Source organism: Aegilops tauschii, chromosome 5, assembly GCF_002575655.3.
Source record: "Aegilops tauschii subsp. strangulata cultivar AL8/78 chromosome 5, Aet v6.0, whole genome shotgun sequence".
Classification (NCBI taxonomy): Eukaryota; Viridiplantae; Streptophyta; class Magnoliopsida; order Poales; family Poaceae; genus Aegilops; species Aegilops tauschii.
The window spans coordinates 61,763,094-61,907,272 of NC_053039.3; the positions used below are offsets into that span (position 1 = coordinate 61,763,094).

At 47.3% G+C, this 144,179-nt stretch overlaps 7 protein-coding genes and 1 long non-coding RNA gene across 9 annotated transcripts; 6 read left to right on the forward strand and 2 right to left on the reverse strand.

Annotated features, from left to right (window-relative positions):
- Positions 1 to 26,135: 26,135 nt before the first annotated feature.
- LOC109756414 (cysteine-rich receptor-like protein kinase 26) lies at positions 26,136 to 31,960 on the forward strand. Its single transcript, XM_020315254.3, has one exon. It carries the CDS (start codon positions 28,582 to 28,584, stop codon positions 30,787 to 30,789), a length of 2,208 nt encoding a protein of 735 aa, XP_020170843.1. The 5' UTR covers positions 26,136 to 28,581; the 3' UTR covers positions 30,790 to 31,960.
- A 12,236-nt stretch (positions 31,961 to 44,196) lies between these two features.
- LOC109738859 (cysteine-rich receptor-like protein kinase 25) lies at positions 44,197 to 46,669 on the forward strand. Its single transcript, XM_020297967.4, has one exon. The coding sequence runs from the start codon at positions 44,262 to 44,264 to the stop codon at positions 46,524 to 46,526; it is 2,265 nt and encodes a 754-aa protein (XP_020153556.1). The 5' UTR covers positions 44,197 to 44,261; the 3' UTR covers positions 46,527 to 46,669.
- A 1,865-nt stretch (positions 46,670 to 48,534) lies between these two features.
- LOC109738844 (L-type lectin-domain containing receptor kinase IX.1-like) lies at positions 48,535 to 51,115 on the forward strand. The gene has a single exon (XM_073499823.1). The coding sequence runs from the start codon at positions 49,281 to 49,283 to the stop codon at positions 50,865 to 50,867; it is 1,587 nt and encodes a 528-aa protein (XP_073355924.1). The 5' UTR covers positions 48,535 to 49,280; the 3' UTR covers positions 50,868 to 51,115.
- A 1,018-nt stretch (positions 51,116 to 52,133) lies between these two features.
- On the forward strand, positions 52,134 to 55,399 carry LOC109738851 (L-type lectin-domain containing receptor kinase IX.1). Its single transcript, XM_020297957.4, has 3 exons — positions 52,134 to 53,179; positions 53,959 to 54,526; positions 54,619 to 55,399. The coding sequence occupies exons 1-3, from the start codon at positions 52,333 to 52,335 to the stop codon at positions 55,247 to 55,249; spliced, it is 2,046 nt and encodes a 681-aa protein (XP_020153546.2). The 5' UTR covers positions 52,134 to 52,332; the 3' UTR covers positions 55,250 to 55,399.
- Positions 55,400 to 56,298: 899 nt separating this feature from the next.
- Positions 56,299 to 63,287, forward strand: LOC109738829 (L-type lectin-domain containing receptor kinase IX.1). 2 transcript variants are annotated; one of them, XM_020297935.4, is made up of 3 exons: positions 56,299 to 57,304; positions 61,867 to 62,425; positions 62,508 to 63,287. In XM_020297935.4, the coding sequence occupies exons 1-3, from the start codon at positions 56,476 to 56,478 to the stop codon at positions 63,136 to 63,138; spliced, it is 2,019 nt and encodes a 672-aa protein (XP_020153524.1). In that variant the 5' UTR covers positions 56,299 to 56,475; the 3' UTR covers positions 63,139 to 63,287. The 2 variants fall into 2 exon arrangements, with proteins under 2 accessions (XP_020153524.1, XP_020153531.1); XM_020297942.4 differs by lacking the exon at positions 56,299 to 57,304 and adding an exon at positions 59,003 to 61,150.
- A 1,317-nt stretch (positions 63,288 to 64,604) lies between these two features.
- LOC109738752 (L-type lectin-domain containing receptor kinase IX.1) lies at positions 64,605 to 78,828 on the forward strand. Its single transcript, XM_020297854.4, has 4 exons — positions 64,605 to 64,855; positions 75,962 to 76,139; positions 77,093 to 77,769; positions 78,198 to 78,828. The coding sequence occupies exons 1-4, from the start codon at positions 64,605 to 64,607 to the stop codon at positions 78,826 to 78,828; spliced, it is 1,737 nt and encodes a 578-aa protein (XP_020153443.3).
- Positions 65,886 to 66,996, reverse strand: LOC120964331 (uncharacterized). Its single transcript, XR_012183602.1, has 3 exons — positions 66,838 to 66,996; positions 66,118 to 66,745; positions 65,886 to 66,033 (listed from the first exon to the last, which is right to left on the reverse strand). It is a non-coding gene; the product is annotated as an uncharacterized lncRNA (long non-coding RNA).
- Positions 78,829 to 83,639: 4,811 nt separating the features above from the next.
- Positions 83,640 to 84,260, reverse strand: LOC141022563 (uncharacterized). Its single transcript, XM_073498824.1, has one exon. It carries the CDS (start codon positions 84,258 to 84,260, stop codon positions 83,640 to 83,642), a length of 621 nt encoding a protein of 206 aa, XP_073354925.1.
- Between the last annotated feature and the right edge of the window lie 59,919 nt (positions 84,261 to 144,179).

Consider the following 144,179-nt stretch of genomic DNA (forward strand, 5'->3'; position numbering starts at 1 on the left):
AAGGGTTTAAACCCGTGAACATTGAATCATATGATGGCACTACAGACCCCGCGGTATGGATAGAGGATTTCTTCCTCCACATTCACATGGCCTGCGGGGATGATCTACACGCCATCAAGTATCTCCCGCTAAAACTCAAAGGGCTGGCTCGGCATTGGCTGAATAGCTTGCCAGCAAACTCCATCGGAAGTTGGGAGAACCTGGCAGACACATTCCTGGACAACTTGCAGGGCACTTATGTGCGACCACCGGATGCTGACGATTTAAGTCACATAACACAACAGACCGGAGAGTTAGCCAGGAAATTCTAGACTCGGTTCCTAACTAAAAAGAACCAAATTGTCGACTGTCCGGATGCCGAAGCCATAGCGGCCTTTAAACATAACATCCGTGACGAGTGGCTCGCCCGACATCTCGGCCAAGAGAAGCCAAAATCCATGGCAGCCCTCACGACACTCATGACCCGCTTTTGCGCGGGCGAAGATAGCTGGTTGGCCCGTAGCAACAACACAGCAAGCAACCCTGGCACATCAGAGGCCAGAGATAGCAACGGCAAACACCGACGCAACAAACACAAGCGCCGCAAAAATGGAGAAAGTGCCGAAGATACGGTAGTCAATGCCGGATTTAGTGGCTCTAAGTCCGGTCAGCGGAATGGGCCACTCAAAAATGACAATTCGGGTCCGTCCAGTCTGGACCGCATACTCGACCGCCCATGCCAAATTCATGGCACCCCAGGAGCACCAGCCAATCATACCAACAGAGAATGCTGGGTCTTCAAACAAGCCGGCAGGTCAGGCGCCAAAAACAAAGATAAGGGGTCTCAAAGCGATGATGGCGACAAGGAGCCCAGATCACCGAATACAGGAGGGCAAAAGAAATTTCCCCCGCGAATCCAAACGGTGAACGTGGTAAACGGCGCCCACACTCCCAACCCGGACCGGATTCGCACCCCTAGGGATGTCGACTTAACGAAACCAGTCGTCCCACAATATAAACTAGGGCCGATCACCTTCAACCGCACGGATCGTCCGGTTAACACCAATCAGGGCAATCCAGCCGCACTAGTCCTCGACCCAATAATTGACGGGTTCCACCTCACACGAGTCCTTATGGACGGAGGCAGCAGTCTAAACCTGCTTTACCAGGACACAGTGCGCAAGATGGGCATCGATCATTCGGTGATCAAGCCCACTAAAGCCACCTTCAGAGGTATTATACCAGGTGTGGAGGCCAGCTGTATAGGCTCCATCGCCCTTGAGGCAGTCTTCGGATCACCAGACAATTACCGTGCCAAAGAGTTAATCTTCGACATCGTCCCCTTCCGTAGTGATTATCAGGCACTGCTCGGACGAACCGCGTTCGCTCGATTCAACGCGGTGCCACATTACGCCTACCGTAAGCTCAAGATGCCCGATCCGCACGACGTCATCATGGTTAATGGCAAGGCCGAACTTTCCCTCGGCACCAAGGAGTAAACGATGCTTTAACAGCAGAAGCAACGAGTGGCACCTTCCAATCGAACCTCGAGTCGACGGCCAGGCTCCCGGACACCGCCAAAGGACTCCGAACTACTTCGCGGCAGGATAGCCCGGCTCGTCCAGAGCTCAATTAAACACTCCGGCGAAGGCCAGAACAGGCCGCATACCGCGGCTCAACCGCTCTCCGGCACACAAACATTTCTTACATTCCCTTTGCAGGTTCACCCTTGCGCCGACCAGGACTGGCGATTTGGAAGCAGCTCGAACGCGCAAGGGAATCCTTAGATATTCCCCGCAATGACCATCCGACTATACTCCGGATCGGCACATAGCTTCTTCCCCCTAGTCTCAGCAGGTTCCACAGTCATATCTCTTTTTTGTCGCATTACCTGTACTCATACGCATCGATGTACCATTCAAATACAACATGTGGATTTATATGATGCTTATCTGATTTTATTTCTTATTGAAATTCTTTTTTCAAATGGCATACGTACGCCGCGATATGCCTTAAATATGCCAGGGGCTTCGTTTTACCCATAATACGGCAATAAAGTCCGAACACCTTCATGGAAGTTCGGCACCCCGAACTTATAGCATTATATGCATCAGCTCCGAATCATGTCTTGGGTCAAATGTTGGGTTTGCCCGGCTCCCATGTTTTGCTGCCTTACGTTCCGCTATATCGGCTAAGGCGGCACAGGGAGAACTACTGCGATTGTGTCCCGGTTCTTCCGGACGAGCACCTCAGTAGAGAAAGCCGAAAACTGACTGTCATGATACGGCGAGAGCTGGTCAGCTGTTCGAGAGGTTATAAAATCTTTAAGGATTTCTCCCGCATAATGCCATAACCAATGCAGCGTGCGATGGATCGGTTTTTTTTCGACCAGGTGCTTATAGAGCCCCTCGTGCGGTCTTCCGAACACCAGGGGCTGCACCTACCTTCCTTTTCTAAAGCTCCTATGGCTAAGTGAGAGTGATAAAGCCCTATAGTCCAATTGCCTGGTTCGTTGTGCTGAACACCTCCTTCGAAGGACCCAAAACTGGGATAAAGAGTGAGCAGGTTTATCCCGAACACCCCCGTACTTCCTACGTGGGGGCAGAAGCCGACGACTGGCCAACTCTCAGGATTAATATATAAAACGGCCGCGCAGGAGGATAAACTTTCATATAACAGGCAATAAATAACAGAAATGACCTTGTTCAACATTACAAAGGACAACATGATTGTATTCATGGAAATATAACATCCTTGGTGTTGCTCCGCCGCAAGGCAGGATCCTTTCAGGACACTTTCATAATATAATTCGGGCTTGCGGTGCTCCTTCCCCTCTGGCGGTCCCTCGGTCATCAGCTTTTCAGCATCCATCTTCCCCCAGTGCACATTTGCGCGGGCGAAAGCCATTCGCGCACCCTCTATACAGACCGACCGCTTGATGACGTCAAGTCGAGGGCATGCACTTACAAGCCGCTTCATGAGCCCAAAGTAGCTGCTTGGAATTGGCTCGGCGGGCCATAGCCGGATAATCAAATCCTTCATGGCTAGTTCGGCCGCCCTATGCAGTTCGATCAGCTGTTTTAGTTGATCGGCAAAAGGCACCGGATAATTCGGTGCTAGATACTGCGACCAGAAGAGCTTATCCGCAGTTTCCCTTTCCTCGGCTCGGTAGAATTGGGCAGCATCCGATATGCTGCGGGGCACCTCCGCAAATACCCCTAGAGAAATCCGAATTCAAAATTAGAAACATGATTTTCTCCTCAAACACTTGCTTTACATGGAAAAAAGCCTTACCCGCCGCAATCTTCGTCGCCTCTTGGATCTCCTGCAGGGTGCTTTGGGTTTCCCCCCAGGCATCGCGCGCGGCCTGATGAGCCCTGGTGAGTTCGGATTATTTCTCCGTGAAACTCTGCTCCAAGGTCTCGCATTTCTTCACGGCCTCTTGAAGCTCTTGCTCAACTTCAATAACCCTGGCCTCGTGCTTCTCACGAAGAGCCTGCTCTGCGGCTGCCTTTTTCTCGGCCTTGGCCACAACCTTCTTAAGAGCCTCGACTTCGGTCATCGTCCCTAGCGCAAATCATGAAACATATTTTATCATACTGGAAATTCGTTCGCAATAAACACGAACAGGGCTTGGCATACCTTGTTTATCTTCTAACTGCCTTTTCAACTGGCCAAGTTCTTCTTTGGCCCGCTCCAGACTTTGATTCAGTCCGGAGACCTCCGCAGTATGAGAGGTAGCAGTCGCTACAGACGCCTGCTTATAAAAGAAGAGAGATAGATGTCATCAACAGAGTCTTCCCGTGAACATAAATTTGATCCTTTGTTCGGTTCTTTCTTTCACCGAACAGTGTATCAGGGGCTACTATCCATACTATGACACTCTTCGAAACCTCATAGAACATACCTCAAAGCCTCTTACAAGGCTCATGCAGGCTTCATTCAGCCCACTCTCAGCAGACTGAATCTTCTCAATCACCGCACCCATAAGGGCATGGTGTTCATCGACGTTGGAGGCGCTCTTCAGCGCCGCCAACAAAGCGTCCGGCACCTCTGGTTGGACAGCGGTTGCCGGTGGAACAGGCACACTCCCTCCAGCCGAGGAAGGCCGCCTGCTTGATTCTGGAGCCGTATTGGTCTCCGGAATTGCGTCCGGCCGGGGGCCGAATTCAAGATGGCCCCCGCCGTCTACTCCTATGGGAATCTTCTCCCCCATGTCTCCGGCCCCTAAAGTTTGACCTCCAGGCGCCGCCTTCACGATCTCCCCCCCTCCTTGGCTTGGGTCCTTCTGGGACGAAACCTCGGTGTTATTCACATATTTGGGGGAAGGGCCTTCGGGGGCGTCCCGCTCTCCATAGCACCGAGCTCAGCAAATCCTCTGACGAGGATTGTTCGGTGCGGGACCTCGCCGGACTACAAAAAGTATGGCTCAGGTTAAAATATTATGCCATGATGAGTCTGGACGCATAATCGTGTTCGGATACTCACGAGTTTACCAGGGGCTGGGCCCTGGGATCCCACTCCGGGCCGCTGTCGACGGCGGAAGTGGACTCCTCCGGAAGAGGAGTTTTTCCCCTTTTAGGCGACTCGGCCTCCAAGTGTATGGAGGCCGTCCTCTTCTTTCTTCCCCCCACTGGGGATTCATCTTCCTCCTCCTCGTCGTCCTCTTCGGAGGCAGAACGGGCATTGGAGCCTTCGGATATTGTGTCCGAAGTGCCGCGGCGACGAAGGCCGCCCCGGGTCTTTTTGGCCTCCTTCTCGGCCTTCTTCTTTGGTGCCTTGTAAGGCGCCGGGACCAGCATCTTCGTCAGAAGTGGGCCGGCCGGTTCTTCGGGCAGCGGGGCCGGACAGTGGATCCGCTCCGCCTTCTTCGTCCAGCCCTAGGAGAGTTGTGGAAAACACATTAAGCATTTCCCTTGGGTTATGCGGATAAAATGTATGATGACTTACCGAGCTTGCAGGGCGGGACAGTTGGTACCCGCGGTCCTCGGCTGAGTCTGGCCATGATTTTCCGGACTTGAAAAGCACCTTCCAAATGTCTTTGTGCGAGGAGCTAAAGAGCTCTCACAGGGTCTGGTGCTTGGCCGGATCGAATTCCCATAGATTGCAAGTCCGGTGTTGACAAGGCAGGATCCGGCGAACTAACATCACCTGGACTACATTGACAAGTTCGATGTTCTTGTCTCCCATATCTTTAACGCGCGTCTGAAGCACCGACAGTTCGTCGGACGAAGACCAGTTCAGGCCCTTCTTGGGCCAGGACGCAAGCCGCAGAGGGGCTCCGGATCGGAACTCGGGAGCAGCGGCCCATTCCGTGCCGCGCGGCTCAGTGATGTAAAACCACTGCTGTTGCCACTCTTTGACGGAATCATTAAAAGGACCTATTGGCCATGTGACGTTGGGCATCTTGCTCACCATAGCGCCCCCGCACTCGGCGTGCTCGCCGCTCACTACCTTGGGCTTCACATTAAAGATCTTCAGCCATAAGCCGAAGTGTGGCGAGATGCGGAGAAACGCCTCGCACACAACGATGAATGTCGAGATGTTGAGGAAGGAATTGGGGGATAGATCATGAAAATCGATCCCGTAATAATACATGATGCCGCGAACGAACGGGTGGAGGGGAAACCCTAGCCCGCAGACAAAATGGGGGAGGAATACAACCCTCTCATGGGGTTCCGGAGTAGGGACAATCTGTCCCGCCGTCGGGAGACGGTGGCTGATTTTCTTGGCCAGGTACCCGGCCTCCCGAAGCTTTTTGATATCCTTCTCCCAGACGGTACAGGCCATCCACTTGCCTCCTGCTCCGGATCCGGACATTTTCGGAAGGCCTTTGTGGGCGGAGAAGACAAACACTCGGGCGCTGGAGCTCGAGCGAAGGGGAATGGATCGGGAAGAAGGCGGCGTGGGTGAAAAAGAGGAGTCCTTGTCCCTTTATAAGGGCGGTAGAAACTGTGCGCCTCCCCACTTGCGTGGTAAACTCGCTTATTCCCCAAGCACCGTGATTGATGGCGCGGTTGGGTTACCCACACCCATATTGATGAGAATCCCGTGATAAGGGGACACGATCTCTGCTTCGACAAGACGTGCCAGGAAAACCGCCTCGCAATATGTGCAGTAGATGGTTGAGAAAAACGGTTCGAATAATGACCGGGCCATGGCGTGATGTCGCGCTATGAAAGTTGTCAGTATATTAGATTTGTGGAATATTATACTCTCTACGGTGGTACGTGGAATTTGTTTTGCAGAGCCGGACACGATCCTTGTGTTCAAAATCTTCTATGGAGTATTCGGAGGAGGAACCCGCCTTGCAATGCCGAAGACGATCTGCGCGCCGGACTCATCGTCATTGAAGCCTGGTTCAGGGGCTACTGAGGAGTCCTGGATTAGGGGGTCCTCGGACAGCCGGACTATATACTTTGGCCGGACTGTTGGACTATGAAGATACAAGATTGAAGACTTCGCCCCGTGTCCGGGTGGGACTCTCCTTTGCGTGGAAGGCAAGCTTGGAAATTCGGATATGTAGATCTCCTCCCTTGTAACTGACTCTGTGTAACCCTAGCCCCTTCCGGTGTCTATATAAACCGGAGGGTTTAGTCCGTAGGACAACAACAATCATAATCATAGGCAAGCTTCTAGGGTTTAGCCTCTACGATCTCGTGGTAGATCAACTCTTGTAATACTCATATCATCAAGATCAATCAAGCAGGAAGAAGGGTATCACCTCCATCGAGAGGGCCCGAACTTGGGTAAACATTGTGTCCCCCGCCTCCTGTTACCATCTGCCTTAGACGCACAGTTCGGGACCCCCTGCCCGAGATCCGCCGGTTTTGACACCGACACCTACCGCGCGGGAAAAGCCCCGCCCTCGACTTTTAAATAGTACAGTATACTAATATTGTATCCATGGATTGCCCCATGGAGCAAAGCCTCAAGAAAACGGTGGTACACATGTACGGAGTATACAACACGCCCGTCGCGTTCGTGTGGCACCCCAGACGGTCAGCCGGTTTGGCATGCCGCTCTCCGGATGGAACGCGTGTCATATTGCATTTGCACACACATGTGGGACCGCAATGCAATCGAGAACCGACCATAGGCACACTCCCTGGCCCCGCAAGTCGGGTGAGTTAATAGAAGAGAGAGACGAGCGATAGTACTAGAGAAGTGTTGTACAGACGTTGGTGCCTGGACGATCCCTGCATGACACAGAAGATCAGTTCATCCATGCATGTGACCAGACTCCAGCAGACACGCCTGGATTGGCTATCATCTACATATCTTGCAGGCTGTGTTGTACAAGGCTGTAGTTCTGACGAGAAATCTAAAAAAAAGGTTTCTTGTCATCTCGCAATATTAGGTGTCATGTGCTTCGGATCACTATGAAGGTTAAACAGCGAACATTGAGTTCCTCCAAGGCGCTAGTCATTGGGGCACATGCACGAAGACTACTCGGCTGCTATCTAGGTCAAGTCGGCTATGTGAATTAGGACATCTATCGACAGACCCATTTTCTACGAGTTTATCTTTAATATGAGCTTTGATCCTCATCTAGTTTGTCCGTCGGGATTCATGTTGTCTCCTTTGGGCAGTGAGGTTATGGTTTCTTGTCTTGTGGCATTTTTTCGTGTTATATGTTATAATCGGGTGCTTCAGATCAAAATGACGACAACTGCGCCTCCGGGGCATGTGCATGAAGACTTCTCGACAGTCATTGACGAGGTCAAGCCGGCTCCGGTAGACAAAAGAAAACTAGTACTCCACTATATAGGCAGGAGCATCCGCGCTTGCTTGCTAGCGTTGCTCTCTTCACACTGTCTCGTCCTCTCTAGATCTAAACACGACAGCGGTGGCAAAAGTCTCTCTCTCTGCTCACCGCTGGTCACAGATCCAGCCGGATCCTCTCCACCGGGGAAGGTGAGAAGGTGCAACGTTCACGCGGTCGTCCTCGGCGACGGATCTCACCCACTGCCGGCGCGTTCTGATCAGCGTGCCTTGCCGTTCTCTCCCAAGCACCACTAGCTAGGGAGGGCCTCCGACCCCTTCTTCCTCACTGCAGTAGTGTGGGCAGAGCCGGCCTCCCGCCGCCCACCTAGTGACATCTTGGCGACCCTCAGGTATAGCTTCCTTCGAAACCGGCCTTGCTCTACTTCCCGAGCTCCTGACGTCGCTGCATTTTTATCTTTTACTATTTCCCAGGCCCCCCCTCATAGATAGGATTGATCGGCTATTTGAAAGCCACCTAAATTTTGACTGTTAAGAGGTAAAAGTAGTTCATGCACTCGAATCTAGTACTACTTGGTTCAAACAAGGAAGAAAGGGGGTGGGGGTGGGGGAAGATCTGTTACCTAAATCTAGGACTTGGTCGAAAGAGGAAATAATGGGGGCGAAAAGTAGCAGAGACTCACTGGTGCGCCTCGGTCCTAAACAAACGGTTTTTTTACCCCTTTCCGCGATGGCATTTGGAACCGTCGCCAAGTGAGTGTGGGCGATAGGGGGGTCCTTTCCACACGACCCAGAAAACGTTGGGGATATGCCCTCCTGGCACACACGCTCGGCAAAATGAGGTCGTGTGCGACCGGCGAGCACTCAAATACAGAAATACGTACAGTAGTGCTAAGAAAATACAATTATACAAGCAAAATCATTTCTGGTCGTAAGTACATCCCACACAGTCAGTCACCACTAAACGTTTCCGTTCGTATATACATCCCACACAGTCACTACAAGGAAAACGTTTGCGCAAGGTGGCGTAACGCAAACAGTTTTGAAGAAAATGTCGTGTGTGATTGTTCATTGATCCAACACGGTTTATTCCTAGAAACTGCGTGCGTTTCCTTAGGTCATCACCCACGGTGTTTTCTCATTAACCATTTGCAATAGGAAGCAAGCTAATTGGCCAATTAGCAGGCTAATTGCCCTATTATTAATAATCCATTTACTAATCTAATTGGCATTCATATTAAGCACATAATATATTCCATTTCCATATTAAGGAAGTAGGATTTCATAATTGAAATACATCAGAGTACAACATGATATAGCTTCAGCACTCAGCTACCCCATTACACAATTGCACTAGCAGCAAGTTTCACATGCAACATCTAGAACCTTTCGAAATTAGCATCATAGACGGTAAATAGAGAGATGCATCTCATCTGGAAAACTGCTGAAGCGGAAGGCGAATATTGAGCCTTCATTCATGTTGAAGGTCTTTGCAACTTTAGGCCAATGCCTGTGGATGATTGACCGTCCATCCTTCGACCTCTTCAGGAACACTTCAATATTGAGCCGTGGGTGTTGTATGAAAACTTTCCTCGCCTCCTGACCACAGAGGTGGTTTGAGAGGTAATCATTAGTGAAGCCTGAAAACAAGGATGTAAATAAATATCTTCTCTATATTGGAAATGGGGCAAAGGAATACAAAAAGGCAAGGGATAATAGTTAGTACCATCTTGTAAACCTCAGTGCTTCCCATTGTTTCCCTGCAACACATATAAGGTAGTTAGTCATCAGGTTAAGTAAGGGTTCGCATGCTATCAGTAAAATATGTTGATGATAAATAAGCACATTGTAGATTCATCAGATTAATTCAAGCCACATGGAAAACCCATTTATCCAAAACAGAGGAAACGGACCTCCTACGGTGGAAACGGGGTCCTGTTGATCGGGAGGGGTGTGGCGTACTACAAAACGGAGGAAACGGACTTATGTTGGAGCGCTACGGTCAAAACGGGGGTCCTGTTCATCGGGAGGGGTGTGGCGTACCGCAAAACGGGGCTCCACGGGATACTGTTCATCTCCACCGTCGACTGCCTCCATGGGCTACTGTTCATCCACCGTCGATTGCCTCCACGGGCTACTGTTCATCTACCGTCGACCTCCTTCAGCCTCCACCTGCGACTATTCATCCACGGGCTCCTGTTCATCCAGCCTCCACCGCACGCTCCTCCACCGGCTACTGTTCAACCAGCCCTCTCCACGGGGTCCTGTTCAACCACCCCTCCACGGGCTACTATTCATCCAGCCCTCCATCGGCTACTGTTCAACCAGCCCTCTCCATGGGGTCCTGTTCAACCACCCCTCCATGGGCTACTATTCATCCAGCCCTCCACCGGCTACTGTTCAACCAACCCTCCATGGGGTCCTGTTCATCCAGCCCTCCACGGGGTCCTGTTCATCCACCGGCTCGATCGATCGGGGTATTGTTCATCCAGCGGCAACGGCCTCTACTACCACGGGTTCCTGTTCATCCAACCCCCACCGGGAACTGTTCATCCAAACCCCCAACAATGCTCACTATTCATCCAGAGGCAGCATCGATCGGCTTCAGTTAGCAGCAGTAGCGAATGAATCACTTGGGTTCAGTTAACAGCAAGGGGTCGATCGCTTGGGTTTAGTAACGTAGCTAGTGCAATCGCTCGGGTTCAGTTAGAGCCCAACGCCTCGCACACACGCGCGTACGTACGAGAGAAACCTGCATCGCTCGGGCCCCGACCACCCACCGTAACCGGGAACTCCTCCGATATTTTCCTCGCCCTCACTTCTACCACGTTTTTTTCCGTCATGGACGGCCCAAAGAATGTCATGCATCTGCGTCTCTGGCCCGCCCAGGATGAAAAGCCCATTTTCTGACATGATTTTTTGTCATAGAAGTAGGAGCCCACCACATCTATGATGAGACCGGGTTTTGTCACAATTATCGTCATAGAAGTGTCATAAGTATGACAGAATTTTTTTTTGTTCAGCCCAAAATGTCACGGATGTGTCTTTTTTTGTAGTGAGAGTGGGATCCTATCGGAATGAACAAGGGGGTTTTTCTTGCCTAGCACTTCTGAAGATAGTAAAACTCTTCATCAGTGTCATCGATCATATCGTCGGAACATCGTCTACTGAGAGCGGACAAACACCGGCAACAGAGAAAGAACACAATCAATGCAATGCAACAATATGATGCATGATCATGACAATGCAATATGATGTGATTTGATCTAATTCAACTAGCAACCAGATTAAATGAAGTTGGTTTGAACCAAGGGTTCAAATTCAAACTCCATGTAAGGCATTTCAAATGACATTTAACCAAATTGTCATAAACAGCAACTTTAGGTTGGTCAAACATGCCTGACAATGCCATAAACAGATTCCTCATATTTTTTTGATCATTTTTCATATATAATTTATTTCATTTGGAGTTATGGTTGATTTTATATGATTTTTAGAAGTTTTGGCTATTTTCTAAAATAAATAAATCATTTCTGATTTATTTAAATTCCCAGAAAAGCTTTACTGCATCAGGATGACGTCGGTGTGATGTCAGCAGGTCAACAGGCGTGGTCCAGGTCAAACCTGACCAGTGGGTCCCACTAGTCAGTCTCACGGTGCTGGCTCGAGTCATAGACAGGTGGGACCGGTCAACGGCGCGTCAGCAAAGTCAATGCTGATGTGTGGGTCCCACTGGGTTATGAACTAATCTAAACAGAAAATTAAATTAAGCTAAACAGGCACAGGGGCCAAATGGCAGTGGCACTAGGGGTGTTTAGCGGGCTCATTAGTGCTAACTAATCAGACGCCACGTCAGTAGTTGACGCCGGCGACCAAAAGCACGACGGTGGCACGCCGGAGTTGCTCGGGATGGCGCTACAGGCGGTGTTTTGTGGCACGGTTTGGAGCTACGACGAGCTGGCGTCCGCACGCATCTAGTGGAGCAATCAGTTTCGCCGGGGGCGACCTAAATCGACGGCGGTGATACGTCTCCAACGTATCTATTATTTATGAAGTATTCATGCTATTATGTTATCTGTTTTGGATGTTTATGGGCTTTACTAAACACTTTTATATTATTTTTGGGACTAACCTATTAACCGGAGGCCCAACCCAAATTGTTGTTTTCTTGCCTATTTTAGTGTTTCGAAGAAAAGGAATATCAAACGGAGTCCAAACGGAATGAAACCTTTGGGAGAGTTACTTTTGGAATGGAAGCAATCCAGGAGACTTGGAGTAGACGTCAGGGAAGCTTCGAGGAAGCCACGAGGCAGGGAGGCGCGCCCTACCCCCTGGGCGCGCCCCCCACCCTCGTAGGCCCCTCGTGGCTCCCCTGACCGACTTCTTTCACCTATATATATCCATATACCCTAAAACACTGGAGAGCAGAATCGATCGGGAGTTCCGCCGCCGCAAGCCTTTGTAGCCACCAAAAATCAATCGGGACCCTGTTCCGGCACCCTGCCGGAGGGGGGATCCCTCACCGGTGGCCATCTTCATCATCCCGGCGCTCTCCATGACGAGGAGGGAGTAGTTCACCCTCGGGGCTGAGGGTAGGTACCAGTAGCTATGTGTTTGATCTCTCTCTCTCATGTTCTTGATTCGGCACGATCTTGATGTACCGCGAGCTTTGCTATTATAGTTGGATCTTATGATGTTTCTCCCCCTCTACTCTCTTGTAATGGATTGAGTTTTCCCTTTGAAGTTATCTTATCAGATTGAGTCTTTAAGGATTTGAGAACACTTGGTGTATGTTTTGCATGTGCTTATCTGTGGTGACAATGGGATATTCACGTGATCTACTTGATGTATGTTTTGGTGATCAACTTGCGGGTTCAGTGACCTTGTGAACTTATGCATAGGGGTTGGCACACGTTTTCGTCTTGACTCTCCGGTAGAAAATTTGGGGCGCTCTTTGAAGTTCTTTGTGTTGGTTGAATAGATGAATCTGAGATTGTGTGATGCATATCGTATAAACATACCCACGGATACTTGAGGTGACATTGGAGTATCTAGGTGACATTAGGGTTTTGGTTGATTTGTGTCTTAAGGTGTTATTCTAGTACGAACTCTATGATAGATCGAACGAAAAGAATAGCTTTGTGTTATTTTACTACGGACTCTTGAATAGATCGATCAGAAAGGATAACTTTGAGGTGGTTTCGTACCCTACAATAATCTCTGCGTTTGTTCTCCGCTATTAGTGACTTTGGAGTGACTCTTTGTTGCATGTTGAGGGATAGTTATATGATCTAGTTATGTTATTATTGTTGAGAGAACTTGCACTAGTGAAAGTATGAACCCTAGGCCTTGTTTCCTAGCATTGCAATACCATTTACGCTCACTTTTATCATTAGTTACCTTGCTGCTTTTATATTTTCAGATTACAAAAACCTATATCTACCATCCATATTGCACTTGTATCACCATCTCTTCACCGAACTAGTGCACCTATACAATTTACCATTGTATTGGGTGTGTTGGGGACACAAGAGACTCTTTGTTATTTGGTTGCAGGGTTGCTTGAGAGAGACCATCTTCATCCTACGCCTCCCACGGATTGATAAACCTTAGGTCATCCACTTGAGGGAAATTTTCTACTGTCCTACAAACCTCTGCACTTGGAGGCCCAACAACATCTACAAGAAGAAGGTTGTGTAGTAGACATCAAGCAGTTTCTGGCGCCGTTGCCGGGGAGGTGAGTGCTTGAAGGTATATATTTAGATCTTGCAATCGAATCTTTTTGTTTCTTGTTTTAGCACTAGTTTAATTTATAAAAGAAAATTACAAAAAAATGGAATTGAGGGTACCTCATATGCTTCATCTTTTTAATATCTTTCATGAGAATAAGGATTCCGATAATTGTGCTCAATTGCTAGAGGAAGAATGCATTAGAATGTTTGGCACTAAATCTCTGAATGATGAGCATGATTGCAATGTTGTTAGTATGAACTCTTTGAATATCCATAGTACTAATGATGATTGCACTAGTCATGATGAAAATGTCTCTTATAAGCATGTCAACTTTTGTGGAGTGCATAGAGTTTGCAAGTATTCACCAAATAGGGAAGATAGATTTTGCAAGAGGCATAAGTATTTAGAAACTAAATGGTTGCAAGAAAGGCTAGATGTTTGTGCTGAGAATTTAAACTTTCTTTGCCGTCCTTGTGAACTTTGCAATGAACGTGATCATTTCAATACCCAATGCAAATTGTTTCATGATCGTATCGTGTCCAAAAATTGTGATGACTTGATTTCCCTTGCACATCATAATGAACTTAGTTTGATTTTGGGTTATGAAGAAATGAAACATATAACTAAGGATCTTCCAAAATTTGTCCTTGATAAAGTTCTTGATTTTGATCTAGAAGAAATTTTGATGTATTGTGCGGTGAATTGCATTGAAAATCCTTATATTGCCAATTACATAAAGAAAAGGAAACAAATAGAGGATGAAGAGAATACTAATGAAAGGGAAGAGGCTTCCCAATATCCTCCTATTATTTCTTATGATGAATCAGGTAACGAGGAGGAGCCTTCTATTCAACCAATCTCATTAATAAGGAGCTCAAAAAAGAGGGTTAAACCCACACGTGATGTGAAGAAGAAAAAGAAACGACGGAGAAACAAAGGTAAAAAGGTATCCCTCCAAAATGATGTTGCTCGTATTACTCATTGTGATGATGATAATTGCTATACTATTGGTGCTATTCATACTATTAATGATGAGAGTGATTATGCTTATGATATGAAAAGGCCCAAGCTTGGGGATGCTATGTTTGATGAGAATGACAAGTTTGAGAATATATTTGCTGAATTAATGTTTGTCCCAAGCTTGGGGATGCTATGTTTCATGAAGATGATATTTTTAGCCTCCCAAGTTTTGATGAGCAAATTTATGATAGCATGCCTCCTATTTATGATGGTTATATTTATGAAAGTGGATTTGGAGAGGTCATGACTTTATTTAGTAATGATTCCACTATCTTGGAAGAGGTTTCAATTGATTATGATGAGAACGAAGTTGCTACTTATGATGATTATTGTAATGACACTTATGCTATAAAAAGTAGTGATGATTACATTTATAAAACTTGTCATGATTATGAGTACCCTTTTTCTGAACATTACTCTTTTAATGTGGAAACAATTTATAGTATTCGAGTCTCTTATGATACTCCCACTATTCCGAATGAGAAGAATTTTGCTTATGTGGAGAGTAGTAAATTTTCTATGCCTGTAGATCATGAAAAGAATGCTTTAGGTGCTGGTTATATTGTTGAATTCATTCATTATGCTACTGAAAATTATTACGAGGGAGGAATATATACTTGTAGGAATTGCAATAATATCAAGTTTCCTCTCTATGTGTTGAACATCTTGAAGTTATGCTTGTTTTGCCTTCCTATGCTAGTTGATTATTGTTCCCATAAGTTGTTTGCTCAAAAAATCCCTATGCATAGGAAGTGGGTTAGACTTAAATGTGCTAGTCATATTCTTCATGATGCTCTCTTTATGTTTCAATTCTTATCTTTTATGTGAGCATCATTGAAATCATCATGCCTAGCTAGGGGCGTTAAACGTTAGCGCTTGTTGGGAGGCAACCCAATTTTATTTTAGTTCTTTGCCTTTTGCTCATGTTTAGTAATAAATAATATATCGAGCCTCTGGTTATATGTGGTTATATGTTTTAATTAGTGTTTGTGCCAAGTAGAACCTTTGGGAAGACTTGGGTGAAGTCTTTATGCCATGCTGTAAAAAAACAGAAACTTTAGCGCTCACGAGATTAGCTGCCATTTTTTACTGGAGAGTGATCTTAGGTTGATTATTTTTGAAGATGATTAATAGAAAAATTCCTCAGGTCCACCAATTTATTTCAGAAATTTTGGAGTTCCAGAAGTATACGTTTGATACAGATTACTACAGACTGTTCTGTTTTTGACAGATTCTGTTTTCAGTGTGTTGTTTGCTTATTTTGATGAATCTATGAGAAGTATCGGAGGGTATGAACCATAGAGAAGTTGAAATACAGTAGATATTACACCAATATGAATTTAGAATGAGTTCACAACAGTACCTAAGTGGTGATTTATTTTCTTATACTAACGCAGCTTACGAGTTTTCTGTTGAGTTTTGTGTTGTGAAGTTTTCAAGTTTGGGTAAAGATTCGATGGACTATGGAATAAGGAGTGGCAAAGAGCCTAAGCTTGGGGATGCCCAAGGAACCCCAAGGTAATATTCAAGGAAAACCAAGAGCCTAAGCTTGGGGATGCCCCGGAAGGCATCCCCTCTTTCGTCTTCGTTCATCGGTAACTTTACTTGGAGCTATATTTTTATTCACCACATGATATGTGTTTTGCTTGGAGCGTCAATTTATTTTGTTAGGATTTGCTTTCTGTTATTTAGGACAATGTTTTGCATCTTTTATTTCAATAAAAGTGGCATTGATAGCCTTTACTATGCCTATTTTACAAGTCTTCATGTTGCTGTTTGAAAACAGAAAGTTACCGCTGTTGCAAAAATTCCCTAGAAAAGTCAGAATGTGATAAAATGTTGAAAACTTTTGCATAATAAACTCTGATAAATTTATTACAGTGGGAATTTTCTTTCATAATTTGTGGAGCTAGGGAAGTATGAATCTTGCTGCATTCTTTACAGACTGTCCTGTTTAGGCAGATTGCTGTTACGTTTGCATTGTTTGCATATGTTTGCTTCTTTAATGATTCTATTTGAGGATAGGACTATTAAATATGCATAGGAATTTAGTATGCAATGTTGAATAATAATTTTAGTGATTTGCTACAGTAGAGTATGATAAGGTTTTTGCATTGGTTTATACTAACTTATCTCACGAGTCCTTGTTGAGTTTTGTGTGGATGAAGTTTTTGAGATTTAGGGAGACCGTGATATGAGAGGAATTAAGGAGACACAAAAGCTCAAGCTTGGGGATGCCCAAGGCATCCCAAGACAATACTTCAAGAAGTCTCAAGCGTCTAAGCTTGGGGATGCCCCGGTTGGCATCCCACCTTTCTTCTTCAACAACTATCGGTTAATTTCGGTTGATCCTAAGTTTTTGCTTCTTCACGTGATGTTTGCTATTCTTAGAATGTCATTTTATTTTGTTTTGCTTGTTGTTTGAATAAAATATCAAGATCTCAAATTATTAAATGAGAGAGAGTCTTCACATAGCTAAATAATTATTTAACTACTCATTGATCTTCACTTATATCTTTTTGGAGTAGTTTGTCATTTACTCGTGTGCTTCACTTATATCCTATGAGTAAATAGTTGAACGATTTGAATGTCATAAATCTAAAATTATATATGTTTTATATGCTTATCCCATGGGGAGTAATGACTTCACATATAAGAAGTAGAGGTGGTAAATTTATTGAAGGTTGGCAAACATTGCATTGGTCACTTGAACAATTCATGAAAGAATATTGAGGGAAGAGAGATTTCACATATAAATACACTATCTTGGACATCTTTTATGATTGTGAGCACTCATTACAATATGACATGCTAAAAGGTTGATGTTGGACAAGGAAGACAACGTAATGGGTTATGTTTTCTTATATCCGAAATAAATTATATTGTCATGGATCATTCAACATGCTGAGTTTGCCTTTCCCTCTCATGCTAGCCAAATTCTTTGCACCAAGTAGAGATACTACTTGTGCTTCCAAACATCCCTTAAACCAGTATTGCCATGAGAGTCCACCATACCTACCTATGGATTGAGTAAGATCCTTCAAGTAAGTTGTCATCGGTGCATGCAATAAAAATTGCTCTCTAAATATGTATGATCTATTAGTGTGGAGAAAATAAGCTTTATACGATCTTGTGATGTGGAAGCAATAAAAGCGACGACTGCATAATAAAGGTCCCTATCACAAGTGGCAATATAAAGTGACGTTCTTTTGCATTAAGATTTTGTGCATCCAACTATAAAAGCGCATGACAACCTCTGCTTCCCTCTGCGAAGGGCCTATCTTTTATTCTTGTCTTATACCTTATGCAAGAGTCATGGTGATATTCACCTTTCCTTTTTACATTTTATCCTTTGGCAAGCACATTGTGTTGGAAAGATCCTGATATATATATCCAATTGGATGTAAGGCATCATGAACTATTATTGTTGACATTACCCTTGAGGTAAAAGGTTGGGAGGCGAATCTATAAGCCCCTATCTTTCTCTGTGTCTGATTAAAACTTTGAACCCATAAATATCGCGTGAGTGTTAGCAATTGTGAAAGACTAAATGATAGTTGAGTATGTGAAGTTTGCTGAATCAAAGCTCTGACATAGACTCTTCCTGAAAATAAGATGAATTGTAATTGTTTGATGACTAATAACACGGTTTGTTAGTTTTCAAGAAAGTTTATGATCTATACTTTAACATGTGAATAGTTTGTTACTTGATCATGAAAAGTTTTATGAGATGAGCTACTGTTGTGACATATGATGATGCTAGAAAAGGTGATTGAAATTAACATTGATCAAACTTGTGCACCTGCTAGAATTCACACTTCATAAATTATCTCTTTTATCATTTACCTACTCGAGGACGAGCAGGAATTAAGCTTGGGGATGTTGATACGTCTCCAACGTATCTATAATTTATGAAGTATTCATGCTATTATGTTATCTGTTTTGGATGTTTATGGGCTTTACTAAACACTTTTATATTATTTTTGGGACTAACCTATTAACCGGAGGCCCAGCCCAAATTGTTGTTTTCCTGCCTATTTCAGTGTTTCGGAGAAAAGGAATATCAAACAGAGTCCAAACGGAATGAAACCTTCGGGAGAGTTATTTTTGGAATGGAGGCAATCCAGGAGACTTGGAGTAGACGACAGGGAAGCTTCGAGGAAGCCACGAGGCAGGGAGGTGCGCCCTACCCCCTGGGCGCCCCCACCCTCGTGGGCCCCTCGTGGCTCCCCTGACCGACTTCTTTCGCCTATATATATCCATATACCCTAAAAACATCAGAGAGCAGAATAGATCGGGAGTTCCGCCGCCGCAAGCCTCTGTAGCCACCAAAAATCAATCGGGACCCTGTTCCAGCACCCTGTTGGAGGGGGGATCCCTCACCGGTGGCCATCTTCATCATCCCGGTGCTCTCCATGACGAGGAGGGAGTAGTTCACCCTCGGGGCTGAGGTTATGTACCATTAGCTATGTGTGTGATCTCTCTCTCTCTCTCTCTCTCTCTCTCTCTCGTGTTCTTGATTCGGCACGATCTTGGTGTACCACGAGCTTTGCAATTATAGTTGGATCTTATGATGTTTCTCCCCCTCTACTCTCTTGTAATGGATTGAGTTTTCCCTTTGAAGTTATCTTATCGGATTGAGTCTTTAAGGATTTGAGAACACTTGGTGTATGTCTTGCATGTGCTTATCTGTGGTGACAATGGGATATTCACGTGATCTACTTGATGTATGTTTTGGTGATCAACTTGCGGGTTCAGTGACCTTGTGAACTTATGCATAGGGGTTGGCACACGTTTTCGTCTTGACTCTCCGGTAGAAACTTTGGGACACTCTGTGAAGTTCTTTATGTTGGTTGAATAGATGAATCTGAGATTGTGTGATGCATATCGTATAAATATACCCACGGATACTTGAGGTGACATTGGAGTATCTAGGTGACATTAGGGTTTTGATTGATTTGTGTCTTAAGGTGTTATTCTAGTACGAACTCTATGATAGATCGAACGGAAAGAATAGCTTTGTGTTATTTTACTACGGACTCTTGAACAGATCAATCAGAAATGATAACTTTGAGGTGGTTTCGTACCCTACAATAATCTCTTCGTTTGTTCTCCGCTATTAGTGACTTTGGAGTGACTCTTTGTTGCATGTTGAGGGATAGTTATATGATCTAGTTATGTTATTATTGTTGAGAGAACTTGCACTAGTGAAAGTATGAACCCTAGGCTTTGTTTCCTAGCATTGCAATACCATTTACACTCACTTTTATCATTAGTTACCTTGCTGTTTTTATATTTTTAGATTACAAAAACCTATATCTACCATCCATATTGAGCTTGTATCACCATCTCTTCGACGAACTAGTGCACCTATACAATTTACCATTGTATTGGGTGTGTTGGGGACACAAGAGACTCTTTGTTATTTGGTTGCAGGGTTGCTTGAGAGAGACCATCTTTATCCTACGCCTCCCACGGATTGATAAACCTTAGGTCATCCACTTGAGAGAAATTTGCTACTGTCCTACAAACCTCTGCACTTGGAGGCCCAACAACGTCTACAAGAAGAAGGTTGTGTAGTAGACATCAGGTGACGAGCTCAAAGGTGGCGGTCGGAGTTCGGGTCTCGCTGGTTTCAGCGTTGCGAAGCGCGGCAGGAGCAGTTGAAGGGGGTTTTGGGCTTTTGGCGTTGCGCTGAGCACGGCTATGTGCTCGGTTGCAGCTCTAGGTGACGGTGGCCACGACGACGACATCACCGGCGGAGCCAAGCTCATGGCCGCGACGGGCAACGACGTTAGAGGGAGGAAAAGAGCCATGAGAGAGGGGGGATCGACGCAGCAGCTCACAGCAGATCGAACAGAGGGGTTGGCGAGATCAGGGGCGGGCTGGAGACGTCGTGAGGTCGTCGGCGATCTCGGCGGCCGAGCGGGGAAGAAGTCGATGGGGGCAGCGATGCAGGGCGAACGAGCGCTCGGGGCTCGGTCGAGGCAGTGGCAGACGACGGCGGAGATCGTGGGCAGCATGGGGAGGCGAGGGGGCACGGTAGGCGCGGGTTCGACGGCGGCGCGCTCGGGTCCGAGCGAGAGAGAGATCAGAGGAGGGGGAAAACACGGGGGAGAGTGAGAGAGGTCGAGGGGGTGTTGTGGCAGGAGGTGGCTCGGGCGCGTGTCGGTGCGCGGCGACCACGCGCGCGGCGTCCGACTGGCGCGGGGAGGAAGACGCCCCTGCCCCTGGTGGGCTGGGCTGTCTTACCGGGCCGCCAGCTGGCCAGGTAAGTGGGCTGCCAAGTCAGTGCCCTCTCTCTCTCTTTCCTATTTTCTTTATGTCTTCTATTTATTTGCTATGTTTTGATTTAGTACAAATACTAACTCATTTCATAAAATCCTGGAAATATTTGTGGGCACTTGTAAAATTATTTCCAACAGCCCTCAAATGCTTTCCAGATTATTTGGACATTTAAAATACTTTATAGAATTTAAATGTCCAAATTCAAATACTTATGATTTAATTCAAAAATCCAGAGTGTACTAGAGAAGCGTGCACCATTTTTGGCAGAGGTTCTAGACCAATTCAAAAATGATGAACATTTATGAAGGGCATTTTGGGTTCATTGAAAAGATTTAATTTTGACCCTAGTTGAATTTCATTTGCTGCTAGGGTTTAACAGTCCCCATTTCAGATTCATTTGTTTTTAAACATGATGACACGATGATCAAGCAAAGACAACAGGGGCTGAGCTAGGGCTGTGACATCCACTCCCCGAAGCAACGCCAGCCTCGCACCCTCCCTCCGCCTAGCACCGCTCAATGCTCATGCACAGGCGGATGGGCTCTGCCGCGACCATCGTGTTGCCCATCTCCGTGCCTTGGGTTTGACGACAACAACGACGACAATGAGTACAACTTGTACGTGATCAACCAAGATGAGAGAGCGAAAGAGAGATGTGAAGAATGTTCGAAGGGAAGCGCATGTCCCACAAATAAGATCCACTTCATTCCTTTGGCGTTAAGGTGTAGTTTTTGAGTGCACTCCAAACACTAAAGCTAATTAACAGGTTGTATCTAGATATTTAACTTGACCATCCACATAATGTCCTCTTCATTAACTTGCTTGACCATTGGAAATACTCCCTTTGTGAAATTTTATAGGACCTTTTAGGCCACTATGAAAGGTCCTATAAAAGTTTACATAGAGAGTATTAAACAAACCTCGAGCCATAGCTCCTATAATTTTAGGGCTCACTCGGTTTAGCAAACTTCCAAATCAAATAAACAAGAAATATGAAGGATTTCTAAGCCCTATCTATTTCAATCCTTAGGATTTTTTCATGAGGTATCACCCAATGCTAAGAATTCTTAGGAAATTTTCATGTAGAAGGAGCCGGGATAGTTTTTCTCCCATTGCAATGCACGGACATATTTGCTAGTGCATATAAACAACGGGAAATAGAAAGGAAAAAGGGATGACAAATTGAAGGAAAGTGAGGCATATGCAAACCTGGTCACGTGAGCCGGCCGTGTCGTGCCAGCCCGAAGGCCTGGCCATGGGGATCGACCCGACACAACACGGCTGCAAGCCGACCCGCTTTGGCTTTGTGGCCGTTTCAGTCTTAAAAAATGAAGAAAAACTACAGAGAATCCAAAACATCAAGAAAACATACAGGGCAATCTAATCCTTAAAAAAATTATAAGTAGCATAGAACAAAGTTTAGTTACAAGCCGGGCTGTGCTGGCCCGCAATTAAAAGGGCCATGCCCTGCCCGGCCTTAAGGCCTTGTTCCTTAGCCCTTTTAATCGTGTGCCATGCCGGGCCAAAATTCCGTGCGCGCGGGCCGGCCGCGCGGCAAGGCCCATATGTCCAGGTTTGGGCATCCCTGTACGGTGTAGCTTCCTCCAGCCGCGTCCCGTCCCGTTCGCCGCCCCGCCATCGCTGCAAGCCTGCAGCCCGAGTACGGTGCCCAACCATGTGACGGGAGGTAGGAAGACGACGACGCCATTACGCGCCGCCCTCGACCGGAAAGAGGGCCGGGGACGCGAATTCGCTCAGAGCGGCAATGGCGACGGCGGTAAGAGCGTTCTCGTCCGCCGGCGGCCGCCCCCGTGGGCCCTGCCGTCCGCGGCGTTTCTATTGGGCAGGGCGCTTAGCGGGGCGTCGGGCTCGAGTTCGTCTTCTACTTCTCCTTCCTCCTTCCTATCCCCCTTCCCCCCACTCCTCCGAATTTCCGATTCGCTGATCTCATCTCCCGCCTCTTGATTTCTGCCTGCAGGAGAGGCAGCTGCTGCGGAGGAGCGACCAGGGACGACTTGCCGCGCCCCGGACTCCGCCGTGGAGCTCCAGGAGCTGAGGCGGGAGCGCGCGCGGCGCTTCACCGTGCTGCCGCTGGACCTCACCGACGAGAGCATCATAGAGGTAATGGACGAAAATCTCTCCTGCCTTTGTACCCCAAGTTTTTACAAGCTGATGCAGTGACACACTACCGGGGAATGTTTTGTTGCTTCGATGGCAGGCCACAGCGGCCGCAATTGGAGTGACCCACGGATCTCTCGACTTACTGATCAATGCCAGACAACATCCTTTCGATCCCAAATGTTATACAACCAGGTCTGTCCTTCACAATTTTTCCATCTGTTCTTCACATTGGAGCACTGCTTTCCAGTTTGCATTCGGTGGGTTATGGGATTATTATGGCTTATAGCATATGAAGTCATCAAGGTAGAGATTACTGCCATCCTTTCTGCTCCCAGTTGTGTCAGCATTCCTCTAGTCCCTGGGGTGTGCTTACTCCAATGTCTGAAAGTATCTTGTATTGTACTCCGACGACTGAATTGATATCTTTTTTGTTAGCACCTGCGTCTATTTCTGAAGATTGGAGCAACCTTGGAAACAGGGAAGGGTTGCTCGTTGGTTGCAGATATGAGCGCTAGGGTTGGCTCGATAGACATTGGTTTGGAAGGCTGGCATTCGTACAGAGCTTCTAAAACTGCACCGAATCAATGTATGCGATCAGTAAGATGCATGTTCCATCCAGATTTTACCAGCCCGTTGTTCATACTAATCTTGTTATCATGATAGTTTCCCCCATCCAACGTTTGGTGTATTATATCCAAAACAAACTAGTCATCACACTATTATGTACCCATGGGATTCAGTGAGATTCCGGTGAAATTCACTGAATTTCAGTAATTTCAGTAGGCACTGAAATATTATGTTTCAGCAAAAATATTTCAGCAATTTCAGTACAACACAGGAGTTCAAATATTTTTCAAAATAGTTTTCAAAATTTTAATTAAATTCAAGTGAATATTTCAGTCATTTGGCTGAAATGAAAACTGAAATCACTGAAATTCACTGAATTTCGGTGATTTCGGTTGTTGCTGAAATTTTTCTGAAACTGAAATTGAAAACCATGTATGCACCTTTCTTTCTTAGATTTTAAAAGTGCACGGATTGGTCATGTTTTGCAGTGACAAAGACTGCATCAGTCGAGTTGGGCAAGAGGGACAACATCGCCTGCATTTTGCTACATCCAGGAACAGTTGACACCGACCTCTCACGGCCATTCCAATGAAATGTTGCCAAGGATAAGATCTTAAGGGAGCTCTTTACACAGAAGCTACCGTCCATCACTGACAATGCCAGAAGACCGACAACGGGAAGTTCTTCGCTTGGGATGGTCAAGAAATCCCATGGTGACCACTGTTTTTGGTCAGTGACTGTCGCCCCTTCTATTTTTTTTGTGTCTTCTTTTTACCACTCTTATTTCTTATTTGGAACCGCTTGTGCCTTTTTAGCTTTGAATTAAAAAGCTTTACTCACTCCAGTTAGATATCTGATTTGAAAACCATGACTCTGTGGGCAACTGGGCATATCTTCACTATGGCCTCAGGTGAGGTACGACAATATTTGCACACGTCCGCGGAATATTCGACCTCGGCGTGGCGTAGCACATGGCAAGGGCGAAGATCTGGTCGGCACCCACACCAAGGGTGCCATTGTAGAAGCTTCCATTTTCGGCGGTTGCCGTGGTGATGGTCTGCAGGAGGCGGTAAAGGTTCTTGTGGTACTGGCTTCCGTTGCTGTAGTTGTCAGCAGTGGAGCACGAGATCAGGGATTGGTGGACATTGTCCACAAGTGCGCCGATGACGAATAGGAGTAGCAGAAGGTGAAGCATGGAGTTTGAACCATGGCCGGCCAGTGGTGACTTTTAAGGCCGGCCAGCCGTGACTTTTTTTAAGGCCGGCCAGTGGTGACTTTTTTTTAAGGCCGGCTAGTGGTGACTTGGTCGACAGGATAACGTAACACATCCCTTGGCAAGGCTAATTATATGATACGTTGGGAGTAACTAGGACTTTGGCACTAGCTCAGCAAATTTTTTTTGAGGGAAATACGAGCTCAGCATTTGGTAGATTCTATTACCACAAGACAAAGACTCGTAGCTATCTCCCACTGAGGTCCAACGGTGACCGAGTCTCCGTTGATTTTTCTCTTGATTGCTACCAGAATTACTTTTTTTGTCACTATCAAAATTCAAAGTTGATTGCCTGTAGTGGATTATTCGTAGCATGAGCCATATGGACACATGTGTCATTCAAGGCACGGCCAAATTTTCACAAGTCTTGCAAAACTAGTAATTACACATCTCTATCAAAATGCATAGCATTTCCCGATAAGTGAAATAATAATTTATTATAGATCAGCGGAGATTTCCTTTTCATCAGTATGTAGCAAAAACTGAATCATTTGTTTGCCTCATTGCAAGAAAAAAAACCCTGTACAGGAGAAGACATTGTACCATAAAAAACCCTTTAAAGGATCAGCTGATCGATCAGCCAGGAGCAAAGGTGAGTTCAACCTGTACCTTTTCTTAACAGGCAAGAGCTCTGCTTTTCAATTGATATGTAGTACTCTCTCTGTTCATAAATATAAGATATTTTGAATATTTTAATATGAACTACATACAGACTAAAATGGGTGAACAAACACGCCAAAACGTGTCTATATACATTCCATTTAGAAAAATATTAAAACATCTCATATTTGTGAACTGAGGGAGTAGGAGAGAGCATAGGCCTACGGCCAAACCGAAAAGAACAAAAAACTACGACACATGTCAAACCAAGTTATAAGTCTTAAGTGCTTATTACTTTGGGATGGAGCTGAGTTTTCAAAAAATTCACGAATGTAGTGCATACTATACTAGTACAATGCAAAGTCAGTTGGGTAATGACATTTTAGTATCTGCATGCCATTGCTGATCATGTACAATTAGTGGCCTAAAACATATTATATTAGTTTACAGAAGGAGTATCTGAGAGCCAGTAAAATTCGGTTTAGTCGACCCAACTTATCTATGAGCTGGAGTGGTGGTTTTTGCCTTGCCCGAGTTGTGGCTTCGAGGCGGACTATTCTTGTAAAGCATCTCCAAGGCTGACCCGTAAATCTTCCGCAATTGTTTGGACCGCCGAATCCATATAACGCGGGCCTGTATCGGTTCGCGGATGGTCCGGTGGCGATTTCTTTTGCGAACAAAGACAAAAGTGAAGGAACTTTGCGGGAATCCGGACACGTGAAACATAGGAATCAGACACCCCAGGCCCACCCAAAACCCTCCCCGGACCCCGCGACTCCATCCTTCTTTTGCCGTCGCCACCGCTCCACCACTCCGGCCACCACGCCACACCCCTGCCAGAAATCCGCGTCTCCGTCACCTCCAACGCTCCAGCAGGCCTCCATCCCGCTTCTCCTCCGTCTTCGTTCAACCCCTGTCTTCTGACCGCCCCTCCAGGTACCATCCGCTACTGCTATTCTCACCATGCCCAACAACTGTTCGATGAATCGCCGGAGCTGAAAACACTTGTCCCTTCTTTCTAGCAATGGATTCCGATTTGGAGTACATATACGAGAAGTAAGTCGTCCGACGGCGATGATGCAGGAGGTCCTTGAAGACGCGGAGCGTACGGAGGAGCATATTCTCAATTTCAAGGGCTCGATAAAGAGTCATCGAGTGCTCAACCGCAACAAGGCGCGCGACCATTTGACACTAATGGCCGACTACTTTGCCCCCGATGCACTATTCGCTGACCATTTTCGCCGGTGTTTTCGGATGCGCAAGACTGTCTTCGATCATTTGTACCATGGCGTCCCGTCCTACGATGACTACTTCATCCTAAAGAAGGACGCCGTGGGAACGATTGGCTCCTCTTTTTACTAGAAGTGCACGGCCGCACTCTGGATGCTTGCATATGGCACGGTCGCCGATTTGTGGGACGAGTACCTACGGATGTCTGAGAGCACATGCGGAGATACCATGGTCAGGTTTGCAACTACCGTGGTCAAGGTGTTCGGACCTCAGTACCCGAGAGAACTAACTGTGGCAGACACAGAGAGGCTCCTGACAATCTCAGAAGCAAGAGGGTGGCCAGGTTTGCTTGGATCTCTTGACTGCATGCATTGAAAATGGAAGAACTGCTCGAAGGCTTTACAAGGGCAATATCAGGGTCATGTTAAGAAGCCCACCATCATTCTTGAAGCAGTTGCATCACATGATCTTTGGATTTGACACGCTTTTTTTGGCATGTCCGGGTCTCACAATGACATGAATGTGCTGCAACGATCACCGTTGTTTGCAAGGCTGACTGAAGGAAAAGCTCCTCCTTGCCACTATACTGTCAATGAACATGAGTAAAACATGGGCTACTATCTGGTTAACGACATCTAACCTCCAATGAACATGAGTAAAACATGGGCTACTATCTGGTTAACCACATCTAACCTCCATGGGCTACCTTTGTCAGCACCATCTCAAACCCAGTTGGCCAGGAAAATCCTCACTTTGCCTAAAGACAAGAAGCAACTAGAAAGGATGCCGAGAGGGCATTTGGAGTTCTGCATGCCCGTTTTACAGTTGTTCGTGGACCTGCAAAATAATGAGATCCAGAAATCTTGTGGGAGGTGATGGCATGTTGTGTGATCATGCACAACATGATCGTCGAGGATGAGAGTGATGATGCTGCTGCGGCTCTGGAATTTGAGTACATGGTTGATCTTATCCAACTTTCGGACCAGAATCCGGCCACATCTAAGGAGTTTATTCAGATGCATCAACAAATTCGGCTTCGACCAACTCACAAGCAGCTGAAGGAAGATCTGACTGAGGATCAGTGGGCGGTGAAAGGGAACAACAATGTTGGGATGTAATATTTGAACTTTTTAAAATATAAACTAGTGATGCATGCGGCTATTTGAACTTCTGTACCATTTACATGCGGCTATTTGATCGTGCGGACTGGGAAAAAATTAAGAAAGGCCGGATGTATGTGGCTACGGCTGGATGACGTCCTCCCGCATCCGTGTCCGCGGACTGGTCCCCCCTGTCCGTGGATGAATAGAGGAGAAAATTTACGGGTTGTCATTGGAGATGCCTTAAATATTCTTTCTTTGTTCTATAAAGCTATGGTACGCAATTTGCATACTCTTGAAAAAAAATGCAACAAAGCGCTTTTCTAGCCTCTGCATCATATGATAAAAACGTATCCATAGTTCATTACAAAGTCTTAGGGCTTCTTTGATTTGCATGATGTTTAAAATGCGGGTATATGATTTTTTTTAGAAAGTAGATGTCATTTCCTAAGGAATCGAAACAATTTCCTAAACCCCTAAAAAAGAAAAAAGAAAAACATTTCTTACAGGAACTGTAACCATAGAAACAAGCAATACAAGTTGCTTGGCTTGTAGCACAGGAAAACGCATGAATTAATCTTCCCGAGGAGTTAGGTGCAGGCCTAAGAATTTTCTAATCGTTAGGCCTGCATCATTTGGCTACAAAATTTCTTTGAAATTTCTAGGAGTACAAAACAGAGTCTTTGACAAAACGAAAAAGGCCAAAGGGTAAAGGCCAAAGGGTGTCAGCAGGACATACTTAGCTTGATGACCAAGTCCAACTTTGTATTCAGTTCCGAAATAATGTAGAATACCAGGAGCTCGTGGAATACTGAAAGCAATGCACACGGAGTTGGGTTCACACTCTGTGTGTATATAGTATTACAACTTCACTACTTACCCAAGGTGTCTCCTCCTGTGATTGTGTCTCTCGACTCACCAAAGTCACCACCGCTCTGCCCGGCCATGGCTTCACCTCCATGGGTTCGCCTTGTGCTGCTACTCCTAGCCGCCGTCCCCGCATGCCATGGCCGCCCACTTTTTGATGACGACGTCAACAAAATCATGACCACCCAGCCCCTGCCGCCATCCGTGATCTCCTGCTCAACTGCTGGCAACTACAGTGATGGAAGCCAGTACCACGTGAATCTCGATCGGCTCTTGTCGGCCATCCCCATGGCCGCCGCCAAGGATGGCGGCTTCTTCAACAGCAAATTCGGCATGGAGGGCGAAGAGGTCTTCGGCCTCTTCATGTGCTATGCCGGCGACACCGACTCTCAGTGCCAGGACTGCCTCACCCGTGCACCTGCGGGTGTCATGAAGCTGTGCCCGCACAGCCGGACTGTTCGCGCTGTCTACAACGCCTGCACCCTTCGGTACTCTGATGAGTCCTTCTTCTCCGTCGCCGACCTCATAGACATAGCCGATCTCTCCGATGCTCCAAACATGGAAATGGAACGATCCTCTTACCGTACTCAGTACGGCGGAGGCGGAGACAGTTATGCAGCTTGGTACCAGGGAGTCGTACCACTCGTAGGCTACGTTGTGGACACGGCCGGCATGAGCCGCATGAGGTCCGAGCTTATTCGCCGGCTCATGGGGAAGGCGGGCCAAGCGGCTGAGAGGATCGCCTCAGGCACACAACGGTTCACTGACACACAATGGGTGTGGGCGGTGGCGCAGTGTACGAGGGACTTGCCGGCAAGCGAATGCACACGCTGTCTCTCCTACTATACTGATCAGCTGCCGCGGTTGTTCCCGAACAACAGTGGCGGCGCCATCAAGGGGTACAGCTGCTACTTGGGGTACGCCATCCTTGCGGACAAGCCGTCTACTGTGCGGCTTAACAGGTACCGGTACAGCGAGAACTATGAGAGGGACATGGCGGCCCAGAAGTTGGAGCGCGAGAAGGCGATGGCGGATGAGGAGTCGAGGCACAGAAAAAAGCGACGGAAGATAGCTATCATTGTCAGCCTTATTGCCATCGCCGTGGCGCTCGTGATCTGCCTGATCGGCCTGTTGATTCGGTTCATGTGGTACCGGTGGCGAGGCTGGGTGGCAGCAGGCAGGGTTGCCATGAGATCATACATGGAAAAACCGCCGAAAGAGGCGGCCTACTTCCATGGCAAAAGCATACGCCAAGATGAGCTCGAGCAAGGGGCTGGGCCAAGACGATTCAGGTACGACGAGCTCGCGGCTGCCACCAACGGCTTCTCTGGCAGGAACAAGCTGGGAGAAGGAGGCTTTGGATCTGTTTACCGGGGGTTCCTCCACGACATGAACCTTCACATCGCCGTGAAGAAAGTGTCCAAGAGCTCTCGTCAGGGCTGGAAGGAGTTTGTATCCGAGGTGAGGATCATTAGCCGGCTCCGGCACCGGAACCTCGTGCCGCTTGTTGGATGGTTCTATGGCGGCGATGATGATGGCCTTCTGCTCGTGTATGAGCTGATGCCCAATGGCAGCCTTGACGCACACCTGTACAACCCGGAACAGCTGCTGCCATGGGCAGTCAGGTACGAGGTTGCGCTCGGGGTCGGCTCCGCGCTGATGTACCTGCACCAGGATACGGAGCAGCGCGTCGTGCACAGGGACGTCAAGCCGAGCAACATCATGCTGGACGCGTCCTTCAATGCCAAGCTCGGTGACTTTGGGCTCGCAAGGCTAGTTTGCGATGGTCGGAGCTCATTCACGACGGGTGCAGCCGGGACTCTCGGGTACATGGATCCGAAGTGTGTGTTCGTGGGTACGGCCAGTGTGGAGTCCGATGTGTACAGCTTCGGTGTCGTCCTAGTCGAGATGGCTTGTGGTCGGACCCCGGCGGTGGCCGATGGCGGAGCAGTCGTCCACCTGTTGCAGTGGGTATGGGAGTCCTACGGCAGAGGGGCCATCCTGGAGGCAGCTGACGCCCGGCTGGACGGCAAGTTGGACGAGAAAGAGATGGAGCGTGTCATGGTGGTCGGGCTCTGGTGCGGGCACCCAGACCCCGGCCTGAGACCGTCCATCAGGCAGGCTGTCAGCGTGCTGCGTTTGGAGGCGCCGCTGCCGAGCCTCCCAGCGGAGATGCCGGTCCCAACATACATGATGCAGCCAGCGGCTGATGAATCTATTGGTTCTTCGGTGGTCAGTGGCGGGGATGCCAGCACAACTCGTTCGGCTCGAGGCAAAGTCGAGTAGATTTTTTTTTCCGAGACAATGCAAAGTCGAGTAGATGACTACTACATCCCCGATCTGGGCCTTTAACTAGGATCGTTTCAGAAATTTCCAAATATTATTGAAAATCACTCTGTATGTATTGTATATTTGTATCCTTTTCAAAAAAATACATTGCATATTTGTATAGTGTATGCTTGGACCGATCCGTGCTCTAACAAAATTTGAGCTACTTCAAAATAATGCATGCATCTGCATGTAGTATCTCCCACCAATTGACAGTGTTGACACGGTTGCTTTTCCATGATTCAAATGAAATCCGATCCGTTGGGTGTGCATGTATGATTTTTAAGCTTGATTTCTTGCTAGAGTATTTTTTTACGGCAACTGGCAGGAGCTCTGCCGATGCATTATAGATTCTCTGACTAGAAAGTTTGTACAGGCGCCGAGACATGTGCGCTTGGGTCAGCCGTTGCTCCGCCGCTGCAGGTCTATCTCTCCTTCCTTCTGTTGCTAAAAAAAAACAAAACAAAAAAAAAAAACTCTCCTTCCTTCTCTTCCTCCAGCCTTTGTACTGGGAGTGAGCTCTCTTTTCGATTATTCATGAATCTTCTTCATGCTTGATCGAGAATTCAAGACGCAGCTGGGAGATCATTTCATCTCTGGGATGCCCTGAATTTGAGGATGCAGCAACTTGCATCGATGGGATGGTTCTGCTGCTGCATTGGCATGGCCGGCTGAGACCGCCCGTCGATGCTACGCTCATTTGAGGCACCACTGTCGGAGAAGATGCTGCCGGGCGGCAGCCATCGGCTCTTCGGTCTGCCAACTTTCCTGAAGTCCAAGCCACTCCTTCTCCCTGTCTGCCTTGGTCTGAATTTTCTGAAAAGGACACGGGCGACTATTCATGAATTGAAAGACCGCCTTCTACTTTGTCACGCCTGCAGGTAGCCGCATCTGAACCTGCAGCGGACACCGAGTGCACGAATCAAGTTGGGCCTTAGCCTACGAGTCTTCTGGGCCGGAGCCCGTGTAACGTGTGTTAGCCCATGTAAGTTGGGCCTTAGCCTACGAGTCTTCTGGGCCGGAGCCCGTGTAACGTGTGTTAGCCCATGTTGGGTGTGTGGGTGATGTGGATACTTAAGCCAGCGATGCCACTGTTAGGGTTCATGTTGAATAAGAAAGTGAATTGATCTCCTCCCTTGTTGCTTCCTTCACTTGGCTCTACTTCATGAAATCTCATAGCGAGGTTCTCCCTATATACAAACGTTTTGCTGCCATGGTTCACACCCAGTTTGCCACGCCCATTCGTACTTTTCGTGCTGACTCCGCTGGAGAGTATATCTCTCAGCTGTTGCGTGGTTTTCTCGCGGAACAGGGTACTCTTGCCCAGTTCTCATGTCCTGGTGCTCATGCTCAGAATGGCGTTGCTGAACGAAAGCATCGTCATTTGCTTGAGACGGCTTGTGCGCTGATGATTGCTGCTTCCCTTCCACCCCATTTTTGGGCTGAGGCTGTTTCCGCATCCACCTATCTCATCAACATTCAGCCATCGACTGCTCTGCAGGGTGGTATCCCTATGGAGTGTCTATCTGGTCGCTCTCCTGACTACTCAGCTCTTCGTATGTTTGGCTGTGTGTGCTACGTCCTTCTCGCCCCGCGCGAACGCACTAAACTGACTGCTCAGTCGGTTGAGTGTGTTTTCCTTAGCTACAGTGACGAGCACAAGGGCTATTGTTGTTGGGACCCTGTTGGTTGTCGCTTGCGCATCTCGCGTGATGTGACCTTTGACGAGTCTCGTTCTTACTACCCACATCCTTCTTCCTCGAGCTTCTCTTGTTGGGAATCGTAGCATAATTTAAAATTTTCCTACGCTCACCAAGATGCATCTATGGAGTCTACTAGCAACGAGGGGAAAGGAGTGGATCTACATACCCTTGTAGATCGCGAGCGGAAGCGTTCCAATGAACGTGGATGACGGAGTCGTACTTGCCGTGATCCAAATCACCGATGACCGAGTGCCGAACGGACGGCACCTCCGCGTTCAACACACGTACGGTGCAGCGACGTCTCCTCCTTCTTGATCCAGCAAGGGGGAAGGAGAGGTTGATGGAGATCCAACAGCATGACGGCGTGGTGGTGGATGTAGCGGGTCTCCGGCAGGGCTTCGCCGAGCTTCTGCGAGAGAGAGAGAGGTGTTGCAGGGGAGGAGGGAGGCGCCCAAGGCTTAGATGTTGCTGCCCTCCCTTCCCCCCACTATATATAGGGCCAAGGGAGAGGGGGGGGCGCAGCCTTGCCCCTTCCTTCAAGGAAGGGTGCGGCCAGGGGGGAGTCCTTCCCCCCCAAGGCACCTCGGAGGTGCCTTCCCCCTTTAGGACTCTCCCTTCTTTCTTATCTCTTGCGCATGGGCCTCTTGGGGCTGGTGCCCTTGGCCCATATAGGCCAAGGCGCACCCCTTACAGCCCATGTGGCCCCCCGGGGCTGGTGGACCCCCTTGGTGGACCCCGGACCCCTTTCGGCACTCCCGGTACAATACCGATAAAGCGCGAAACTTTTCCGGCGACCAAAATAAGACTTCCCATATATAAATCTTTACCTCCGGACCATTCCGGAACCTCTCGTGACATCCGGGATCTCATCCGGGACTCCGAACAACTTTCGGGTTTCCGCATACATATATCTCTACAACCCTAGCGTCACCGGACCTTAAGTGTGTAGACCCTACGGGTTCGGGAGACATGCAGACATGACCGAGACGCCTCTCCGGTCAATAACCAACAGCGGGATCTGGATACCCATGTTGGCTCCCACATGTTCCACGATGATATCATCGGATGAACCACGGTGTCGAGGATTCAATCAATCCGTATGCAATTCCCTTTGTCAATCGGTATGTTACTTGCCCGAGATTCGATCGTCGGTATCCCAATACCTTGTTCAATCTCGTTACCGGCAAGTCTCTTTACTCGTACCGCAATGCATGATCCCGTGACCAATGCCTTGGTCACATTGAGCTCATTATGATGATGCATTACCGAGTGGGCCCAGAGATACCTCTCCGTTTACACGAAGTGACAAATCCCAGTCTCGATCCGTGCCAACCCAACAGACACTTTCGGAGATACCCGTAATGCACCTTTATAGTCACCCAGTTATGTTGTGACGTTTGGCACACCCAAAGCACTCCTACGGTATCCGGGAGTTGCACGATCTCATGGTCTAAGGAAAAAAATACTTGACATTGGAAAAGCTCTAGCAAACGAAACTACACGATCTTTTATGCTATGCTTAAGTTGGGTCTTGTCCATCACATCATTCTCCTAATGATGTGATCCCGTTATCAGTGACATCCTATGTCCATAGTCAGGAAACCATGACTATCTGTTGATCAACGAGCTAGTCAACTAGAGGCTTACTAGGGACAGGTTGTGGTCTATGTATTCACACATGTATTACGATTTCCGGACAATACAATTATAGCATGAATAATAGACTATTATCATGAACACAGAAATATAATAATAACCATTTATTATTGCCTCTAGGGCATATTTCCAACAGTCTCCCACTTGCACTAGAGTCAATAATCTAGTTACATTGTGATGAATCGAACACCCATTGCGTCCTGGTGTTGATCATGTTTTGCCCTAGGGAGAGGTTTAGTCAACGGATCTGCTACATTCAGGTCCGTGTGTACTTTACAAATATCTATGTCTCCATTTTGAACACTTTCACGAATGGAGTTGAAGCGACGCTTGATATGCCTGGTCTTCCTGTGAAACCTGGGCTCCTTCGCAAGGGCAATAGCTCCAGTGTTGTCACATAAGAGAGTCATTGGGCCCGACGCATTGGGAATCACCCCTAGGTCGGTAATGAACTCCTTCATCCAGACTGCTTCCTGTGCTGCCTCCGAGGCTGCCATGTATTCCGCTTCACATGTAGATCCCGCCACGACGCTTTGCTTGCAACTGCACCAGCTTACTGCTCCTCTATTCAAAATATACACGTATCCGGTCTGTGACTTCGAGTCATCCGGATCTGTGTCGAAGCTAGCGTCGACGTAACCCTTTACGACGAGCTCTTCGTCACCTCCATAAACGAGAAACATATCCTTAGTCCTCTTCAGGTACTTCAGGATATTCTTGACCGCTGTCCAGTGTTCCTTGCCGGGATTACTTTGGTACCTTCCTACCAAACTTACGGCAAGGTTTACATCAGGTCTGGTACACAGCATGGCATACATAATAGACCCTATGGCCGAGGCATAGGGGATGACACTCATCTCTTCTATATCTTCTGCCGTGGTCGGGCATTGAGCCGTGCTCAATTGCACACCTTGCAATACAGGCAAGAACCCCTTCTTGGACTGATCCATACTGAACTTCTTCAATATCTTGTCAAGGTATGTACTCTGTGAAAGACCAATGAGGCGTCTTGATCTATCTCTATAGATCTTGATGCCTAATATATAAGCAGCTTCTCCAAGGTCCTTCATTGAAAAACACTTATTCAAATAGGCCTTTATACTTTCCAAGAATTCTATATCATTTCCCACCAATAATATGTCATCCACATATAATATGAGAAATGCTACAGAGCTCCCACTCACTTTCTTGTAAATACAGGCTTCTCCATAAGTCTGTGTAAACCCAAACACTTTGATCATCTCATCAAAGCGAATGTTCCAACTCTGAGATGCTTGCACCAGCCCATAGATTGAGCGCTGGAGCTTGCACACTTTGTTAGCATTCTTAGGATCGACAAAACCTTCCGGCTGCATCATATACAACTCTTCCTTAAGGAAGCCATTAAGGAATGCCGTTTTGACGTCCATCTGCCATATCTCATAATCATAGTATGCGGCAATTGCTAACATGATTCGGACAGACTTCAGCTTCGCTACGGGTGAGAAAGTCTCATCGTAGTCAACCCCTTGAACTTGTCGATAACCCTTAGCGACAAGTCGAGCTTTGTAGATGGTCACATTACCATCTGCGTCCGTCTTCTTCTTAAAGATCCATTTGTTTTCTATGGCTCGCCGCTCATCGGGCAAGTCAGTCAAAGTCCATACTTTGTTTTCATACATGGATTCTATCTCGGATTTCATGGCTTCTAGCCATTTGTCGGAATCCGGGCCCGCCATCGCTTCTTCATAGTTCGAAGGTTGACCGTTGTCTAACAACATGATTTCCAGGACAGGGTTGCCGTACCACTCTGGTGCGGAACGTGTCCTTGTGGACCTACGAAGTTCAGTGGCAACTTGATCCGAAGCTTCATGATCATCATCATTAACTTCCTCCCCCGTCGGTGTAGGCACCACAGGAACATTTTCCCGCGCTGCGCTATTTTCCGACTCGGAAGGGGTGACTATCACCTCATCAAGTTCCACTTTCCTCCCACTCAATTCTTTCGAGAGAAACTCCTTCTCTAGAAAGGACCCGTTCTTGGCAACGAAGATCTTGCCTTCGGATCTGAGGTAGAAGGTGTACCCAATAGTTTCCTTAGGGTATCCTATGAAGACGCATTTTTCCGATTTGGGTTCGAGCTTTTCAGGTTGAAGTTTCTTGACATAAGCATCGCATCCCCAAACTTTTAGAAACGACAGCTTAGGTTTCTTCCCAAACCATAATTCATACGGTGTCGTCTCAACGGATTTAGACGGTGCCCTATTTAAAGTGAATGCGGCAGTCTCTAAAGCATAACCCCAAAATGAGAGCGGTAAATCGGTAAGAGACATCATAGATCGCACCATATCCAATAGAGTGCGATTACGACGTTCGGACACACCATTTCTCTGAGGTGTTCTAGGCGGCGTGAGTTGTGAAACTATTCCACATTTCCTTAAGTGTGTACCAAATTCGTGACTTAAATATTCTCCACCACGATCTGATCGTAAGAATTTTATTTTCCTGTCACGTTGATTCTCAACCTCACTCTGAAATTCCTTGAACTTTTCAAAGGTTTCAGACTTGTGTTTTATTAGGTAGACATACCCATATCTACTTAAATCATCAGTGAGAGTGAGAACATAACGATATCCTCCGCGAGCCTCAACACTCATTGGACCACACACATCGATATGTATGATTTCCAATAAGTTGGTTGCTCGCTCCATTGTTCCGGAGAACGGAGTCTTGGTCATCTTACCCATGAGGCATGGTTCGCACGTGTCAAATGATTCGTAATCAAGAGACTCCAAAAGTCCATCTCCATGGAGCTTCTTCATGCGCTTGACACCAATGTGACCAAGGCGGCAGTGCCACAAGTATGTGGGACTATCGTTATCAACTTTACATCTTTTGGTATTCACACTATGAACATGTGTAACATCACGTTCGAGATTTATCAAAAATAAACCATTGACCAGCGGGGCATGACCATAAAACATATCTCTCAAATAAATAGAACAACCATTATTCTCAGATTTAAATGAGTAGCCATCTCGAATTAAACGAGATCCAGATACAATGTTCATGCTCAAAGCTGGCACTAAATAACAATTATTGAGGTTTAAAACTAATCCCGTGGGTAGATGCAGAGGTAGCGTGCCGACGGCGATCACATCGACCTTGGAACCATTCCCGACGCGCATCGTCACCTCGTCCTTTGCCAGTCTCCGTTTATTCCGTAGTTCCTTGGGTGTTGCCGGCCTTCTTCTTGTCCGCTAAATATTTGGGGCAGTTCCGCTTCCAGTGACCACTTCCCTTGCAGTAAAAGCACTCAGTCTCGGGCTTGGGTCCATTCTTTGACTTCTTCCCGGTAACTGGCTTACCGGGCGCGGCAACTCCCTTGCCGTCCTTCTTGAAGTTCTTCTTACCCTTGCCCTTCTTGAACTTAGTGGTTTTATTCACCATCAACACTTGATGTTCTTTTCTGATCTCCCCTTCCGCTGATTTTAGCATTGAATATACCTCGGGAATGGTCTTTTCCATCCCCTGCATATTGTAGTTCATCACAAAGCTCTTGTAGCTTGGTGGAAGCGACTGGAGGATTCTGTCAATGACCGCGTCATCCGGGAGATTAACTCCCAGCTGAGACAAGCGGTTGTGCAACCCAGACATTCTGAGTATGTGCTCACTAACAGAACTGTTCTCCTCCATTTTACAGCTGAAGAACTTGTCGGAGACATCATATCTCTCGACCCGGGCATGAGCTTGAAAAACCAGTTTCAGCTCCTCGAACATCTCGTATGCTCCATGTTTCTCAAAACGCTTTTGGAGACCCGGTTCTAAGCTGTAAAGCATGCCGCACTGAACGAGGGAGTAATCATCAGTACGCTGCTGCCAAGCGTTCATAACGTCTTGGTTCTCAGGGATTGGTGCTTCACCTAGCGGTGCTTCTAAGACATAATCTTTCTTGGCAACTATGAGGATGAGCCTCAGGTTCCGGACCCAGTCCGTATAGTTGCTGCCATCATCTTTCAGCTTGGTTTTCTCTAGGAACGCGTTGAAATTGAGGACAATGTGGGCCATTTGATCTACAATACATAGTGTAAAGATTTTAGACTAAGTTCATGATAATTAAGTTCATATAATCAAATTATTTAATGAACTCCCACTCAGATAGACATCCCTCTCGTCATCTAAGTGAAACATGATCCGAGTTCAACTAGGCCGTGTCCGATCATCACGTGAGACGGACTAGTCAAGATCGGTGAACATCTCCATGTTGATCGTATCTTCTATACGACTCATGCTCGACCTTTCGGTCCTCCGTGTTCCGAGGCCATGTCTGTACATGCTAGGCTCGTCAAGTCAACCTAAGTGTATTGCGTGTGTTCCGAGGCCATGTCTGTACATGCTAGGCTCGTCAACACCCGTTGTATGCGAACGTAAGAATCTATCACACCCGATCATCACGTGGTGCTTCGAAACGACGAACCTTCGCAACGGTGCACAGTTAGGGTGAACACTTTCTTGAAATTATTATAAGGGATCATCCTACTTGCTACCGTCGTTCTAAGCAAATAAGATGCAAAAACATGATAAACATCACATGCAATCAAATAGTGACATGATATGGCCAATATCATCATGCTCCTTTGATCTCCATCTTCGGGGCACCATGATCATCTTCGTCACCGGCATGACACCATGATCTCCATCATCATGATCTCCATCATTGTGTCTTCATGAAGTTGTCACGCCAACGATTACTTCTACTTCTATGGCTAACCGTTCAGCAACAAAGTAAAGTAAATTACATGGCGTTTATTCAATGACACGCAGGTCATGCAAAATAATAAAGACAACTCCTATGGCTCCTGCCGGTTGTGATACTCATCGACATGCAAGTCGTGATTCCTATTACAAGAATATGATCAATCTCATACATCACATATATCATTCATCACATCTTCTGGCCATATCATATCACATATATCACTTGCTGCAAAAACAAGTTAGACGTCCTCTAATTGTTGTTGCAAGTTTTTACGTGGTTTGTAGGTTTCTAGCAAGAACGATTTCTTCCCTACGTATGACCACAACGTGATTTGCCAATTTCTATTTACCCTTCATAAGGACCCTTTTCATCGAATCCGTTCCGACTAAAGTAGGAGAGACAGACACCCGCTAGCCACCTTATGCAACTAGTGCATGTCAGTCGGTGGAACCTGTCTCACGTAAGCGTACGTGTAAGGTCGGTCCGGGCCGCTTCATCCTACAATGCCGCCGAAACAAGAAACGACTAGTAGCGGCAAGAAGAATTGGCAACATCAACGCCCACAACTTCTTTGTGTTCTACTCGTGCATAGTAACTACGCATAGGCCTGGCTCATGATGCCACTGTTGGGAATCGTAGCATAATTTAAAATTTTCCTACGCTCACCAAGATGCATCTATGGAGTCTACTAGCAACGAGGGGAAAGGAGTGAATCTACATACCCTTGTAGATCGCGAGCGGAAGCGTTCCAATGAACGTGGATGACGGAGTCGTACTTGCCGTGATCCAAATCACCGATGACCGAGTGCCGAACGGACGGCACCTCCGCGTTCAACACACGTACGGTGCAGCGACGTCTCCTCCTTCTTGATCCAGCAAGGGGGAAGGAGAGGTTGATGGAGATCCAACAGCATGACGGCGTGGTGGTGGATGTAGCGGGTCTCCGGCAGGGCTTCGCCGAGCTTCTGCGAGAGAGAGAGAGGTGTTGCAGGGGAGGAGGGAGGCGCCCAAGGCTTAGATGTTGCTGCCCTCCCTTCCCCCCACTATATATAGGGCCAAGGGAGAGGGGGGGGCGCAGCCTTGCCCCTTCCTTCAAGGAAGGGTGCGGCCAGGGGGGAGTCCTTCCCCCCCAAGGCACCTCGGAGGTGCCTTCCCCCTTTAGGACTCTCCCTTCTTTCTTATCTCTTGCGCATGGGCCTCTTGGGGCTGGTGCCCTTGGCCCATATAGGCCAAGGCGCACCCCTTACAGCCCATGTGGCCCCCCGGGGCTGGTGGACCCCCTTGGTGGACCCCGGACCCCTTTCGGCACTCCCGGTACAATACCGATAAAGCGCGAAACTTTTCCGGCGACCAAAATAAGACTTCCCATATATAAATCTTTACCTCCGGACCATTCCGGAACCTCTCGTGACATCCGGGATCTCATCCGGGACTCCGAACAACTTTCGGGTTTCCGCATACATATATCTCTACAACCCTAGCGTCACCGGACCTTAAGTGTGTAGACCCTACGGGTTCGGGAGACATGCAGACATGACCGAGACGCCTCTCCGGTCAATAACCAACAGCGGGATCTGGATACCCATGTTGGCTCCCACATGTTCCACGATGATATCATCGGATGAACCACGGTGTCGAGGATTCAATCAATCCGTATGCAATTCCCTTTGTCAATCGGTATGTTACTTGCCCGAGATTCGATCGTCGGTATCCCAATACCTTGTTCAATCTCGTTACCGGCAAGTCTCTTTACTCGTACCGCAATGCATGATCCCGTGACCAATGCCTTGGTCACATTGAGCTCATTATGATGATGCATTACCGAGTGGGCCCAGAGATACCTCTCCGTTTACACGAAGTGACAAATCCCAGTCTCGATCCGTGCCAACCCAACAGACACTTTCGGAGATACCCGTAATGCACCTTTATAGTCACCCAGTTACGTTGTGACGTTTGGCACACCCAAAGCACTCCTACGGTATCCGGGAGTTGCACGATCTCATGGTCTAAGGAAAAAAATACTTGACATTGGAAAAGCTCTAGCAAACGAAACTACACGATCTTTTATGCTATGCTTAAGTTGGGTCTTGTCCATCACATCATTCTCCTAATGATGTGATCCCGTTATCAGTGACATCCTATGTCCATAGTCAGGAAACCATGACTATCTGTTGATCAACGAGCTAGTCAACTAGAGGCTTACTAGGGACAGGTTGTGGTCTATGTATTCACACATGTATTACGATTTCCGGACAATACAATTATAGCATGAATAATAGACTATTATCATGAACACAGAAATATAATAATAACCATTTATTATTGCCTCTAGGGCATATTTCCAACATCTCTGTGGCCGATATTTCTTTTCTTCTCCTTCCCGATACACCCCGCTATGTGCCTCATGTTTCACCTCTTCCTCCTACACCTCTCACTCATTCTCATTTACCACCGACACCGCCTTCTCCCTCCTCCTCCTCCACCTCTACACCATCATCTCCAGTCCGTCGCCCTCTTTCACCGTTTCCTCTCCACTATACTCGCTGCCCTCGTACTGAGGATGCTTCCCCTGACGTGCCTGACGCGCCTTCCACCTCTCGTGAACCTCCGTTCACGCCTCCCCCGGTTCACAACCTTCGTGCTCGGCCTCGCCCTCCACCTGATTGCTACTCTCCTGATCGGTACGGTCTCACTGTCCTTGTTGAGCCCACTTCCTATCGGACTGCCATGACTCAGCCTGAATGGCAGATTGCGATGGCCGAAGAGCTTGCTGCTCTCGAGCGCTCTGGCACATGGGATCTGATTTCCCTCCCTTCTGGTGTTCGTCCCATCACCTGCAAGTGGGTCTACAAGATCAAGACTCGCTCCGATGGTTCTCTTGAGCGTCACAAAGCTCGTCTCGTGGCCCGTGGTTTTCAGCAGGAGCAGGGACGCGATTATGATGAGACAGTCGCTCCTGTGGCCCACATGACCACTGTCCGCACTCTCCTTGTTGTGGCTTCTGTTCGTCATTGGTCTATCTCTCAACTTGATGTCCAGAACGCTTTTCTCAATGGCGAGTTGCGAGAGGAGGTTTATATGCAGCCACCACCGGGGTACTATGCTCCTGATGGTATGGTCTGTAGACTTCGTCGCTCCCTCTATGGTCTTAAACAGGCCCCTCGCGCCTGGTTTGAGCGCTTTGCCTCTGTGGTGACTGCCGCTGGTTTCTTGCCCAGTGATCATGATCCCGCGTTGTTTGTTCACACATCTCCTCGTGGTCGGACTCTTCTCCTTCTCTATGTTGATGACATGATCATCACTGGGGATGACTCTGAGTACATTGCCTTTGTTAAGGCTCGCCTTCGAGACGAGTTCCTCATGACTGATCTTGGTCCACTTCGCTATTTTCTTGGGATTGAGATCTCCTCTACCTCTGATGGCTTCTACATCTCCCAAGAAAAATACATTCAGGACCTTCTTGCTCGCGCTGCTCTCGGTGATGAGCGCACTGTTGTGACTCGCATGGAGCTCAACGTTCAGCTTCGTGCCTCTGATGGTGACCCTCTTCCTAATCCCACGCGCTATCGTCACCTCGTTGGCAGCCTTGTTTATCTTGCTGTTACGCGCCCTGACATCTCCTATCCTGTCCACATCCTGAGTCAGTTTGTTTCAGCCCCCACCTCTGTCCAGTATAGTCACCTCCTCCGTGTCCTACGATATCTTCGTGGCACGATCTTTCAGCGCCTTTTCTTTCCACGTTCTAGCTCTCTTACGCTCCAGGCCTACTCTGATGCTACCTGGGCTAGTGATCTCTCTGATCGACGCTCGCTGTCTGCTTATTGTGTCTTTTTTGGTGGCTCTCTTATTGCCTGGAAGACAAAGAAACAGACTGCAGTTTCTCGCTCGAGTACAGAGGCTGAGTTGCGTGCCATGGCTATGTTGACGGCTGAGGTAATCTGGTTACGGTGGTTACTTGAGGATTTTGGTGTGTCTGCTACTACCTCGACTCCCTTACTGTCTGACAGTACCGGTGCTATCAGTATTGCACGTGACCCGGTGAAGCATGAGCTCACCAAGCACATCGGTGTGGATGCCCACTTTGTGCGTGCTGCTGTGCAGGATCAGACTCTCGCTCTTCACTATGTGCCCTCTGAGTTACAGTTGGCTGACTTCTTCACGAAGGCACAGACTCGAGCGCAGCATGGCTTTTTTCTCTCCAAACTCAGTGTTGTTGATACACCATGAGTTTGAGGGGGGGGGGGGGGGGATGGTGTTAGATGTGTATAGTCCCTTTTCGTTATATCCCCATTGTATGAGGGGTTTTATGCACTCTACCACACATGTATATGTAATGGCCTTTGGCCCTCAGTAAAGCTTAGTTGCCGATTATCCAACAGCTAACTCCCACCGAGGTCCAACGGTGACCCAGTCTCTGTTGATTTTTCTCTTGGTTGCTACCAGAATTACACTTTTGTCACTATCAGAATTCGAAGTTGATTGCCTGTACAGTGGATTATTCGTAGAAGGAGCCATGTGGACACAACGTGTCATTCAAGGCATGGCCAAATTTCCACAAGTCATGCCAAAATAATAGTTACACATCTCTGTCAAAATACATAGCATTTCTCAATAAGGAAAAAGATCGTCATAAATCAGCGGAGATTTCCTTTTCATCAGTATGTAGCAAAAACTGAATCATTTGTTCAAGTGACTAAGGTATACGTTTTAAGTGTTTACTCTGCTCTGGAGCTGAGTTTAAAAAATAACCACGAATGTATACTAGTACAATGCAGAACCACTTAGCTAATGACATTTTAATATCTGCATGCAACTGTTGATCATGTACGATCTTTTCTCATGATCTGTGGGCACCTGCCCATTGGCTCATTTGATCCACTTCAGCACTTGAGAGCCAGTCTATATGAATTCTGGTAGTGACAGTATGTCGTCATGCGAAGTCCAAGCCACTCCTTCTCCCTGCCTGCCTTGGTCTGAATTTTCTGAAAAGGACACAGGGCAACTATTCATGAAATGAAAGACCGCCTTCTACTTGTAGCTGAGAAAATTCTGCGTAAATTTGTGGCTACAAGACCCGCCTACAAGACTGACTTCGTCAATGCCGTGTAATCACGAGCTGTTGGAATATTGGTGGAATACTGAAATCACCTGACGTGTAAACCACCTAACGTGTAAGCAGTATCCAGTTCCTGAAAATGTGTGGAGTAGCAGGAGATGGTGGAATATTGATACCAGTGGAGACTGGAGAGTGGACCACTCACCAATATATCAAAGGGTATCTCGTGTGATTGTGTCGCTCACCACTCACCAAGGTCACCACCGCCTGCCCGGCCATGGCTTCACCTCCATGGGTTCGCCTTGTGCTGATACTCCTAGCAGGCATTGCCGCATGCCACGCCCGCCCACTTTTTGACGGCGACGGCGATGCCGTCATCGATGAGACACCCCAGCCCCTGCGGCCATCCGTGATCTCATGCTCAACTGCGAGCAACTACACCGAAGGAAGCAAGTACCATGTGAACCTCGACAGGCTCCTGTCGGCCATCCCCGTGGCCGCCGACTCCAGCGGCTTCTTCAACGGCACATTCGGCGCGGCGGGCGACGAGGTCTTTGGCATGTTCATGTGCTACGCTGGCGACACCGACTCTGAGTGCCAGGACTGCCTCATCCGTGCCCCTGAAGGTATCATGAAGGCGTGTCCTCACAGCCGGACGGTTCGCGCGGTGTACAACGCCTGCACCATCCAATACTCTGACAAGTCCTTCTTCTCTGTTGCTGACCTCTCTGTGGTTGACAAGGTCGACCTTTCCGTCGCGCCCAAGCTGGAACAAACCCCTTACCCAACTTGGAACGACAGAAACCATGGCCATTGGTACCAAGGAGTCGTACTCGCAGGGTATATCCTGGACACTGCTGGTGTGAGCCACACAAGGTTTAAGTTGATTCATCGGCTCATGATGAAGGCTTGCCAAAGGCCTGAGCGGATCGCTGAGGGCACAGAGGGGTTCACCGAGGCGGAGTGGGTGCAGGCAGTGGTGCAGTGCACGAGGGATCTGCCGGCGAGCGAGTGCACCCGCTGCCTCTCCTACTACACCGATCAGCTGCCGCGATGGTTCCCGAACAACAGCGGTGGCACCATCAAAGGGTCGAGCTGCTACCTGCGCTACGCCATCCTCGCTGACGCTGACAAGCCGCGCCCGCGCACGGTGCGGCTGGAGACGTACCGGTATAGCGAGGAATATGAGGAGGAGGAGAATGAGCACCAGAGGAATATGGAGACAGCGCGCAGAAAACACCGACGAAAGGTTGTCATCATCGCCAGCCTTATCACCATCTCCGTGGCGCTTGTTGTCTGCCTGATCGGCCTATTGGTTCGGTTCGTGTTGTACCCATGGCGAACATGGGTGGCGGCGGCCAGGGTTGCCATGAGATCCATGTTGTACCGGTGGCGAACATGGGTGGCAGCGGCCAGGGTTGCCATGAGATCGTTCATGGAAAGACCTCCTAAAGTGGCGGCCTACTTCCACCGCAAAAGTGCACGCCAAGACGAACTCGAGCAAGGGACTGGGCTGAGACGATTCAGGTATGCCGAGCTCGCTGCCGCCACCGACGGCTTCTCTGGCAGGAACAAGCTGGGAGAAGGAGGCTTCGGTTCCGTGTACCGAGGGTTCCTCCACGACATGAACCTTCACATTGCCGTGAAGAAAGTGTCCAAGAGCTCTCGTCAGGGCTGGAAGGAGTTTGTCTCCGAGGTGAAGATCATTAGCCGTCTCCGGCACCGGAACCTCGTGCCGCTCGTTGGATGGTTCTATGGCGGTGACGATGATGGTCTTTTGCTCGTGTATGAACTGATGCCCAATGGTAGCCTGGACGCACACCTTTACAAGCTGGACCAGCTGCTGCCATGGGCAGTCAGGTATCAGGTCGCGCTCGGTGTGGGTTCAGCGCTGATGTACCTGCACCAGGACACGGAGGAGCGCGTTCTGCATAGGGACGTCAAGCCGAGCAACATCATGCTGGACGCGTCCTTCAATGCCAGGCTTGGTGACTTCGGGCTTGCGAGGTTTATCTGCGATGGCCGGGGCTCATTGACGACGGGTGCAGCCGGGACGCTCGGCTACATGGACCCGAAGTGCGTGTTTGCGGGCAAAGCCAGTGTGGAATCTGACATCTACAGCTTCGGTGTCGTCCTGCTCGAGATGGCCTGTGGTCGGGCGCCAGCGGTGGCTGTAGACGACGATGACGGAGTTGTCATCCACTTGTTGCAGTGGGTATGGGAGTCGCACGGCCGAGGGGCTATCCTCGAGGCAGCCGACGCGCGGCTGGACGGCAAGTTTGACGAGAAAGAGATGGAGTGTATCATGGTGGTCGGGCTCTGGTGCGGACACCCTGACCCCGCCTTGAGGCCGTCCATCAGGCAGGCCGTGAGTGTGCTGCGGTTGGAGGTGCCGCCGCCAAGCCTCCCGGGGAAGATGCCGGTGGCAACCTACCTGATGCAGCCGCCGGCTGACGATTCTTTTGGTTCCTCGGTGACCAGCGGCAGCAGCGGCAGCGGGGATGCCAGCACGACTCATTCTGCTCGAGATAAATTCGAGTAGATGACTACTGCATCCCCGATCTGGGCCTCTAGGACCGTTTCAGAAATTCTCAAGTACTACTGGCAACTAAAAAACACTTTGTATGTATGATGTGTGATTGGACTTAACCGAGCTCTAATAAAATTTGAGCTACTTCCAAATAATTCATGCATCTTCATCTAGGATCTTGTATCAATTGACGATGATGATACCGTCGCTTTGAAATAATTGCATGCATCCGCATCTAGGGTACACTTTCTAGACAGATATCATTGCCAGAGTTTGGCCAAGAATGTGGTCAAAACAGAATGACAAATAAAAGCCTTGTTCCCTTGACACCATCGTCCTGACCATAACAATAGCAGTGTTCTACCTTGTGTGACTGGTCTGGAGAGGATACACATATATGGTAGTAAAATCAGCAAGTTGATATTTGGTTATCTCTGTCTCTTTCATTGGCAGCTGAAGCAGAAGAAATTTCAGCTGATTGAGGACCAAATATGGGCTCATAGCCGAAGTCAGAATCGTCGACGACGACTACTACCCCTTGATTAGCCAGTGACAAGGACGTCTGGGTATAAACCATTAAAACAGCATGGATTATTTTTCACAGAAGCAGAAAAGATCAAAGGTGAATCCCCGTACCTTCTTTTTAAACTGATATACTCCCTCCGTTACTAAATACTCCACAAACTTGTAAAATTTAATGCCCGCTTTATAAGTCAACTTTTCTTCTTATTTACTGGGGTCATTAATACTCCGCATGCATGTAAAGAAATTGAGCGGAGGAAGTAGCTGACTGTCATTATGACTGCATGCATGCAAGTATTAAACAGGTTGTTAGTACGAGAAAATATCATTAATTTTGCCTCGATTACTGTTGGTGGCCTTGTATAGATGCAAAATGTATATTCCATAATGACCTTGTCTATAAAAATGGAGGGTGTATTTGTTTTTCTAGAGATTTCAATAAATGACTACATACGGAGCAAAATGAGTGAATTTACACTATAAAATATGTCTATATACATCCGTATGTGGTAGTCCATTTGAAATCTCTAAAAAGACTTATATTTAGGAACGGAAAGAGTATAATACTAGATGAAAACATGGGAGGCCTATGCTCAAGTAAAAAAAAAGAACTATAAGGTGGGTCAAACAAAGGTATAAGTTGAGCAAAGTATTTACTTTTACCTGGTAGTTGAGTCCACAAAGTATCACTATCCGGCCAAGGCATATTGGAGTTTTAGAAAATTCACGAATGCAGTGCATGCTATTAAAGTGCAAAGCCACTTAACTAAACATTTTAGTCTCTGTCTAGAAGGATGCGGCCACCTGCCCATTTGGCTCATATGATCCACGAAAGCACTTAGATCCAGTCTCTACCCCTTGACAGTGACTGGATAGCCGATTGAAGCTAGCTATAGGAGCTTATTTTAATTTTAAATGAAATGTAGGATGTGGCATGGCCATAGTCGCTTTCTGAGTTGAATATCACACGCGGTAGGCATCCCCCTTGTCGACCTCAGAACGATTTTTGTTTTGCTATTGCTCTGGCCAGGATAATTCAAAGTTTAGTCAACGGAATTTATCTATATCTCATTAACCTCCAAATCTGGTTTTGTTTCTATTTCACATTTTCACTTCTTTATGATGGAAGAGAGAAAGCCCTCCCAGCCTCCTCTGCGTCGTATGATGCACATATCCATAGTTTATTGCAAACTTCTATTTAGCCGATTTATTGCATCATATGATAAACAAATCCATAGTTTATTTTCTTTTTGAATAAAAGGCCCCATATAGCCCGAGTTCTCTTTCCACTTTTCCAGCAATCTTCATCTAAATCGGGACATAAATCCCTCGAATAGCCAAGTCCAACTTACATCCATTTTCGAAACAAGTAATTCCAAACGGAGGGAGTACTTTGTAGTGCCAAGTCTTGACCAATTCCTTGTCCTGCAATAATTGTAACCAATCACTTGATGCGTAGGCAGATGATTTATACTAGTTTCCTATTGCCCACCAAAGTTGACCGACCATGTAGCCAATCCCGAAAATATGAGGAATATCACAAGCCAGTGGAGTATTGAACATGGAGCGGGCTCATTCTCCGTCAGACTGAGACTGCTACGACCGTAGCATGGCTGCTCTCTGCGTATACAGGAGTACCTGTAGCTTTATCAAGGAGTCTCTCGTGTGATTGTGTGGAGCACCACTCACCAAGGTCACCACTAGCGCTGGCTGGCCATGGCTTCACCTTCATGCGTTCGTCTTCTGATGCTACTCCTACTCCTAACCGCCGTCGTCGCCCGCCCACTTTTTGACGCCCATGCCGTCAGCGACGAGATGATTCAGCCCCTGCGGCCATCCGTGATCTCGTGCTCCACTGCTGGCAACTACAGCGACGGGAGCCAGTACCACGTGAGCCTCGATCGGCTTCTGTCGTCCATCCCTATGGCCGCCGCCAACGCCGGCGGCTTCTTCAACGGCAGGCTAGGGGCGGCAGACGACGAGGTCTTCGGCCTCTTCATGTGCTATGCTGGAGACACCGACGAGGAGTGCCAAGACTGCCTCACCCGCGCACCCAAGGGCACCGAAGGGTACCGAAGGGTTCACGCCGTCTACAACGCCTGCACCCTTCGGTACTCCAGTGAGTCCTCCTTCTCCGTCGCCGACCTCTCCATCACCAACCTTGCCGTCGCGCCCTACGTGGTGGATTGAACTTGGTACGACCCGTTGATCCCACTCGAAGGGTACGTTGTAGACACGGCTGGCATGAGCCGCATGAGATTCGAGTTGGTTAATCGGCTCATGGTGAAGGCCGGCCAAGCAGACGAGCGGATCGCCGAGGGCACGCAGCAGTTCACCGACACACAGTGGGTGCGGGCGGTGGTGCAGTGTACTAGGGACCTGCTGGCGAGCGAGTGCACACGCTGCCTCTCCTACTACACCGACCAGCTGCCGCGATTGTTTCCAAACAACAGCGGCGGCGCCATCAAGGGGTACAGCTGCTACTTGGGTTGCGCCATCCTTGCCGACAGGCCGTCCACGGTGCGGCTGAACAGGCACCGGTATAGCGAGAGTTATGAGAAGGAGATGAAAGCCCAAGAGCTGGAGCGTAGGAGAAAACGGCGAAAGGTGGCTATCATCGTGTGTCTTATTATCGGCGCCGTGGTGCTCGTACTCTTTATGATCGGCCTATTGGTTCGGTTCCTGTTTAACTGGTGGCGAAGAAGGATGGCAGCGGCCGGGGTGTCCGTGACATCAGAGCCGCTGAAAGAGTACTTCCGTGGCAAAAGCATATATCAAGGCGAGCTCGAGGAAGGGACAGGGCCAAGGCGATTCACATACGATGAGCTTGTGCCCGCCACAGACGGCTTCTCCGGCAGGAACAAGCTAGGCGAAGGAGGCTTCGGGTCCGTGTACCGGGGATTCCTCCATGACACGAACCTTCATATCGCCGTGAAGAAAGTGTCCAAGACCTCTCGCCAGGGCTGGAAGGAGTTTGTCTCGGAGGTAAAGATCATTAGCAGGCTCCGGCACCGGAACCTCGTGCCGCTTGTTGGATGGTTCTATGGAGGCGACGACGATGATTTTCTCCTCGTCTACGAGCTGATGCCCAATGGCAGCCTGGACGCTCACCTGTACAAGCCGGACCACCTGCTGCCATGGGCAGTCAGATATGGGGTCGCACTTGGCCTTGGCTCCGGGCTGCTGTACCTGCACGAGGACGTGGAGCAGCGCGTCGTGCACAGGGACGTCAAGCCGAGCAACATCATGCTGGACGCGTCCTTCAACGCCAAGCTCGGTGACTTCGGGCTCGCCAGGTTCGTCCGCGATGGTCAAGGCTCGTTCACGACAGGCGCAGCTGGGACGCTTGGGTACATGGACCCGAAGTGCGTGTTTGTGGGCACGGCCAGTGTGGAGTCCGACGTGTACAGCTTCGGCGTTGTCCTAGTCGAGATGGCATGTGGCCGGACGCCGGCGGTAGTCCGTGACGATGATGGCGGAGGAGTTGTCCACCTGTTGCAGTGGGTATGGGAGTCATATGGCAGAGGTGCCATCCTGGAGGCAGCCGACGCCCGACTGGATGGCAAGTTCGACGAGAAAGAGATGGAGCGCGTCATGGTGGTTGGGCTCTGGTGCGGGCACCCCGACCCTGGCCTGAGGCCGTCCATCAGGCAGGCCGTCAGCGTGCTGCGGTTGGAGGCGCCGCTGCCGAGCCTCCCGGCGAAGATGCCGGTGGCGACATATATGATGCGGCCAGAGGTTGATGAATCTTTCGGTTCTTCCGTGGTCAACCGCGGCGGCGGCAGCGTGGACTCCAGCATGACTCATTCTACTCGAGGCAAAGTCGAGTAGACAAGACAAGTGCATCCCCGATCTGGGCCTTTAGGATCGTTTCAGAAATTTTCATTTACCTGCTTGTAACAAAAAAGTCACTTCGTATGTACTACTCCCTCCGTTCCAAATTACTTGTCGCAAGTATGGATGTATCTAGATATATTTTAGTTCTAGATACATCAATTTCTGCGACGAGTAATTTGAAACGGAGGGAGTATAAGATTAATGTATGCTTGGACTGAACCAAGCTCTAACAAAATTTGAGCTACTTTCAAACAAAATTTGAGCTACTTTCAAAATAATGCATGCATCTGCATCTAGGATCTCCCACCATTTAGTTGACCACGACGACACAGTCGCTTTGCCATTCAATTCAGATGGAAATGAAATTCAATCCGTTCTGTGTGCATGTATGAGTTGTTGCTGCCTTCTTTATTTATTTATTTTTCAAAAGGGAGTTGCCTTCTTGTTTAGTTTCGAGTATTCATGATGAATCTTTATCATGCTTGCTCGATCGAGAATTCGAGGTGCAGCTTGGAGTTCATTTCATCTCTGGCATGCCCTGAATTTTAGGATGCAGCTACTTGGGTCGGTAGGGCAATTCTGCTGCTGCATTGCACATTGGCATGGCTGGCTATTGATGTGCACGCGGAGATTGCCTGAGCTCTTCGGTCTGTCAAACTTCCTGAAGTCCAAGTCACTCCCTGTCTCTATCTGCCAGCTCTTCGGTCTCAATTTCTGAAAAGGACACAGTGTGACTATTCATGAACTGAAAAATCGCCTTCTCCTTCTAGATGAGAAAAATCTGTATAATTTTGTGGCTACAAGACTCGCCTAGAGGACTGACTTTATCAGTGTTGTGCCCATCTCATTCTAGAACCGAGAGATTGGTTTGCATCACTTCCTTCTCTTCCTCCTCATTACCTTGCTTCGTTCAAACCCGTTTCTCTTCTTAACCGTTCTATTAAGATCACAGCAAAGCTGCTGGCTTATAGGTTCCAAAAAGTCGTTCTAAATCTGGCACATATAAACAAATTTGGGTTCTTGAAGTCAAGATCAATTCAAGACGGTCTTGCCTCGGCCTTTGAATACCTTCATTGGTGCCACCAGTCAAAGAAATGAAATTATAGTACTCAAATTAGATTTTGAAAAAGCGTTTGACTTGATTTAACACAATACCATTTTCGATATCCTGGGTGCTAGAGGTTTTTGTCAGATGGCATAAATGGATCAGAATGGTTTTTCGATATGGCACTTATGTTGTTCTCCTTAATGACCCGGACACTGCCCGTCGATGTGCTGCGCTCGTTTAGACGCTGCTGCCGGAGCCGAAGCCAAACTTGTTGAAGTCCAAGTCATTCCAGCTCTCTGCCTGCCTTGGTCTGAGATTTCTCAAAAGTACACAGGGCGACTATTCATGAACTGAAAGATCTCCTTCCACTTCTGACTGAGAAAAATCGGTGTAAATTTGTGGCTACGGGACATGCCTAGAAGACTGACTTCATCAATACCGTGCTCATCTTGTTCTAGCACCAAGAGATCGAAGATGCACCCCTTCTTCCTCTTCCTCCTCATTTTCTTGCTTCCCCATGAAATCCTCTCCGGCACAGCAGCCGCCGCCTCGTGTAACCGCTGGTGCGGCGACACCACCGTCCCCTACCCCTTCGGCTTCTCCGACGGCTGCCCCATCGCCCTGTCATGCGACGCCGACACCTCGCCGACCCTCCCATACACAGGAGGAGGCAGCGGCACATCGTACCGCGTTGTCTCCTTCAACTCCACCATCTCCACCGTCATGGTCAGCCTCCCTGTGTCGTGCATCCGCAGCGTCCCAGATGTCAGGAGGGCGCTCTCGGGCGCCAATTACGGCGTCTCCGCGCGCACCATGCTCTCCGTCCGAGGGTGCCACAACGCGTCGGCATCCAGCTGCATCATACCCGCGGGCGTCATTTCGAGGCTGCTCGACACAGCGCGGTGCGACGGCAGCGATGCCTCCGTGAAGTGTGTCGCCTCCGTTGCGCCGAACGCCTCCGCCGGGTTGGCGTACAGGCAGTTCCTGCGGTGGGAAGACGTGGAGAAGGCAAGCTGCAATGACGTGCTGGCGTCGGGGGTGTGTCTGGACATGGTGGATGGGGTGCTGTCGCTGGCCAACGAGGTGGCGGAGCTGGCGTGGTGGCTCAACGGCACGTGCGTCGGCGGCGGCGGGGGTTGCGCGGCGAACGCGACGTGCTCCGATGTAAATACGCCGAGCGGGTCGGTGGGGCACCGGTGCACGTGCGTGGCAGGAATGGACGGCGACGGGTTCTTGCCTGGAGACGGATGCTACGTCGGTGAGCACTGCTTTCACCTGAACCTTTTTAACATCCCCTGATTTCGTTTCCCATACATGTTTGAATATATGAGTATTGAATAGTCCCCATATTTTTGTTAGATTTATAGATTCTGTAGATTTAGAGCCTGTTCGGAATTCCGCCAGCTCCGCGAAATCCCCGGAGCTGCGGAGCCAGGAAACAACAGCTCCACAATTTTCAACAGTAACTCCACCCGCTCTGGGAGTGGAGTTGTGGAGGGGAGGTCCTCCGAACAGGGCCTTAGTATTCCCGACGTATCAGGCATTCGGGCTACATCATCGGGGAAGTCTGTCATCAACCAACAGAGTATGGTTTCCGCTGCTGAGCGTCTGAAACATCTGTTGCGTAAGCTTTTGACTTACTGAAATGGTAGAAGGTCTTTTATATGAGTCTGAGTTGGTAGAAGAGAAGTGGAACTATATACGATTTCTTTAGTTGTAATAACTAGTAAGCCGCTATTAATCGTTATTTCCCCAGTATATAACACTATCACTGTTAATAAGAGTTCCTTACTTCTGAGCTGATGATGCTAGCTAGCCGTCTCATCTGATCTTGGTGTTGCCCATCCCTGTATGAATCTCCAACATCGGATGGCTTCGGGCGAGGAATAGGATTTTGATATAACAAAATCTCAAGTGATTAAAATGTAGTGAAATCATTCCTCCAAATTAATTTGCAATGGTAGAAAAACTACAGTACAGTTTAGAAGCTTAACTTTGACGTCTGCTATTGTTTGTTCCCATCTTTTCATGGAGAAGGTGCATCCCTGCGTGGTGTCTCAAGCTCAAAGCGCCGAAAACTAACACTGCTAGTCAGCGTATTTGGCGCGTTCGTGCTTTCTCTCGGCATCTTTTCCCTCTTCCTCGTACACCGGCGGAGAAAGCGCAATGCCACGACGAAGACAACCAATCAGATCCCGAAAAAGGCAGTAACACACTTCGATGGCGAACTCGTAGAAAAGGAGCTAGAGCAAGGAGCCAATGGACCCCGGCCATTTTCCTACCATGAGCTCACCATCGCCACCGACAACTTCTCTGATGATAGGGCGCTAGGGAGAGGAGGCTTCGGGTCTGTGTACCGAGGGTTTATGAGCAACATGAAACGGGAAGTGGCTGTCAAGAGGGTTTCTGAGACCTCCCGGCAGGGTTGGAAGGAGTTCATCTCCGAGGTGCGGATCATTAGTCGGCTCAGGCACCGGAACCTTGTGCAGCTCATTGGTTGGTGCCACGGCGGCGACGAGCTCCTCCTCGTCTATGAGCTTATGCACAATGGCAGCCTCGATTCTCATTTGTACAGATCTGACTGCATGCTGACATGGCCTGCTAGGTATGTTGCTAGTTAATTAAGCATTCAAACAAATCTTACAACAATTTATATGCGCAATTCCTCACTTCTCTTTGATACTTTTAACATTTCAGATATGAGATAGTGCTCGGTGTAGGTTCGGCGCTTCTATATCTGCACCAAGAGACGGAGCAACGCGTGGTGCACAGGGACATCAAGCCTAGCAACATTATGCTAGACGCCTCCTTCATCGCCAAACTCGGTGACTTTGGGCTCGCCAGGCTCATCAATGACGGCCGGAAATTGCACACGACCGGCATAGCCGGCACGATGGGGTACATCGATCCGGAGAGCTTGCTGGCCGGCAGGGCGAGCGTCGAGTCGGATGTGTACAGCTTTGGAATTGTCCTCCTTGAGGTAGCCTCTGGGCAGCGGCCAGCTCTAGTCCAGGAAGACGGTGACGTCGTCCACCTGGTGCAGTGGGTGTGGGACTTGTATGGCAAAGGATCAATTCTAGACGCCACCGACGAGCGACTTAAGGGGGAGTTTGACAGCAGGGAGATGGAGCGTGTTATGGTCGTGGGGCTCTGGTGTGCGCACCTTGACCGTGCGATGCGTCCATCCATCAGGCAAGCGTTGAACGTGCTGCGGTCTGAAGCGCCATTACCAAGCCTCCCGGATAGGATGCCGGTAGCCACCTATGGGCCACCGACTAATCATTCGAGTTCCGGAACTTTGGCGCTGAGCAGCGTCAGTGGCCGGTGATGGCGTTCCCACCAGAACAATAGTTAAATTCTTCAGTAATTATAGAATCTTAGTTCCTCGTGTCGGTTATCAATTGTCCACGATCAATAGGAGACAAGTATGCATGAATAAAATGTTGCCGCCGCTGAGCATCTACGGAGCAAACACCATGTATATTGCCAGATCATCTTTGTTTGCAAAGAAACTCTTCCTCTTCCTTCTCAGTTTCTTGCACCTGGCTTGATGTCCCTATGCACCACTTCTTCCTCTTCCTATCTGTTGCTTGCTTCCTCATGAAACCTTATCTGTTGATGATTCTTTTGGTTCTGCGGTGCCCAGCGGCAGCATGGAGGCCGGCTCGACTCATTTGGCGCGAGACAAAGTCTGACTAGGTGAGACAACTGCATGGCCGATCTGGGCCTGTAAGATCGTTTCAGAAATTTCCAAGTACTAATAAAATCACTTTGGACGTTTAATGTATGCTTGGACTGAACCAAGCTCGGACAAAATTTGAGCTACTTCAGAAATCAAAAGAATGCATGCATCTGCAGTTCTGCACCAATTGACGATGATGACACGGCTGCTTTTTCATTCCATTCAGATGAGATCATGGGAATGAAATTCGATCCGTTCTGTGTGAGCAGGTTATTATGTTTGCTCTTATTTTGTGTATTCATGGGTCATCTTTGGCATGCCCTGAATCTTAGGATACACAACTTGCGTCCATGGGACGGTTGTGCTGCTGCATTGGCATGGCCGGCCATCATGTGCACCCGGAGGCTGCCCGACTGCCCGTCCATGTGTTGCGTTTGTTCAAGGCACCGCTGCCGTCTGCCCGAGAAGATGCCGGGCAGTGGGCGCCGGCTCTTCGGTCTATCAACCTTGCTGAAGTCCAAGTCACCTTGACTCTGCCTGCCTAGTCAGAAATGCCGGGCAGTGGGCGCCGGCTCTTCGGTCTATCAACCTTGCTGAAGTCCAAGTCACCTTGACTCTGCCTGCCTAGTCAGAAATGCCGGGCAGTGGGCGCCGGCTCTTCGGTCTATCAACCTTGCTGAAGTCCAAGTCACCTTGACTCTGCCTGCCTAGTCTGAAATTTCTGAGAGGGACAAAGGGCGACTATTCATCAACTGAAAGATAGCCTTCTACTTCTAGCTGAGAAAAATCGGTGTAAATTTGTGGCTACAAGCCTACAAGACTCGCCTAGAAGACTGCCGTGCCCATCTCGTTCTAGCACCTAGAGATCCAATATGCAGCACTTCTTCCTCTTCCTCTTGCTCCTCGTTTTCTTGCTTCCCCATGAAACCAGCTACTCCGCGGCCGCAGCTTCCGGCGGCGGTGACAGGTGCAGCCGCCGGTGTGGCGGTGCCACCGTCCCATACCCTCTCGGATTCTCCCCCGGCTGCCCCATCGCCCTGTGGTGCGACGCCAGCATATCCACGCCGATCCTCCCATACATAGGAGAGAACGGCACCACGTACCGCGTGATAGCCTTCAACTCCACCATCTCCACCGTCGTTGTCGGCCTCTCGCCGTCGTGCAGCCGCAGCGTCCCCGAGGCCAGGAGGGTGCTCTCCGGGGGCAACTACGGCGTGTCGTCTCGCACCGGTCTTTTCCTCCGCGGCGGCTGCGGCGGGGTCAACGCGTCGGCGGGCGCTGGATGTAGCGTGCCCGTGGACGTCATGTCCAGGTTGCTCCGCACGGCGCAGTGCGTCGGCATCAGCAACGACACCTCGCCCGCCGCTGTGGCGTGCGTCGCTTCCCGTCCGGCAAACTCCACCGCGGCGGTGAATGAGCAGTTTCTGCTGTGGGAGAAGGTCGAGAAGCAAAAGTGCGACGAGGTGCTAACCTCCACGGTGTTCGTGCTCACGCCGGAGGGGACGGCTACGCTGGAGTTCGGCGTGGCCGAGCTCGGCTGGTGGCTCAACGGGACGTGCGGCACCGGCGGGGGCGAGCGTTGCGCGGCGAACGCGACGTGCACCGACGTACAAACGCCTAACGGGGAGTTGGGGCACCGGTGCGAGTGCGTGGCGGGGATGGAGGGCGACGGCTTCTTGGCCGGCGACGGATGCTACCTCGGTGAGTCTTGACTTCTCGCGTGAGTGCTTAAAAAAGGGACTGTCTATTCTGCATCCGGATGAAATCTAATTACTCCCTCCGGCACGGTACATTAGCTCCCTCCTTGTTTCTTGTTTTGTGACATATTAACCAATAAGAGATGTGGGTCGTGCATGCTTTCAATGACTTGAGACCATAGATTAAGATCGCGGGAGAAACGATTTCACGGCGGCCTCTCCCAGCAGCTATTGCGGCCGCCATAGCGGGCAATCGCGGCAAATAGCGGAAATTTTTCTGGTGGGAGAGATGATTTTGGAGGGTTTTGCTGATTTTTTAGCTATTTAGAGGATATGTAGAGGATTTCGCGGCAGCAGCCATAGCTTAGCGGCGAGGCTCCCGGGCAGCTATAGCGCAGCTATCGCGGCTATTTCGCGGGCTATTCTAATCTATGCTTGAGACTATCAAATATGACATGCAATGGTTAGTTCATTGCATGCAATGCTATTAATTAGCAAAAAGACATTAAGTTTTCTCGTTTTTCTCTCCGCCTTGGTCGCGGTGCACAACGTAAGATGACTTACACACCTAGACGGAGGGAGTAGCTTTCATCCATATTCTTCAGCCAACCAAAGAATGACAAATGCCCTCTGTCCCATGTCCCATGTCCCATGTCCCCTGTTTGCTTTTCTGTCCCGCTTTTATAAACAGACTAACGGGTCCACACTTCAACTTCAACCCGGACATGCATGGGAGCAGCTAAAAGAGGAGATCAAAGAAGCACAACGATATAGCCAAAGCTTTTCCAAGATGATGTCACCTAATAATTACATTGACGAAGAAGTATATTACCATAATATTACCACTGAGAAATTCAGTGTAAATCCACTAAAAACCACAATAATTTCTATCATGCCCACTAAGAATTACAATGTAAGATGCATTAAAATGACATTGTAAAATCCACTAAAATGACACTGTAAATCCACCAATGATTCAAATGTTTGCACTAAAAAACTGCTAAGATTAAACACTAAGAATACAGTGCAAGATGCATTAAAGATGCAACTGTAAAATCCACTAAAAAGGACACTGTAAATCCACCAATAATCCAAATGATTTGCCATCTGAGTTCTTGGTGTGAAGATCTCCGTATACTTCAGAGCGAAGACACCATAATCATGCCTGAAAAGTTACAAAGAACACAAAAAATAAGAAAAGAAGCCTACAAACAATCTATATAAAATTAATCAAAATCATGTCAGGCAAAAAAACATAATACCGGTTCTCTTGCTTAGGAACAGCTGGGTACAAGACATCAAACTCTTCGAAATTAATTCGTTTGTGCATCATAGGAGTGATATACTCATCCCAAAGCCCAATGAAATATGAATCTGTTTTGGAACTAAAAATCAGGAAAGCATACCAAACTAATTTACTGTAGAAAACAAAATTAGGTGTGCTGTAGACGATAAAGAGGAGCTATCAGTACAATTAAAGTGCTTGTTACACTGAAATAACTAACACTAAATGCACTAGGCACAAAGTGGTGAATACAGTACAATGGCACTAAGATTCACGTAGTACAACAACTAAGAATTACGGTGTAAATCCAATGATAATTACACTGTAAAATCCACTAAGATAAATTATAGTGTAAATCCATTGAGAGTTACACTGTAAAATCCACTAAGATAGTTACAGTGTAAATCCAATGGGAGTTACACTGTAAAATGCACTAAAGATAATTACAATGTAAATCCAATAAAAGTTACACTGTAAAATGCACTAATCCAGTGAGAGTTACAGTGATCCAATGAAAGTTACACTCTAAATTGCACTAGAGATAATTATAGTGTAAATCCAATGAGAGTTACACATTAAAATGCACTAAAGATAATTACAGTGTAAATCCAATGACAGTTACACTGTAAAAGTTACACTGTAAAATGCACTAAAGATAATTACAGTGCAAATCCAAAGAGAGTTACACAGTAAAAATGCACTAAAAATAATTACAGTGTAAGTCCAATGAGGGTTACACTGTAAATCCACTAAGATAAAAGGAGAAAACAACTGAAATAAACTAAAAATACATGGAAAAAATGCACAAGAGCAGAGAGGGCAGCATTAAAAACTATCTGTGTAGTACATGAAAGTTACACAACTACAAAATCTCACAGAAATATACACGAAAGCTTACAGAAAAATTACCAGCTCATCACGGATATCTCTGTGCTACGTTGAGTTCTCTCCAAACGCCGAGTCAAGAAACACAAAAGCTCTATCTTTGATACACACGACAAACGAAAACCAGCGACCATCGAGACCAATAGGGAAGTACAACTGAAATTATAAAGATAGAGAGTAAAAAAAATCAGTAACAAATCATGAAAAAGAAATGTTTCTTCGATTTAGAAGGATGACACTTGTTGAAAAGAAATCAACAGAAACATAGAATCAAGAATTTATCTACATGACCATTTGGGCATAGGGATGCAAGAGAGCGATACGAACAGAATGCTCTATCATATCTAATAGCTTCGTATCTGATAAAAGAAAATAAATGAAACAATCAATGACAAATGAAAAAAGATGAAGTACACAATCAGCAACAAACTAAAAAAAAAAGAAAGGTACAAGAGAAAAAGAAAAATCATACTTGGACCAAACATCATGGCTGCCAATGCGATTCATTGCAAAATAATGCTTCCTTTCTTGCAAAGTGACAGGAAAACGATTCAACTGTTGAACATAAGGATCTGAATTGAACCTTGCTGCTGCAACAAAAGAATTAGATTCCTTTCTAAAGCACTAAGAATTACAGTGTAAATACATTGAGGAAATACACTGTAAATCAACTAAAGAATTGCATTACAAGAGCACTAAGAATTACAATGAAGATTCACTAAAAATTACAATGTAAAACCACTAAAAACATTGTAAATCCACTGAGAAGTACAGTGAAAAAATACACTGTAAATCCAAGTAGAATTACAGTACAAATCCACTAAGGATCCACTAAGAATAACAATGTAATTACACTGTAAAAAAACCACTAAAATACACTAAGAATTACACTGTAAATCCAATTAGGATTACAGTGTAAAATCCACTAAGAAAAGGTAATTCCTGAAAATTCTGAATTAGATTTCATGAATGTACTTGCACACATTGAATGGATTTTCCTGAAAATATATACCAAAATGGTTTGGCATTAGATTAACTGAATGAAATTGCACGGAGGAGCATACGCATTTACAAAACTACTTCGCTCTCCGGCGACCATGTCGTGTCCTTCAACTCCACCGCCTCCACCATCGTCGTTGGCCTCCCGCCTTCGTGCAGCCGTAGCGTCTCCGATGCCAGGAGGGCGCTCTCCGGCGCCAACTACGGAGTCTCGTCCCGCACCGGGCTGTTCCTCCGCGGTCATTGCGGCAGCAACACGTCCGTATGCAGCGTGCCGGCGGCCGTCATGTCCAGGCTGCTCCGCACGGCACAGTGCAGCGACGACACCTCGGCCACTGCCGTGTTGTGTGTCGCCTCCGCTGCACGTACAGAATGCCAGCGTAGCGAGGGCGGACCAGTTTCTGCGGTGGGAGAAGGTGGAGAAGCAAAGCTGTGACGATGTGATGACCTCCGCGGTATACATGGACACGCCGGAGGAGACCATGTCGCTGGAGTATGGGGTGGTGGAGCTGGGGTGGTGGGTCAATGGCATCTGCGCCGGGGATGAGGCTGGCGGCCAGTGCGTGGCAGAGGCGACGTGCGCTGACGTAGATGCGCCGAGTGGGTCGGTGGGGCACCGGTGCGTGTGCGTGGCGGGGATGAACGGCGACGGGTTCTTGGCTGGAGACGGTTGCTACGTCGGTGAGGACTACTTTCATTCAGAACCTTTTTAACATCTCCTGAATTTGTTTCCCGTGCATGTGTTTGTATGTTTTTTCTTTTGAGGAAATGTGTTTGTATGGTTTGCATAACCTTATACTCCCTCTACATCTTATATTTCTTTGCGGAGGGATTGCTTAATTACCAAATTGGTAGAAGAGGTTTTATATATGAGTCGGTAGCACTCTATTTGAGTTTTTTCTTTTAATGTTAAGGTGCTCTATTTTAATTAGTTGGTAGAATAAAAAAATGTTAACTATCATCTTTTTTTGTAGTTTCTCATGGCAAAGCAAATTCTTTAAATACCTTGCTATAATAGCCTACAGTGTTTGTAGCAGGGCCCCGCCAAATAGCATATGTACAATTTAGCAATTTTAGTGGGATAAAGAGCCATGTAGCGACACTATAGTGTTGATCGCTATCTGCCATGATCCTCTATTTAAAACTTTGTGGCAAAGTGGATTGTGCTAGTCGCCTCATCTATAATCTTGATTTCATCATATGAATCTATCGGTCGGCTCTTGATTTCATCATATGAATCTATCGGTCGGCTCAGAGCGTTTAGACATAAATCTCAACTGACTTAGATTTAGCAAAGCCGTGGTTCCTCAAAATAAGTTGCAATAGTAAAAAAAAAATGTACAACCTCCTTAGCCTAACTTTGATGTATGTTGTTTGTTCCCATCTTTTCATGGAAGGTGGATCCCCTCATGATGTTGTCTCAAGCTCCAAGGTGCGGCAAATATTCATAGTTATTGGCTTGATATCTTCTCTTGGCATCACTGTCTTCTTCTTCATCTATGGCCGGAAAAGGCGCAATGCCCTGATGAAGACAACAAAACAACTACCCAAAAAGGCAGCCATATTCTTCAATGGGGAAGTCATGGAGGACGAGCTAGAGCAAGGAGCCAGCGGCCCCCGGCGATTTTCCTACAGTGAGATTGCCGTCGCCACTGATAACTTTTCAAATGACATGGCACTCGGGAGAGGAGGCTTCGGGTTTGTATATCAAGGGTTTATTAGTGACATGAACCGTGAAGTGGCTGTCAAGAGGGTGTCTGAGACCTCTCGACAGGGTTGGAAGGAGTTCGTCTCTGAGGTGCGGATCATTAGTCGGCTCAGGCATCGAAACCTTGTGCAGCTCATAGGCTGGTGCCACGGTGGAGACGAGCTTCTCCTCGTCTACGACCTGATGCACAATGGCAGCCTCGACACTCATTTGTATAGATCCGACCATGGGCTGACATGGCTGATAAGGTATGTTGCCTAGTTAATTAACTATTTGAACAAGTCTTACATTGATATTCCTCACTTCTCCAATACTTTTGACGTTTCTCAGGTATGACATATTGCTCGGCGTAGCTTCGGCGCTTCTGTACCTGCACCAAGAGACGGAGCAACGTGTGGTGCACAGGGACATCAAGCCTAGCAACATCATGTTAGACGCCTCCTTCACAGCCAAGCTCGGTGACTTCGGGCTCGCGAGGCTCATCAATGACGGACGGAGATCGCACACGACCGGCATAGCTGGCACGATGGGGTACATCGATCCGGAGAGCATGCTGGCCGGCAGGGCGAGCATCGAGTCAGACGTGTATAGCTTCGGGGTCGTCCTTCTCGAGGTTGCATGTGGGCGGCGACCAGCTTTGGTCCAGGAAGACGGTGATGTCGTCCACCTGGTCCAATGGGTCTGGGACTTGTATGGCAGAGGATCAATCTTTGGCGCTGTCGACAAGCAACTTAGGGGGGAGTTTGACGGCACGGAGATGGAGCGTGTTATGGTCGCGGGGCTCTGGTGCGCGCACCCTGACCGTGGCATGCGACCATCCATCAGGCAAGTGGTGAACGTGCTGCGGTCCGAAGCGCCATTACCAAGTCTCCCGGCGAGGATGCCGGTGGCGACCTATGGGCCGCCGACTAATCATTCGAGTGTCGGAACTTTGCTGATGACCAGTGTCAGTGGCCGGTGATGACGTTTCCACCAGAACAGTAGTTAAATTTTCCAGTTATTATAGAATCTTAGTTCCTCATGTCGGTTATCAATCGTCCACAAGCAGGAAGGAAGACAAGTATGCAGAAATAAATTGTTGCCGCTCTGGAACATCTGCAGAGCAAAACACCATGGACTCCCTCGGTTTTAATTTACTCGGTATATTAACTTTGGTCAAAGTCAAACTTTGTAAAATTTTGACAAAATTTATAGACAAAAGTATTAACATATACAGTAACAAATCAATATCATTAGATTCAGTATTGAATATACTTTCACATCATATTGATTTATTATTGTAAATGTTTATATTTTTTTATAAACTTGCTCAAACTTCATGAAGTTTGACTCCATGAATTTTGACTCCAGTCAAATCTAATATGGAGAGTAAATAAAAACGAAGGGAGTATATATATTGCCGGGTCATCTTTGTTTGCAAAGAAACTCTTCCTCTTCCTCCTCAGTTTTCTTGCACCTGGCTTGATGTACCCATGTACCACTTCTTCCTCTTCCTCGTCTGTTTCTTGCTTCCTCATGAAACCTTATCCACCATAACCACCGGTTGCCGCCGGTTGATGATTCTTTTGATTCTGCAGTGCCCAGCGGCAGCATGGAGGTCGGCTCGAGATAAAGTCGAGCAGATGAGACAACTGCAGCGCCAATCTAGGCCTTTAGGATCGTTTCAAAATTTCCAAGTACTAACAAAATCACTTTGTACGTTTAATGTATGCTTGGATTGAACCAAGCTCCGAGCCTCTGAGAAAATTTGAGCTACTTCAGAAATCAAAAGAATGCATGCATCTTCAGTTCTGCACCAATTGACGATGATGACCCGGTTGCTTTCTCATTCGATTTGGATGAAAATGAAAGATCCATTCTGTGTGAGCAGGGTATGATTTAAGCTTGAGTTCTCGTTCTGTGTTACCTTCGTATGGGAGGGAGGTCTCCTTTTGTGTATTCATGAGTCTTCTTCGTCGGGTTTGCTTGACTGAGAATTCGAGATATATATGCAGCTCTGAGTCATTTCATCTCTGGCATGCCCTGAATCTTTGGACGCACAACTTGCGTCCATGGGACGGTTCTGCTGCTGCATTGGCATTGCCGGCCATCATGTGCACCCGGAGGCTGCCCGACTGCCCGTCCATGTGTTGCGTTTGTTCAAGGCACCGCTGCCGTCTGCCGGAGAAGATGCCGGGCAGTGGGCGCCGCCGGCTCTTCGGTCTATCAAACTTGCTGAAGTCCAACTCCAAGTCACCTTGACTCTGCCAGCCTAGTCTAAAATTTCTGAGAAGGACACAGGGCGACTATTCATCAACTGAAAGATCGCCTTCTACTTCTAGCTGGAAAAATCGGTGTAAATTTGTGGCTACAAGCTTACAAGACTCGCATAGAAAACTGACTTCATCATTGCCGTGCTCATCTCATTCTAGCACCGAGAGATCCAATATGCACCACTTCTTCTTCTTCCTCTTCCTCATTTTCTTGCTTCCCCATGAAACCAGCTACTCGGCCGCCGCAGCTTCCGGCAGCGGTAGCCAGTGCAGCCGGCGGTGCGGCAGCACCGCCGTCCCCTACCCTTTTGGCTTCTCCGCCGGCTGTCCCATCCCGCTGTTCTGTGACGCCAGCATATCCACGCCGATGCTCCCATACATAGGAAAGAACGGCACAACGTACCGCGTGATAGCCTTCAACTCCACCACCCCTACCGGAATCGCATTCTATGCCGACGGCCAGGGCCGTCGGCATAGCCATGACTAGCCGTCGGGTCAGGCCTATGCCGACGGCCCCCATCGGCGGGGCCGTCGGCAACATATCCGTCGGCGTAGCCAGGATGACCGTCGGCATAGACCCTATGCCGACGGTGGCCGTACATCTATGCCGACGGCCTTGGCCGTCGGCAACGTCATCGCCTAACGGCGGCCGCCGTCAAGTGCTGCCCAATGGCTTCTCGCCACGTGGCGAGACGCCGTTCAGCATGGGCGTGTCTATGCCGACAGCCCAGCCGTCGGCTTAGTTTGAAATTATGCCGACGGCTAGGCCGTCGGCATAGACACGCCACGTGTCAGATACTGGGCGCTCCTGGGGCAGGTCTATGCCGACGGCCAGGCCGTCGGCATAGATTCTGTCCAGTTTTTTTTCTTTTTTCTGTTTCTTTTCAGCTCAATTCATTTGAATATATAACAAACAGCATATATAACAAACAGCATATACACAGCATCACACAACAAATTGGCATCGCTAAGAAGCATCGCAAAGCATCACACATATAAGTATCATCACCACAAAGCATATAAGAATCTCACAAACAACAATAAGATAAGTATCATCACAATCATACAAGGATCATAGCATCGAGAACAAGCAAGTATCATAGCATCGAGAAAGGCTTAAGCGCCAGGACGTCGAGCACCGCGGAGGTCGTCACCGCCAAGACCGCCGAAGCCCAGGTCGTCACTGCTAGCGGCAGCGCTACCGCCAAGACCGCCTCCGCCTCCGTCTCCGTGGATCGGAGTGGTCGGGCTCCGTGTCTCGGGAGTGTTGCGAAGACCACCGCCAACGGTAGATGCACCTGTTCCCTGGATGTTGAAAAGATATATTAACGGGATATAAGACTGTGTTGAAAGGCATGACATGCTTTGGGTGAATTGATTGGGGATGAACTAACCAGCGAGGGGCCAGCGTTCTGTGCCACAAACTCCTCAAAGGTCAGCAGCAGTGGTCGTGCTGGAGGACCCTCTGCTGATGGCCATTGAGGACACCTGCCGGCCGCCATTTCCTGAAAAGCGTGCTGCATCTCGCGATCCCTCTGTTGATGGTATGCATGAAGGCGGTCGTGCCACGCCATGGTCTCCTGGCGTGTGTACTCCATGTAGGCCTACAGTATGACATGATGAGACTCATAAAACTACTAAATGCGGAAAATAAAGGGAACAATGAAGATAAAAGGGAAAATCCTTACAGTTTGCTGCTCCTGAAAGAGGGACAGTGACGGTGCACTGCTCATGCGCGTGCTCGTGCGCTGGCTCAGGGTCGGGTCGATCCGACGGAGCTGTGTGTAGGAGATAGACGGAGTGATCACAGCATCGAGAACCGCCTCCCGACCGTGCTCCTTCGGCCCCATGCCCACCACCACCCTTTCGTCCAGATCCGCCGCAATGGGGTCAGGTGTGTCAGGATGTAACGCCAGATACCCTTCGGAGTAGGCCTTCTTCCTCCCCGCGGTCTTCTTGCCGTAGTACTTGGGCTCGCCAGGCTTGGGGTCCTTCCGCGTATGGGCGATCTCCCACGCCTGCATGTGTGAGAGCGGCCGCTTCAGTTTCTCCTCCTGCACCACCAAACAGAGGTTAGTCATACATAAGAAAGTGATGGTAAATAGAAGAAGAAGAATGTTTAATGGGGTTAGCTAGTCATACATTAACTGCCTTGTGGAGATAGTGGTTTCGGTTTCCCTGAGCATGTACTCCCTCCTTCCCTCGGTTAGCCTTGTTTTTGACTCTCATAGCCGCCCAGGCTCCAGCCTCATCACACCAAAGATCCACCAATGCCGCCCAGGACTCGTCTTTTCCATAACACCAATTTGGACACACCTACATAATAAAAGCATAATGGCATGTCAACACGAAACGGTGAAATGTACCACAAGGTAATGAAAGCATAATGAAAAATCTTTTATACTTACCGCCAAGAACTCGTCCCTCTCCAAGGTAATGCCCATCCTCCGCGCTTCTTCCTTGGTCATCTTCACACCAAGATAGTCGTGGTAGTATGTCGAGATGGCCACATAGCGCACCTCGTACTGCATCTGGCGGGCCTTCTTCTTGCATTGGCGTAGCACGATCGGGTCCGCTCTGCCCCTGTGCTCCGGGAGAACTCGATAGAATTTCTACAATCATGCACGAAACAAGAATGGAAGAAGCCATGAGTTAAATCATTCATGAAACTAGAATGGACTTGTGCTTCTGAAGAGAACTCACCCAGAAAGTGGTGATCACGGCCTTGGCATGGGTCCCATGCTCCGCGTGGAGGGCCGCTTCCCAGTGCTCCCAGCTCGTGGCCAAGACCCGATGGTCCGGGTGCCTGACTGGATCCGGACAGTACAACCCCGGCCAGTGTAACTTCAGCAGGACGGTGATGAGGCCGTTGGGAATACGGACCCCTTTAGAATATATCCAGTTGCTGCAAAAGAATGAACTATTAGCATGTGACAAGCAAAATAAATAACAACCGGAATGAGCATGTGACAAGCAAAATAATGAAATTATTATAAAGTGGCACTTACTCTTTCCCCGTGGGCTCAATGAGCCACTTCTGCTCCTCAGTAGCAGGAACCTGCTTTGGTAGCTTTGCGTTACCACACAGCCACCCCTTGTTGTCAACCCCCTCCCCGCCAGCACCATCATCCCCGCCACCACCCTCCTCCTCGCCTGCCTTCCCCTCCCCAACCTCCTCCTCATCCTCCTCCTCGTCCTCCTCCTCCACCTCCTCCTCGGCCCCATCCCGAACCTCCTCCTCCTCGCCTGCCTCGTCCTCCTCCTCCTCCTCCTCCTCCTCACCAGAGGAGGGTACCTCACTAGAGGAGGGTACCTCACTAGAGGATGGCCTCGAAGACAACACCCCTAAGTCGGTGAGGGTGCGCTCTTTCTGGCCGCGACCCCCTATAGTGGCTCTCCCCCCACCTCGCCCTCTAGGGGATCTCCCCCCGCCCCTCCTCCTCTAGGGGCACCTCTCCCTCGACCTCCCTGTGAGGAGTCATCGTCAAGTAGCCGGGGGGGAGGATTACGTGCTCGACCACTCCGACTAGGCAGGCCAACGACCTTGCGTAGGAAACCCACGCCGTCGGCCTTCCCCTTGCCCATGTTCCACGAACCTGCATTGAAAAGAGAATAAGCAATTAGTAAATTAATGAAATGAAGGAAAAGGCATGAAAATAAACACATTAATAAAAAGGCATAAAAGGCATATTCCTAAACTATAGAAAAAAAGACTTGACACGTACATCTGCTAGAAACCATATGAATCATCACTGTTGTAACCTCTTTCTCGGTCCGTCTCATCATCACTATCAATCATATCATCTTCGTTGTCTGACGGAGGTGGAGGCTCTTCCTCGTCGTCAGCGTCTAAGTTTAACTTTTCTAGCATAAGTATGTCATTTTCATTGACAATGGTCTCACCATCATTCCGTGCTTCGTCGTCGTTTGGATCCACATCATCATCACCCAATGGTCTAGCGTCATCGTTTCTAACCACATCATCATCATCAGGTTGCTCTTGATAGAACACTCCCTCGTATGTCATGGGGTTAATGTTGTAGTAATCGTCTTCATTCGGGTTCGGTAGCTTACCATGTGGCGACACCTTGAACACAACTTCCCAACCCTTTAGGTACTCTTTCTGGCATGGGTAAGGCAGATAATATACTTGTGTAGCTTGGGTAGCCGCAATGAAGAGATCGGCTCCGGCATAGACGGTTGATGGTTTAACTTCGACCAAACCAATGGAAGGCGTATGTTTTACCCCCTCCCGCGGATCGAACCATCGACATTTGAACACAGGCAGACTTAGGGTCTCGCGCCCCTGGTGGAATTTAATCTCGTATATATTTTGTACCCTTCCGTAGTAGTCTACTGAATTTTGACCGGGGGTGTACACTCCGGTATTTACAGTTTTGGGATCAGGCCGGCTGTTCTGGTGATCCTCTGTATGGAAGCGATACCCATTCACATCATACTTTTTACATGTCATGACGGCAGGGTCAAAACCCATGGAAACCCATCTCAATTCATCATCCATAGATATGTTCGGATCTTTTCCCTACAAGTATAATTGAAATTGTTGCGTGCATTAGTTAACTAATAAATGTTGAACTAGGTATTTAATAGGGGAGTGTGGACAATTACTTTCTCCATGAACCAAGCAACAAATTTTTTACGTCCAGGGTTTCCATGACGGAGAAGAGTAAGTGCCTCCGCCTCAGTAGGAGGATTCATTCCCGTCCATTCCTCTTGAACGAAATCACTAAAAAAAAAGAAAACCGGTGTTAAACCGGGACTAAGTGAACATAAAACATGATGATGTGGAAGACATAAAGGAATGGTGTAGTGGTATTACCTCATCCACACTTCCTCAACTTCCCTGATGTTGTGCAAGATATAGAACATGAGGTCCTCCCACTCTTGTCATGGCATGTTATAAGGTTTCGAGGCCCCAGCCCTCCCACTTTGCGCGTTGAATAGATAGAGCTTGGGTTGATAATTCGGCTCTTCTATATTGTATCGAGGCACCTTGTTATGCAGATGGGGAACGTGGTCTGGATAGTATGATGTCCTGAGGTCTGACACCTCCTCTAGGATAACTGCCTGAGCTATGGAAGCTTCAATCTTAGCTTTGTTTCCACATTTCGGTCGGAGATGCTTGTTCTGTTTCTCAGGGCCGTACTGCCAGCGATTCTGCACAGGCCCCCCCAACAATACCTCTTTCGCGAGGTGCAGAATGAGATGTGTCATCGGTGTAAAGAAGCCTGGCGGAAAGATCTTCTCTAGCTTGACTATCAACTCTGGTGCCTTCTTATGCAATTTTTCAATCACGTCTTTACTTACTTCTTTAGCACAGAGCGTGCGGAAGAAATGGCTTAGCTCGGCAAGCACTCGCCAGACATGCTCGGGGACATAGCCTCGAACCATCACCGGCATTATCCGCTCAATCCATACATGGTAGTCATGACTCTTCAGGCCGGTCACTTTGCCCGTTGAAAGATTGACTCCCTTACTTATATTCGATGCATAACCATCGGTGAACTTCAAAATGTGTTTCAGCCAGATAAGTACTTCCTTTTTTTCTGGCGGTTTAAGGACAAAGTCAGCATCTGGCTTGAACCAGTTTTTTCGACCGCCTGTGGGAGGCTTCATGTTCAGACGTGGTCTATCACAAATTCTCTGTTGATCGGCTCTAGCTTTAACGTTATCCTTCGTCTTATCAGGAATATTGAGGATCGTGTGGAAAAGGGACTCTGCCACATTCTTTTCGGTGTGCATCACATCGATATTGTAAGGAAGTTTGAGGTCCTTGAAATAGGGAAGCTGTGAGAAGGGGGTAATGTGAGTCCAGTTGTGCGTCTCACCATATCCCTCGAAGCCTTTGGCTTTGGCTTTGGCTTTGCCTTTGACTTTAGGCTGGAGAGCTTTTAGCTGAGCAAGAACATCTGCCCCCGAAAATGTTGGAATCTCGGTTACTTCATGAACAACCCGGCCTTTCGTGAAGTTCTTCTTGTCTTCCCTGTCTGGATGGTCTGGAGGGAGGAACTGTCGATGCAGGTCAAAGGCTACATACTTGCCACCCTTACTCAGCCAAATCATTCGCAGAGCCTGCATGCACACTGGGCATGGCATCTTCCCACTTGTACACCATCCGCAGAATAGAGCATAGCCGGGAAAGTCATGCATGCAATAGTGCAACCAAACTTTCATCAAGAAATTTCTCTGCAGATCCCGGTCGTATGTCAACGTCGGAAAGTACCAAGAATGGTGCAAAGTATCCACCAGCGGCTGCATAAACACACCCAATTGCTTCCCGGGATAATCAGGACCCGGAATGATGAGCGACAAGAACATGGTCTTGCGTTGCATTAGGGCACCGGGAGGAAGATTGAGCGGAATTACAAACACGGGCCAGCAGCTGTATGGATTGGACGACATACCATATGGATTCAACCCATCACCTGATATGGCTATTCTGACATTCCCAGCCTCGGCTGCTTCCTCGGGGTATTCTTCATCGAACGACTTCCATGCTTCCCCTTCCGATGGATGTACGATTTTTTTTGGATTGTACCTTATACCTTCCTTGTGCCACTTCATCATTTTGGCAGACTCCTTCGTGATGAAAAGGCGCTGCAATCTTTTTATAAAATCAAGATACCGAAGAACCTTAATGGGGATGGTTAGCTGCTTTTTCTCACCATCCTCACCGACCACCTCAATGTACCGAGACGAACCGCACTGCCTACAGTACTTGTCATCGGCATACTCGTGCCTAAACAAAAGGCAATTCTTCGGGCAAACATCTATTTTCTCATAATCCATAGAGAGTGCCTTCATGATTTTCTTTGTATCGTACATGCTTTTCGGCAGTTCATGACCCTCAGGGAGGCTGTTAGCCCACACTCCCAAGAATGCTTCGAAGCATTTCTGGCTACAGCCGTACTCAGCCTTGACTGCAATCAGTTGCGAGATGGCATCCAGCTGAGATATTTTCGCCCCCGCATAAAGTGGTTTCTTCGACGAGGCCAAGACCTCCAAGAAGGCCTTTGCGGTTGCCTCCGGCTCCTCCGGTTCATTCTCTGAAGGTGTCGCATTTCCCGTTTCTGCAACAATGACATCATCTAGCATGTCCCTGACCCCGTCGTCCTCATATCCATCGATGCGTTGTCGCATCACCTCCTCTCTACCACGGTCCTGCTCGGCTATGTTTATCGGCGGCATGTCAAAGTTTGGCATATATCCGTGCGTGCGAAGGTGCTCACTCATGTCCGTCTGATTTCTACGGTGACGTCTGGCACATCTCGCACAGGGGCATGGTGGGATAATTCTCATTGGACGACGGAATATCTCCTTCAAATAGACATCGGTTTTCGCGATCCACTCTGATGTTACTCGATTCCGACGGATAAAACCACTGTACATCCACTGATTATCTGCCATCCTCTGCTTTTTTGCAAGCCACACAACATAATTAAGGATTCATTTAAATTAATCACATCAAATTTTCAGTTTCTACCGCGTTTAATCCACCTACATCTCTAATAGGTAAAGATGGGTCCTAATCCCACCCAAGGATGTGTAGATTGAGTACGTTCTCCATTCTACCCCGTTCCGAGACAACATTTCGGCAGCACCTCCCCGCTGTTCTCCAGATACACGTCTAGGCAAATAGCCGAGAGAATGTGCTCCGGAGAACAATGGGGAGGCGCCGCCGAAATCCTGTCTCGGAACGGGGTAGAACATGGAGAACATACCCAATCTACACATCCTCGGGCTGTCCGTGGAAAACGCTGGACAATCCGAAAGAGCTGCGGTGATAAATATGCAATTGAATGCATATTTATCGATGCAACCCTTTCGGACGGGAGACGCCTAAGTTACGCCACTTGACTTGAAAATGAAATCTACTGGCATGAAAAAATGGAGGAGATGGACTTGTAGCTCACCCTCGGCTGTAGAGGAAGTAGTCAAAGAGCAGAGGGATGCTCAGGGGGACCAACGCGTCGGACAACGGTCACTCCGATGAATGCAACACCACAAAGCCTGCAAATTCCATCGCGACAAATAATTACAACATCACAACTCATAGAGCATATTTAAAACATTTAAACATGCATTCATTTATTTTTGCATCATGTAGGCAAAAAAAACTATAGGGGCTCATCATCTATTCATCACATATTCATCATCATCGTCTATCCATCTATATATCATGATGTAGTATCCACTCATCTATCCATCTATATATCAACAACAATTTTTTTTTCTCAACTAACCTATCAACAAAATTTTTATATCTTATAATCCATCTATCTAACTATTTATATATCTAACTAATCTATCCATCTAAACCCTAAACTAACTAACCTAACGTAGCAGCAGCAAGTAGCAAGCAGCGGCAGCAGCAACCAGCGGCAGCAGCAAGCATCAGCGCGGCAGCGGCGGCAGCAAGCAGCAAGCGGCAGCGGTAGCAGCAAAGCAGCAGCAGGGGGCTCACCGGCGAAGCAAGGGTAGGGCGGGGCGGCGACGAGGTCGGGGCGGAGAAGGGCGGCGACAGGCGGGGCAGTGGCGTCGGCCACCGGTGCAGTCGGGGATGGGCCCGCCGGGGACGGGGCGGCCGAGGACGGGGACGGGCCGGCCCGGCGGTGTCGACGGCCGTCTTGGGGCGGCGCGGGCAGTGAGGGCGGTGCGGCGGTGGTGGGGGAGGGGATGGGGGCGGCGCAGGCAGTGGGGGTGGTGCGGGGCGGCGCCGGAGTTGGGGAAGGGAGGGGATGGGATGGGGGCGGGGGCGGGGCGGCGCCGGAGTTGGGGAAGGGGATGGGGGAGGCGCGGGCAGTGGGGGCGGTGCGGGGCGGGGGCGGGGCGGCGCCGGAGTTGGGGAAGGGGAGGGGATGGGATGGGGGCGGGGACGGGGCGGCGCCGGAGTTGGGGAAGGGGATGGGGCAGCGGCGAGGGTCGGGATAGGGCGGCGGCGGCAGTTGGGTCGGTGAGGGAGATGGGGAATGGGTGGTGCGGGGGCGAACCGCAGTGGATAAGGCAATCCTATGCCGACGGCCAAACCGTCGGCATAGGCCTGGCCCTTTGCCATGTCATCGATCTGTGGCCGTGTGCACAGCTATGCCGACGGCCTTGTCGTTGGCATATCTCTATTTTTTTATTTTATTTAAATTTTGTTTTATTTTTTTTGTTTTTTCACAACATAAATGTGCCTTATCTAAACAAATAAATTTTGTTTTATTTTTTATTTGTTATTTATTTATATCGTAGGATAAGGTGGCCCTATGCCGACGGCCAGGCCGTCGGCATAGATTGCAACTACTTTTTTTTTTGAAAAAATAGTCCCACTTCGCCGAGGGAAAAGCAATTTGACCTGTTTAAATAGTTCACTAATCCATACGTCATAAGCTCCGGTATTCATTAGACTTATATGAAGAAAATGGACAGTTGCTGTGAACTTTTCAGTGCTCGGGCACCGGGCGTGCCCGGGCAGCCGGCCCGGTGCCCGAGCACTAAAAGGTTCACAGCAATTGTACATTTTCAATGATGAATACCAGAGTTTTTAATCAATTCAATTATTACATTTTTAGATTCTTAGTTTACCGTCTGTATGGGACCCGGTACCCGGCACCTAGAGGGGGGAAACGGGCGCGTCGGGTCTATACGGAGGGGATCTTGCCGTGGTTCTGGCCCGGATGTTGCTCCAAAGTGTTCCTATGGGCTGACCTACAACAACCGGGTGGATAGGTCCACTGCTCAAAGCCCGTCCGTGCAAAGTCAAAGGGCTAGATCCCGTGGTCAAACGCTACAGGGTTAGGCGGGACGGGGGCCCTGGGGGTAGCAATGCCACCCGAGCGTTGCACCGGGCCCTCATACATGCGGGGTGGTGTGGTGGCATGTCCCAAGAGGCGGCACGCATCTCCGGGGTGTGCCCCCCCTCACGGACGGCGCCGCCGCCGGCACCTGGAGGGGGGAAATGGGCGCGTCGGGTCTACACGGAGGGGATCTTGCCGTGGGTCTGGCACGGATGTTGCTCCAACGTGTTCCTATGGGCTGACCTACCACAACCGGGTGGATAGGTCCACTGCTCAAAGCCCGTCCGTGCAAAGTCAAAGGGCTAGATCCCGTGGTCAAACGCTACAGGGTTAGGCGGGACGGGGGCCCTTGGGGGTAGCAATGCCACCCGAGCGTCGCACCGGGCCCTCATACATGCGGGGTGGTGTGGTGGCATGTCCCAAGAGGTGGCACGCGTCTCCGGGGTGTGCCCCCCTCACGGACGGCGCCGCCGCCGGCACCTAGAGGGGGGAAACGGGCGCGTCGGGTCTACACGGAGGGGATCTTGCCGTGGGTCTGGCCCGGATGTTGCTCCAAAGTGTTCCTATGGGCTGACCTACCACAACCGGGTGGATAGGTCCACTGCTCAAAGCCCGTCCGTGCAAAGTCAAAGGGCTAGATCCCGTGGTCAAACGCTACAGGGTTAGGCGGGACGGGGGCCCTGGGGGGTAGCAATGCCACCCGAGCGTCGCACCGGGCCCTCATACATGCGGGGTGCTGTGGTGGCATGTCCCAAGAGGCGGCACGCGTCTCTGGGGTGTGCCCCCATCCAAGTGACGGCGGCACTGCTTTGCGTGCAGGGGGGCACACCGCGGAGCCTCAAGACGGGCGTCTACGCATGCCTGAACACTTTCACATATGCATCGGGACCCGTGCGATGTTTCAGTGACATAGCTACACCCCGAATCCCCCACCAACTAGAATTCCCTCCGTGTCGACCGTTTCCCCCCTCCGTGACATGGCGATAGCGACGTTCGTAATGGGGGGCAATCGATATACAATCAGGGTATGTTTTTTTAGATAAGGCATAATTATCTTATGCAAAAACAAAAACTAAAATAAAGTAAAAATGAGAAAATAAAGTAAAAATAAAAAAATAGTACCCGGTGCACACACGGAGGTGCAGTCCCACGGATCGATGACGTGGCACGGCACACGGATCGATGACGTGGCAGATGGGCCTATGCCGACGGCTATACCGTAGGCATATATTTGCCATAGGTAGTATAAAGCGAAATTTAAAATAAAACTAAATAAATGTATGCCGACGGCTAGGCCGTCGGCATATCTGTGCACACACGGAGGTGCAGTCCCACGGATCGATGACGTGGCATAGCACACGGATCGATGCCGTGGCAGAGGGGTATGGGCCAGGTCTATGCCGACGGCACAGCCGTCGGCATAGGGCTGGCACGGGTATGCCGACGGCCGCCGTTACCATCCGTCGGCGTAGGCTTGACGTCGTCAAACGGTCAGCGCTGACGGCAAGGGCTATGCCGACGGCCGCTCCTATGCCGACGGGCCCCGTAGGCATACCTCGAGCGGTCCTGACGGCCTCATATATGCCGACGGCCCCGTCGGCATATATGGATTTATGCCGACGGCTTTTCTACGCCTACGGCCTGCCCTTGGCCGTCGGCATAGCTGCATTTATGCCAACGGGTGCCGTCGGCATAGATTTGGCCGTCGGCAAACGAAGTTTTTCTGGTAGTGCACCTCCACCGTCGTTGTCGGTCTCCCGCCGTCGTGCAGCCGCAGCGTCCCCGAGGCCAGGAGGGAGCTCTCCGGGGGCAACTACGGTGTGTCATCTCGCACCTGGATGTCCCTCCGTGGCGGCTGCAGCGGGATCAACGCGTCGGCGGGCGTTGGATGGGGACTGAGTTTCTTCATCGTGAGATGTTGAAAATCAATCAACTTACTCCAAAGGTTCCTTCACCCTACCACATTTTATGTGTGGAAAAAGATCCAGATATGTTCTAAAACTTCTTAAAAGGTACTGTCTCTGTAACAAAATGTAAGACGTTTTTAACAATTATACATGAAAAAAATGTCCTATATTTTGTCAGAGTGAGTCAAAAGCACCTCAAACATAATAAAAAGTATATGAATGACTCAACACCATCAAATGACCACTAATATTGACAGAACGACTCCTCGATGCGTCGCTTTCCTACCCGAGCCGGCTTGACCTTGTCGACAACAGATGAAAAGTCTTCATGGATCCCTAAGGACTAGCGTCCCGAAGCCGCAGTTGTTACGATTTAACCTTTGAATTGATCTGAATGTCTTGACATCAAATCTCGGCCTCGTGCACGTACAACGAGAGATCCTAACATCACCACCACAAGGAGATGACAAGAAAATACGCCGGAGCTCCGTTGACTTTGTTCCAATGGACGAACTCAGGGATCAAAGCCCCGTAGACCAGCCCGAAGATGAAGCACCGCCATCCATTTGAATGTTGCCCTTGTGCCGAAAAAACCTTGAACCTAAACTACTAGCCAAAGCCCTATCACATTTTCTATCGATGCATTTATACAGGGTTCTCATTTTGTATCCCCGCATTTATTCAGTATTCTCTTTTCTATTTGTTTTATGTTGGCTAGTCTTGTATTAATTTATCCATATGCTGATATGCACATCGAGAAAGTTGTGATTGAGCTCCCATGCATGTACACTCTCTAGCAGGCTAGAATGTCCATTCTTTTGCATTGAGATCTGTGCATAGAAATTTCTCTGTTTTGTTTCTCCAAATGGGTAACCACTTATAAAGTTGAAACTTTGAAATTCAACATGTTTCGTACGGTATGTAGAATACTACTCAGGTCTTTTGGTGCACTGTAAATACCTAAATTGTTACTATGTTTCTTTTTGGGGTTTTATTATGGAGCTTACAAGAAACTCTATAACATTTTCCGCATGTATGCCTTTCATCATTTGCTCCATATTTTCCATGCAGCACATGCGTCTCGGTCGAAGCATAGAAGAAAGCTAGTAGCGGTGTTGGTGTCTGTTGTTTCCGTCGTGTTCCTACTTTCTCTCTCCATAGCGGCTTCCTTCCTCTTACCCCGTTGCCGAAGACGCAATACCATGAAGAAAACCAAACTAGCGTTGAAACTAGGGACAACATTCTTTCGTGGTGAACTTGTCGACGACGAACTTGACCAAGGAGTTGAGGGCCCCCGACGATTTTCTTACAACGAGCTTGCATCCGCGACCGACAATTTCTCTGATGATAGAGCGCTCGGGAGAGGAGGCTTTGGGTCTGTGTACCAAGGTTTTATGAGCAACATAAACTACGAAGTGGCTGTCAAGAGGGTCTCTGAGACTTCTCGACAGGGCTGGAAGGAGTTCGTCTCTGAGGTGCGGATCATTAGTCGTCTTAGGCACCACAATCTTGTGCAACTTATCGGTTGGTGCCATGGCGGTGACGAGCTCCTCCTTGTCTACGAGCTGATGCACAATGGCAGCCTCGATACTCATTTGTACACATCTGACTGTGTGCTGGCATGGCCTGTTAGGTACTCACTTCATTTCTTTATATAAGATGTATTGGTTTTTTGATAAGAATCTACAATGTAAGGTGCATTTCTTCTATTTCCTCGTAATCTCATATTTAGCCCTCCAGAAAAAAGAAAAGTATCTTTATCTCGTTTGGCTGTATCTTTCCTTGTAGAAAAAGAAGAAAACTATCTTTCCTCGATTACATGCATCTCGTAATTTCCTGGACTAACTGATTTACTTTTCATTGACCAACGAATTTGCCAAGGGTAATTTCGTCCTAACATCTTTATAATTATGTGTCTTGATCACCGTGTGGAAAATAATACACCTTACATAGAGAAATGGAGGAAGTATGTTGCTAGTTAATTAACCATTGAACAAATTTTGCAACAATTTAATTATATGCAATTCCTCACTTCTCTGTGATACTTTTAACATTTTTCAGGTATGAGATAGTGCTCGGTGTAGGTTCGGCGCTTCTATACCTGCATCAAGACACAAAACAGCGGGTCATGCACAGGGACATCAAGCCAAGCAACATCATGTTGGACGCGTCCTTCACCGCCAAACTCGGTGACTTTGGGCTCGCAAGGCTCATCAACGACGGCCGGAGATCGCACACGACCGGCATAGCTGGCACGATGGGGTACATTGATCCGGAGAGCCTACTAGCCGGCAGGGCGAGCGTCGAGTCGGATGTGTACAGCTTCGGAGTTGTCCTCCTCGAGGTCGCCTCTGGGCAGCGACCAACTCTAATCCAGGAAGACGGTGACGTTGTCCACCTGGTGCAGTGGGTGTGGGACTTGTACGGCAGAGGATCAATTATTGACGCTGCCGATGAGCGGCTTAGAGGGATGTTCGACGGCGGAGAGATTGAGCATGTTATGGTCGCGGGGCTCTGGTGCGCGCACCCTGACCGTGGCATGCGGCCATCCATCAGGCAAGCGATGAATGTGTTGCGGTTTGAAACACCATTGCCGAGCCTCCCGGCAAGAATGCCGGTGGCGACCTACGGGCCACCGACTAATCCTTTGAGTTCCGGGACTTCTGTGCTGAGCAGCATCAGTGGCCGGTGATCTGGGAACACTAGTTAAATTCTCCAGTTATTATAGAATCTTAGTACTATATGGCCCATGAGCAGGAAGAGACAAGTATATACAGAAATAAAATGTTGCCGCCATTGAGCATCTACAGCACAAACCCCATGTATATTGCCGGATGATCCTTATTTGCAAAAGAAACTCTTCCTCTACCTCCTCAGTTTCTTGCTCTGGGCTTGATGTCCCTATATGCACCACTTCTTTCTCTTCCTCCTCACTTTCTTGCTTCTCCATGAAATCTTATCCATTACAACTACCGCTTGCCGCCAGTTGATGATTCTTTTAGTTCATCATTGGCCAGCGACAGCGTGTGGAGGCCGACTCGATTCATTCAGCTCGAGACTGCATCCCCATCTGGGCCTTTAGGACGCTTTAGGATCGTCTAAACTTTCAAGTACCAACCACTTTGTAAGTTTGTATGTATGTGCTACGAAAAAAATATGTGTATGTATGTATGCTTGGACTGAACCAAACTCCATCGAAGTTTGAGTTTTATTTTTCTGATGAAAGGGAGGTTTATATATATTCCCGGCCTCACAAGTCACAACCTTTAACAAAGTTTGAACTACTTATATTCTCCTAATCCCTAATCCCTAATCCCTTATTCCCTAATCCCTATCCCTAATCCCTAATCCCTAATCCATAATCCCTAATCCCCATAATCCATTTTTATATTTATATTTTATTATTTATATATTAAAGCATCTATTGCTTCTGCCCGCCCGCTCACCGTCATCTAAACTACCCTCAAAGTTGCAAAGAATTACCCACCTCTGCCACCCCTAAGTGCAAAATTTAGATTCGTTTCTCCCCGTCCCTCGCGATCGATCCGGCCTCACGAGCTGGTGGTCTCTCCCCCGGAATTGAGCCCCTCACTGTAGAGAATGATTTGGTGCATCGATAATTGATTGATCGTGCACTAGGCACATATATATAGGTACAAGGGGTGCGACCGGTATCTTGTCTCCTAAGATACACGTACATACAGAGGGAGACAGACACTACAGGTACTGCATACAAGACCCAGACCTACGTACATGTACACATGTTCAACAGCCCCCCCCCCCCCCCCCCCCCCCCCCCGCAGTCAAAGCGTTGCCGGTGACGCAGAGACTGGACTGAAAGCCCTCGAATGTCGAGGTGGGTAGTCCCTTCGTCATGACATCGGCGAACTGCTGATCGGTGGGCACATGTAGAACACGAACACGACCAAGGGCGACGTGCTCCCGGACGAAGTGAATGTCGAGCTCAATATGCTTCGTCCGTCGGTGATGGACAGGGTTGGCAGCAAGGTAAACCGCGGAGACGTTGTCACAGTAGACAAGTGTCGCCTTGGTGACCTTGCATAGAAACTCCCGAAGTAGCTGTCGTAGCCAAGAGCACTCCGCGACGGCGTTGGCCACTGCCCGGTACTCAGCCTCTGCGCTCGATCGTGAGACCGTGGGTTGTCGTTTAGACGACCACGAAATCCGAGAGGGCCCGAGGTAGACGCAGTAGCCGGAGGTGGAGCGGCGAGTGTCGGGACACCCAGCCCAGTCGGCGTCGGAGTAGGCGACAAGGCTGGTGTCAGGTGATGCGGTCAGAGTGAGACCCATGGCTGTGGTGCCACGTATGTACCGAAGTATACGTTTCACGAGAGCCCAATGGGTGTCACGAGGAGCATGCATATGAAGGCACACCTGCTGGACAGCGTACTGAATGTCCGGACGCGTCAGTGTGAGGTACTGAAGCACACCGACGATGGAGCGGTAGAACGGAGCGTCAGACGCCGGAGAACCCTCGACGGCGGACACCTTAGCCTTCGTGTCGACAGGCGTAGGAGCAGCCTTGCAGTTAAGCATGCCCGCTCGCTCCAGAAGCTCGTAGGCGTACTTCTGCTGGTGCAGGAAGAAGCCAGTAGCCCGGCGCACTACCTCAATGCCGAGGAAGTAGTGGAGAGCCCCCAAGTCCTTGAGGGCGAACTCGGTGCCGAGGCGAGCTGTGATCTGCTGAAGTAGCGCTGGCGAGGAGGCAGTCAGGATGAAGTCGTCAACGTACAGGAGGAGGTACGCGGTGGCGGGGCCCTGGTGATAGACAAACAGTGAGGCATTGGACCGTGTGGACCGGAACCCCTGCTGCCGAGGGAAGGCCGCGATCCGCTGGTACCAGGCCCGAGGCGCCTGCTTCAACCCGTAGAGAGAACGAGAGAGCATGCACACATGGTCCGGATAGTCGGTGTCGACGAAACTAGTAGGCTGTTGACAGAACACCTGCTCGTCAAGATGACCATGCAAGAAAGCATTAGACACATCGAGCTGGTGAACCAGCCAGGCGCGAGAAACAGCAAGCTGGAGGACGGCTCAAATCGTGCCCGGTTTGACAACTGGGGCGAAGGTGTCGGTGAAGTCCACGCCGGCACGTTGGCGGAAGCCGCGCACCACCCAACACGCCTTGTAGCGCTCGAGAGAACCATCGGGGCGAGTCTTGTGGCGGAGGACCCACTTGCCAGTGATGACATTGGCACGGGGAGGCCGCGGAACAAGCTGCCACGTACGGTTGCTCTGTAGGGCGTCAAACTCCTCATGCATCGCAGCTAGCCAGTTCGGATCCCGAAGGGCTGCGCGAGCGGAGGTGGAGACGGCGCCGAGGTGGATGCAGCACAAGCATACTCGTCCGACGGGTAGAGCGTGCTGGGACAAAGTGTCCCGGTCCGAGCCCGAGTGACCACTCCGGTGAGGGGTGCAGCCACAGCGACGGGGGCCGCGGGGGCCGCAACAGGGGCCGCGGCGGGGGCCGCCGGGGGGACCGCGGCGGGGGCGGCCGAGGGGGCAGCTGCAGTGGCCGCGGCGACTGGGGCCACGGCAGGGGCCGCAGCGGGGGCCGCCGGCGTGGGGAGCGCGGGCAGGGCCGACTCCGGGGCGCGGCTGGGCGGTCCGCCAGAGGTGGCGGCAGTGGCGAACTGTGCCGCTGAAGACGCCGAAGGTGACGGTACCTGCTGAAACGGGAACACCAGCTCATCAAAGTACACATGCCGCAAAGTGAAAACGCGGCGGGACACTGGATCATAGCACCGGTAACCTTTGGTGTTGGGAGGATAACCAAGAAAAATGCAAGGAAGCGACCGGGGTGCGAGTTTGTGAGGAGCAGTGGACGCGGTGCTAGGATAACAGAGACACTCGAAGATGCGAAGACCATCATAAGATGGAACCGCACCGAAGAGGAGCTGGTGAGGAGTGTAGTTCCAGCGGGAACGACAGGGGCGAATGTTAATGAGGAGGCTGGCGGTCGCGAGCGCGTCCGGCCAGAACCGAGGAGGCACGTAGGAGTGGAAGAGCAACGTGCGGACACAGTCATTAAGAGTGCGAAGGACGCGCTCGGCGCGGCCATTCTGCTGAGACGTGTAGGGGCATGTGAGGCGAAAGATGGTGCCGTGGGACGCAAGTAAATTGCGGACGGCGACGTTGTCAAACTCCTTGCCGCTGTCAGTTTGCAAGGCGAGAATAGGACGACCGAATTGTGTGGTGACATATGAATAAAAGGCTGTGAGTGTGGCAAGAGCGTCGGACTTGCGACGGAGAGGGAATGTCCACACATAATGAGAAAAATCATCCAATATCACCAGATAGTATAAATAGCCCGTGTTGCTAGCAACCGGGGACGTCCAAACATCACTATGCAATAACTGAAACGGAAAGGTGGAAATGTTTGTAGACTCGCTAAAGGGAAGACGAACGTGCTTGCGAAGACGGCAAGCCTCACAAGTATGATCGTCGACCTTATTACATGAGAAAGAAAAACTATGAAGAATCTGACGCATAACGGTGGGGTTGGGATGACCAAGACGGGCATGCCAAAGATCGTCACTGGCGGCGAAGGCGACGGGACGACAGGTGGTGGTGGCGCCGGAGGGGTGCACTGGGTAAATCTCGTCCGGGCTGTCACATCGGTGGAGTACCATCCGTGTACGGGCGTCCTTCACAGAAAAACCGATATCGTCAAATTCAACAGTGATAGGGTTCTCACGAGCAAGGCGACGAACAGAAACAAGATTAGTAACTAAGTCAGGAGACACAAGAACATTAGACATATGGACAGGAGTAGAAGTAGACGGAAAAGACATATGACCGACATCTGTAATGGGTAGGGAGGAACCGTTACCAACGGTGATACGGGTGGGAGTATGAACGGGAGTGGCAGACGTGAGGTTAGCGGGATGAGCAGTCATGTGAGCGGTGGCGCCCGAGTCCATGTACCAGTCACCACCGCCACCATAGGAGCTCGGTGACGGGGCGGAGTGCAGGGCCGGGTCCCACAGCGGCGATACCTGAGGAGGGTAAAACCCTCTGTATGCCGGCGCGGGAGCTGCACCGAAGGCCGACGTGGACCCGTAGGCGGGCGCAGGCTGGGGGCGTTCTGCGCGGCGAAGAGAGCCTGGTGGCCCGCCGGGCGAGGCCCAAGGATGCCCAGAGCAGGAACCCGAGGAACCGGCATAGAGTACGCGTGGACGACGCCGGTCCACGGGTTGGTGTCGTACGTCCATGGGGGAGTCACCTGCTGCTGCTGCTGACGAGGGCCCCCCCGGCGCCTGTTGCTGCTTGCGGCCGCCCTCGCGGGGGTTGCCGCGGCGTCCGCCGCCCGGTTGCTGGGGGGCAGCGGGAGGGGCGGGAGGCGCGGGCGGGAGGGGAAAATACCCCGGAGGCGTGGGGGGCGGCGGCTGCTGCGCGACGCGGGTGTGGCGGCCTGTGGAGGGGCACCACGTGGGGTGCCAGCGGCGAGGGCGTGATGCTGCACACGGTTCTTGACCCCCTTCATCCGGCGCTCTCCAACCCCAGGTACGCCACAAACTTGGGGAAGGAGGGCTCCGGCATCAAGGTGAGGTTGCTGGTGGCGTTGCTGAAGTCCTCGTTGAGGCCGGCGGTGAGCGTGCTGAGGAGGAGGTCGTCATCCACCTTGGCTCCAATGTCACAGAGTTCATCCGCCAACGTCTTTAGGCGGCGGCAGTAGTCATCAATGGACTGTTCATCCTGGTGACAGTCAAAAAATTCCTGCTGCAAAAAAACGCGGCGCTGAAGCTTGTTGTCGGTGAAGAGGCCGTTCAGCTTGACCCACATGGCACGGGCATCATCGCCGGCGCTCACGACCGTGTGGAACAAGTCCTTGGAGATGGTGCTGAAGAACCACCGGATGATCGTGGCGTCGATCGCGGTCCACTCGACATCGTCCACCATGGCGCGGGAGTCCACGGTGCCATCCACATGATCCACGAGGTTGTTCTCGCGGAATAGCAGCGAGAAGTACGTCTTCCACGCGAAGTACGTGGAGTTGGAGGCGTCGAGGACCACGGGGACGCGTGCATGGACGTTGATGTCGTGGATCTCAGCAGCTTCGACGGCGAAGGGGTTGGAGTAGGTGGAGGCGTTGGACGACATGGCTGCGAGGTCGTGGGGATGGAGGCGGCGCGGCTTGGGGAGAGGCGGCGCGGCAGTGGAGGACGGGCGGCACGGCGGGAGGGCGGCACGGCGTGGAGGGGAGGGCGCGCGGGGAGGAGAAGGCGCGCAGGGAGGAGGGGCGGTGGCGGCGGCGTGGGGCGGCGGCGGGAGATCGCGGCGGCGGCGGCCCGAGGCGGCGGCTAGGGTTAGCGGAAGCGGGAGGATCGACTTGTGATAGATACCATGTAGAGAATGATTTGGTGCATGGATAATTGATTGATCGTGCACTAGGCACATATATATAGGTACAAGGGGTGCGACCGGTATCTTGTCTCCTAAGATACACGTACATACGGAGGGATACAGACACTACAGGTACTGCATACAAGACCCAGACCTACGTACATGTACATATGTTCCAACACTCACGAGCTGGTCTCTGGCCTGCCTGTAGTCGAACTACCTATCCTTCGCTGCCTTTGCTAGCCTCTTCCTTAAATACGTCGCCTGAGACAACAGACGGAGCCGCCGGATGAGCAGTGTAAAGCAAGGCCGATCCCACGGACAATTCATCCAGGTGCGTGCCCTTGCCGAGGCCAACGGTAGCAACAGCCGAAGCCAACGCCAACAGGCCCACATCGTCGGGAGGTTTCTCGTTCTTTGGATTCGCTGCACGGTCACGGTCATAGATGATGATCGTTGAGAACAATGAGGAGATCTCCAGACACGGCGCCCACATGGTACGTTGACGATGGCAGGTTCCGTCGGCATGGGCCACCCTGTAGGCATGGGCACATGGCCGTTGATCGCGTAAAGCTCACGGGCTCATCGACGCGATGGCGGTGCCCGTCACAGAGTGTTGTCGATGGCTAAGAGATGCTGCACGCAGCGGAGTGGAGAGCCGATCATAGGTGCTGGCGGAACCGCGGATGTACGCGCTGCCACCATGTGTTAGCGGCTCCGGGAAGGGTTCCACAACATGGTCGCCCCCACATCGTCTCCTGATAGTCGCACCGCCAAAACGAAGAAGGCTGAGCAGCCCCTGATGAACAAACGATGAGTTCATGTGGCCGCTCATCCTAATCCTACTCCATTGGAAGGAGGAGGAACACAGATGGCTCGGGGGCTCCCGCTACCACCCCCGACGGCACCTGCCCTCGTCGCCGGGAGCTCCTCCCTCGGCGGCCCCTCCTCGCCGCCCTCCCTCGCCGGTCCCCCGCTCCCGCCCTGCTCCCCCCTCCCCGGCTCGCCGCCTTCCTCCCTCCTCCCGTCGTCGGGCCGGCCTCGTTGGGCCGATTGGGCGGCCGAGGAGGACCGGGCGAGGCCACGGCGGGTGTTGGGGATCGTTGCAAAAATTTAAAATTTTCTACGCATCACCAAGATCCATCTATGGAGTTTACTAGCAACGAGAAGGAAGGAGTGCATCTACATACCCTTGTAGATCGCGAGCGGAAGCGTTCAAGTGAACGGGGTTGATGGAGTCGTACTCGTCGTGATCCAAATCACCGATGACCGAGCGCCGAACAGACGGCACCTCCGCATTCAACACACGTACGGTTGGGGAAGACGTCTCCTCCTTATTGATCCAGCAAGGGGGAAGGAGAGGTTGATGGAGATCCAGCAGCACGACGCTGTGGTGGTGGAAGTAGCGGGGATCTCGGCAGGGCTTCGCCAAGCACAGCGAGAGGGAGAGGTGTCACGGGAGGGAGAGGGAGGCGCCAGGGGCTGTGGTGCGGCTGCCCTCCCTCCCCCCACTCTATGTAGGGGCCCTGGGGGGCGCCGGCCCGTGGGAGATCCAATCTCCAAGGGGGCGGCGGCCAAAGGGGGTGGCTTCCCCCCCAAGCCAAGTGGGGGGCGCCCCCACCCCTAGGGTTTCCAACCCTAGGCGCAGGGGGAGGCCCAAGGGGGGCGCACCAGCCCACCAGGGGCTAGTTCCCCTCCCACTTCAGCCCATGGGACCCTCCGGGATAGGTGGCCCCACCCGGTGGACCCCCGGGACCCTTCCGGTGGTCCCGGTACAATACCGGTAACCCCCGAAACTTTCCCGGTGGCCGAAACTGGACTTCCTATATATGATTCTTCACCTCCGGACCATTCCGGAACTCCTCGTGACGTCCGGGATCTCATCCGGGACTCCGAACAACTTTCGTGTTACCGCATACTAATATCTCTACAACCCTAGCATCACCGAACCTTAAGTGTGTAGACCCTACGGGTTCGGGAGACATGCAGACATGACCGAGACGACTCTCCGGTCAATAACCAACAGCGGGATCTGGATACCCATGTTGGCTCCCACATGTTCCTCGATGATCTCATCGGATGAACCACGATGTCGAGGATTCAATCAATCCCATATACAATTCCCTTTGTCAATCGGTACGTTACTTGCCCTAGATTCGATCGTCGGTATCCCAATACCTTGTTCAATCTCGTTACCGGCAAGTCACTTTACTCGCACCGTAATGCATGATCCCGTGACCAACCACTTGGTCACTTTGAGCTCATTATGATGATGCATTACCGAGTGGGCCCAGAGATACCTCTCCGTCATACGGAGTGACAAATTCCAGTCTCGATCCGTGTCAACCCAACAGACACTTTCAGAGATACCTGTAGTGTACCTTTATAGTCACCCAGTTACGTTGTGACGTTTGGTACACCCAAAGCACTCCTACGGAATCCGGGAGTTACACGATCTCATGGTCTAAGGAAATGATACTTGACATTGGAAAAGCTCTAGCAAACGAACTACACGATCTTTGTGCTATGCTTAGGATTGGGTCTTGTCCATCACATCATTCTCCTAATGATGTGATCCCGTTATCAATGACATCCAATGTCCATAGTCAGGAAACCATGACTATCTGTTGATCAACGAGCTAGTCAACTAGAGGCTCACTAGGGACATGTTGTGGTCTATGTATTCACACATGTATTACGATTTCCGGATAACACAATTATAGCATGAATAATAGACAATTATCATGAACAAGGAAATATAATAATAACCATTTTATTATTGCCTCTAGGGCATATTTCCAACAGTCTCCCACTTGCACTAGAGTCAATAATCTAGTTACATTGTGATGAATCGAACACCCATAGAGTTCTGGTGTTGATCATGTTTTGCTCTAGGGAGAGGTTTAGTCAACGGATCTGCTACATTCAGGTCTGTATGTACTTTACAAATATCTATGTCTCCATTTTGAACACTTTCACGAATGGAGTTGAAGCGACGCTTGATATGCCTGGTCTTCCTGTGAAACCTGGGCTCGTTGGCAAGGGCAATAGCTCCAGTGTTGTCACAAAAGAGAGTCATCGGGCCCGACGCATTGGGAATCACCCCTAGGTCGGTAATGAACTCCTTCATCCAGATTGCTTCTTGCGCTGCCTCTGAGGCCGCCATGTACTCCGCTTCACATTTAGATCCCGCCACGACGCTTTGCTTGCAACTGCACCAGCTTACTGCCCCTCCATTCAAAATATACACGTATCCAGTTTGTGACTTAGAGTCATCCAGATCTGTGTCGAAGCTAGCATCGACGTAACCCTTTACGACGAGCTCTTCGTCACCTCCATAAACGAGAAACATATCCTTAGTCCTCTTCAGGTACTTTAGGATATTCTTGACCGCTGTCCAGTGTTCCATGCCGGGATTACTTTGGTACCTTCCTACCAAACTTACGGCAAGGTTTACATCAGGTCTGGTACACAGCATGGCATACATAATAGACCCTATGGCCGAGGCATAGGGGATGACACTCATCTTTTCTCTATCTCATGCCGTGGTCGGGCATTGGGCCGTGCTCAATTGCACACCTTGCAATACAGGCAAGAACCCCTTCTTGGACTGATCCATATTGAACTTCTTCAATATCTTGTCAAGGTACGTACTCTGTGAAAGACCAATGAGGCGTCTTGATCTATCTCTATAGATCTTGATGCCTAATATATAAGCAGCTTCTCCAAGGTCCTTCATTGAAAAACACTTATTCAAATAGGCCTTTATACTTTCCAAGAATTCTATATCATTTCCCATCAATAGTATGTCATCCACATATAATAAGAGAAATGCTACAGAGCTCCCACTCACTTTCTTGTAAACACAGGCTTCTCCATAAGTCTGTGTAAACCCAAACGCTTTGATCATCTCGTCAAATCGAATGTTCCAACTCCGAGATGCTTGCACCAGCCCATAGATGGAGCGCTGGAGCTTGCATACCTTGTTAGCATTCTTAGGATGGACAAAACCTTCCGGCTGCATCATATACAATTCTTCCTTAAGAAAGCCGTTAAGGAATGCCGTTTTGACGTCCATTTGCCATATCTCATAATCATAGAATGCGGCAATTGCTAACATGATTCGGACGGAATTCAGCTTCGCTACGGGTGAGAAAGTCTCATCGTAGTCAACCCCTTGAACTTGTCGATAACCCTTAGCGACAAGTCGAGCCTTATAGATGGCCACATTACCATCCGCGTCTGTCTTCTTCTTAAAGATCCATTTATTTTCTATGGCTCGCCGATCATCGGGCAAGTCAGTCAAAGTCCATACTTCGTTTTCATACATGGATCCTATCTCGGATTGCATGGCTTCAAGCCATTTGTTGGAATCCGGGCCCGCCATCGCTTCTTCATAGTTCGAAGGTTCACCGTTGTCTAACAACATGATTTCCATGACAGGGTTGCCGTACCACTCTGGTGCGGAACGTGTCCTTGTGGACCTACGAAGTTCAGTAGTAACTTAATCTGAAGCTTCATGATCATCATCATTAACTTCCTCCCCAGTCGGCGCAGGCACCACAGGAACATCTTCCCGCACTGCGCTACTTTCCGGTTCGGAAGGGGTGACTATCACCTCATCAAGTTCCACTTTCCTCCCACTCACTTCTTTCGAGAGAAACTCTTTCTCCAGAAAGGACCCGTTCTTGGCAACAAAGATCTTGCCTTCGGATCTGAGGTAGAAGGTATACCCAATGGTTTCCTTAGGGTATCCTATGAAGACGCATTTTTCCGACTTGGGTTCGAGCTTTTCAGGTTGAAGTTTCTTGACATAAGCATCGCATCCCCAAACTTTTAGAAACGACAGCTTAGGTTTCTTCCCAAACCATAATTCATACGGTGTCGTCTCAACGGATTTCGACGGAGCCCTATTTAAAGTGAATGCGGCTGTCTCTAAAGCATGGCCCCAAAATGAGAGCGGTAGATCGGTAAGAGACATCATAGATTGCACCATATCTAATAGAGTGCGATTACGACGTTCGGACACACCATTTCGCTGAGGTGTTCCAGGTGGCGTGAATTGTGAAACTATTCCACATTTCCTTAAGTGTGTGCCAAATTCGTGACTTAAATATTCCCCTCCACGATCTGATCGTAGGAACTTTATTTTCCTGTCACGTTGATTCTCAACCTCACTCTGAAATTCCTTGAACTTTTCAAAGGTCTTAGACTTGTGTTTCATTAGGTAGACATACCCATATCTACTCAAGTCATCAGTGAGAGTGAGAACATAACGATAGCCTCCGCGAGCCTCAACACTCATTGGACCGCACACATCAGTATGTATGATTTCTAATAAGTTGGTTGCTCCCTCCATTGTTCCGGAGAACGGAGTGTTGGTCATTTTGCCCATGAGGCATGGTTCGCATGTGTCAAATGATTCATAATCGAGAGACTCTAAAAGTCCATTAGCATGGAGCTTCTTCATGCGCTTGAGACCAATGTGACCAAGGCGGCAGTGCCACAAGTATGTGGGACTATCGTTATCAACTTTACATCTTTTGGTATTCACACTATGAATATGTGTAACATCACATTCGAGATTCATTAAGAATAAACCATTAACCAGCGGGGCATGACCATAAAACATATCTCTCATATAAATAGAACAACAATTATTCTCGTATTTAAATGAGTAGCCATCTCGAATTAAACGAGATCCTGATACAATGTTCATGCTCAAAGCTGGCACTAAATAACAATTATTGAGGTTTAAAACTAATCCCATAGGTAAATGTAGAGGTAGAGTGCCGACGGCGATCACATCGACCTTGGAACCATTCCCGACGCGCATCGTCACCTCGTCCTTTGCCAGTCTCCGCTTATTCCGCAGCTCCTGTTTTGAGTTACAAATATGAGCAACCGCACCGGTATCAAATACCCAGGAGCTACTACGAGTACTGGTAAGGTACACATCAATTACATGTATATCACATATACCTTTGGTGTTGCCGGCCGTCTTGTCCGCTAAGTATTTGGGGCAGTTCCGCTTCCAGTGACCACTTCCCTTGCAATAAAAGCACTCAGTCTCAGGCTTGGGTCCATTCTTTGGCTTCTTCCCGGCAACTGGCTTACCGGGCGCGGCAACTCCCTTGCCGTCCTTCTTGAAGTTCTTCTTACCCTTGCCTTTCTTGAACTTAGTGGTTTTATTCACCATCAACACTTGATGTTCCTTTTTGATCTCCACCTCCGCTGATTTCAGCATTGAATATACCTCAGGAATGGTCTTTTCCATCCCCTGCATATTGAAGTTCATCACAAAGCTCTTGTAGCTCGGTGGAAGCGACTGAAGGATTCTGTCAATGACCGCGTCATCCGGGAGATTAACTCCCAGCCGAGTCAAGCGGTTGTGCAACCCAGACATTTTGAGTATGTGCTCACTGACAGAACTGTTTTCCTCCATCTTACAACTGAAGAACTTGTCGGAGACTTCATATCTCTCGACCCGGGCATGAGCTTGGAAAACCATTTTCAGCTCTTCGAACATCTCATATGCTCCGTGTTGCTCAAAACACTTTTGGTGCCCCGGTTCTAAGCTGTAAAGCATGCCGCACTGAACGAGGGAGTAATCATCATCACGTGACTGCCAAGCGTTCATAACGTCTTGGTTCTCTGGGATGGGTGCTTCACCTAGCGGTGCTTCTAGGACATAATCTTTCTTGGCAGCTATGAGGATGATCCTCAGGTTCCGGACCCAGTCCGTATAGTTGCTGCCATCATCTTTCAGCTTGGTTTTCTCTAGGAACGCGTTGAAGTTGAGGGCAACGTGGGCCATTTGATCTACAAGACATAATGTAAAGATTTTAGACTAAGTTCATGATAATTAAGTTCATCTAATCAAATTATTCAATGAACTCCCACTCAGATAGACATCCCTCTAGTCATCTAAGTGAAACATGATCCGAGTCAACTAGGCCGTGTCCGATCATCACGTGAGACGGACTAGTCAACATCGGTGAACATCTTCATGTTGATCGTATCTTCTATACGACTCATGCACGACCTTTCGGTCTTCCGTGTTCCGAGGCCATGTCTGTACATGCTAGGCTCGTCAAGTCAACCTAAGTGTATTGCGTGTGTAAATCTGGCTTACACCCGTTGTATTCGAATGTTAGAATCTATCACACCCGATCATCACGTGGTGCTTTGAAACAACGAACCTTCGCAACGGTGCACAGTTAGGGGGAACACTTTCTTGAAATTATTGCGAGGGATCATCTTATGTAAGCTACTATCGTTCTAAGCAAATAAGATGTAAAACATGATAAACATCACATGCAATCAAATAGTGACATGATATGGCCAGTATCATATTGCTCCTTTGATCTCCATCTTCGGGGCGCCATGATCATCTTCGTCACCGGCATGACACCATGATCTCCATCATCATGATCTCCATCATCGTGTCTTCATGAAGTTGTCACGCCAACAATTACTTCTACTTCTATGGCTAACGTGTTTAGCAATAAAGTAAAGTAATTTACATGGCATTATTCAATGACACGCAGGTCATACAAAAAATAAAGACAACTCCTATGGCTCCTGCCGGTTGTCATACTCATCGACATGCAAGTCGTGATTCCTATTACAAGAACATGATCAATCTCATACATCACATATATTTCATTCATCACATCCTTTTGGCCATATCACATCACAAGGCATATGCTGCAAAAACAAGTTAGACGTCCTCTAATTGTTGTTGCATGTTTTTACGTGGCTTCTATAGGTTTCTAGCAAGAACGTTTCTTACCTACGTAAAACCACAACGTGATATGCCAATTTCTATTTACCCTTCATAAGGACCCTTTTCATCGAATCCGTTCCGACTAAAGTGGGAGAGACAGACACCCGCTAGCCACCTTATGCAACTAGTGCATGTCAGTCGGTGGAACCTGTCTCACGTAAGCGTACGTGTAAGGTCGGTCCGGGCCGCTTCATCCCACAATGCCGCCGAAACAAGATAAGACTAGTAGTGGCAAGAAAAATTGACAACATCTACGCCCACAACAAGTTTGTGTTCTACTCGTGCATAGAAACTACGCATAGGCCTGGCTCATGATGCCACTGTTGGGGATCGTTGCAGAAATTTAAAATTTTCTATGCATCACCAAGATCCATCTATGGAGTTTACTAGCAACGAGAAGGAAGGAGTGAATCTACATACCCTTGTAGATCGCGAGCGGAAGCGTTCAAGTGAACGGGGTTGATGGAGTCGTACTCGTCGTGATCCAAATCACCGATGACTGAGCGCCGAACAGACGGCACCTCCGCGTTCAACACACGTACGGTTGGGGAAGACGTCTCCTCCTTCTTGATCCAGCAAGGGGGAAGGAGAGGTTGATGGAGATCCAGCAGCACGACGGCGTGGTGGTGGAAGTAGCGGGGATCTCGGCAGGGCTTCGCCAAGCACAGCGAGAGGGAGAGGTGTCACGGGAGGGAGAGGGAGGCGCCAGGGGCTGTGGTGCGGCTGCCCTCCCTCCCCCCCACTATATATAGGGGCCCTGGGGGGCGCCGGCCCCTGGGAGATCCAATCTCCAAGGGGGGCGGCGGCCAAAGGGGGTGGCTTCCCCCCCAAGCCAAGTGGGGGGCGCCCCCACCCCTAGGGTTTCCAAACCTAGGCGCAGGGGGAGGCCCAAGGGGCGGCGCACCAGCCCACCAGGGGCTGGTTCCCCTCCCACTTCAGCCCATGAGGCCCTCCGGGATAGGTGGCCCCACCCGGTGGACCCCCGGGACCCTTCCGGTGGTCCCGGTACAATACCGGTAACCCCCGAAACTTTCCCGGTGGCCGAAACTGGACTTCCTATATATAATTCTTCACCTCCGGACCATTCCGGAACTCCTCGTGACGTCCGGGATCTCATCCGGGGCTCCGAACAACTTTCAGGTTACCGCATACTAATATCTCTACAACCCTAGCATCACCGAACCTTAAGTGTGTAGACCCTACGGGTTCGGGAGACATGCAGACATGACCGAGACGACTCTCCGGTCAATAACCAACAGCGGGATCTGGATACCCATGTTGGCTCCCACATGTTCCTCGATGATCTCATCGGATGAACCACGATGTCGAGGATTCAATCAATCCCATATACAATTCCCTTTGTCAATCGGTACGTTACTTGCCCGAGATTCGATCGTCGGTATCCCAATACCTTGTTCAATCTCGTTACCGGCAAGTCACTTTACTCGTACCATAATGCATGATCCCGTGACCAACCACTTGGTCACTTTGAGCTCATTCTGATGATGCATTACCGAGTGGGCCCAGAGATACCTCTCCGTCATACGGAGTGACAAATCCCAGTCTCGATCCGTGTCAACCCAACAGACACTTTCAGAGATACCTGTAGTGTACCTTTATAGTCACCCAGTTACGTTGTGACGTTTGGTACACCCAAAGCACTCCTACGGCATCCGAGAGTTACACGATCTCATGGTCTAAGGAAATGATACTTGACATTGGAAAAGCTCTAGCAAACGAACTACACGATCTTTGTGCTATGCTTAGGATTGGGTCTTGTCCATCACATCATTCTCCTAATGATGTGATCCCGTTATCAATGACATCCAATGTCCATAGTCAGGAAACCATGACTATCTGTTGATCAACGAGCTAGTCAACTAGAGGCTCACTAGGGACATGTTGTGGTCTATGTATTCACACATGTATTACGATTTCCGGATAACACAATTATAGCATGAACAATAGACAATTATCATGAACAAGGAAATATAATAATAACCATTTTATTATTGCCTCTAGGGCATATTTCCTACAGCGGGACCCTCCCGGCAGACTTGCCAATTCGGAGACCATCTGGCGGAGTGTGTCGTGCCGGTCCTTGGGCTGCTGGCTCCGGCCGTCTCGAGCCCCCTCCTCCCCCTTCCTCTGCCGGTGCGGCCCCGTGCCCGCCGTGCACCACCGCCGGAACCACGCCGTGAGGCCGGCCGCCACGGTAGTGGGGCCCGAGCCCGCGCTTGGGGGTGGCCGAAAGGTCGGAGGTCGGCCGGGCCGCGGTCTCGTGGCGCCACCCTTCGCCGGCGCGGCTCGCCGGTGCGGCCTCAGGCGGTGGCGGCCATGCTGGATCCCCGGGGGCCAAAATTTCGCCCCTTTCGCCTGTCGGCAGCAGTGCCGGCCGGCATGTTGGCGGCGGTAGGGAATTGCGCCAGTGGAACCCTAGCGCTCTCCCTCCCTCCCCTTCTGGAAGCGTTGGGCCGTCCCGGGCCCAATGGGCCGGCTGGGACGGGGGCGGCTGTTGGGCCTCTCAGCTGCACCGCTGCTGGCCCACCCCATCGCCCCTCCTGCCTCCCTTGGGCTGTGGCCCAGGCCCAGTCTGGAGGCCCACCTCCCCCCTCTTTAGGGTTGGATTCAGGGCAGTCCTCCCATTCCACTCCCCGACTCCTCCCAGCACCGTCGTCTCCTCGTCCCCTTCCAGTGCCGCCCGTCCCCTCCGTCCCCTCCCCCTCCCCCCGAGGTGTTGCCCGCCATGACCCAGGAATCCGGGGATGGGCCCCCTGCCCCAAACGCCGTGCTGGGGGCGTGATGCGCCCATTCCCCCGGAGGCACGCCGCCCTTCGCCGGAGGGTTCCCGACGGGAAACTGAGCTCCGCGACGGCCTCCTTCGCAGCAAGGGACCGACCGAGGCCGACAACACCGACTAGCGATCCTCGTGGGGCCGCGATCGATCTCCCGAGGAGTGGCGCGGCCGCTCTCGTTCCCCTCCTCGGTTCGAGCGTGCACCCCCCCCCCCCCCCGCGCGGCGCTATGACCCTCCTCGTTGCCAAGCCCAATCCCCCCCGTCCGGCCCTAACAACAACAACCGCAAGGAACGGGGGTGTTCGCCAAGAAGAAGAAGAAGCGGGGTGCCCAACCCCAACTTGGTGGCCCGGCCTCTTCGGTCACTAACCCGACAGTGGTGCCGGCGCCCCCTTCGACCGCGGCCATGGCCACCTGCTTCAACTGTGGGGTGGCTGGGCATTGTCAGGTGGACTGCACCGTGCCTCTAGCATGCCACCTCTGCAAGAGGACGGACCACCCCGCCGCCCTCTGTCCGGACCACCAGCCTACCGGGACGCTTGGGTTGTTTGGCTATGCGTTGGATGACCTGGGCTTCTTCCAGATGGACCTCCCCGAGGCCCGGGGCACCCCGCCATTGACCGCTTTCATCTCGGTCTTGGATGGCCGGACGGCGTCCCCGGCCATCATCTCTGAGGAGCTTCGTCACCTGTTTAACCCGGACTGGGATTGGGAGGTGACCCTAATCTCAGACCGGGAGTTTACCACGATCTTCCCCGACCCGGCCACTCTCCGTTACGGCACCCACAGCGCCAGACTCACGCTCGCCCTCAACCAGCTCTTCGTCCGCATCTCGGTTCCGTTTGTGGACCCGCTTGCGGTGGCCACCCTGTCCATGGTGTGGGTGCAGATCCGCGGGCTCCCGCCTACTGCTAGGGACGAGGGAGTCATCCGTGGCTTGTGCCCTCTGTTGGGAAAGTTTGTGGCAGTCGACGACGCTTCTCTGTCCGGGGATCCGGCTGTTCGGGTGCAGATCAAGTCTCCAGACCCCTCCAAGCTCAAGACGACGATCAGGATGTTCTTCAACGACGTCGGCTATGACCTGCGCATCTCGGTTGAGGGTGGGACTCCCACTGATCCCCTTAGCCCGGATGATGGGAGTGGCGCCAAGCTCGAGATGGGGCCTGGTAGGGGGATGGCCCGCAGGGCTCCCCGCATCGCCCCCGCAACCGGTCTCCCCGCTCTCAGGCCTCCGACGACGACTCGACAGATCCTGGGGATGATCGTCCCCCAGCCGGCTCCTCCCACCCCTCGTCTACCCACTTCTCGGGGCCTGGCTCCCACGACGCCTGCCCCGGGGAGCAGTCCAAGGACATCGCAGCGATTGCAGCTATGCTCGACGAAGCCACCACTGCTACGTCTCCAACGTATCTATAATTTTTGATTGTTCCATGCTATTATATTATCCATCTAGGATGTTTTATATGCTATTTTATATGATTTTTGGGACTAACCTATTAACCTAGAGCCCAGTGCCAGTTTCTGTTTTTTTCCTTGTTTTTGAGTTTTACAAAAAAGGAATACCAAACGGAGTCCAATTGATGTGCCAATTTTTGATGATTTTTTATGGACCAAAAGAAGCCCCCGGAGTAAAAAATTTGGGCCAGAAGAGTCCCGAGCCGTCCACGAGGGTGGGGGGCGTGCCCTACCCCCTTGGGCGTGTCCCCCTATCTCGTGGACAACTCGGAGACCCCCCTGACGTGAGACCTACGCCAAAAATTCCTATAAATACAGAAACCTTCAAACATAACCTAGATCGGGAGTTCCGCCGCCGCAAGCATTTGTAGCCACCAAAAACCAATCGGGACCCTGTTTCGGCACCCTACCGGAGGGGGATCCCTCATCGGTGGCCATCTTCATCATCCTGGCGCTCTCCATGACGAGGAGGGAGTAGTTCACCCTCGGGGCTGAGGGTATGTACCAGTAGCTATGTGTTTGATCTCTCTCTCTCTCTCCATCTCTCTCGTGTACTTGATTCGGCACAATCTTGATGTATCGCAAGCTTTGCTATTATAGGTGGATCTTATGATGTTTCTCCCCCTCTACTCTCTTGTAATGGATTGATTTTTCCCTTTGAAGTTATCTTATCAGATTGAGTCTTTAAGGATTTGAGAACACTTGATGTATGTCTTGCGTGGGATACCCATGGTGACAATGGGGTATTCTATTGATTCACTTGATGTATGTTTTGGTGATCAACTTGCGGGTTCCGTGACCTTGGGAATCTATGCATAGGGGTTGGCACACGTTTTCGTCTTGACTCTCCGGTAGAAACTTTGGGGCACTCTTTGAAGTTCTTTGTGTTGGTTGAATAGATGAATCTGAGATTGTGTGATGCATATCGTATAATCATACCCACGGATACTTGAGGTGATATTGGAGTATCGAGGTGACATTAGGGTTTTGGTTGATTTGTGTCTTAAGGTGTTATTCTAGTACGAACTCTAGGATATATCGAACCGAAAGAATAGCTTCGTGTTATTTTACTACGGACTCTTGAATAGATCGATCAGAAAGAATAACTTTGAGGTGGTTTCGTACCCTACAATAATCTCTTCGTTTGTTCTCCGCTATTAGTGACTTTGGAGTGACTCTTTGTTGCATGTTGAGGGATAGTTATATGATCCAATTATGTTATTATTGTTGAGAGAACTTGCACTAGTGAAAGTATGAACTCTAGGCCTTGTTTCCTAGCATTGCAATACCGTTTGTGCTCACTTTTATCGCTTGTTACCTTGCTGTTTTTATATTTTCAGATTACAAAAACCTATATCTACCCTCCATATTGCACTTGTATCACCATCTCTTCACCGAACTAGTGCAGCTATACAATTTACCATTGTATTGGGTGTGTTGGGGACACAAGAGACTCTTTGTTATTTGGTTGCACGATTGTTAGAGATAGACCATCTTCATCCTACGCCTCCCACAGATTGATAAACCTTAGGTCATCCACTTGAGGGAAATTTTCTACTGTCCTACAAATCTCTGCACTTGGAGGCCCAACAACGTCTACAAGAAAAAGGTTGTGTCGTAGACATCAAGCAAGTTCTGGCGCCGTTGCCGGGGAGGTGAGTGCTTGAAGGTATATCTTTAGATCTTGCAATCGAATCTTTTTGTTTCTTGTTTTATCACTAGTTTAGTCTATAAAAGAAAACTACAAAAAAATGGAATTGAGGTTGCCTCACATGCTTCATCTTTTTAATGTCTTCCATGAAAATGATGGAAAGGAAAATTGTGCTCAAGTGTTAGAAGAAGAATGCATTAAAATGTTTGGCACTAAATCTTTGAATGATGAGCATGATTGCAATGTTTTTAGTATGAATTCTTTGAATAACCATGATGCTAATGATATGCAGAGCCACAAGCTTGGGGATGCTATGTTTGATGAAGATGATATTTTTAGTCCCCCAAGTTTTGATGTGCAAATTTATTATGATGAAAACATGCCTCCTATCTATGATGATTATTATGATGACACGTATTCTATAAAGAATAATGATAACCATGAAACTTGTCATCTTGATTTCAATTTTCAATCCCATGATAGTTATTTTCTTGAATTTGCTCCCACTATTCCGAATGAGAAGAATTTTGCTAATGTGGAGAGTAATAAATTTTCTATGCTTGTGGGTCATGAAAGGAATGATTTATGTGATGGTTATATTGTTGAATTCATTCATGATGCTACTAAAAATTATTATGAGGGAGGAATATATGCTTGTAGGAATTGCAATAATATCAAGTTTCCTCTCTATGTGTTGAAAATCTTGAAGTTATGCTTGTTTTGCTTTCCTATGCTAGTTGATTCTTGTTCCCATAAATTGTTTGCTCACAAAATCCCTATGCATAGGAAGTGGGTTAGACTTAATGTGCTAGTCATATTCTTCACGATGCTCTATTTATGTTTCAATTCTTATCTTTTATGTGAGCATCATTGAAATCATCATGCGTAGCTAGGGGCGTTAAACGTTAGCGCTTGTTGGGAGGCAACCCAATTTTTATTTTTGTTCTTTGACTATTGCTCATGTTTAGTAATAAATAATCTATCTAGCCTCTGGTTAGATGTGGTTTTATGTTTTAGTTAGTGTTTGTGCCAAGTAGAACCTTTGGGAAGACTTGGGTGAAGTCTTTGCGATCTTGCTATAAAAAACAGAAACTTTTACGCTCACGAGATTAGCTGCCATTTTTTACTGGAGAGTGCTTTTAGCTTGAGTCTTTTTGCAGAATATTAATAGACAAATTCCTCACGTACACAAATTTATTTCAGAATTTGTGGAGTTATAGGAGTATTCTAATGATATAGATTACTACAGACTGTTCTGTTTTTGACAGATTTTGTTTTCTAGGTGTTGTTTGCTTATTTTGATGAATCTATGAGTAGTATCGGAGGGTATGAACCATAGAGAAGTTGGAATACAGTAGATATTACACCAATATGAATTTAGAATGAGTTCACAACATTACCTGAGTGGTGATTTATTTTCTTATACTAACGGAGCTTACGAGTTTTCTGCTAAGTTTTGTGTTGTGAAGTTTTCAAGTTTTGGGTAAAGATTCGATGGACTATGGAATAAGGAGTGGCAAGAGCCTAAGCTTGGGGATGCCCAAGGCACCCCAAGGTAATATTCAAGGACAACCAAGAGCCTAAGCTTGGGGATGCCCCGGATGGCATCCCCTCTTTCGTCTTCGTTCATCGGTAACTTTACTTGGAGCTATATTTTTATTCACCACATGATATGTGTTTTGCTTGGAGCGTCATTTTATTTCCTTTTGTTTTGCTTGCTGTTTGAATAAAATACCAAGATCTGAAATTCTTAAATGTTAGAGAGTCTTCAGATGGTTGCATGATTATTCGACTACTCGTTGATCTTCACTTATATCTTTTGGAGTAGTTTGTCATTTGCTCTAGTGCTTCACTTATATCTTTTTAGAGGACGACGGTGGTTTTATTTTGAAGAAATAGATGAACTCTCATGCTTCACTTATATTATTTTGAGAGTCTTTTTAGAACAGCATGGTAATTTGCTTTGGTTATTAATTTAGTCCTAATATGATGGGCATCCAAGATGGGTATAATAAAAACTTTCATATAGAGTGCATTGAATACTATGAGAAGTTTGATGCTCGATGATTGTTTTGAGATATGAAGATTGTGATATTAGAGTCATGCTAGTTGAGTATTTTTGAATTTGAGAAATACTTGTGTTGAGGTTTGCAAGTCCCATAGCATGCACGTATGGTAACCGTTGTGTAACAAATTTGAAGCATGAGGTGTTTCTTTGATTATCCTCCTTTTGAGTGGCGGTCGGGGATGAGCGATGGTCTTCTCCTACCAATCTATCCCCCTAGGAGCATGCGCATAGTGCTTGGTTTTGATGACTTGTAGATTTTTGCAATAAGTATGTGAGTTCTTTATGACTAATGTTGAGTCCATGGATGATACGCACTCTCACCCTTCCATCATTGCTAGCCTCTTCGGTACCGTGCATTGCCCTTTCTCACCTCGGGAGTTGGTGCAAACTTCGCCGGTGCATCCAAACCCCGTGATATGATACGCTCTATCACACATAAGCCTCCTTATATCTTCCTCAAAACAGCCACCATACCTACCTATTATGGCATTTCCATAGCCATTCCGAGATATATTGCCATGCAACTTTCCACCATTCCGTTTATTATGACACGCTTCATCACTGTCATATTTCCTTGCATGATCATGTAGTTGACATCGTATTTGTGGCAAGGCCACCATGCATAATTTTTCATACATGTCACTCTTGATTCATTGCCCATCCCGGTACACCGCCGGAGGCACTCATATAGAGTCATATTTTGTTCTAGTATCGAGTTGTAATCCTTGAGTTGTAAATAAATAGAAGTGTGATGATCATCATTATTAGAGCATTGTCCCGTGTGAGGAAATAAAAAAAAGAAGGAGAAAGGCCAACTAAAAAAGAGAAGGCCCATAAAAAAAGAGAAGGAAAAAAGAAAAAAAAAAGAAAAAGAAAAAAAATGAGAGAAAAAGAGAGAAGGGACAATGCTACTACCCTTTTCCACACTTGTGCTTCAAAGTAGCACCATGATCTTCATGATAGAGAGTTTGTTATATTGTCACTTTCATATACTAGTGGGAATTTTTCATTATAGAACTTGGCTTGTATATTCCAACAATGGGCTTCCTCAAATGCCCTATGTCTTTGTGAGCAAGCAAGTTGGATGCACACTCACTTAGTTTCTTTTGTTGAGCTATCATACATTTATAGCTCTAGTGCATCCGTTGCATGGCAATCCCTACTCCTCGCATTGACATCAATTGATGGGCATCTCCATAGCCCGTTGATTAGCCGCGTCGATGTGAGGCTTTCTTATTTTTTGTCTTCTCCACACAACCTCCATCATCATATTCTATTCCACCCATAGTGCTATGTCCATGGCTCACGCTCATGTATTGCGTGAAAGTTGAAAAAGTTTGAGAATACTAAAGTATGAAACAATTGCTTGGCTTGTCATCGGGGTTGTGCATGATGAGAGCATTTTGTGTGACGAAGATGGAGCATGGCCAAACTATATGATTTTGTAGGGATGAGCTTTCTTTGGCTATGTTATTTTGAGAAGACATAATTGCTTGGTTAGTATGCTTGAAGTATTATTATTTTTATGTCAATATTAAACTTTTGTCTTGAATATTTCGGATTTGAACATTCATGACACAATAAAGAAAATTACATTGAAAATTATGTTAGGTAGCATTCCACATCAAAAAACCTGTTTTTATCATTTACCTACTCGAGGACGAGCAGGAATTAAGCTTGGGGATGCTTGATACGTCTCCAACGTATCTATAATTTTTGATTGTTCCATGCTATTATATTATCCATCTAGGATGTTTTATATGCTTTTATATGCTATTTTATATGATTTTTGGGACTAACCTATTAACCTAGAGCCCAGTGCCAGTTTCTGTTTTTTCCTTGTTTTTGAGTTTTACAGAAAAGGAATACCAAACGGAGTCCAATTGACGTGCCAATTTTTGATGATTTTTTATGGACCAAAAGAAGCCCCCGGAGTAAAAGAGTTGGGCCAGAAGAGTCCCAAGCCGTCCACGAGGGTGGGGGGCATGCCCTACCCCCTGGGCGCGTCCCCCTATCTCGTGGACGACTCGGAGACCTCCCCTGACGTGAGACCTACGCCAAAAATTCCTATAAATACAGAAACCTCTAGAACATAACCTAGATCGGGAGTTCCGCCGCCGCAAGCCTCTGTAGCCACCAAAAACCAATTGGGACCCTGTTCTGGCACCCTGCCGAAGGGGGGATCCCTCACCGGTGGCCATCTTCATCATCCCGGCGCTCTCCATGACGAGGAGGGAGTATTTCATCCTCGGGGCTGAGGGTACGTACCCGTAGCTATGTGTTTGATCTCTCTCTCTCTCTCTCTCTCTCTCTCTCTCTCTCTCTCGTGTTCTCGATTCGGCACGATCTTGATGTATCGCGAGCTTTGCTATTATAGTTGGATCTTCCGATGTTTCTCCCCCTCTACTCTCTTGTAATGGATTGAGTTTTCCCTTTGAAGTTATCTTATCGGATTGAGTCTTTAAGGATTTGAGAACACTTGATGTATGTCTTGCGTGGGATACCCGTGGTGACAATGGGGTATTCTATTGATTCACTTGATGTATGTTTTGGTGATCAACTTGCGGGTTCCGTGACCTTGGGAATCTATGCATAGGGGTTGGCACACGTTTTCGTCTTGACTCTCCGGTAGAAACTTTGGGGCACTCTTTGAAGTTCTTTGTGTTGGTTGAATAGATGAATCTGAGATTGTGTGATGCATATTGTATAATCATACCCACGGATACTTGAGGTGACATTGGAGTATCTAGGTGACATTAGGGTTTTTGTTGATTTGTGTCTTAAGGTGTTATTCTAGTACGAACTCTAGGATAGATCGAACCAAAAAAATAGCTTCGTGTTATTTTACTACAGACTCTTGAATAGATCGATCAGAAAGAATAACTTTGAGGTGGTTTCATACCCTAAAATAATCTCTTCATTTGTTCTCCGCTATTAGTGACTTTTGAGTGACTCTTTGTTGGATCTTGAGGGATAGTTATATGATCCAATTATGTTATTATTGTTGAGAGAACTTGCACTAGTGAAAGTATGAACCCTAGGCCTTGTTTCCTAGCAGTATAATACCGTTTGTGCTCACTTTTATCGCTTGTTACCTTGCTGTTGTTATATTTTCAGATTACAAAAACCTATATCTACCATCCATATTGCACTTGTATCACCATCTCTTTGCCGAACTAGTGCACCTATACATTTTACCATTGTATTGGGTGTGTTGGGGACTGATACGTCTCCAACGTATCTATAATTTTTTATTGTTCCATGCTATATTATATTCTGTTTTGGATGTTTAACGGGCTTTATTATACACTTTTATATTATTTTTGGGACTAACCTATTAACCGGAGGCCCAACCCGAATTGCTGTTTTTTGCCTATTTCAGTGTTTCGCAGAGAAAGAATATCAAACGGAGTCCAAACGGAATGAAACCTTCGGGAACGTGATTTTCGAAATGAACGTGATCCAGAGGACTTGGAGTCTACGCAAAGTAATCAACGAGGAGAGCACGAGGCAGGGGGGCGCGCCTACCCCCCAGGCGCGCCCTCCACCCTCGTGGGGCCCATGTTGCTCCACCGACGTACTTCTTCCTCCTATATACCTACGTACCACCAAACTATCAGATACGGAGCCAAAAACCTATTTCCACCGCCGCAACCTTCTGTACCCGTGAGATCCCATCTTGGGGCCTTTCTGGCGCTCCACCGGAAGGGCCATTGATCACGGAGGGCTTCTACATCAACACCATAGCCTCTCCAATGATGTGTGAGTAGTTTACCTCAGACCTTCGGGTCCATAGTTATTAGATAGATGGCTTCTTCTCTCGCTTTGGATCTCAATACAAAGTTCTCCACGATTCTCGTGGAGATCTATTCGATGTAATCTTCTTTTGCGGTGTGTTTGTTGAGACCGATGAATTGTGGGTTTATGATCAAGTTTATCTATGAACAATATTTGAATCTCCTCTGAATTCTTTTATGTATGATTGGTTATCTTTTCAAGTCTCTTCGAATTATCAGTTTGGTTTGGCCTACTAGATTGATCTTTCTTGCAATGGGAGAAGTGCTTAGCTTTGGGTTCAATCTTGCGGTGCTCGATCCCATTGACAGTAGGGGAAACGACACGTATTGTATTGTTGCCATCGAGGATAAAAAGATGGGGTTTATATCATATTGCATGAGTTTATCCCTCTACATCATGTCATCTTACTTAAAGCATTACTCTGTTCTTATGAACTTAATACTCTAGATGCATGCTGGATAGCGGTCGATGTGTGGAGTAATAGTAGTAGATGCGGAATCGTTTCTGTCTACTTGTCGCGGACGTGATGCCTATATACATGATCATACCTAGATATTCTCATAAATATGCTCAATTCTATCAATTGCTCGATAGTAATTTGTTCACCCACCGTAATACTTATGCTCTTGAGAGAAGCCACTAGTGAAACCTATGGCCCCTGGGTCTATTTTCCATCATATTAATCTTTCAACACTTAGTTATTTCTATTGCCTTTTATTTTACTTTGCATCTTTATTTCTCTTTATCATAAAAATACCAAAAATATTATCTTATCATATCTACCAGATCTCACTCTCGTAAGTGACCGTTGAGGGATTGACGACCCCTTTATCGCGTTGGTTGCGAGGTTCTTATTTGTTTGTGTAGGTGTGAGGGACTCGTGCGTGATCTCCTACTGGATTGATACCTTGGTTCTCAAAAACTGAGGGAAATACTTACGCTACTTTACTGCATCACCCTTTCCTCTTCAAGGGAAAACCAACGCAGTGCTCAAGAGGTAGCAAGAAGGATTTCTGGCGCCGTTGCCAGGGAGATTCGCGCCAAGTCAAGTCAAGTCAAGACATACCAAGTACCCATCACAAACTCTTATCCCTGGCATTACATTATTTGCCATTTGCCTCTCGTTTTCCTCTCCGCCACTTCACCCTTGCCGTTTTATTCACCCTCTCTTTTCCGTTCGCCTCTTTTTCGCTTGCTTCTTGTTTGCTCGTGTGTTGGATTGCTTGCTTGTCACGATGGCTCAAGATAATACTAAATTGTGTGACTTCACCAATACCAACAACAATGATTTTCTTAGCACTCTGATTGCTCCTCTTACCGATGCTGAATCTTGTGAAATTAATGCTGCTTTGTTGAATCTTGTCATGAAAGATCAATTCGCCGGCCTTCCTAGTGAAGATGCCACTACCCATCTAAATAGCTTCGTTGATTTGTGTGATATGCAAAAGAAGAAAGATGTGGACAATGATATTGTTAAATTGATGCTATTTCCTTTTTCGCTTAGAGATCGTGCTAAAGTTTGGTTTTCGTCATTGCCTAAAAATAGTATTGATTCATGGAATAAGTGCAAAGATGCTTTTATCTCTAAGTATTTTCCTCCCGCTAAAATCATCTCTCTTAGAAACGATATTATGAATTTTAAGCAACTTGATCCTGAACATGTTGCACAAGCTTGGGAGAGGATGAAATTAATGATACGTAATTGCCCTACACATGGTTTGAATCTTTGGATGATTATACAAAAAATTTATGCCGGCTTGAATTTTGCTTCTAGAAATCTTTTAGATTCGGCCGCGGGAGGCACTTTTATGGAAATCACTTTAGGATAAGCTACTAAACTCCTAGATAATATTATGGTTAATTATTCTCAATGGCACACCGAAAGATCTACTAATAAAAAGTGCATATGATAGAAGAAATTAATGTTTTGAGTGGAAAGATGGATGAACTTATGAAATTATTTGCTACTAAAAGTGTTTCTTCCGATCCTAATGATATGCCTTTGTCTACTTTGATTGAGAATAATAACGAATCTATGGATGTTAATTTTGTTGGTAGGAATAATTTTGGTAACAACGCGTATAGAGGAAACTTTAATCCTAGGCCATACCCTAGTAATTACTCTAATAATTATGGTAATTCCTACAACAATTCTTATGGAAATTTTAATAAGATGCCCTCTGAATTTGAGACTAGTGTTAAGGAGTTTATGAATTCACAAAAGAATTTCAATGCTTTGCTTGAAGAAAAATTGCTCAAGGTTGATGAATTGGCTAGGAACGTTGATAGAATTTCTCTTGATGTTGATTCTTTGAAACTTAGATCTATTCCACCTAAGCATGATATCAATGAGTCTCTCAAAGCCATGAGAATTTCCATTGATGAGTGCAAAGAAAGAACCGCTAGGATGTGTGCTAAGAAAGATTGCTTTGTGAAAGTGTGTTCTTCTAGTTTCTATGAAAATAAATATGAAGATCTAAAAGTTATTTATGTGTCTCCTATTAAACCTTTGTTTTGCAATATGAATCTTGATAATGATGGGACTGAATATGAGCCACCTTTACCTGGAAGGCGTTCCAAAAATTCAGAGTCTTTAGATCTTGATGCAAAAATTAGTAAAAGTGAGATTAAAGAGATCAAAACTCTAGATATTAATGAACCCACTATTTTGGATTTCAAGTAATTTAATTATGATAATTGCTCTTTGATAGATTGTATTTCCTTGTTGCAATCCGTGCTAAATTCTCCTCATGCTTATAGCCAAAATAAAGCTTTTACTAAACATATCGTCGATGCTTTGATGCAATCTTATGAAGAAAAACTTGAGTTGGAAGTTTCTATCCCTAGAAAACTTTATGATGAGTGGGAACCTACTATTAAAATTAAAATTAAAGATCATGAATGCTATGCTTTGTGTGATTTGGGTGCTAGTGTTTCCACGATTCCAAAAACTATATGCGATTTGCTAGGTTTTCGTGATTTTGATGATTGTTCTTTAAACTTGCACCTTGCGGATTGCACTATTAAGAAACCTATGGGAAGAATTAATGATGTTCTTATTGTTGCAAATAGGAACTATGTGCCCGTAGATTTCATTGTTCTTGATATAGATTGCAATCCTTCATGTCCTATTATTCTTGGTAGACCTTTCCATAGAACGATTAGTGCAATTATTGATATGAAGGAAGGGAATATTAGATTCCAATTGCTGTTAAGGAAAGGCATGGAACACTTCCCTAGAAATAAAATAAAATTACCTTATGAATCTATTATGGGAGCCACTTATGGATTGCCTACCAAAGATGGCAATACCTAGATCTATCCTTGCTTTTATGCCTAGCTAGGGGCGTTAAACGATAGCGCTTGTTGGGAGGCAACCCAATATTTTTTTTTTGCTTTTTGCTTCTGTTTAGGAATAAATATTTGATCTAGCCTCTGGTTAGATTTTTTTATTTTTAATTAGTGTTTGTGCCAAGTTAAACCTATAGGATCTTCTTGGATGATAGTTATTTGATCTTGCTGAAAATTCCAGAAACTTTCTGTTCACGAAAACAATTGTTAAACATCACCAGAACGTGATAAAATACTGATTCCAATTGCAGAAGATCAATAAACAAATTTTCTAGGTCTTCCTATTTTTGTAGATTTTTCTGAGTTCCATAAGTTTGCGTTAATTACAGATTACTACAGACTGTTCTGTTTTTGACAGATTCTGTTTTTCGTGTGTTGTTTGCTTATTTTGATTAATCTATGGCTAATAAAATAGTTTATAAACCATAGAGAAGTTGGAATACAGTAGGTTTAACACCCATATAAATAAATAATGAGTTCATTACAGTACCTTGAAGTGGTGTTTTGTTTTCTTTCGCTAACGGAGCTCACGAGATTTTCTGTTAAGTTTTGTGTTGTGAAGTTTTCAAGTTTTGGGTAAAAGATTTGATGGATTATGGAACAAGGAGTGGAAAGAGCCTAAGCTTGGGGATGCCCATGGCACCCCAAGGTAATCTAAGGACACCAAAAAGCCAAATCTTGGGGATGCCCCAGAAGGCATCCCCTCTTTCGTCTACTTCCATCGGTAACTTTAATTGGAGCTATATTTTTATTCACCACATGATATGTGTTTTGCTTGGAGCGTCTTGTATAATTTGAGTCTTTGCTTTTTAGTTTACCACAATCATCCTTTCTGTACACACCTTTTGAGAGAGACACACATTATTCGGAATTTATTAGAATACTCTATGTGCTTCACTTATATCTTTTGAGCTATATAGTTTTTGCTCTAGTGCTTCACTTATATCTTTTAGAGCACGGTGGTGGATTTGTTTTATAGAAACTATTGTTCTCTCATGCTTCACTTATATTATTTTGAGAGTCCTGCAAAACAGCATGGTAATTTTCTTAAATTGAAAAATTAGTCCTAAAGTAATAGGCATCCAAGATTAGTAAAAAAATTCTTATGAGTGCGTTGAATACTGTGAGAAGTTTGATGCTTGATAATTGTTTTGAGATATGAAGATGGTGATATTAGAGTCATGCTAGTTGAGTATTTGTGAATTTGAGAAATACTTGTGTTGAGGTTTGCAAGTCCCATAGCATGCACGTATGGTGAACCGTTATGTGATGAAGTCGGAGCATGATTTATTTATTGATTGTCTTCCTTATGAGTGGCGGTCGGGGACGAGCGATGGTCTTTTCCTACCAATCTATCCCCCTAGGAGCATGAGCGTAATACTTTGCTTTGATAACTTGTAGATTTTTTCAATAAGTATATGAGTTCTTTATGACTAATGTTGAGTCCATGGATTATACGCACTCTCTTCCTTCCACCATTGCTAGCCTCTCTAATACCGCGCATTTTTCGCCGGTATCATACACCCACCATATACCTTCCTCAAAACAGCCACCATACCTACCTATTATGGCATTTCCATAGCCATTCCGAGATATATTTCCATGCAACTTACCACCGTTCCGTTTACTATGACGCACTCCTTCATTGTCATATTGCTTCGCATGATCATGTAGTTGACATCGTATTTGTGGCAAAGCCACCGTTCATAATTCTTTCATACATGTCACTCTTGATTCATTGCATATCACGGTACACCGCCGGAAGCATTCACATAGAGTCATATTTTGTTCTAAGTATTGAGTTGTAAGTAAATAAAAGTGTGATGATCATCATTATTAGAGCATTGTCCCAAGTGAGGAAACGATGATGGAGACTATGATTCCCCCACAAGTCGGGATGAGACTCCGGAGGAAAAATAAAAAGAAAAAAAAGAGGCCATAAAAAAAGAGAAAAAGGCCCAAATAAAAAAAGTGAGAGAAAAAGAGAGAAGGGACAATGTTACTATCCTTTTACCACACTTGTGCTTCAAAGTAGCACCATGATCTTCATGATAGAGAGTCTCCTATGATATCACTTTCATATACTAGTGGGAATTTTTCATTATAGAACTTGGCTTGTATATTCCAATGATGGGCTTCCTCAAAATGCCCTAGGTCTTCGTGAGCAAGCGAGTTGGATGCACACCCACTTAGTTTCTTTTGTTGAGCTTTCATATACTTATAGCTCTAGTGCATCCGTTGCATGGCAATCCCTACTCACTCACATTGATATCTATTGATGGGCATCTCCATAGCCCGTTGATACACCTAGTTGATGTGAGACTATCTTCTCCTTTTTGTCTTCTCCACAACCACCATTCTATTCCACATATAGTGCTATGTCCATGGCTCACGCTCATGTATTGTGTGAAGATTGAAAAAGTTTGAGAACACCAAAAGTATGAAACAATTGCTTGGCTTGTCATCGGGGTTGTGCATGATTTAAATACTTTGTGTGGTGAAGATAGAGCATAGCCAGACTATATGATTTTTAGGGATAACTTTCTTTGGCCATGTTATTTTGAGAAGACATAATTGCTAAGTTAGTATGCTTGAAGTATTATTATTTTTATGTCAATATTAAACTTTTATCTTGAATCTTTCGGATCTGAATATTCATACCACAATTAAGAGAATTACATTGAAAATTATGCTAAGTAGCATTCCACATCAAAAATTCTGTTTTTATCATTTACCTACTCGAGGACAAGCAGGAATTAAGCTTGGGGATGCTTGATACGTCTCCAGCGTATCTATAATTTTTGATTGTTCCATGCTATATTATATTCTGTTTTCGATGTTTAATGGGCTTTACTATACACTTTTATATTATTTTTGGGACTAACCTATTAACCGGAGGCTTAGCCCGAATTGCTGTTTTTTTTGCCTATTTCAGTGTTTCGCAGAAAAAGAATATCAAACGGAGTCCAAACGGAATGAAACCTTTGGGAACGTGATTTTCGGAATGAACGTGATCCAGAGGACTTGGAGTCTACGCATAGTAATCAACGAGGAGAGCACGAGGCAGGGGGGCGCACCTACCCCCCAGGCGCACCCTCCACCCTCGTGGGGCCCATGTTGCTCCACCGACGTACTTCTTCCTCCTATATATACCTATGTACCCCCAAACTATCAGATACAGAGCCAAAAACCTATTTCCACCGCCGCAACCTTCTGTACCCGTGAGATCCCATCTTGGGGCCTTTTCCGGCGCTCCAACGGAGGGGGCATTGATCACGGAGGGCTTCTACATCAACACCATAGCCTCTCCGATGAAGTGTGAGTGGTTTACCTCAGACCTTCGGGTCCATAGTTATTAGCTAGATGGCTTCTTCTCTCTCTTTGGATCTCAATACAAAGTTCTCCACGATTCTCATGGAGATCTATTCGATGTAATCTTGTTTTGCGGTGTGTTTGGTGAGACCGATGAATTGTGGGTTTATGATCAAGTTTATCTTTGAACAATATTTGAATCTCCTCTGAATTCTTTTATGTATGATTGGTATCTTTGCAAGTCTCTTTGAATTATCAGTTTGGTTTGGCCTACTAGATTGATCTTTCTTGCAATGGGAGAAGTGCTTAGCTTTGGGTTCAATCTTGCGGCGCTCGATCCCAGTGACAGTAGGGGAAACGACACATATTGTATTGTTGCCATCGAAATTAAAAGATGGGGTTTATATCATATTGCATGAGTTTATCCCTCTACATCATGTCATCTTACTTAAAGCATTACTCTATTCTTATGAACTTAATACTCCAGATGCATGCTAGATAGCGGTCGATGTGTGGAGTAAGAGTAGTAGATGCAGAATCGTTTCGGTCTACTTGTCGCGGACGTGATGCCTATATACATGATCATACCTAGATATTCTCATAACTATGCTCAATTCTATCAATTGCTCGACAGTAATTTGTTCACCCACCGTAATACTTATGCTCTTGAGAGAAGCCACTAGTGAAACTTATGGCCCCCGGGTCTATTTTCCATCATATTAATCTTCCAACACTTAGTTATTTCTATTGCCTTTTATTTTACTTTGCATCTTTATTTCTCTTTATCATAAAAATACCAAAAATATTATCTTATCATATCTATCAGATCTCACTCTAATAAGTGACCGTTGAGGGATTGACAACCCCTTTATCGCGTTGGTTGCGAGGTTCTTATTTGTTTGTGTAGGTGTGAGGTACTCGTGCGTGATCTCCTACTGGATTGACACCTTGGTTCTTAAAAAGTGGGGGAAATACTTACGCTACTTTACTGCATCACCCTTTCCTCTTCAAGGGAAAACCAACGCAGTGCTCAAGAGGTAGTAGGGACACAAGAAACTCTTTGTTATTTGGTTGCACGGTTGTTTGACAGAGACCATCTTCATGCTACGCCTCCCACAGATTGATAAACCTTAGGTCATCCACTTGAGGGAAATTTGCTAATGTCCTACAAACCTCTGCACTTGGAGGCCCAACAACGTCTACAAGAAAAATGTTGTGTAGTAGACATCAGCCACCCTCCCGCCTGGCGCCACCCTCCCCCGTCCCTTTTTTTGATAGAAAGACTGTAAGGGAACCCCCTACAGTATAATCGGTGCAACAAACCCAAATTGCAAGTACCATGACTTAAACCTGGGTGGGTGGGAAGGCATCAACCCCTCCCCACCACTAGGCTATGTCCCCTGTCCCTTCCTCCCTGCGCTGTTGTCCGTGTCTAATGAGGAGGGGAGTGGTGTCAGTCGAGGCAGTATGGAGGTCCATCCCCCATCCTCTCCACGGCTCGTGTCTCCGGTTGCCGTCCGAGAGGACCCCTCCGCGCCGGCTCTCCTGGAGTCCGGTCCCGCGACTGCTTCCTCTCCCACGTCATCTAGGCCGCCCATGTCCAGGGGCCGCCATCGCTCGGCCTCTACTCCGGCCTCGTCGGCCCGAAAGAGTGCCTGGCTTGAGGTGGCCCCTCGGCTGGCGGGGGCCTCGCCGACCGCGGTGGAGAAGGCGTCTCGCCCCGCCGCCATCCGCAACCTCGACACAGGTCCGTCCGATTCCCAGGCCCCTTGTCCTTATTCTGATGATACTTGCCTCAATTCCTTTTCCGTTCTTGCTGGCGTCCCTCTTGGCCAGCTGGCCAAGATCGCAGTCGATTCGGCTATAGTTTTCCATGGTGAGAAGGGCCCGGTTTTAGAGCAGCTTGCGTCCTCTAGGACAAGGAGATTCTGGAGGGCCATCTCGCGGCCACTCGAGCTCGCGAGGCGGCATCAGCTGCGGAGGTCCCCCCCCCCCACGCCCCGCCAAGCTCATGATCGGGCTCTAGGGGCGGACGACCCGGGTGAGATCCCTGGTCAGACGCGTTCTCGTACTACCCAGTTGCGTCGGGCCCTTAGAGCTACCTCCACTGTTGGGTCCAGGGAGGACCCGTTATGCGAGTGATCATGCGCGCTTTATTTTGGAATCTGCGGGGATTCGGTCATGATGGCCACCGCAGGCAGCTCATTGAGTACATGCGCGATGAGTCCATAGATGTGGTTGCAATCAAGGAAACAATGCGCACCGAGTTCTCTCTCGTAGAACTTGAGCGTCTTAGAAGGCATTTGTTCGCATGGCACTGGTTGCCATCTAGTGGAGTGACGGGCCACTCCGGCGGCATTCTTCTGGGTGTGAAGGATCCACCTTTGAGGTGGGATCCATGGATCATGGATCCCACTTTGTTAGCATGGAGGTCTGGGAACGTGATATGAACTTCAAGTGGGAGATCATCGTGGTTTATGGTCCAGCCGACCATAGTCGCTCGGCCGCTTTCCTAGCTGAGCTCCACGCTAAGATAACCTCTGCGACCCTTCCTGTCGTGGTAGGAGGAGACTTCAACCTCCTTCGCTCCACCGAGGATAAGAGCAACTCCCGCGTCGATCTGGCGGAGATACGTCGTTTCAACGATTGGGTTGCGGACTTAGGCCTACTGGAGCTGGACAGGGTCAGGGCGAGATTTACCTGGACCAATAGACAGGTCTCCCCGACCCTTAGTGTACTTGACCGTGTGTTTGTCTCCCCCGACTGGGAGCTGCGGTTTCCATTGGCCTCTCTCCAGGCTATTACTCGCATTGGGTCCGACCACGACCCCCTTCTCTTATCGTCTAGGGATGAGCGACCCCGTCCCCCCCTGATACGTCTCCAACGTATCTATAATTTTTGATTGTTCAATGCTATTATATTATCTGTTTTGGATGTTTAATGGGCTTTAATATGCTCTTTTATATTATTTTTGGGACTGACCTATTAACCGAAGGCCCAGTGCAAATTGCTGTTTTTTTGCCTATTTCAGTATTTCTCAGAAAAGGAATGTCAAACGGAACGAAACCTTCGCGAGGATCTTTCTCGGAACAAACGCAACCCGGGAGACTTGGAGTGGAAGTCTGGAACTCCGCGAGGAAGCCACGAGGCAAGAGGGCGCGCCCCCCACCCTCGTGGGCCCCTCATAGCTCCACCGACCTACTTCTTTCGCCTATATATACTCTTATACCTTGAAAACATCCAGGGGAGCCACGAAACCACTTTTCCACCACCGCAACCTCTATACCCGTGAGATCCCATCTTGGGGCCTTTTCCGGCGCTCCGCCGGAGGGGGAATCGATCACGGAGGGCTTCTACATCAACACCATAGCCTCTCTGATGATGTGTGAGTAGTTTACCACAGACCTTCGGGTCCATAGTTATTAGCTAGATGGCTTATTCTCTCTCTTTGGTTCTCAATACAAAGTTCTCCTCGATATTCTTGGAGATCTATTCGATGTAATACTTTTTGCGGTGTGTTTGTCGAGCTCCGATGAATTGTGGGTTTATGATCAAGATTATTGATACGTCTCCAACGTATCTATAATTTATGAAGTATTCTTGCTATTATATTATCTGTTTTGGATGTTTATGGGCTTTATTAAACACTTTCACATTATTTTTGGGACTAACCTACTGACCCAGATCCCAGTGCCAGTTCCTGTTTTTCCCTTGTTTCAGTGTTTCGAAGAAAAGGAATACCAAACGGAGTCGAAACGGAATGAAACCTTCTGGAGAAGTTATTTTTGGAAGGAAAGCAACCCGGGAGACTTGGAGTGCACGTCAGGAAAGCAACGAGGGAGGCACGAGGCAGGGGCGCGCCCACCCCCTGGGCGCGCCCTCCACCCTCGTGGGCCCCTCGTGGCTCCCCTGACATATTTCTTCCGCCTATATATATCCATATACCCTAAAACGATCGGGGAACAGAATAGATCGGGAGTTCCGCCGCCGCAAGCCTCTGTAGCCACCAAAAACTAATCGGGACCCTGTTCCGGCACCCTGCCGGAGGGGGGGGACCCTCACCGGTGGCCATCTTCATCATCCCGGCGCTCTCCATGACGAGGAGGGAGTAGTTCACCCTCGGGGCTGAGGGTATGTACCAGTAGCTATGTGTTTGATCTCTCTCTCTCGTGTTCTTGATTTGGCACGATCTTGATGTATCGCGAGCTTTGCTATTATAGTTAGATCTTATGTTGCTTCTCCCCCTCTACTCTCTTGTAATGGATTGAGTTTTCCCTTTGAAGTAATCTTATCGGATTGAGTCTTTAATGATTTGAGAACACTTGATGTATGTCTTGCCGTGCATATCTGTGGTGACAATGGGATATCACGTGATTCAATTGATGTATGTTTTGGTGATCAACTTGCGGGTTCCGCCCATGAACCTATGCATAGGGGTTGGCACACGTTTTCGTCTTGACTCTCCGGTAGAAACTTTGGGGCACTCTTTGAGGTTCTATGTGTTGGTTGAATAGATGAATCTGAGATTGTGTGATGCATATCGTATAATCATACCCACAGATACTTGAGGTGACATTGGAGTATCTAGGTGACATTAGGGTTTTGGTTGATTTGCGTATTAAGGTGTTATTCTAGTACGAACTCTAGGGCTGTTTGTGACACTTATAGGAATAGCCCAACGGATTGATTGGAAAGAATAACTTTGAGGTGGTTTCGTACCCTACCATAATCTCTTCGTTTGTTCTCCTCTATTAGTGACTTTGGAGTGACTCTTTGTTGCATGTTGAGGGATAGTTATATGATCCAATTATGTTATTATTGTTGAGAGAACTTGCACTAGTGAAAGTATGAACCCTAGGCCTTGTTTCCTAGCATTGCAATACCGTTTGTGCTCACTTTTATTATTTGTTACCTTGCTGTTTTCATATTTTCAGATTACAAAAACCTATATCTACCATCCATATTGCACTTGTATCACCATCTCTTCGCCGAACTAGTGCACCTATACAATTTACCATTGTATTGGGTGTGTTGGGGACACAAGAGACTCTTTGTTATTTGGTTGCAGGGTTGCTTGAGAGAGACCATCTTCATCCTACGCCTCCAACGGATTGATAAACCTTAGGTCATCCACTTGAGGGATATTTGCTACTGTACTAGAAACCTCTGCACTTGGAGGCCCAACAACGTCTACAAGAAGAAGGTTGTGTAGTAGACATCAAGCAGTTTCTGGCGCCGTTGCCGGGGAGGTGAGTGCTTGAAGGTATATCTTTAGATCTTGCAATCGAATCTTTTTGTTTCTTGTTTTATCACTAGTTTCGTCTATAAAAGAAAACTACCAAAAAATGGAATTGAGTTTGTCTCATACGCTTCATCTTTTTAAGATCTTTCGTGAGTATGATGGAAAGGAAAATTGTGCCAAAGTGTTAGAAGAAGAATGCATTAAAATGTTTGGCACTAAATCTTTGAATGATGAGCATGATTGCAATTTTCTTAGTATGAACTCTATGAATATCCATAGTACTAATGATGATTGCACCTAGTCATGATGAAAATGTTTCCTATAAGCATGTCAATTTTTGTGGACTGCATTGGGTTTGCAAGTACACATTAAATAGAGAAGATAGATATTGCAAGAGGCATAAGCATTTAGAAACTAAATTGTTGCAAGAAAGGCTAGATGTTTGTGCTGAAAATTTAAATTTTCTTGGCCATACTTGTGAACTTTGCAATGAACGGGGTCATTTAACTATCCGATGCAAATTGTTTCATGATCTAATCGTGTCCAAAAATTGTGATGACTTGATTTCCCTTGCACATTATAATGAACTTAGTTTGCTTATGGGTTACGAAGAAATGAAACGTATAACTAACTATCTTCCAGAATTTGCCCGTTATAAACTTCTTGGATTTGATCTAGTGGAAATTTTATGTATTGTGCAGTGAATTGCATTGAAAATCCTTATATTGCCAATTACATAAAGAAAAGAAAACAAATAGAAGATGAAGAGAATACTAATGAAAGGGAAGAGACTTCCCAATATCCTCCTATTATTTCTTATGATGAATCAGGTAACGAGGAGGAGCCTTCTATTCAACCAATTTCATTAATAAGGAGCTCCAAAAAGAGGATTGAACCCACACATGGTGTGGTGAAGAAGAAGAAAAGAAAAAGGAAGAGAGGTAAAAAGATATCTCTCCCAAATAATGTTGCTCCTATTATTGTTGTGCCTCATGAAAATGAATCAAAAATAATTGTGGAAGATGATGCACTTGATGATGATCTCGTTATGCCTATTGCTTGTTGTGATGATTATGATTGGGAAGATAATGATACTTCTTATGATCTTGAAAATCTTTTTGGCACTTGCTTGGAAGAATATGATAATTGCTATACTATTGGTGCTATCCATACTATTAATGATGAGAGTGATTATGCTTATGATATGAAAAGGCCCACACTTGGGGATGCTATGTTTGATGAAGATGGTGTTTTTGAGAATATATTTGCTGCAATTAATGTTTGTCCCAAGCTTGGGGATGCTACGTTTAATGAAGATGATATTTTTAGTCTCCCAAGTTTTGATATGCAAATTTATAATGATGATAGCATGCCTCCTACTTATGATGATTATATTGATGAAAGTGGATTTGGAAAAGTGTCGACTTTAGGAAGTAATGATTCCACTATTTTGGAGGATGTTGAATCTTATAATATTTATGAAAGTGGATTTGAAGAGGTCGTGACTTTATTTAGTGATGTATCCACTATTTCGGAAGTGGTTTTAATCGATTATGATGAGAACAAAGTTGCTACTTATGATGATTATTGTGATGAAACTTATGCTATAAAAAGTAGTGATGACTATAATTATAAAACTTGTCATGATTATGATTACCCATTTTCTGAACATTACTCTTTTAATGTGGAAACAATTTATGGTATTCAAGTCTCTTATGAAACTCCCACTATTCCGAATGAAAAGAATTTTGCTTATGTGGAGAGTAATAAAATTTCTACGCAAGTAGATCATGAAAAGAATGCTTTAGGTGCTGGTTATATTGTTGAATTCATTCATGATGCTACTGAAAATTATTATGAGAGAGGATCATATGCTTCTACATATTGCAATAATATCAAGTTTCCTCTCTATGTGCTTAAAATCTTGAAGTTATGCTTGTTTTACCTTCCTATGCAAGTTGATTATTGTTCCCATAAGTTGTTTGCTCACAAAATCCTTATGCATAGGAAGTGGGTTAGACTTAAATGTTCTAGTCATATTCTTCATGATGCTCTCTATATGTTTCAATTCTTATCTCTTATGTGAGCATCATTGAAATCACCATGCCTAGCTAGGGGCGTTAAACGTTAGCGCTTGTTGGGAGGCAACCCAATTTTATTTTAGTTTCTTGCTTTTTGGTTCTGTTTAGTGATAAATAATCCATATAGATTCTGTTTAGATGTGATTTTGTGTTTTAATTAGTGTTTGTTCCAAGTAGAACCTTTGGGAAGACTTGGGTGAAGTCTTTATGATCATGCTGTAAAAAACAGAAACTTTAGCGCTCACGAGATTAACTTCAACTTTTTACTGGAGAGTGCTATTTAGTTGATTCTTTTTTCAGATGATTACTAGAGAAATTACTCAGGTCCATGAAATTATTTTAGAATTTTTGGAGTTCCAGAAGTTTGCTTTAGTTGCAGATTACTACATACTGTTCTGTTTTTGACAGATTCTGTTTTTCGTGTGTTGTTTGCTTATTTTGATGAATCTATGGCTAGTAAAATAGTTTATAAACCATAGAGAAGTTGGAATAAAGTAGGTTTAACACCAATATAAATAAAGAATGAGTTCATTACAGTACCTTGAAGTGGTGTTTTGTTTTCTTTCGCTAACGGAGCTTACGAATTTTCTGTTAAGTTTTGTGTTGTGAAGTTTTCAAGTTTTGGGTAAAGATTCGATGGACTATGGAATAAGGAGTGGCAAGAGCCTAAGCTTGGGGATGCCCAAGGCACCCCAAGAAAATATTCAAGGATAACCAAGCATCTAAGCTTGGGGATGCCCCGGAAGGCATACCCTCTTTCGTCTTCGTTCATCGGTAACTTTACTTGGAGCTATATTTTTATTCACCACATGATATGTGTTTTGCTTGGAGCGTCATTTTATTTTATTTTGTTTTGCTTGCTGTTTGAATAAATTACCAAGATCTGAAATTCTTAAATGAGAGGGAGTCTTCACATAGCTAAATAATTATTTAACTACTCATTGATCTTCACTTATATCTTTTTGGAGTAGTTTGTCATTTACTCGTGTGCTTCACTTATATCCTATGAGTAAATGGTTGAATGATTTGAATGTCATAAATCTGAAATTATATGTGCTTCTTATGCTTATCCCATGGGGAGTAATGACTTCACATATAAGAAGTAGAGGTGGTAAATTTATTGAAGGTTAGCAAACATTGTATTGGTCACTTGAACAATTCATGAAAGAATATTGAAGGAAGAGAGATTTCACATATAAATATACTATCTTGGACATCTTCTATGTTTGTGATCCCCATTAATTATTTTCAAACCTGAGCAAATTAGTTGAAGTTGGACAAGGAAGACAACATAATGAGTTATGCTTGGGTATATTTGTATAAGTTATATAGTTTTGGATCCTCTAACATGTGGTGCTTGCTATTTAGAATCCTTTGCTAGCCAAAATATCTATACTAGGCGGGAATACTGCTTGTGCATCCAAATTCCTTGAACCAAGTTTCTTCCATGAGTGTCCACCATATCTACCTATATGCAGTATTTACCTGCTGTTCCAAATAAATTTGCATGTGCCAAACTCTAAACCTTCAAATAATAATCTGTTTTGTATGCCCGAATCGCTCATGTAGCGACTACGGGTTAGCAGTATCTTCCATGCTAGGTGGGTTATTCTCACGATGAGTGGACTCCGCTCATCATTCACGAGAAAATGGCCGGTAACTGGGATGCCCAGTCCCATGATCAAAAGATCAAAATCAAATCAAAAATAATTGCAAACAAAACTCCCCCAGGTTTGATGTTAGTTGGAGGCACCCGTGGTTTCGGGCAAGCCATGGATTGATGATTGATGGTGGAGGGGGAGTAAAAATATTTACCTTTCTGTTTGGGAACCGCCTATAATGTATGTAGTATGGAAGATATTGGGAACTCTTGGTCGTTATGTTGACAATCAAAGCATACCTCTCAAAATTATTTTCATCTCTGTTTTTGCTTCGAGCTCTGGCACCTCTGCAAATCCCTGCTTCCCTCTACGAAGGGCCTATCTTTTACTTTTATGCAAGAGTCAGTAGTATTCCTTCTCATTCCAACCTACTCTTTAGTTGGAAAGCATCATGTGATGGAAAGATCTAAGCATATATGGCCATTCAAATATATTTGAGCATGAATTATTACTGTTGACATTACCCTTGAGGTAAAAGGTTGGGAGGCGAAACATTAAGCCCCTATCTTTCTCTGTGTTCGATGAATACTATTTGTTCTAAAAATATGCTTTGAGTGGTAGCAATCATGGAAGACTAAATGATAGTTAAGTATGTGAAGTTTGCTGAATCAAAGCTCTGTGATAGACTCTTCCTGAAAATAAGATGAATTGTAATTGTTTGATGACTAATAACATGGTTTGTTAGTTTTCAAGAAAGTTTATGATCTATACTTTAACATGTGAATAGTTTGTTAATTGATCATGAAAAGTTCTATGAGTTGAACTACTGTTATGACATATAATGATGCTAGAAAAGGTGATTGAAATTATCATTGATCAAACTTATGCACCTGCTAGCATTCACATGTCATAAATTATTTCTTTTATCATTTACCTACTCGAGGACGAGCAGGAATTAAGCTTGGGGATGCTGATACGTCTCCAACGTATCTATAATTTATGAAGTATTCATGCTATTATATTATCTGTTTTGGATGTTTATGGGCTTTATTAAACACTTCTACATTATTTTTGGGACTAACCTATTGACCCAGAGCCCAGTGCCAGTTCCTGTTTTTTCCCTTGTTTCAGTGTTCCGAAGAAAAGGAATATCAAACGGAATCGAAACGGAATGAAACCTTCTAGAGAAGTTATTTTTGGAAGGAAAGCAACCCGGGAGACTTGGAGTGCACGTCCTGGGCACGCCCTCCACCCTCGTGGGCCCCTCATGGCTCCCCTGACGTATTTCTTCCGCCTATATATATCCATATACCCTAAAACGATCGGGGAACAGAATAGATCGGGAGTTCCGCCGCCGCAAGCCTCTTTAGCCACCAATAACCAATCGGGACCCTGTTCCGGCACCCTGCCGGAGGGGGGGGAACCCTCATCGGTGGACATCTTCGTCATCCCGGCGCTCTCCATGACGAGGAGGGAGTAGTTCACCCTCGGGGCCGAGGGTATGTACCAGTAGCTATGTGTTTGATCTCTCTCTCGTGTTCTTGATTTGGCACGATCTTGATGTATCGCGAGCTTTGCTATTATAGTTGGATCTTATGTTGCTTCTCCCCCTCTACTCTCTTGTAATGGATTGAGTTTTCCCTTTGAAGTAATCTTATCGGATTGAGTCTTTAATGATTTGAGAACACTTGATGTATGTCTTGCCGTGCGTATCTGTGGTGACAATGGGATATCACGTGATTCACTTGATGTATGTTTTGGTGATCAACTTGCGGGTTCCGCCCATGAACCTATGCATAGGGGTTGGCACACGTTTTCGTCTTGACTCTCCGGTAGAAACTTTGGGGCACTCTTTGAGGTTCTATGTGTTGGTTGAATAGATGAATCTGAGATTGTGTGATGCATATCGTATAATCATACCCACGGATACTTGAGGTGACATTGGAGTATCTAGGTGACATTATGGTTTTGGTTGATTTGCGTCTTAAGGTGTTATTCTAGTACGAACTCTACGGCTGTTTGTGACACTTGTAGGAATAGCCCAACAGATTGATTGGAAAGAATAACTTTGAGGTGGTTTCGTACCCTACCATAATCACTTCGTTTGTTCTCCGCTATTAGTGACTTTGGAGTGACTCTTTGTTGCATGTTGAGGGATAGTTATATGATCCAATTATGTTATTATTGTTGAGAGAACTTCCACTAGTGAAAGTATGAACCCTAGGCCTTGTTTCCTAGCATTGCAATACCGTTTGTGCTCACTTTTATTATTTGTTACCTTGCTGTTTTCATATTTTCAGATTACAAAAACCTATATCTACCATCCATATTGCACTTGTATCACCATCTCTTTGCCGAACTAGTGCACCTATAGAATTTACCATTGTATTGGGTGTGTTTGGGACACAAGAGACTCTTTGTTATTTGGTTTCAGGGTTGCTTGAGAGAGACCATCTTCATCCTACGCCTCCCACAGATTGATAAACCTTAGGTCATCCACTTGAGGGAAATTTGCTACTGTCCTACAAACCTCTGCACTTGGAGGCCCAACAACGTCTACAAGAAGAAGGTTGTGTAGTAGACATCAATTATCTATGGACAATATTTGATTCTTCTCTGAATTCTTATATGCATGATTTGATATCTTTGCAAGTCTCTTCGAATTATCGGTTTAGTTTGGCCTACTAGATTGATCTTTCTTGCAGTGGGAGAAGTGCTTAGCTTTGGGTTCAATCTTGCGGTGCTCGATCCCAGTGACAGAAAGGGAACCGACACGTATTGTATTGTTGCCATCGAGGATAAAAAGATGGGGTCTATATCATATTGCTTGAGTTTATCCCTCTACATCATGTCATCTTGCCTAATGCGTTACTCTGTTCTTATGAACTTAATACTCTAGATGCACGCTGGATAGCGGTCGATGTGTGGAGTAATAGTAGTAGATGCAGAATCGTTTCGGTCTACTTGACACGGACATGATGCCTATGTTCATGATCATGCCTAGATATTCTCATAACTATGCGCTTTTCTATCAATTGCTCGACAGTAATTTGTTCACCCAGCGTAATATATGCTATCTTGAGAGAAGCCACTAGTGAAACATATGGCCCCCGGGTCCATTTTACATCATATTAGTTTCCCGTCAACTAGCTATTTCTATCTCCGTTTATTTTGTAATCTTTATTTTCCAATCTATACAAAAAAATACCAAAAATATTTATCTTATTATCTTTATCAGATCTCACTTTTGCAAGTGGCCGTGAAGGGATTGACAACCCCTTTATCGCGTTGGTTGCAAGGTTCTTGATTGTTTGTGCAGGTACTAGGCGACTTGCGTGTAATCTCCTACTGGATTAATACCTTGGTTCTCAAAAACTAAGGGAAATACTTACGCTACTTTGCTGCATCACCCTTTCCTCTTCAAGGGAAAACCAACACATGCTCAAGAGATAGCAAGAAGGATTTCTGGCGCCGTTGCCGGGGAGATTTACGCCATGTCAAGTCAAGATTTGATCTCCCGTCAACTTGCCACCCCCCCCCCCCGCGCGCAGTTTTGCTTTGAAGCTTTCGGGCTCCGGCAGCCTGGCTTTATGGCAGCCGTCCAGGATCACTGGGTCTTGGCGTTAGCCGACCCCATAGGCAGATGTCGATCCTGGACGAATGGCATCACTAAAGGAAATATGCCCTAGAGGCAATAATAAAGTTGTTATTTATATTTCCTTATGTCATGATAAATGTTTATTATTCATGCTAGAATTGTATTAACCGAAAAATTAGTACATGTGTGAATACATAGACAAACAGAGTGTCCCTAGTATGCCTCTACTAGACTAGCTCGTTAATCAAAGATGGTTGAGTTTCCTAGCCATAGACATGTGTTGTCATTTGATGAACGGGATCACATCATTAGAGAATGATGTGATGGACAAGACCCATCCATTAGCTTAGCACTATGATTGTTTAGTTTATTGCTATTGCTTTCTTCATGACTTATACATGTTCCTATGACTATGAGATTATGCAACTCCCGAATACCGGAGGAACACTTAGTGTGCTATCAAAGTCACAATGTAACTGGGTGATTATAAAGATGCTCTACAGGTGTCTCTGATGGCGTTTGTTGAGTTGGCATAGATCGAGATTAGGATTTGTCACTCCGATTGTCGGAGAGGTATCTCTGGGCCCTCTCGGTAATGCACATCACGATAAGCCTTGCAAGCAATGTGACTAATGAGTTAGTTGCGGGATGATGCATTACGGAACAAGTAAAGAGACTTGCCGGTAACGAGATTGAACTAGGTATGATTGCACCGACGATCGAATCTCGGGCAAGTAACATACCGATGACAAAGGGAACAACGTATGTTGTTGTGCGGTTTGACCGATAAAGATCTTCGCAGAATATGTAGGAGCCAATATAAGCATCCAGGTTCCGCTATTGGTTATTGACCGGAGATGTGTCTCGGTCATGTCTACATAGTTCTCGAACCCGTAGGGTCCGCACGCTTAACGTTCGATGACAATTTGTATTATGAGTTATGCGATTTGATGTACTGAAGGTTGTTCGGAGTCCCGGATGAGATCACGGACATGACGAGGAGTCTCGAAATGGTCGAGACATAATGATTGATATATTGGACCATGTTATTCGGACACCGGAAGTGTTTCAGATAGTTTCGGATAAAACCGGAGTGCCGCAGGGGTTACCGGAACCCCTCGGGGAAGTAATGGGCCTTAGTGGGCCTTAGGCGAGAGAGAGGGCAGCAGCCAGGAGGTGGTGCCCCCCCAAGGGGAGTCCGAATAGGACTAGGGGAGGGGCGCGCGGCCCCTCTTTTCCTCTCCCTCTCCCTCTCCTTCCTTCTTCTCCTGATTGGACTAGGAAAGGGGGGAGCCGATTCCTACTTGGAGTAGGACTCCCCCCCTTGGGGGCGCCTCTAGGGGCCGGCCGGCCTCCTCCTCCCCTCCTTTATATACGGGGGAGGGGGGCACCCCATAGACACAAAGTTGGTCTTTAGCCGTGTGCGGTGCCCCCCTCCACAATTTTCCACCTCGGTCATATTGTCGTAGTGCTTAGGCGAAGCCCTGCGTCGGTAACTTCATCATCACCGTCACCACGCTGTCGTGCTGACGAAACTCTCCCTTGGCCTCAACTGGATCAAGAGTTCGAGGGACGTCACCGAGCTGAATGTGTGTAGATCGCGGAGGTGCCGTGCGTTCGGTACTTGGATCGGTTGGATAGCGAAGACGTTCGACTACATCAACCGCGTTACTAAACGCTTCCACTTTCGGTCTACGAGGGTATGTGGACACACTCTCCCCGCTCATTGCTATGCTTCTCCTAGATAGATCTTGCGTGATCGTAGGCAATTTTTTTGAAATACTACGTTCCCCAACAGTGGCTTCCGAGCCAGGTCTATGCATAGATGTTATATGCACGAGTACAACACAAAGAGTTGTGGGCGATAATAGTCATACTGCTTACCAGCATGTCATACTTTGATTCGGAGGTATTGTTGGATGAAGCGGCCAGACCGACATTACATGACTGTGTTCATGAGACTGGTTCTACTGCCTTGCTTTTCACACAGGTGGCTAGTGGGTGTTTGTTTCTCCAACTTTAGTTGAATCCAGTGTGACTATGCCCGGTCCTTGTTGAAGGTTAAAACAGCACACTTGACGAAAAATCGTTGTAGTTTTGATGCGTAGGTAAGAACGGTTCTTGCTAGAAGCTCATAGCAGCCACGTAAAACTTGCAACAACAAAGTAGAGGACGTCTACCTTGTTTTTTCAGGGCTTGTTGTGATGCGATATGGTCAAGACGTGATGATATATAAATTGTTGTATGAGATGATCATGTTTTGTAACAGTTATCGGCAACTGGCAGGAGCCATATGGTTGTCGCTTTATTGTATGAAATGCAATCGCCATGTAATTACTTTACTTTATCACTAAGCGGTAGCGATAGTCGTAGTAGCAATAGTTGGCGAGACGACAACGATGCTTCGATGGAGATCAAGGTGTCAAGCCGGTGAAAATGGTGATCATGACGGTGCTTTGGAGATGGAGATCAAAGGCACAAGATGATGATGGTCATATCATATCACTTATATTGATTGCATGTGATGTTTATCCTTTATGCATCTTATTTTGCTTAGTACGACGGTAGCATTATAAGATGATCTCTCACTAAATTTCAAGGTACAAGTGTTCTCCCTGAGTATGCACCGTTGCGACAGTTCATCGTGCCGAGACACCACGTGATGATCAGGTGTGATAAGCTCTATGTTCACATACAATGGGTGCAAGCCAGTTTTGCACACGCAGAATACTCGGGTTAAACTGGACGAGCCTAGCATATACAGATATGGTCTCGGAACACTGAGACCGAAAGGTTGAGCGTGAATCATATAGTAGATATGATCAACATAGTGATGTTAACCATTGAAAACTACTCCATCTCACATGATGATCGGACATGGTTTAGTTGATATGGATCACGTGATCACTTAGATGATTAGAGGGATATATATCTAAGTGGGAATTCTTAAGTAATATGATTAATTGAACTTAAATTTATCATGAACTTAGTACCTGATAGTATTTTGCATGTCTACATTGTTGTAGATAAATGGCACATGCTACTGTTCCGTTGAATTTTAATGCGTTCCTAGAGAAAGCTAAGTTGAAAGATGATGGTAGCAACTACACGGACTGGGTCTGTAACTTGAGGATTATCCTCATTGCTGCACAGAAGAATTACATCCTGGAAGCACCCCTAGGTGCAAGACCCGCTGCAGGAGTGACGCCGGACGTTATGAACGCCTGGCAGAGCGAAGCTGATGACTACTCGATAGTTCAGTGTGCCATGCTTTACGGCTTAGAACCGGGACTTCAACGACGTTTTGAACGTCATGGAGCATATGAGATGTTCCAGGAGTTGAAGTTAATATTTCAAGCAAATGCCCGGATCGAGAGGTATGAAGTCTCCAATAAGTTCTACAGCTGCAAAATGGAGGAGAATAGTTCTGTCAGTGAACATATACTCAGAATGTCTGGGTACCACAATCACTTGACTCAGCTGGGAGTTAATCTTCCGGTTGATAGTGTCACTGGCAGAGTTCTTCAATCACTGCCACCAAGCTACAAAAGCTTCGTGATGAACTATAATATGCAAGGGATGGATAAGACAATTCCCGAGCTCTTCGTGATGCTAAAGGCTGCGGAGGTAGAAATCAAGAAGGAGCATCAAGTGTTGATGGTTAACAAGACCACTAGTTTCAAGAAAAAGGGCAAAGGGAAGAAAGGGAACTTCAAGAAAAATGGCAAGCAAGTTGTTGCTCAAGTGAAGAAGCCCAAGTCTGGACCTAAGCCTGAGACTGAGTGCTTCTACCGCAAAGGGACTGGTCACTGGAAGCGGAACTGCCCCAAGTATTTGGCGGATAAGAAGGATGGCAAAGTGAAAGGTATATTTGATAAACATGTTATTGATGTGTACCTTACTAATGCTCGTAGTAGCGCCTGGGTATTTGATACTGGTTCTGTTGCTCATATTTGCAACTCGAAACAGGGGCTACGGATTAAGCGAAGATTGGCTAAGGACGAGGTGACGATGCGCGTGGGAAATGGTTCCAAAATCGATGTGATCGCCGTCGGCACGCTACCTCTATATCTACCTTCGGGATTAGTTTTAGACCTGAATAATTATTATTTGGTGCCAGCGTTAAGCATGAACATTATATCTGGATCTTGTTTGATGCGAGACGGTTATTCATTTAAATCAGAGAATAATGGTTATTTTATGTATATGAGTAATATCTTTTATGGTCATGCACCCTTGATGAGTGGTCTATTTTTACTAAATCTCGATAGTAGTGATACACATATTCATAGAATTGAAGCCAAAAGATATAAGTTTAATAATGATAGTGCAACTTATTTGTGGCACTGCCGTTTAGGTCATATTGGTGTAAAGCGCATGAAGAAACTCCATGCTGATGGGGTTTTGGAATCACTTGATTACGAATCACTTGATACTTGCGAACCATGCCTCATGGGCAAGATGACTAAAACTCCGTTCTCCAGAACAATGGAGCGAGCAACAGACTTATTGGAAATAATACATACTGATGTATGCGGTCCGATGAGTATTGATGCTCGCGGCGGGTATCGTTATTTTCTGACCTTCACAGATGATTTGAGCAGATATGGGTATATCTACTTGATGAAACATAACTCTGAAACATTTGAAAAGTTCAAAGAATTTCAGAGTGAAGTGGAAAATCATTGTAACAAGAAAATAAAGTTTCTACGATCTGATCGTGGAGGTGAATATTTGAGTTACGAGTTTGGTCTTCATTTGAAACAATCCGGAATAGTTTCGCAACTCACGCCACCCGAAACACCACAGCGTAATGGTGTGTCCGAACGTCATAACTGCACTTTATTAGATATGGTGCGATCTATGATGTCTCTTGCTGATTTACCGCTATCGTTTTGGGGTTATGCTTTAGAGACGGCTGCATTCACGTTAAATAGGGCACCATCTAAATCCGTTGAGACGATACCATATGAACTGTGGTTTGGCAAGAAACCCAAGTTGTCATTTCTTAAAGTTTGGGGGTGCGATGCTTATGTGAAAAAGCTTCAACCTGATAAGCTCGAACCCAAATCGGAGAAATGTGTCTTCATAGGATACCCAAAGGAGACTGTTGGGTACACCTTCAATCACAGATCTGAAGGCAAGATATTCGTTGCTAAGAAAGGATCATTTCTAAAGAAGGAGTTTCTCTCGAAAGAAGTGAGTGGGAGGAAAGTAGAACTTGATGAGGTTATTGTACCTGCTCCCTTATTGGAAAGTAGTTCATCACAGAAATCAGTTCGAGTGATTCCTACACCAATTAGCGAGGAAGCTAATGATGATGATCATGAAACTTCTGATCAAGTTACTACCGAACCTAGTAGGTCAACCAGAGTAAGATCCGCACCAGAGTGGTACGGTAATCCTGTTCTGGAAGTCATGTTACTTGACCATGACGAACCTACGAACTATGAGGAAGTGATGATGAGCCCAGATTCCGCGAAATGGCTTGAGGCCATGAAATCTGAGATGGGGTCCATGTATGAGAACAATGTGTGGACTTTGGTTGACTTGCCCGATGATCGTCAAGCCATAGAGAATAAATGGATCTTCAAGAAGAAGACTGACGCTGACGGTAATGTTACTATCTACAGAGCTCGACTTGTTGCGAAAGGTTTTCGACAAGTTCAAGGAGTTGACTACGATGAGACCTTCTCACCCGTAGCGATGCTTAAGTCTGTCCGAATCTGTTAGCAATGGTCGCATTTTATGATTACGAAATTTGGCAAATGGATGTCAAAACTGCATTCCTTAATGGATATCTTAAAGAAGAGTTGTATATGATGCAACCAGAAGGTTTTGTCGATCCAAAAGGTGCTAACAAAGTGTGCAAGCTCCAGCGATCCATTTATGGACTGGTGCAAGCACCTCGGAGTTGGAATATACGCTTTGGTAGTGTGATCAAAGCATATGGTTTTATACAGACTTTTGGAGAAGCCTGTATTTACAAGAAAGTGAGTGGGAGATTTGTAGCATTTCTGATATTATATGTGGATGACATATTGTTGATCGGAAATGATACTGAATTTCTGGATAGCATAAAAGGATACTTGAATAAGAATTTTTTAATGAAAGACCTCGGTGAAGCTGCTTATATATTGGGCATCAAGATCTATAGAGATAGATCAAGACGCTTAATTGGACTTTCACAAAGCACATACCTTGAGAAAGTTTTGAAGAAGTTCAAAATGGATCAAGCAAAGAAAGGGTTCTTTCCTGTGTTACAAGGTTTGAAGTTGAGTCAGACACAATGCCCAACCACTGCAGAAGATAGAGAGAAAATGAAAGTCATTCCCTATGCTTCAGCCATAGGTTCTATCATGTATGCAATGTTGTGTACGATACTTGATGTGTTCCTTGCTATTAGTTTAGCAGGGAGGTACCAAAGTAATCCAGGAGTGGATCACTGGACAGCGGTCAAGAACATCCTGAAATACCTGAAAAGGACTATGGATATGTTCTCGTTTATGGAGGTGACAAAGAGCTCGTCGTAAATTGTTACGTCGATGCAAGCTTTAACACTGATCCGGATGACTCTAAGTCACAAACCGGATACATATTTATATTGAATGGAGGAGCTGTAAGTTGGTGCAGTTCCAAGCAGAGCGTCGTGGCTGGATCTACGTGTGAAGCGGAGTACATAGCTGCTTCGGAAGCAGCAAATGAAGGAGTCTAGATGAAGGAGTTCATATCCGATCTAGGTGTCATACCTAGTGCATCGGGTCCAATGAATTTTTTTTGACAATACTGGTGCAATTGCCTTGGCAAAGGAATCCAGGTTTCACAAGAGAACCAAGCACATCAAGAGACGCTTCAATTCCATCCGCGATCAAGTCAAGGAGGGAGACATAGAGATTTCCAAGATACATACGGATCTGAATGTGGCAGACCCGTTGACTAAGCCTCTCTCATGAGCAAAACATGATCAGCACCAAGACTCCATGGTGTTAGAATCATTACTATGTAATCTAGATTATTGACTCTAGTGCAAGTGGGAGACTGAAGGAAATATGCCCTAGAGGCAATAATAAAGTTGTTATTTATATTTCCTTATATCATGATAAATGTTTATTATTCATTCTAGAATTGCATTAACCGGAAACTTAGTACATGTGTGAATACATAGACAAACAGAGTGTCCCTAGTATGCCTCTACTAGACTAGCTCGTTAATCAAAGATGGTTGAGTTTCCTAGCCATAGACATGTGTTGTCATTTGATGAACGGGATCACATCATTAGAGAATGATGTGATGGACAAGACCCATCCGTTAGCTTAGCACTATGATCGTTTAGTTTATTGCTATTGCTTTCTTCATGACTTATACATGTTCCTATGACTATGAGATTATGCAACTCCCGAGTACCGGAGGAACACTTAGTGTGCCATCAAATGTAAAAACGTCACTGGGTGATTATAAAGATGCTCTACAGGTGTCTCTGATGGTGTTTGTTGAGTTGGCATAGATCGAGATTAGGATTTGTCACTTTGATTGTCGGAGAGGTATCTCTGGGCCCTCTCGGTAATGCACATCACTATAAGCCTTGCAAGCAATGTCACTAATGAGTTAGTTGCGGGATGATGCATTACGGAACGAGTAAAGAGACTTGCCGGTACGATATTGAACTAGGTATGATGATACCGACGATCGAATCTCGGGCAAGTAACATACTGATGACAAAGGGAACAACATATGTTGTTGTGCGGTTTGACCGATAAAGATCTTCGTAGAATATGTAGGAGCCAATATGAGCATCTAGGTTCCGCTATTGGTTATTGACCGGAGATGTGTGTCGGCCATGTCTACATAGTTCTCGAACCCGTAGGGTCCGCACGCTTAACGTTCGATGACGATTTGTACTATGAGTTATGTGATTTGATGTATCGAAGGTTGTTCGGGGTCCCGGATGAGATCACAGACATGACGAGGAGTCTCGAAATGGTCGAGACATAAATATTGATATATTGGACCATGTTATTTGGACACCGGAAGTGTTCCGGATAGTTTCGGATAAAACCGGACTGCCGGAGGGGTTACCGGAACCCCCCGGGGGAGTAATGGGCCTTAGTGGGCCTTAGGGGAGAGAGAGGGCAGCAGCCAGGAGGTGGCGCCCCCAAGGGGAGTCCGAATAGGACTATGGGAGGGGGGCGCGGCCCCTCTTTCCCTCTCCCTCTCCCTCTTCTTCCTTCTTCTCCTACTTGGACTACGAAAGGGGGAGCCGATTCCTACTTGGAGTAGGACTCCCCCCTTGGGGCTCCTCTAGGGGCCGGCCGGCCTCCTCCTCCCCTCCTTTATATACGAGGGAGGGGCACCCCATAGACACACAAGCTGATCTTTAGCCGTGTGCGGTGCCCCCTCCACAGTTTTCCACCTCGGTCATATTGTCGTACTGCTTAGGCGAAGCCCTGCGTCGGTAACTTCATCAACACCGTCCCCACTCATGCTGGCGAAACTCTCCCTTGGCCTCAACTAGATCAAGAGTTCGAGGGACGTCATCGAGATGAACGTGTTCAGATCGCGGAGGTGCCGTGCGTTCGGTACTTGGATCGGTTGGCTCGCGAAGATGTTCGACTACATCAACGGTGTTACTAAACGCTTCCGCTTTTGGTGTATGAGGGTACGTGGACACACTCTCCCCGCTTGTTGCTATGTTTCTCCTAGATAGATCTTGCGTGATCGTAGGCAGTAATTTTGAAATACTACGTTCCCCAACAATCACCTGTCCAAGCGATCCCGGCAGTTCATGAAAGGTTGGGGTGCTAACATTTAGAGGGATCTTCGGATCCAGAAGGCCTCCCTCCTTGAGGATATCTGAGCCCTTGATCTTCACGTAGATATTTCAGGGATCTCCGTTGAAGAGTGGGCTCATAGATACGATCTGGAAGACTCTCTCATGGAGATCTATTCCAAGGAGGAGGAATTTTGGCGCCAGTGAGGGTCTATAAATTGGGTGTTGTTTGGTGACGCCAACACGGCATACTTTCAGGCCATTGCTAACAGCCGTAGGAGACGCTGCTCCATTCCCCTTTTATGGGAAGGAGGTCAGCTATTTCAGGACCCCCTGCTATCCGCTTATTGGTTGACGACTTTTACAAGTCGTTATTTGCGGGGCGTCCTCAGGGTGGTATCGCCCTTGCTGACCATATCTGGCAGCCTGACCAGCAAATCTCCTCAGAGGAGAATGCGGCTCTGCTCACCCCATTTGATGCCTCCGAGGTGGAGGCTTTTGTAAAAGCCATGAACCCGGCCTCGGCCCCGGGCCCTGACGGACTGCCGATTCATTTTTTCCAGGCATTCTGGCCGATGGTCAAGGAGATCATACTTGACCTGTTCCGTGAGTTCTCTAGGGGAACTTTAGACGTATCCCGGCTTAACTACGGGATCATCTCCCTGATCCCCAAGGTGCTGGGAGCCACTGACATCAGGCAATTCCGTCCTATCACAGTCCTCAATGTGATATTCCAGATTTTGGCCAAGGGGTACGCCACTAGGGCGGCCCTAATTGCCCCCCGGATCCACCACCCAAACCAGTCGGCCTTCACGAAAGGCAGGTATATCCTGGATGGGATCCTCATTCTCCACGAGGTCATCCACGAGGTCAAGAGCATGCACCTTCGCGCTGTGTTCTTTAAGATTGACTTCCATAAAGCATACGACACCGTCCACTGGTCCTTCCTTCGGGAGGTGATGCTCAAGCGTGGGTTCGACTCTCACTGGGTTGCCCGGGTGATGCAGTTAGTGACGAGCAGTCGTACGGCGGTGAACATAAATGGTGAGATTGGGCCTTACTTCATGACTGGCCAAGGAGTTCGGCAAGGTGATCCGATCTCTCCATTTCTTTTCAACCTCGTGGTCGATGCTCTAGCCTCGATCCTAGATTTGGCCAAGCAGGCCGGCCACATTAGGGGAATTTTCCCCCATCTTGTGGCCAATGGTGGTCTGACTCACCTCCAATATGCAGACGACACCATTATGATGGTGGAAGGATCGGACGAGGACATTCGGAACCTCAAGTTCCTCCTCCTTTGCTTTCAGGAGATGTCAGGCCTCACGATTAACTTCGCCAAAAGTGAGGTGGTGGTCCTTGGATATTCTCAGGTGGAAGCTCAGCGAATTGCCAATCGCTTGAATTGCCGCTTGGGGTCCTTCCCGACTACTTACCTAGGCATGCCAATTAGTGACACACACCTACTGGAGAAGGACTTCCGCCCAATAATCGCCAAGCTCCAACCTAGGATGGAGCCCTGGCAGTGGAGATGGCTTTCCAAAGCCGCTAGAGTGATTATGATGAACTCCTCCCTTATTAGCCTACTAATGTACGTCATGGGATTCTATAGTCTACATGAATACCTTCATCATGAGGTCACCAAACTCCTCTCCAGATTCTTCTGGGCTGGAGAGAACAATAAACAGAAATACCACATGGTGAAATGGTTTGAGATCTGTAAGCCTAAGGACCAAGGAGGCCTTGGGGTCATTTCGTCCAAGCGGATGAATATTGCCCTCCTCTCCAAATGGCTTTGGTGGATTCAGACCGATGAGGGCGGCCTGTGGCTGGAGATTATCCGCGCGAAATACCTTCGCGGGCAACCGCTGGCCTTCGCCCTTAGATCTGGTGGGTCCCAATTCTGTCAATCGGTGATCCGTCTGATGCCGGTCTTGTGGATTGGGACCTCCATTAAAGTGGGCACCAGATCCGGCACCCTATTCTGGCTGGATAGATGGGCCGGGACCCGCCCCTTTGTGGATCACTTTTACACGTTATTCTCAATCTGTGTCCACCCACAGCTCTCTGTGGTTGGGGCCTTAGCTGACTTGGGCGCTATTGCCTTCCGCCGTACCTTCGGGGCGGTGGAGCTCGAGCAATGGGAGGAATTGCTCGAGTGTATTGCCCTCCATTCCCCCTCCCTTGAGCCCAACTCATTGTCTTGGCATCTTGAGCCAAGTGGTAGATTCTCGACTACATCCCTATACCAGGCGATTGTTCCCACCCCTGGACCGGTGGAACTATCGGTGCTTTGGGAGATCAAACTCCCTTTGAAAATCCGCATATTTCTCTGGCAATGGGTCTGTCAGGGGATATACCCTACGGTATGACCCGACCGGAATTATAACCCGGCTGGGACTTGGTAAACCGGCAGAGAGTTAAGACAGATGGTTAAGGCAGATAGTTAAGACTCATGGTTAAGACAGATGGTAAACCGGCAGACAGTCATAACCCGGCAGAGAGTCATAACCCGACAGACAGTCATAACCCGGCAGACAGAGTCGTCTGGGGTTAATAAGCCCGAGACGTTAAGAGGCCCAAGATGCTAAGAAGCCCATGAAGAGAAGTCAGAATAGTTAAGTCTTAATCCGAGTTGGACTCTACATGTAACCTGCCCCTTCAACTTATATAAGGAGGGGCAGGGCACCCCAAGAGGAAAAAGAAAATAATCGTTAAGCGTTAGACACAACTAGGAGAGCCGGTTTACGGCGACTCCCTCGTGATGATAATGAGACCTAGCCACAAACAGCATGTAGGGTTGTTTCCGGATGATGTTTCTGTTGGGGAACGTAGTAATTTCAAAAAAATTCCTACGCACACGCAAGATCATGGTGATGCATAGCAACGAGAGGGGAGAGTGTTGTCCACGTACCCTCGTAGAATGAAAGCGGAAGCGTTAGCACAACGCGGTTGATGTAGTCGTACGTCTTCACGATCCGACCGATCAAGTACCGAACGCACGGCACCTCCGAGTTCAGCACACGTTCAGCCCGATGACGTCCCTCGAACTCCGATCCAGCCGAGTGTTGAGGGAGAGTTTTGTCAGCACGATGGCATGGTGACGATGATGATGTTCTACCGACGCAGGGCTTCGCCTAAGCACCGCTACAGTATTATCGAGGTGGACTATGGTGGAGGGGGGCACCGCACACGGCTAAAAGATCAAACGATCAATTGCTGTGTCTCTAGGGTGCCCCCTGCCCCCATATATAAAGGAACAAGGGGGAGAGGTGCGGCCGGCCAGGAGGGGCGCACCAGGAGGAGTCCTACTCCCACCGGGAGTAGGACTCCCTCCCTTTTCCTTGTTAGACTAGGAGTGGAGGGGGGAAGAGGAGGGAGAGAGGAAGGAAAGGGGGGGCGCCGCCCCCCTCTCCTTGTCCTATTCGGACTAGGGGGGAGGGGCGCGCGGCCCTGCCCTGGCCGCCTCTCCTCTCTTCCACTAAGGCCCACTATGGCCCACTATGGCCCATTAAGCCCCCGGGGGGTTCCGGTAACCTCTCGGTACTCCGGTAAAATTCTGATTTCACCCGGAACACTTCCGATATCCAAACATAGGCTTCCAATACATCAATTTTCATGTCTCGACCATTTCGAGACTCCTCGTCATGTCCGTGATCACATCCGGGACTCCGAACAACCTTCGGTACATCAAAACATATAAACTCATAATATAACTGTCATCGAAACTTTAAGCATGCGGACCCTACGGGTTCGAGAACTATGTAGACATGACCGAGACACTTCTCCGGTCGATAACCAATAGCGGAACCTGGATGCTCATATTGGCTCCCACATATTCTACGAAGATCTTTATCGATCAGACCGCATAACAACATATGTTGTTCCCTTTGTCATCAGTATGTTACTTGCCCGAGATTCGATCGTCGGTATCTCAATACCTAGTTCAATCTCGTTACCGGCAAGTCTCTTTACTCGTTCCGTAATACATCATCCTGCAACAAACTCATTAGTTGCAATGCTTGCAAGGCTTAAGTGATGTGCATTACCGAGAGGGCCCAGAGATATACCTGTCCGACAATCGGAGTGACAAATCCTAATCTCGAAATACGCCAACCCAACAAGTACCTTCGGAGACACCTGTAGAGCACCTTTATAATCACCCAGTTACGTTGTGACGTTTGGTAGCACACGAAGTGTTCCTCCGGTAAACGGGAGTTGCATAATCTCATAGTCATAGGAACATGTATAAGTCATGAAGAAAGCAATAGCAACATACTAAACGATTGAGTGCTAAGCTAACGGAATGGGTCAAGTCAATCACATCATTCTCCTAATGATGTGATCCCGTTAATCAAATGACAACTCATGTCTATGGCTAGGAAACATAACCATCTTTGATCAACGAGCTAGTCAAGTAGAAGCATACTAGTGACACTCTGTTTGTCTATGTATTCACACATGTATTATGTTTCCGGTTAATACAATTCTAGCATGAATAATAAACATTTATCATAATATAAGGAAATAAATAATAACTTTATTATTGCCTCTAGGGCATATTTCCTTCAGTCTCCCACTTGCACTAGACTCAATAATCTAGATTACACAGTAATGATTCTAACACCCATGGAGCCTTGGGGCTGATCATGTTTTGCTCGTGGAAGAGGCTTAGTCAACGGGTCTGCAACATTCAGATCTGTATGTATCTTGCAAATTTCTATGTCTCCCACCTGGACTAAATCCCGGATGGAATTGAAGCGTCTCTTGATGTGCTTGGTTCTCTTGTGAAATCTGGATTCCTTCGCCAAGGCAATTGCACCAGTATTGTCACAAAAGATTTTCATTGGACCCGATGCACTAGGTATGACACCTAGATCGGATATGAACTCCTTCATCCAGACTCCTTCATTTGCTGCTTCCGAAGTAGCTATGTATTCCGCTTCACACGTAGATCCTGCCACGACGCTTTGTTTAGAACTGCACCAACTGACAGCTCCACCGTTCAATGTAAACACCTATCTGGTTTGCGATTTAGAATCGTCCGGATCAGTGTCAAAGCTTGCATCAACGTAACTATTTACGATGAGCTCTTTGTCACCTCCATAAATGAGAAACATATCCTTAGTCCTTTTCAGGCATTTCAGGATGTTCTTGACCGCTGTCCAGTGATCCACTCCTGGATTACTTTGGTACCTCCTTGCTAGACTTATAGCAAGGTACACATCAGGTCTGGTACACAGCATTGCATACATGATAGAGCCTATGGCTGAAGCATAGGGAACATCTTTCATCTTCTCTCTATCTTCTGCAGTGATCGGGCATTGAGTCTTACTCAACTTCACACCTTGTAACACAGGCAAGAACCCTTTCTTTGCTTGATCCATTTTGAACTTCTTCAAAACTTTGTCAAGGTATGTGCTTTGTGAAAGTCCAATTAAGCGTCTTGATCTATCTCTATAGATTTTGATGCCCAATATATACGCAGCTTCACCGAGGTCTTTCATTGAAAAACTCTTATTCAAGTATCCCTTTATGCTATCCAGAAATTCTATATCATTTGCAATCAGCAATATGTCATCCACATATAATATCAGAAATGCTACAGAGCTCCCACTCACTTTCTTGTAAATACAGGCTTCTCCAAAAGTCTGTACAAAACCAAATGCTTTGATCACACTATCAAAGCGTTTATTCCAACTCCGAGAGGCTTGCACCAGTCCATAAATGGATCGCTGGAGCTTGCACACTTTGTGAGCTCCCTTTGGATCGACAAAACCTTCCGGTTGCATCATATACAACTCTTCTTCCAGAAATCCATTCAGGAATGCAGTTTTGACATCCATTTGCCAAATTTCATAATCATAAAATGCGGCAATTGCTAACTTGATTCGGACAAACTTAAGCATCGCTACGGGTGAGAAGGTCTCATCGTAGTCAATCCCTTGAACTTGTCGAAAACCTTTTGCAACAAGTCGAGCTTTATAGACAGTAACATTACCGTCAGCGTCAGTCTTCTTCTTGAATATCAGTTTATTCTCAATTGCTTGCCGATCATCGGGCAAGTCAACCAAAGTCCACACTTTGTTCTCATACATGGATCCCATCTCAGATTTCATGGCTTCAAGCCATTTTGCGGAATCTGGGCTCACCATCGCTTCTTCATAGTTCGTAGGTTCGTCATGGTCTAGTAACATAACCTCCAGAACAGGATTACCATACCACTCTGGTGCGGATCTTGCTCTGGTTGACCTACGAGGTTCAGTAATAACTTGATCTGAAGTTCCATGATCATCATCATTAACTTCCTCACTAATTGGTATAGGCGTCGCAGAAACTGGTTTCTGCGATGAACTACTTTCCAATAAGGGAGCAGGTACAATTACCTCATCAAGTTCAACTTTCCTCCCACTCACTTCTTTCGAGAGAAATTCCTTCTCCAGAAAAATTCCGAATTTAGCAACAAAAGTCTTGCCTTCGGATCTGTGATAGAAGGTGTACCCAACGGTCTCTTTTGGGTATCCTATGAAGACACATTTCTCCGATTTGGGTTCGAGCTTATCAGGTTGAAGCTTTTTCACATAAGCATCGCAGCCCCAAACTTTAAGAAACGACAACTTTGGTTTCTTGCCAAACCACAGTTCATAAGGCGTCGTCTCAACGGATTTTGATGGTGCCCTATTTAACGTGAATGCGGCCATCTCTAAAGCATAACCCCAAAACGATAGCGGTAAATCAGTAAGAGACATCATAGATCGCACCATATCTAGTAAAGTAAGATTACGACGTTCGGACACACCATTACGCTGTGGTGTTCCGGGTGGCGTGAGTTGCGAAACTATTCCGCATTGTTTCAAATGAAGACCAAACTCATAACTCAAATATTCTCCTCCACGATCAGATCGTAGAAACTTTATTTTGTTGTTACGATGATTTTCAACTTCACTCTGAAATTCTTTGAACTTTTCAAATGTTTCAGACTTATGTTTCATTAAGTAGATATACCCATATCTGCTTAAATCATCTGTGAAGGTGAGAAAATAACGATATCCGCCACGAGCCTCAATATTCATCGGACCACATACATCTATATGTATGATTTCCAACAAATCTGTTGCTCTCTCCATAGTTCCGGAGAACGGCGTTTTAGTCATCTTGCCCATGAGGCACGGTTCGCAAGTACCAAGTGATTCATAATCAAGTGGATCCAAAAGTCCATCAGTATGGAGTTTCTTCATGCGCTTTACACCGATATGACCTAAACGGCAGTGCCACAAATAAGTTGCACTATCATTATCAACTCTGCATCTTTTGGCTTCAATTCTATGAATATGTGTATCACCACTATCGAGATTCAACAAAAATAGACCACTCTTCAAGGGTGCATGACCATAAAAGATATTACTCATATAAATAGAACAACCATTATTCTCTGATTTAAATGAATAACCGTCTCGCATCAAACAAGATCCATATATAATGTTCATGCTTAACGCTGGCACCAAATAACAATTATTTAGGTCTAAAACTAATCCCGAAGGTAGATGTAGAGGTAGCGTGCCGACCGCGATCACATCGACTTTGGAACCATTTCCCACGCGCATCGTCACCTCGTCCTTAGCCAATCTTCGCTTAATCCGTAGCCCCTGCTTCGAGTTGCAAATATTAGCAACAGAACCAGTATCAAATACCCAGGTGCTACTGCGAGCATTAGTAAGGTACACATCAATAACATGTATATCACATATACCTTTGTTCACCTTGCCATCCTTCTTATCCGCCAAATACTTGGGGCAGTTCCGCTTCCAGTGACCAGTCTGCTTGCAGTAGAAGCACTCAGTCTCAGGCTTAGGTCCAGACTTGGGTTTCTTCTCCTGAACAACAACTTGCTTGCTGTTCTTCTTGAAGTTCCCCTTCTTCTTCCCTTTGCCCTTTTTCTTGAAACTGGTGGTCTTATTGACCATCAACACTTGATGCTCCTTTTTGATTTCTACCTCCGCAGCCTTTAGCATTGCGAAGAGCTCGGGAATCGTCTTATCCATCCCTTGCATGTTATAGTTCATCACGAAGCTCTTGTAGCTTGGTGGCAGTGATTGAAGAATTCTGTCAATGACGCTATCATCCAGAAGATTAACTCCCAGTTGAATCAAGTGATTGTTATACCCAGACATTTTGAGTATATGCTCACTGACAGAACTATTCTCTTCCATCTTGCAGCTGTAGAACTTATTGGAGACTTCATATCTCTCAATCCGGGCATTTGCTTGAAATATTAACTTCAACTCCTGGAACATCTCATATGCTCCATGACGTTCAAAACGTCGTTGAAGACCCGGTTCTAAGCCGTAAAGCATGGCACACTAAACTATCGAGTAGTCATCAGCTTTGCTTTGCTAGACGTTCATAACATCTGGTGTTGCTCCTGCAGCAGGTCTGGCACCCAGTGGTCCTTCCAGGACGTAATTCTTCTGTGCAGCAATGAGGATAATCCTCAAGTTACGGACCCAGTCCGTGTAATTGCTACCATCATCTTTCAACTTTGCTTTCTCAAGGAACGCATTAAAATTCAACGGAACAACAGCACGGGCCATCTATCTACAATCAACATAGACAAGAAAGATACTATCAGGTACTAAGTTCATGATAAATTTAAGTCCAATTAATCATATTACTTAAGAACTCCCACTTAGATAGACATCCCTCTAATCCTCTAAGTGATCACGTGATCCATATCAACTAAACCATGTCCGATCATCACGTGAGATGGAGTAGTTTCAACGGTGAACCTCACTATGTTGATCATATCCACTATATCATTCACGCTCGACCTTTCGGTCTCCGTGTTCCGAGGCCATATCTGTTATATGCTAGGCTCGTCAAGCTTAACCTGAGTATTCCGCGTGTGCAACTGTTTTGCACCCATTGTATTTGAATGTAGAGCCTATCACACCCGATCATCACGTGGTGTCTCAGCACGAAGAACTTTCGCAACGGTGCATACTCAGGGAGAACACTTATACTTTGATAATTTAGTGAGGGATCATCTTATAATGCTACCGTCAATAAAAGCAAGATAAGATGCATAAAAGATAAACATCACATGCAATCAATATAAGTGATATGATATGGCCATCATCATCTTGTGCTTGTGATCTCCATCTCCGAAGCACCGTCATGATCGCCATCGTCACCGGCGCGACACCTTGATCTCCATCGTAGCATCGTTGTCGTCTCGCCAATCTTATGCTTCTACGACTATCGCTACCGCTTAGTGATAAAGTAAAGCATTACAGGGCAATTGCATTGCATACAATAAAGCGACAACCATATGGCTCCTGCCAGTTGCCGATAACTCGGTTACAAAACATGATCATCTCATACAATAAACTTTATCATCATCTCTTGACCATATCACATCACAACATGCCCTGCAAAAACAAGTTAGACGTCCTCAACTTTGTTGTTGCAAGTTTTACGTGGCTGCTACGGGCTTAGCAAGAACCGTTCTCACCTACGCATCAAAACCACAACGATAGTTTGTCAAGGTGTTGTTTTAACCTTCGCAAGGACCGGGCGTAGCCACACTCGGTTCAACTAAAGTTGGAGAAACTGACACCCGCCAGCCACCTCTGTGCAAAGCACGTCGGAAGAACCAGTCTCGCGTAAGCGTACGCGTAATGTCGGTCTGGGCCACTTCATCCAACAATACCGCCGAACCAAAGTATGACATGCTGGTAAGTAGTATGACTTATATCGCCCACAACTCACTTGTGTTCTACTCGTGCATATAACATCAACGCATAAAACCTGGCTCGGATACCACTGTTGGGGAACGTAATAATTTCAAAAAAAATCCTACGCACACGCAAGATCATGGTGATGCATAGCAACGAGAGGGGAGAGTGTTGTCCACGTACCCTCGTAGACCGAAAGCGGAAGCATTAGCACAACGTGGTTAATGTAGTCGTACGTCTTCACGTCCGACCGATCAAGTACCGAATGCACGGCACCTCCGAGTTCAGCACACGTTCATCCCGATGACGTCCCTCGAACTCCGATCCAGCCGAGTGTTGAGGGAGAGTTTCGTCAGCACGACGGCGTGGTGACGATGATGATGTTCTACCGACGCAGGGCTTCGCCTAAGCACCGCTACAGTATTATCGAGGTGGACTATGGTGGAGGGGGGCACCGCACACGGCTAAAAGATCAAACGATCAATTGCTGTGTCTCTAGGGTGCCCCCTGCCCCCGTATATAAAGGAGCAAGGGGGAGAGGTGCGGCCGGCCAGGAGGGGCGCGCCAGGAGGAGTCCTACTCCCACCGGGAGTAGGACTCCCTCCCTTTTCCTTGTTGGACAGAGGAAGGAGAGAGGAAGGAAAGAGGAGGAAAGAGGAGGGAGATAGGAAGGAAAGGGGGGGCGCCGCCCCCCTCTCCTTGTCCTATTCGGACTAGGGTGGAGGGGCGCGCGGCCCTGCCCTGGCCGCCTCTCCTCTCTTCCACTAAGACCCACTATGGCCCATTAAGCCCCTGGGGGGTTCCGGTAACCTCCCGGTACTCCGGTAAAATTCCGATTTCACCCGGAACACTTCCGATATCCAAACATAGGCTTCCAATATATCAATCTTCATGTATCGACCATTTCGAGACTCCTCGTCATGTCCGTGATCACATCCAGGACTCCGAACAACCTTGGGTACATCAAAACATATAAACTCATAATATAACTGTCATCGAAACTTTAAGTGTGCGGACCCTACGGGTTCGAGAACTATGTAGACATGACCGAGACACGTCTCCGGTCAATAACCAATAGCGGAACTTGGATGCTCATATTGGCTCCCACATATTCTACGAAGATCTTTATCGGTCAGACCGCATAACAACATACGTTGTTCCCTTTGTCATCGGTATGTTACTTGCCCGAGATTCGATCGTCGGTATCTCAATACCTAGTTCAATCTCGTTACCGGCAAGTCTCTTTACTCGTTCCGTAATACATCATCCCGCAACAAACTCATTAGTTGCAATGCTTGCAAGGCTTGAGTGATGTGCATTACCGAGAGGGCCCAGAGATACCTCTCCGACAATCAGAGTGACAAATCCTAATCTCGAAATACGCCAACCCAACAAGTACCTTCGGAGACACCTGTAGAGCACCTTTATAATCACCCAGTTACGTTGTGATGTTTGGTAGCACACAAAGTGTTCCTCCGGTAAACGGGAGTTGCATAATCTCATAGTCATAGGAACATGTATAAGTCATGAATAAAGCAATAGCAACATACTAAACGATCGAGTGCTAAGCTAACGGAATGGGTCAAGTCAATCACATCATTCTCCTAATGATGTGATCCCGTTAATCAAATGACAACTCATGTCTATGGCTAGGAAACATAACCATCTTTGATCAACGAGCTAGTCAAGTAGAGGCATACTAGTGACAGTCTGTTTGTCTATGTATTCCAACATGTATTATGTTTCCGGTTAATACAATTCTAGCATAAATAATAAACATTTATCATGATATAAGGAAATAAATAATAACTTTATTATTGCCTCTAGGGCATATTTCCTTCAGTTTCCCGGGGCCCGAAGCTTTCTAAACCTTTGTCTTGTGTTGCGTCTCTCGATTCCGCTCAACCCCTCTCAAGCTACCACATAGATGCGTTGGCCTCACGACTAAGTCCTCACACTAGGACATCTGTCGTGACAATTCCACGATAGTTTACGCCCACCGTGGGGCCTTCGCACGGTGGTGATGAGTTCTTGAAGGGATCTCTTCCAGGGATCGAGAGGTTTGCAATTTTTTGGATGAAAAATAACCGGTTTGGAAGGATTCACATCAACTACAAGTTCATGAGTCAAAGATCAAAGAGTTTTTAAGCGATGGATTAGACAAAGTTGAGATCCAGAGGAGTTAGGGTTGCGGTTTTAGCCCGCCGCCGTCCTACGATTTGCTTGGTTGTCGTCAAGTCGCCAAGATCAAAGAACGTACTGCAGTTATGTGTTTCAAAGAGACCTTCTGTTGCTATATCCTTTGACCGGGTCAAAAAGAAAGGAAAAAGAAGAAGAAAAGGAAAGGAGAGTATGACCAAGGACTTGGATTGGACTCCACCGGCTATGACCCGGATTCGCCTTCACCAAGCCGACCAAGATTCGCGTTCGCCGAGT

Bases quoted from the DNA above. Each gene is read 5' to 3' on its own strand.
- LOC109738851 (XM_020297957.4), top strand. From the start codon at position 52,333: ATGCCTAGAAGACTGACTTCATCAATACCGTGCTCATCTTGTTCTAGC. The intron at 53,180-53,958 runs GTGAGCACTGCT...TTCATGGAGAAG, and splicing joins TGGAGACGGATGCTACGTCG to GTGCATCCCTGCGTGGTGTC. The intron at 54,527-54,618 runs GTATGTTGCTAG...TTAACATTTCAG, and splicing joins ATGCTGACATGGCCTGCTAG to ATATGAGATAGTGCTCGGTG.
- LOC109738829 (XM_020297935.4), top strand. From the start codon at position 56,476: ATGCAGCACTTCTTCCTCTTCCTCTTGCTCCTCGTTTTCTTGCTTCCC. The intron at 57,305-61,866 runs GTGAGTCTTGAC...TTTTCATGGAAG, and splicing joins CGGCGACGGATGCTACCTCG to GTGGATCCCCTCATGATGTT. The intron at 62,426-62,507 runs GTATGTTGCCTA...GACGTTTCTCAG, and splicing joins GGGCTGACATGGCTGATAAG to GTATGACATATTGCTCGGCG.
- LOC109738844 (XM_073499823.1), top strand. From the start codon at position 49,281: ATGAGCCGCATGAGATTCGAGTTGGTTAATCGGCTCATGGTGAAGGCC.
- LOC109756414 (XM_020315254.3), top strand. From the start codon at position 28,582: ATGGCTTCACCTCCATGGGTTCGCCTTGTGCTGCTACTCCTAGCCGCC.
- LOC141022563 (XM_073498824.1), bottom strand. From the start codon at position 84,260: ATGTCGTCCAACGCCTCCACCTACTCCAACCCCTTCGCCGTCGAAGCT.
- LOC109738859 (XM_020297967.4), top strand. From the start codon at position 44,262: ATGGCTTCACCTCCATGGGTTCGCCTTGTGCTGATACTCCTAGCAGGC.
- LOC109738752 (XM_020297854.4), top strand. From the start codon at position 64,605: ATGCACCACTTCTTCTTCTTCCTCTTCCTCATTTTCTTGCTTCCCCAT. The intron at 64,856-75,961 runs CACCCCTACCGG...TTTCTGGTAGTG, and splicing joins GTGATAGCCTTCAACTCCAC to CACCTCCACCGTCGTTGTCG. The intron at 76,140-77,092 runs GTGAGATGTTGA...GGTGCACTGTAA, and splicing joins GGGGACTGAGTTTCTTCATC to ATACCTAAATTGTTACTATG.